The following is a 112,836-nucleotide window of genomic DNA, read 5'->3' on the forward strand; positions in this document are numbered from 1 at the left end:
TCTGTGTTTTTTTTAATCAGTATATGTATGACGGATAACTAGGAATCTCAAAACTATAATAATAGTATGAGACGCTCTCAGTACTCTCGTAAAACCACTTTGTGTAGATGTGTTATGTGATCTCGCAGATGATTTTGACGCCAAGCTTTTATTTGTATGAAAATAAAACAATTCCAATAAAAACTGGTGCAGGATATGTGGTGCTCTCTGCAAATATATTGCTAGTCTGCATTGTTGCCTCCCACAGTGTGGTATTACCACTGGGAGCGTCAAAGTCAGTTCTCTAATGCTACCGATAGAGACAAAGGCATCATATCTGAACACAAATGTTTAAAACAAGTTTGTAGTGGAGACGTTTCCCTCAAAACCATACATACCAACCTCATGGTAGCGCTTAAACATATGTCAGAGTGTCACCAAGGTCTACAGATACATTATAAGAACCATGAATGTCTGCACAAGAATCTGTGCCGACACATCAAATAGTTCTTCAGATAATTAACTCTGGACCAAAGAGGTGGATCGAACGACAGACCAACATTGCCACGTCTAAAATCCACAGGATTTACACAGAAACGTGTCCCCCTGCAGCACACGGAGATCTAAAACCACGACACACACCTCCGTCTGAATTACGAGAGCCGCATACCATCATTTCTGTAACTTTCTTCTTCTTTTTTTTTTTTTTACCTTGTGCAGAGGTTAAAAAAAAGTATGCACGTTCTGAAAGCCCCCTCAACTCATTCTTTACACAACTGCCTCCGTCATGTGAACACAAACGAGTGCTCCCTTCCAGGACAGAGTGTATGAAAGTGTGCTCCATTATTTAAACAAATATAGCATCCCGTCCCTCTTCATGAAAACCATCGTTTCACCTCGCCTACGAGTGTGGCCATCAGGGACAGTGCTAAACACCGTTAAGGTCAGACAACATGGTGTACAAACTATTTATTTTGGCGAACACTACAGAAATAAGACATACCGTGCCGCTTCTGAGCTTGGAGCACTGACATTAACCCCCTCATCCACGACCCTCTCTGGGGGTCTTGTACTGATGTGAAGAGTTAAGACGGATGAGGGAGATAAGCGTGAGCAGGAGGGCGTACACAGGTTTAACGCTCAGCGAGGCCTCTGTGCAAACATGGGTAGCTGTGCACATACATGTATTGTGTGTGTCGGCTTTACAGATATGTGTCTCTATCAATATCTACATAGGTCACAAAGTGTCCAGAGGAGCCGTGGCGAGCGAGTTATGGTGTGATGTCAGGTCTAATTAGCCAGTCTGGCCTTAGGCTCGGGGGGGCGGGGGGGAATGGAAAGGCCACATGGGGACCACTCACCACCGCTTGAGCTTCATCTTCACAGCGTTCTCACTAGGAACGCGACAAGACTTTGATAAGGGCACACGCACCCCACTCAAGACCTCGCATCCTCCCCCCGCTGCTCCTTTATGCCTCCACACGCGCCGTGCCTCCCCCTTCACACAGCCCCTCAAAGCACTCAGACAAAACTCAGGGAGGGGGAGGAAGAGGAGGGAGAGGAGGGAGAGGGGTGGGGGGAGTAAGGGTTGAAATTAAGTCGAAACCATCTGAGGATTATAAAAATACGTTTTAGGTTTTGGCGTTACCGTGGAAACACAACTGTTATGGAGGTAGCTTTGTGTTTTTTTTACCCGAGCAAATTTCTTGTTTGTAAATCACATCAAAAATCTTTGCTCTCAATTCCAAAAATATGTTGCAATTTTTTTTTTTTGAGAGCAAATTTTTTTTTGGAGAGCAAAGATGTTTGATATAATTTATAACAAACAAGAAATTTGCTCAGGTAAAAAACACTGAAATCTACCTCCATAATGTGTATCTATGTTAAACGGTTGATTAGAACGGTCTCCCCCGAGGTTTTTTTTCGCATGATATTTGCAAGGAGGGTAGGAAAATGTACATGGTGTAGAAAATGCATGTTATTTACCAACTTCCTTGGAGAAAAGCCATCATAAGTAATCCAAAAAAAAACTTTGCTCATTCAATTTTAGCCACCCTACCAAAAGCCTCTTCTTAAAACAAACAGGAACAACTTGTCTATTTGAATACTGTTATTTTAACCGGCGGTAAACTAGAATGACCACCCCGCTGTTGTCTCTTTTGGCAGCCGGTCATGTTGAAGTTTACATCAATGTCTGCCCAAAATGTCTTCACTTTGTCATTTTATTCTATTAGATGTGTGAGTGTTAAATTAGCATAATTAGCACGCACGTTTGAGTTATGGTCAAAAAGGTATTTTGTGAGGTCACAGTAAACTTTGACCACCAAAATCCAATCACTCCCTCTTTAAGTGCAGGTGGACATTTGAGTAACTGAGACATTATGTTCCCGAGAATACGACATATGGACGGACAACCAGAAAAACACAAGTCCTCCGGTCACAGCTCTCGCCGGAGCACCGGCTGTAAAAGTCAACAGGTTAATGCTCAGAAGCAGTTGCATGGTGAAACCTCAAACACTGCAGCCCAGAGCTCAATCTTTCATGACTCCACCTCTAAGAATATGTCAATTCTGTCTGCTACTGAATTCACAGGGAATACAAACATCTAAAATAACATCATTTCCTCTGGCGGTTTTCATTTCATCTGCTGCCCATGTGTTGCCCTTTGGCTCCATTCTAAGGCCCGCTACACCTGTAGCTTTGTACCGGGATGAGTAGACGTTTAATGCATCACTTTGCCTGGCACTGGACACAAACAAAAACAACCTCTGGTTCAGTTCCTCCTTCGCCTTCCCGTGACATACCTGCAATGAAAAATAATGGAGGAATATTGACGGCAAAAGATTAGAGAGGGCACAAAACAAATGGGATCGCCACGCAGACTGAAAGTCAGCCTTTGAGAGCACACGGCCACGGATTTGTAAGAACAGAATTGGATTTGTAAGGGAAGAAGGACAGAATCGTGAGCGTAACGGATGATTCGAGCAGCGAGAGGAGTTGTGTAACTACATTGGAGACAGCAACAGAGATTCTCACTCTCGTTGTGATCACAGCTGCTGGTGCTCACATTTGGCCCTGAGAGCCAAGTGAAACAGAGCAGAGCGTCGCCTGTTCAATTTGACCTGCATATGAAGGGTCAAACTGTTTGAACCTGCCTTTGACTTTCAAAATAAAAGTTGACATTCTTTCTTTTTTTTAACCAGCAAAACAGACCAGCATTATTTGGTGTCTGAATTATCCCTAACAAAAAATAATAAAGCTTTGATGCTAAATTACTAAAATCCCATTCAATGTCTTTGAAGTTTTTAAGCTATTAGCGGAGTAATTATGAATCAAACTCATTTAAAAGTAATTACTCGCCAGACGTCAGAGTGGCCGTTTCGTGTAAACTTCCACTTCAAGTGTGATTTTCTGAAGCGGGTCCTTGTTTTCCTGTTTCTTCTTTTTTTTTTGTGTGGATTAGTCTAATAAGACAAATCTGAGCTCCATCATAAGAAAAACATTTATGAATGAGGCTCTCTCATGCCCTCAGATATCTAATGAGCCCATATTTTCTGCGACCTGATACTCGTTGTGTGATAAATAAAAAAAATACAACAACTAACGGTTCAAAGCTAAACTAATTATGATCACAAAAAAATGAATATAGGATTTGGCGACATTCAAAATGACAGTAGTATTTGGCTGGTGCAAACAAAAAACACATGAATGAACTAGATAACAGTTAGACGTTCAGTTGGATCGCATTTGGCTGAACTCCACTCAGTTCAGAGCCGAACATCCACAATAATAAAATTGCAGCCAGACAATAAAGGCATACAATCTCTATGCCACATGTTGTCCTAAATAGACATATGCTCGTCAATAACTCCCTTTTTACTTTTGAAAAAAGACATTGACATTACCCTTAACCTTTGTTTTGTCATCCCGAAAAGCAAAAACATCAACATACTTCTAATAAAATGTACAAGGTTTACAGTTCAAATGCTTGGTATTAATACATAATAAAAAAAAAGTTAAGGGCCACAGAGGTTGTGATTATACGATCCATAAACACACAACAGCATGGAAGATGACCTTCACATTATGATGGCAAAACGCTGCCCTCGCCATTTGTGGCTGTCAGACAGAGGTGTGAATACAGGCCAGTGAGTGCTTATGTGCACAAAAGGTGCTTGAGAGTGTAACGAGATGAAGGTTACCGACCAACAGTTGTAAAGATTATCCATCACAAATTCTGGAAAATAAAGTAGGAAAATGTGAGGGTACTTTGCTTGAGATTGTGAAGTTCATGTTGGATTGGTTGATGGCAAGAAAATATTCTATCAAACAGATTTTTGTCACCTCTCCTGGTCACTGTTGTATCGGCAACAAGTTGAAAAGAGCAACCCAAAAGTCCTTCAACATCTTACCTCTGTTCCTCTGGGGGTTCAGAATTGTATAAAAGTCGACCGTTAACAGAGGTCAGACTATGCTTTCTTACGTCTAAAATGTACTTAAGTAAGTAAAGTGTATTTAATATTGCACCCTTCACAGTACAACATCACAACGTGCTTCACAAGAATAAAATATTTAAAAAATAAGACCATAAAACAAACACACAGAACTGCACACAGAACAGCACGAGGCAAAGCAAAGACAAGTTGAAGGAGGATAGTCTGTTTTTTAAAAAGGTGTCAAATATATATGGAGAGTATCCCACGTGTCGGAGCCACTTCACTTCAAAGAGACAGTCACCTGATCAGTTATTTGATATGTTGATTGAAGTGCAGCGACTTATCAAACGACGATATTTCTAAGATTAGACTGCACAGCGGGAGAAAGAGAGCTCTTACTCTGAGCACCTTAAGAGATATGCTGTCAGAAGCACCGATAAGGACCTCAGTCTTATCTACACAGCAAAAAAAGTTGTCATCCAGTCCTTGAAGGCAGTCAGACAGTTGTACAAAGCAGTCCGTTTATCAGTCTCATCAGGCTTAAAAGGGACATACGGATGGCTTCAGCAATATGAGATATCTTTAAGTTTGCTAGTGATATGGGAAGCACAAAGCAAATAGTAGACGACCCAAGTTAAAAACCTGATAACCTGAAAAATGGTTTGTTCCTCAGAACCATCCGAAAAGCCGTCATTGGAAACAATTTAGGGAAAGTAGGCACTATCATAAAAGTCTGTGGCAGGTGATCTGACAGAAACTCTTACAGAAGACAGTCAAGAGAAAATCTTTTCCTCCAAGAAAAGCCTTCAGTGCTGTTCTTTGCCCTTCTGTCATATGTGATTCAGCGATTCTCGCGTGATCTCACAACATCGCGAGAATCAAGGCAAGAGCCCTGAGGCACACCACAGAAGAAGGACAGGAGTTGCAGACGTGTGGGGGCCGAGCGACACAGAAAAAAAAGAGCCAGTCCAAGGCGCCGCCAGAGTCTGGCCCCCTGAGCCTCGCAGTCAGGATGCTGTGATCTACAGTATCAAAGGCCAAACTAAGATCCAGCAGCACCAAAAGAGATCATTCACACACATCAGAAGACATCATTGTGCCAAGTGAGTCTCTGAGAAGAGACTTTTCAGTGGAAAGCTTCAGATGGAAATCAGATTGGAGTTCATCGTAAATGTTGGGCTTAGTCAAGACAGTGGTGAGTTGTTTGGCAACAGCTTTTTTAACATAAAAGTCAGCTGACATACGGGCCTGTATTTGGATTTTTAGAAGAGGCTGCAGGATGAAAATAGGCTCGAGCAGATCTCAGGGATGGACTTCCATTAGAGACCATGCAGGGGTCAATAGATCCAAGTACATGTCTAAGCATATAGGTGGAATAATATCTAAATAACCTGAAGCGGATGTGTGTATCTACTATGAACTACGTCCACAATAGACTTGTGGACACGCAGGAAATGAGAGGAACAGGGCCATTTTCTTTATTTAGATATTGTTCATTATTCATATTATTACAAGCAGATGTCAGCACTTCTTTGGCTTGTACCTGAATCTTAGCTGTTTGGAGTTGAGTTTCTGTGTTCCTGTTGTCACTTTCCTCTGGGCAGGACTCATGACGCTGAAATATGTTAGTTGTTCTTTTCCCAATTAAGGTTTGAAAGCATTAATTGTTTATTCAAAATACTAATTTCAGCTCTATTTCAATGACATTGATCAGAAATCAGCTTAAAGTGGTAAACTGTCATTCAAAACCAATTTCTATTGTCCATATTCTCACAACAACCGTTGGTGATGACCTTGAAGTTAACTCTTCATACCATGGAGTTAAGATGTTAATGCATTAAGAACACCTCAAACTAACACCTCGAAGCCTGCAGTCTCATGAAATTCCTGCAGTTTTGCAGCAAAACACCTTCCACGTATCTGACCGCATTATACACAGTTGTGTCAGGGCGGGACCGACAGGACCAGCCGGTCCAGAATACAGGTTTCTTCATGGAGTCGTCTGGGACGGGTTTACTTTCTGTTCCAAGAGTCAGAAGTAAATGTGGAGAAGCAGCCTTCAGCTTTTCTGCTCCACATATCTGGACCAAGGTTCCTGGAAGCAGCAGGTCAGCTGAGACCCTCGGCTCCTTTAAATCCAGATTGAAGACTTTTCTGTTTGCTCTTGCCTTTGATTGAACCAGCTTCTTGGATTTTTATCAATTTCTGCATCTCACTACTGTAAGGCCTGTAAGGCTTCACCCCAACCCTAATCAACCCCTTATTGCTTGAGTTGTGCTTAGAGGTTGTAGATGGGGATTATATATTATTTTAGCCCTGATTTTTATGTTTATTTTAGTTTTTGGTGATTTATACCATGTTTTTTGTCTTGATTTGTACATTGTGAGCCGATATAAAATGGTTCCTTAATTAAGCTTGTTTTCTTCTGCATTATGTTTTGATGAACTTTTCTTGACATAAATGATATTGCATGCCAGGTAATGCTGATGGAAACCCCATTTTACTCCAGCACAAACCAGACCATGTTCACTTTTGTAGGTGGATCGGTTTGAATGATCTCAGGGAAAAAGAAACAGAGCGAGGCTGTTTTTCTAGTTTTGTGGAAAACTAATTCTGCTGTGCTCAGTGGTAGAAGTCCAGGAGTGAGTGAGTTGAACAAGTGTGTAGAGGAGGCAGGACAACCTGATGGGTTCGCTGCTCCGGAGCTTCCCTATTGGAGCTGCAGCCGTGGAGAAATGGTTCGGCACAAAGGAAAGAAGAGTGACCCGGGATTACGAAGCTGTGTGGGTTCAGGCTGCGCCGCCGCTGGGACGCCGCAAGTGTCATCCCTCCAGCATGTCCTTCCTCTCCCCCGCAGTCTTCTCCCAGTCAGTGTGCTTAAAACAACAGCACAAGGGATGCAGCCCGGGGCTTCCGTATCAGGACCTCGATCACTTCAATGCTCCAAATTAGAAAGCAGCAGTGACTTCCTAAATATCTAATCTTCATAGAGAATATTGCCTTGAAAAGCCTCATTTTATCTTACAAATAATTAGGAATTCTGACTGCTGATGTTCATTATCCATTATCCTCAGATACAAACATCAGATGAAAGCAAAAAGGACAATATTTTCTGTAAACAGAAGAGATTCCACCTGAATAACAATGAACTAAATTGCATCAGCAGTGTTCTTCCAGTGTCTGAGGTTTGTCTGTTTTTTGCATTGACCAAAAGAAAAGGCCAATGTGTTAAAGTGAAAAACAAATTGATCTAACCAAATATAATTTAAAGCATGGAGATTCATTTTCTCCAAGTCAATATTTGGTAGGGGCAACACAAACAGCATGAATTGATTGAGATTGGTCTGCAGCAGCAAAACACGATTTTGAGATGTGTTTATTTTTGTTGCCATTATTCAAAACTTCTCTGTTAAGATTCATAAGGATCATCTATAACTGCGCTCCTCTGAGATCAAAAAAATTCAAATCACACTCACATTTTCAGGTGCATTCAAGGTAGTCAGGGTCAGTATAACAACCAAAGTACTCGTCAGATGGTCCAATTTTGTTGCATTTAAGGAAAATAGAGTTCTCCAAACTGCTATTGGGTAAATATAAAACACAACACTCTTCCTCTCTGCTTCCTGCATTTCTCTCCACAACATCATCTCTCCACCAGACTGTTGAATATGGATCCCCAATAATAAACTGCAAATGGAATTGTGTTTCTCTGTAACTACACTCAGTGTAGTCGAAATCCAAATGCAATTAAAGGTTTGCATGTGTGTGTGTATGGCGAGTTTAATAGTAACTGATATCTTCATCTCCCTTGAACGTCCTCATCCTTCACCTGGACCGCCCGAGGCTGCCCCATGATGCAGATCAGCTTCGTCAGTGAAAACACTTGCGCACATACGCTCACAGTTGTATTTGAATCTAACCAGACATGATGCATGCAGTCCCACAGGCAGAACCAGCACTCGTCCCAAGGCAGCTTGATTCTAGGATTGTCTCCCTGTCTCTCCTTTGTTTCCTCTTTCTTTCATGTTCTCTCTCGATAGATGATGCACATTCGGGCACAAACTAACCCTTTCTCAAAATAATGACAAAACAACTCTCGTCGGTTTCTTTGAATTCCCTCTCAGGACCAGATTGAAGACATTGAGTGAAACAAGTCTTGCTAAATCTCTTGTGGTTCGAATAAGGGCATGAAAGAGCACAGCGATAAGGCCTGCCAGTCTGGATTCAGAGTTACGTTTTGATGTTCAGGCTGTATCAATGCAAGACGCATTCAGAATCTGAAGTATGCAGAAGAGACTGGCCTTCAGAATAATGGCAGCTAGATAAACAGACAGGTGCTATTGAGGTCAGTGTCTTTATAGAGCAGCACTTGCTTCGCTCTGTCATCCATCCATCCATCAATCTACAGCCCTTAGTGCACACCACTCAGCTAATTAAACATCAGCGATTAATCTGTGCAGCGATCTAAAATTCATGTTTTTTATTTGTCAGGCTCATTTGCATATGGTCTCAGCTCTAAGAACAAATGCCTCTTTGAGGAAATCACTTAGTACTTCCAATTCATCAGACGAAGATCTGACACCTTGAATACTTTGTCATTAACCAGTCACTAGGCGCACGAACAGCTATCAGGAAGAAGGTCCTGTGTGACCAAACCAGAGGCGACGACAGAGGTTCAGTGGGCATCACTCACCTGAAGTGGAAACTTGTTATTAAAGCAAAGATTCTGACATTCAACACTGTTTTCTCATTTAGGATTTGTTCATAGGTGAGAACAGAAGCTATGCACACTCAAAAGCACACATAGTTTGTGTGAAATTATTATTATTGATTTTTTTTCAGTTCTGCAGATGTATAATCAATATATAATAGTATTTATAATTTATAAATTGTGTTCAAAATGATAAATAAACACTACATGAACAATTCAAAACAAGACATAGGGAGTCCAAGGGACGTAAATTTGCTAGAAAGTTGTCTTGTGTTATCAAATGTACAGTGACTGAGACACACAGACACAGACACACACGATGTTGTGTTTCTCCAATGTTCATCTGGGTTTGCTGGCTGCTCCAGTTCCTCCCACAAGGTGAGGTAACTGTAACTGTGCAGCACATTTCATCACAGGTTTATTCAAGGTGCTTCATAGAAAACCTACAGACTGTAAGAACCGAAAACATGACATGAAGTAGAAAAAAGTCAAAGCAAGAAAGGAGAAAAAAAGAATAAAATAACATGTCGTTAACAAAATAGCGTTCAGATTTAATCTATTCAGAGTAATACGAGTTGATGTTACAGAGGTTTAGAGATATGTTTCTGTCATAAACCCTTAGTGACTTATAAAGGAGACGCAGCATCTTAAAACTGACTCTTTGAATCTGAAATCTGAAGTTGACCGAGAGATTTTTTAGAGCTGAGAAAAGCCCATTACAGAAGTGTAACCAACTGAGGACGAAGGCATTGATGATTTTTCAAATACTTGTTTGGACACAAATTCTCAAATTGTTGAAAAATGCTCTCAGCAATCAAATTGTCTGCCTTATTGTTGTTGATGTGAAGGAGCAGCTCTCACATGTTTCTCTAAACTTCACATCTTTTATTCTTAATGTGTTTCCGCCAACAGTTTGACTTCAGTATTTTTAATCATCAGCCCAGTCTAACCAAAAAAAAACAGTGACAGTCAAGTGTTTCCAACTGCTGCATGAAATTTTGTAATTTCAATCAGCGACAACACATTATTGCTAATCCATCTGGGATTAATAAGTAAATCACTCCAGCTCGACTAAATCCAGCCCTCTTATTCTTCCATCTTTTTTCTATCTTTTTTCTATCTTTTACTTCAGATCTTCACAAGTGACAACCTCAGCAGCCTCAAACTCAAGGAGGATGATTTTTAATATATAGTGCATAGTTTGCTTTTATAACTCGTAACTTTTAATTCTATGACTTTTCAGGGCTTGAGGGTGAAATATGATCTGTGATATTAAAGTCTCTGGAAACATTTAAAATAAAGGAACTGTTTTAAGACTGAGGATAGATCTGGCCACAGAAGTGAAACTGTAAAAATAAGTATTTGTAGCACGATGTACTACAACTAACTCATGAGAAGGGCTCAATGGTAAACAAGAAACAATAAACTACGGGAAATTAGATATTGCAGTTTGGTCCCGATCTGATGGGTTTCTCAGCATGTTCAGCAGAAGCTCTGCTCTGAAAAACAATGAAGATTATTTAAAACCCTTCTGGAAAAAAACCTCACTCAAATCTCAACACAGAAACACAATACACGTACTGTGAGATTAGATGGGATTGCATTTCCTGATCATCATCACCAATGTCCATCGCTAATTTTCATCCATAAAACTTGCTTGAGAATTATCGCTTTTGTTTCACTAGTGATGGTTGTCTGCACATCTATGGCTACATGGCAAAGAGAAACTGTTAATAACTAATTTGGCATACTTATGATTGTCAAACTAGAAACAAATATCTACGAAAACCAGCATTGCTGTCTTGCGGATGTATGCCTTTACCAACGAGTAATGTTGCAGTTTAAATCCATGTCTGTCCAAAATGTCTTAACTTCATCATGTAATCTTTCTACAAGATTTGTATGAACTGTCATAATTAGCATATACATTCTTGAGTTGTGGTCATGAGTTATGTTATTGTATGTTGGGAGGTCACAGCAACATTTGGCCTCCAAAATCTAATCAGTTCATCGTTGAACTGATTAGATTTACTTGAATGGACGTTGGACACGAATAACTGTAGATTGTAGATTGGAACGGGGAGGGTGTCCAGACTTTAAAAACATTGCTCTGCCTCCTTGGAACAAAGAAAAAAATACAGAAAAATGCAAAACAAAATTGTTAATATAGAATAGTTGGTGAGGAGAATGTATCTGTATTCAGGTTTTTTTTGTTAAACGGACATGCTAGATCTGAAACACATCATCACACCAGTTGACTTCATTCATGTACTAAATGAAATCCATCTGCACGATGTGCATGTCTTCCGCCACTCGGTTGGTGAGCAGCAAATATGCCTCATCAAGAGAAGAAAGATGGCACTGCTTGATGACTGAGTGGGTGTATCAAGTGTTTAGCGAACATCCTGCTCCAACTAATTGTGCTGCAATAAGCCAAATGAAGCCAAATAATTCAGTCCTAACCCAGAGTCACGCCACGGCAAAACCCCATGAATCAAAGCCGCCACAGAATCCGCCAGCCGGATGTTTACCGATCGCAGCAACAGCTTGTGAATAAAAGAGAGGTTTTAATGCCACCGAGCAGTATAGTCGGGAGATACGAGGTTCCTATTGCACCATGGGGGTCTGGCAGTTCACATTCATTGGTTTTAACATGACTCACTGCCTCCTCGCTAAGACTGAGCACCAACAGGAGATTGACTCTAAAAATAAAGAGCAGCCACCATCAGCATTTCCTCACATACTATACATCTTGCCCTGGCACTGACACAGCCGCCGAGGCGTCAGGCACAAAGAACCAGTCAGAGAAATCCCTCAATCTTGGAAATAAAGGCAAAGCTTTGTGTGAGCAGCATCGAGGATGATTTGGGTGCAACTTTGGCGATGCGAACAAGGTTCTCTGGAGTGTTTGTCAGGATTTAATATGTTAAGAGCAAAGGCTTACAGCAGCATCTACTGGCACATGAAAATATCAACACGATGGGAGACAATCTGAAAGGTCAAGCCAGTGAAATAATCGAACATCTGAATCTCTGTGGTTTAGAGCTGGTCTACTCCACGGAGCTTGGATCTTTAGGAGAGAAGCCCAAAGTAAAACTGATAGCTTAAACTCGCTACCATCGGATCATTGACCTGCTGCACTTTGCCAAAAAGGAGGGTTTAACATGAAGAAACACTGTCTAACAGCGCAAATACTTCTGCAGTCTTCACACAGCATTTCACTGACTATTGGATTGGTCTGCGTGGCAATAACGTTGAACTCTTAACACTGCAGTTTCCATAGGAACTAAGTACGGGGGCTATCAGCTCACAAGACAGATTGATGAGATGCTTTAAGAGCAGAAGCAAGATTATTTTTGTTCAAAACACAGCCACAAGGCACTGAAAGGATTTGGGCATTAATTAAGAAGGATTATAACCAAGCTTTATGAAACATATGGAAATAACTTGAGATTTTTCATCATTCAAGCTACAGCACAAAAATAAACATGGCCTGAGGCGAGGTGCCTAATCTAAGATAGGAAGTCTTTGCCATCAGAAACTAGCAAAATGGAAAGAAGCCCAAGAACACGGCTGTTGTATTTGCTGTGGAGGGATCCACAACAGTGAGTTCATCTATTTGTTTATGAAGATTTATTCAAGTCAAGTGATTCTTTTAAGTAAACATCAATCCTTAGAACCATCACCCTCAGCCCAGTCTGACATAATTCTCATGTAATATTCTCCTTTTTTGTTGTCGTTGTGTTCACTTGCATTTACGCAACGACATCAAGACTCAGTGTAAAACAAAAACTGATCCGCATGAATGCACGCAAACAACATATTGTGAAATAACACATAATGCAATGTATTAAGAACAATTCATTTACAATTTCCTAAGTGACAGATTTGATGCTGTACAACTGTTTAACCAACTACTATAACATACAGTAGTTAAGCTAGTAGCAGTTAGCAACAACAACGCAAATTATTACACTTAACAAATAATGCAAAAAAATAAAAGCCATGAACTGAGAAAAGACAATAAAACATCCAACATACTTCCAGGCAGATTGCATTAGAGGATTTTACCCCTGAGCAGAGTGTGCTCGTCTGCCCTAAATCAGTTAGCCTACTTCCTGCTTCTGACCTAAAGCACGTATTTGTGGGGCAGTATTAAAGGTGACAACTCGAGGTAACCACAGGATAAATGGCTACAAATCAACAAACAAACAAAAAAGAAAACTGAGGGCAAACTTGACACATTTATTGCCACTGGCATGTTAGTTATTGTGAGCGTGTTAGCATGCAGACAATAGCACCAAAGCTACAGGTGTGAAACCAAGGTCCCAACCAAACAGCCGGACTTTGATGAAACGAGGTGCTCCCTGGATGAAACAGACTTCAGTTAGTTTTTAAGATAGAAAATTGTTCTTTGGATGGTTCGGACAAATTACAGGAAGTTCTGGCCGGCTACGGTCATAACCAGAAGCAGTAAGGGGTGATGTACAGCGAGCCCACACAGTGTGGACGGGACTTAAATCACTCTGAAGGGGCCCACTCACTGGACATTATTCTGCTCATTGCATAACTACTTGCTAAATGAATCAATTAATTGAAATAAAATATTGATTTCAAAAAGATTTGTTGTTTTAAAAATAATTGTATCGCCTTCGTAAAAAAAAAATAATAGTCTGATCGCTTCATATGGAGATCAGAACGTCCGTACGCAGTGGTCAATTATTAACAACGGTCTGACACAAAGAAATAACAGACCACACAATGTCGTAATTGCCTAATCAGAATAGAGGACTCAATAAAGCCATGAAATAAAACAAATTGCCTCATCAGAATAGAGTACTTAACAAAGCCATGAAATAAAACAAACTGACCCGCAGTAGCACACGCGGGGAGGAGGAGACCAATTTTGATAAAGATTCAGGTGGTAAAAACTCAACAGAATATTCAATTATTTTCAGACAGAATGAAAGAGAGAGGATACAAGCGGATGAAAGAGTCAGTTCACAAACCAATTAATGTCAAGAATCAGGAGGCGCAGCTCACGCGTGTGATGACGACAGAAAGGAGGCATTTTATCTGTATTTAAAAAGGCTCGCTGTCTCAAGGCCGCTCTCACAAGGATCAACACAACATTGCCTGAAACAACTTCACATTAAACAGTGTCTGATATAGAACTGGTCTTTTTCACATAAATATCACCTCCTATTGTGCTCTCATCCTGAAGACATCCCATGCGATGGCATGCGTCAGTAATGGAGTGAGCACCCTGAGCAGCACCAAATAAGAACAGACAGAATTAATTTCAGCCCGCTGGAGTGACCTTTTCTGTTTGATAAATCATAAAGCCTAAGAGACTGCTATTTGCCTCATAGATGGAAAAAAAAAATGCAGCTTTGAGAAATGATCTTGGATCTCAAGCTGCATCGACCAGGCCAGTTTATGCTTTCAGCACACATACAGCACACACACCCACACATGCAAAATGTGTATTATTTTTCCCCCTTTCCGCTGAAAACAGGACAGAGACGCCCGGCGCTCTATTGTCTGAGGAGAAATCAAACTCCTGTTTCATCATTCAGGAGTGAGGCATTTCCTCGGTGCTCAATTAAGCTTCAACAGGAGCCACGCTCGCCTCTGGACTGTGAATAATGTCATTAGGTGCTCTTTGACTGTATGTCAATGGAAAACCACATTTCATTGGCTTTGTAAGACAATGAATTAGGGTGAGATACATTGGTGAAGAGTAATTGTTATCACAGTGCCATACAAGGGTGGAGAGTCAAGTGTGATTTCATCACGATTTCATCATGATAAGCCGCCAGACTTCATTATCTATTAAATACGGTACATGAGCTCAGCACACCTGTTTGAGGCAGCTCTGATTCAAACAACTCAGCTCAAAGTAAGGAATGACTTATATTGTAATAACACATACGTATATGTTTTCTTTTAAAAAGAGACAAATACGGCCTATCCTGTGTTGTCTTGTGAATATGATTAACTATTTTAGCAACGTGATAAAGTGAGCATCGGCTCTATTGTTAAAATGTGATGATAAATATGAAAAGATGTTTACATCACAGAAAGGCTACAGAGTAGAGACGAAACTGAAAAGACCACAAATTATAAAAATCTATAACAGTTTACTTTTGAGGTCACTTATACAAAAAGTTCCAACTTTTAAATGTATTTATTGAATATTTTAAACTATACTGGACTTATTCCATTTTACATTAAGGTTTAGCAAAGTTCAAATTGGGTTATATTTGCTAATCCTCATATGTGCGTATTAAATGCAGTTTGTTATTCGGTGTAATAACAAAACACAACTGAAATACAACCCTAACGTCAAACTTGAAACCGGTTTGAAACAGGTTCAAACCTTTAAAACCAATATCAATATGAAGCTATATGTAAAGCTGGTGTTTATACTGTTACAATATGTGATGTGTACTGGCTTTTAAACACTCATGGGAACTATGCCAATTAGTTACACACACGCTGAAAAACAGAACTTGTTCAATATACTAGATCACCAATACTTTTATCTCGTGCCTCACTTTTGGTTATAAGTAAACACTGTGTACGATCCAAATCCTGGTAAACCTATCCTGAATGGCTGAGAATCCAAATGATCGTTATTACAAAGATGTTTGAAAGTAATTACACTTCGATGGCGTCACATATTTATGTGAACTTGACTGCAGACAAAGAAACTAAATCAGCGCCGAGAACAGAAATCGGGGCAGAAGGGCAACGTGTAGATCATCCCACACTCTACTTTTAGGAGATTTCTGTGGCCACCGTGTGCTCTGAGGAATGGAAAACCAACCCTGGTCAGCACAATAGAAAGGCCACATGAATCATTATTGCACACACACACACAAACTAACTGATTGCAAGTGTGGAGAATGTATTTGCTGTTGAAATGACAGGGTTAAAGCTCGTGTTGTTTGCACTAATGGCTACCGTTCTGAAACTGTAATTGGTAGAGCCGCCGTCTCTGCAATGTGTGCAAATGTGTAGGTGAATAAAGAGCCAAAGCTGTGAAAGTAACACCCAGGTTGAAACCCAGGAGAGAAGAAAAGCCAAGGCAGACATGCAAGCGTCCATCAACAAGGAAACAAAAACAAAATCCAGTGTGTATATATTTGTCACAATGTTCCACTGATGCAGATTATGATGATATTTATACATTTAACTCCTTCAACCAAGCAGACAATGACTATAATTATCAAAGAACAATACATAGAAAATATTTAATTTGAAGACAGATATAACGCCTGCTTTGAGGACTTACCAGAAAACAGTCGAGCATTTTTTTTTCCTTCTTAGCCTGAAGGTTAAACTACAGAGTGATTTTGAATGAGTTCGTCATCTTATCTATGTCAGAGGTGGAATTCAAATTGCCATAAATACTCCATTATGTCTCTGAAATGACTTGAAACCAGGTGAGTCAGAGCAATTATTCAAATTAGTCCATCCCATTTCCTAAATCTGAAAAATAAGAGATAAAACAAGAAACGAGCACCGTCTGAGGTGTGAGCCAGAGAGACAAACAACACACATCTGCTGCATAATGTCAACAACCTGCTCCATGAATTTTAAGAAGCCAGCCAAGATAAACAAAAATACAAAGATGGCGTTGAGTGACCGAGCAGTGGAGGACACACCCGAGGTCACACTGCCAAGAAACGACACGGCGATGATCAGAACATCAGAACGTGTCGGCTTTAATTGGAGCGCATCCAACCCATGTGCTGAAGATGAAGTGTGACCAGAGCAGACGCCGCGTTACTCTAACCAGACCTGACACGCAGGAGCTCTCTGTTCGCTTCATAAATAAGATTCAGTGGAAACAGTACAGCAGCGCTCATGTGCCTCAACACAGTTTGGAAAAGAAGTTGCAACCAGGGGAAACAAACTCAGCAGCAGCCACAAGACATATGTTGAACTCAGAGCAGGAGCCATTAGCTCCAATTAGAGTGGAGCGGCGGCAGAGGACTGCTGACGTAACGTTATTGAGCAGAGTGTCTTCTACCGGCTTAAGATCCATCCAGAGAAGTTGTGTGTGTGTGTAGTATTTATACACATACATATATACACATATATATATACACACATACACATATATATATACACATATATATATACACACATACACATATATATATATATATATATATATATATATATATATATATATATATATATATATATATATATATATATATATATATATATATATATATATATATATATATATATATATATATATATATATATATATATATATATGAGAGTCCATTTGAACCGATTAGATACAGCTTCCCTTTATATGATGACCATTTTTCTCGAGCATTGCAGTGATGGAGGATTTTGTAAACAATGGATTTTAATTTTTAAAAGAAGCCATGAATCAATTGTCACCGACTAATTGCCACATGTGAAATCATTCATTTGCTGGGACATGCTGCTGTCAGAAGGGCTAATTGAGTGTTATTCAGCGCAAAAGCAGAAATGTAACACGTTCATTACAGCTGAAGACGATGGGAATGTCAACTAAGTTATTGGACAGGTTTTCGGCCAAAAGGCTTGTGCAGGGTGAGAAATGAAAGAGATCACCAGTGATCATGATTCACCCTGAGGAAAACATGAATCCTCTGTGCTTAAGTTCATTATAATTCATAGTTGTAGAGACATTTCTCTTTAAACAACAAATATCAGCATCTTGTTAGCACAAGAGGAAAAGGACATGTTTATCAAAGTCAGTATGATTCATTCCATGGGAACCAGGAGACCGTCTGTACAACATTTCACTGCCACTCAAACAATAGTTGGTCAAATATTCCAATCTGGACAAAAGTGGTGACCCGAGCAAGCGATGAATGCCATCCTTAAATCCATGCTGCAAGCGCGGCCAAACACACAAGCTGACACACAAACAAGAGGATGGAGAGAAAACTGGCATGCACACGCACACAGACACACACACTTGTAGTTACAAATTGTAAACTAAGCAACTGGACCCCACTGCTCTCTCTCACCCATGCGGCCATATTAAGGATGGCTTGCCACATTGTGAGAGGTCCTCGGAGCATCTCCGAGAGCAAGGCCTGCAGTGCCGGGCAGTAAATAACCAGCATAAACGTGTCGCGGGAGACAACCAGCAGACACCAACCCATTTAATGTTAATAGGAAAGCATCGGTTACCAGATTCTAAATAATAGCTTGCAGTCGCGATGGCCAAGGATAGGTACCTCAGGCGCAGGAATTTATGGAGTTAGTAAATTGCTTTTCTATCCCCATTCTTCCCCCATTTGTCCATTTTGCAATCTCTCAGCTCAGGGTGGGGATGATTGAGAGGTGCAAGGAGATGATGAGACTGTTGCAGCCTGCCTCACTGAGCACACCTATCCTACGGCCACAAAGCTCCGGATGATGATGCTCCAAGGTGTACAACAACTATCCGTCCATCTGGGTCTCAGGAGGGACAGCCACCTGACAGGGCTCGGATATAGTTCTATTCCCACAGCGTCTGAGGTGTTAGGTTGGGCCCGCGGCTCTCTTGTCAGACGGTACTGTTCTCACCCGATTATTGAAGGCATTTAGACCAAAATGAATACTTTTCAAATTAGAATAGTATTCTCATTTTGCAATGACACATCTAAAAACAATTTCTAGCATGTATTAATTTATTATTTTGAAAAAATAAAGGATAAGCCTGGCAATATTTGTAAGTTTGTCGATGTCACAAAAATGAAAAGAAAAAATCCACACTGTGTTATTCTGTCTCTCTTAACACCAGCTCCCACCTCTCTATGTCCCTCAGCTTCAAGCCCAGTGGTATCCATAGACATCTTTAAAGAGCCACTCAGCAGCTGAAAACCTTGTTTTGCTTCAGAGGTTCAACAGCTCACCGCGCTGCAGGAGCCTGTGACATCATTGTAAGGTACTCTTTAAAAACAAGTCACCATTATATATATATATATATATATATATATATATATATATATATATATATATATATATATATATATATATATATATATATATATGTGTGTGTTATATATTATAAATACACAAACAGAAACAAATACATTTGTTGTGGACAATTTTCCACGGTGGCTTTCGTAGATATTTACGGCACCAGGACAGTGAATGTGGAATCAACACAAAATAAATGAGGTAAGAGGCTCAGGGGAATAGGAAAATCAAGCTTTGGGTACAGAAACAACACTTATTAGTTGGATCAATTACGTCGTGGATTTGGTCTTTTCATGGGGTTTCTTAACACTTATCAATTATTCATTAACTGAGAAGACATGGATGTGACAATTGAATTTGTAATATGAAACGATTACCAGTGAGCCAAGCCTTTGTGTAACTCAACCACAAGCATGCATGGGGGGAAATTAAATCAAAACAAAGAAAAAAGGACTGACACAACAGGGAAATTTGACTAAAATCAAGCATTTTTAAGTTTGGTAGAAAATTCATACAGTAGTGAAAAGAGTCAAATGAGCTTGGATATCTCCAGCTATGCGGACTGCGTGCAGACGTTGTTGTTAATTACACTCATGTGAAGAAGGAGAGTCTTGGAAAAACGTCACAAACAGAAAATGTGCTTCGAATGCTGAGGAAAGAACGGGTCATAAAAGCTCTTTCACTGCAAAAAATTCAGTCTCGCAAAATAAGGCAATATGGAAATGCCAAATCATCGAGGGTTATATCTGCACCCCTGGAGAGCAAGGTGACAACAGTAAGGTCAAAGCTCGGGGTCATATGTAATTAAATCACTGTGACAGTTTGGCTCCACTGGGTCTCACTGAGGTCAGGACTCGTAAACTCATCACTGCTTTCCTCTGTGGAGAAAGAAAATATGACTCCAGACTAATGATTCATGATCTCGGTGCTTACCAGAAATCACAGCATCTGACCTGCAGTCACCTTTTTATTGTAAATAAGGAAAAATCTTCTCTGTGAGAATATGTAATGTCACTACAGGCAGTTGGTAGGTTGCTAATTCTTAACGCTCTGCTAGAGTTTCTGAAGACCCGGGGCAGACTTTAACAGAGGGTGACATTTTCAGATCACTCTCCTGAATTAAAAAAAGGGGGAAAAGAAAAACATGCCCGAGACAATCTTTAACACAGCTTGCTCCCCCACATAAAAGTATAAATAATGCAATCCCAAAATACATGTTTAGGATTCATCAGAGGAGATGAAAACAAACCATGAAAGAAACAAGCTCCTCGCCTTAAACTATTGGGTATTTGAGATTAACCTTTCACACTCCCAAAACTATTAAAAAAGACTCCAGAGAAGGTCAAGGAAGTGGAGAAAATACAAATGCCCTCGCACAATGATTCTACTCAGGGTATTCGTCGCCCACGGGGAAATGTTATATCGTTTGTGTCATCTGTCCAATGTTTTTTTTTTCCCTTTTTCCATTTCTGAGTTGCTTTCTGGAGCTATGCCCAAAATCATTTTATTGCACATTATATTGTGTATGAAGCTAAAAGTCATGAATAAAAGGTTTCAAATAGCTAGCGGGATATAATTGATTGATAATTAGCTAAAAGTAATTAGATATGGATAAATGGCTGAATATGATAGCTAAATGCAGCATCTGCCAAATGGACCAAACCAATTGAAACATTTACAATCGATTGAACGAACAATATCCACATGTTGGCGTGAAACTAGAGACCATCTTGGTTTGGTTGCTTGACCACACCCTTCTTTCAAATTCTACCCTATTTTTGAGCTCAACTGCACAACTGTAACATGTCAGCACTGCATCCTGCGCGGTTGTCACACTACTGTAGAGACAAAGCCTGTCCACAGAGATAACGAAATAAAAAACACACCTGACTAAGTAGTCCAAACCTCCACTCTGGTAATTCCTGCTCGGTGTCTCCAAGACCACATTTTGACATGACACACTCACAAAGACTCACAAGGTGATACCGGCGGCGCTGTCACGGCTTAATGGCGTCCAGTTGGAAGTGAATTCAAATGAACACGTTTGAATCTTATGTTTCCTCCGATGACTGCGGGGGTTCACCAGACAAAAAGACTTAACAAACCGCTGCCTTCTCATTAACATACAAGTGACAGAAACGCTGTCCTCTTAAGGATGAATAAATAACAAAACAACAGGATGACACTATGAGATTTAATCTATATTCTTCAACGCACAGCTGGAGGGAGAGTGTTGAAAATGCATAACATAGAATATGACCAGGAGGCATGTAGATGGAGAGAGGCAGTGACAATAGAGAACATCCTCGTAATCCTTTTAGCGTCGTTCACAATTATAGCTCACTACTGTGTGTGAAGCCTTAAAAAACACTCTGCCAAATCTAGTTACAAAGAGCAACACGTTGGCCTAATATGCAAGCTGCTACGGCCATCACAAGGTATGCCACTCATTAACCATTATAAAAACCCACAATCTGCAGGGATTTCTCTCTGATTCCTTACATTTGCAGATGTTTTGCAGCAGTCTTTGAGATCAAAAGACTTGCAATTCTATCATGACATTGGATTGCCTGAAGAAAAGTCTGATGTTCTCCTGTTCTGAAGGAAATGAGCTTTCAGAGAGTAACTGGAGGATTTCTGACCGTGGAAATTACTGCAAGCTATTTTAAATGAATGCAGATTGATAACACTGAAAGGTCCTGCATAATGACACATGAAAGTCCCATTCGGAGGAATTCTCAGGATGACACTTGGCTCACCCTTTCTGGAAAAGGAAATATTATTCCACTATTTCTTCTTACCAAAATAAACCTTTTAAAGCTTCCAGAGGCCTTCAATTCCATCTTGAACTGAGCCATGAACACCAAGAGCTTTACGATCACAGATGAAAGAATACAAAATCAATCTGTTGGGAAAAATACTTTTTGATGCTAAAACCGAGATGATTGCTTTTTGTATTAACGGAATTTCCACCCATGTGTTTGACTGCTTATTGAAAATGAATATAAAGTCAATATTTGGACACGACAGCACTGATGCATGTACAATTCACAAGATGAACTGATTAGTCACAGGTCATGGCTGTAGCAACCTGAGGGACATCCACATGTTTGGAGTTTTAGATGAAAAGACAGCAGAATTGCTGTGAATATTGGTCTGTATTTGTCCAGCATGTGACGCGAACAAACTTTGATTTAGTTGTTAGCATTTGTCCATCACATTAGGCTTGAGAGCAGGGTCAGGTCATGTGTATTTTTTTGTATTTCAAATATAACCTACTGCTGCTGTCACATCCACAGAGGCAGGATTACTCCTCCCTACAAATATTTCCCGAAATTATCCCACGCTGTGCTGCGTCCTCCCGAGGACTTCAAAAAAAACTGTCTTGGGGCTTAAGACGCAAACCGTGTAATTGTTACAATAATTACTCGCGACATGCAGAGTTCAAATCCGGCTCAACACCTCAGTCTGCCATCACACGTCAGTCTCCACCCACACAAACGGATGAGGCAGAGAAGACCTCAAAATGCTCATTTTTCTGCAGGAAGCGAGAGTTGCAAGGAAACTCGCAGGAAAAGGTCCAGCAGGCTTTCTTTCTTTTTTCTTCCTCCTCTGTGCTCCAAAAAAAAAGCGCACACTTAAAATCAGTGTCGGTAAATGTACTTCCTCTCATCCGCAATTAGTGCATGGAGAAACTGTGTGTGTTGTCCGGTCAGTTTGTGAGCTGCGTGTTGTTCAGCATAAGGAACAGAAAGAAATAAGAGTACTTGCTGCCAACACGTCCAGTTGCGCACCTTTCGTCCTGGAGGTCCACCAACAGACCCGGGCTTTTAGTTGTCCTGAGGCGCATCCGGTAAAACATCATCCATCACACGGATGTCGCCTTGTTGGAAAAATAAAAAATAAATCCAGCTGCCAAACTGCGACCAGGACGACGTGCAGTGCCCTAACTGCAGCACAGCAGCCCATCTGTACCTCAGCATGCACAGGAGTGACCCAAAGGCGCTTAAAGAAGCCAGACACATTGTCACACCATGAGCCTGTTTGCCCGGAATGTGAGGCGAACCGGCTTCCACCACAACACTATTATTTCTTGGGAAAACACAAACACACACACACACACACACAAAAACGCAGACTTGAACAATCTTACCTTTCTGTGCCCGAGGCAAGGATTTGGCTCAGTTGGGACTGGCACGGCTCGGTCCAATGTGTTGGCGAGCAGGCTGGAAAGAGCTACTCCTACGTGAATGAAGCTGAAGAAAGTGAGAGCGCAGCGGCGCGGATCCGGACCGGCGGCGGGGTCCGCGTCTCTGACGCCGACATCAGCGGGGAGCTGCAGTCTTGGAGGCTTGAAGGTGGCTCCGGTCTTCACACCAGCGCGGCGACATGAGCAGCCTGTCTCCTCCGCTGGGTTTTAGTCTCCAGACACACAATGGCAGCGCCTCACAAAGCCGGGAGTAGGGATGAAATGAAATACTAAGCCGAAAACTTCCGCGGCTCTGGTGCGTTATGAGAGCTGCAGGAGGGAGGCTCTGTAGTCACAGCTCGGAGGAGGAGAGGAGGGGGGGGGGTCCAAAAAATAAATATCGGACAGGGTGAGGTTGAGAGAGCACATCTTTTCTACAACTCTTCATCTTCTGACAGCGGCATGACAACTTGTAAAATAAAAAGTATAAATTTAAAAAAAATAATTGAATGTACGTGCTGTCGTCTCAGGTTTAATCAAATAAAGGATGGCAGGAAATGAATGTTGATAATTGTTGACATGCTTAAATTAAACTGGTTTCATCTTTTGACATGTTTCATGAAATTTAAATAAATAACAGCTGATGACAATAACAGTAAGTTGCAGTACTAACATGGTGACATTGCATTATGGCTTTTGTGGGTACCTGGAGAGGTTACTGTTCTCCCCTTTTGTTCCAAATTACAATGATGTGAAGGGTGAATATTGAAGCACAATTATTTGACATGTTCCAGTTCAATATTTTTGCCACAGGCAGCTGATCACTGTTTGTACCTTGCGTGCAATGATTCCATCCAGTGTTCTCATGAGACGACACGCCAGAGGCTTTTAAACTATCCAGATGGGTCCCTCAATTAAAACAAAATGTGGTTTTCCAGATGGCAGAGCGACTGGCTGAAGAATACATAAGAATACGTATACATATTGCACATTCTCAAATAACTGACGTCATCTGAAAGAGGTACAATTACATGAGAAACCAAGACCAAGACAGTGGCAAACCGTGATGTAATGCAGAATGACGTTAGGACACTACAGATTGATTTTATTTGCTTCGGAAGTAAAAAAAAGTCTTACATTTATATATCAAGAGTCAGGTTTTGCAGGTGGCAAGCTTTACAAGAATATAACACAAAGACTTTTACAATGCAGGAGCGGTTTTAATATCAGTGTGTTGACGTAAATACAATGTTTCTTATGAATAACGTAATAAAATACTGCAAGTAAAATATTTAAAAGTTTCCTTACTATCTTGTCAAGTTGTATGTGGATCAGAAGTTCTTTCTGTGCTGTAAAAGGTTTTGTGAACATTTCTTACCGACCAATGATCTACTAATTTAAACCTAATCCTGACGATGCTTTTGGCAAATGGCTGCCAGGGCGTTATGGTCTATAATCATTGAATAAACAGTAATATAAGTACAAATACACAATAAACACAAATACATATGTACACAAGAGGAAATATGTACAAGTCTATTTAAAAAATAAAGGGGGGCGGGTGGAGGGGGGGCGATGCAAGTGGTGGTTTTCCTCTCCACTGAGCATCTCCCTCTGCTATGTGGACAGGCTGTCGCCCCGCCCGTCGCCCCGCCCGTCGACCTCCGTCAGCGGCCGGCTGGTGTTGCTCTGAATGAACTGTTTAAGGCCTTCATAACCTTGACTGAACAAATACTCCAGGTACCAGCTCCAGGGCTTGGAATGCTGAAACACACAGACAGAAACATGCCCAATCACATTCAAGACATCAGAAGGTTTCTATGATCAAAGCAATTGCTCTTGATCTCTGAAATATGAGTGACGCACATCAAACTGCATGTAAGACTAATAATAAATGCAAAAATAAAATGTAGAGCCCTCATACCTTTAAGGAATTGAGGTCCATGTCCTTTCTCTCCGGCCAACACTGAAAAAGAGAAAACATAATTATTCACTGTCAGTCTACCCTGCTAAATCTCATAATATCGCTGCTGAATGTTGCAGCTGGACCGAACCAAAAAAGGCATGTGTATTATTAAACATGATGAAAACCAAGTCTCATGCTGTACTCATTAATAATAAAATGTCCTTCTGTATTAATGTATCTTCTATGAAGAATACATTAATACCACATCTGTCTCCTTGTCTTGCCTGTAGGTCCATTAACCAAACCGTACAGACTGTCTGCATGCCGATCCTTCACGCGCCTCTTACGGTTGAACATAAGCAACAGCATCAGAGAATACACTGTAGCCCAGACTCTACATAAGAGGTGGACTAAGCCATCGCGACGTCACCCATTGGTTTGTAGAATGTTGTTTGGAAGCCTCGAGTTTGACTGTCGGCATTTTGTTTTTTTCATTTCTTCTTCACCGTGACTTTTTAAAAATCAAGTGACACAAGAGGGTGGAGCTAAGAAGCCAAAACACTGAAGACGACAATTTGAGCCAAAGGTTACAATTAACTTGAATGAACTGAAAGGAATGAAGTTGTAAGACAAAAAACACCCCAAAACATGGTGTGGTAGCCATAAATCATAACCTGCTTTAATGTCTATTTTACACAAAATGGGACCATAATTTACTAAATGAACAACATGCTGTATTCAAGAATACTTGAAACTAGTGTTTGAGATCATAAACTCCTGTTCGCAATGTTGTCTGAGGTAATAAATCAAGTGATGCGATTCTTCTCATAGACTTCTATACAATCAGTTTATCTTTGTATGCAGATGAGACGCCCCCTAAAGGCTGTTAGAAAGAATGCAAGCGTCTACATTAGTTTGACTTTTCAGACCCAGAGGAAACTGCTTGGTACATAAAATGTTGTGCAGCAGGTAGGATCCAACTCAAATATCTTGAAAACACACAAGACATCCGAAAGGCTCCACACTCACCCTCTGGTGAAAGTCGAAAGCGTAGCTCATGAAGGCCGGGTGGTGAATGAGGTCAAAGCTCGCCCAGTATTGTGGCACATTGCTCTTGAGCAGCAGCTCCTCTCCCAGCTGTACACCCATGTCTGGTTGAAACATGTTGGAGTTCCACAGGCAGTTGACCATGACGACTGCGTAATGGTTGAACTGACGGAACGTCTGACGGCTGATGTGAAAGGCCTGCTGAAAAACAGGATCGAGAGGGAGCGACAAAATGAGGAATCAAACAAAAGAAAGAGGCAAAAGCAAACTACTCTACATAGGTAGAAATGTTCACATTTGATGTTTGTTGTACCGATTTGGATGCCATTTACCAAGTCCATTTCCTTAATAAAAAGTGCCTCTGACATTTCCAGGGGAGCATGCTGGTTGCCCGTCATATACTTGTAAATTCACAGCTCGCAGTGGCAGATGTATTAAAAGCAACAACTTTTAAAGTCCTCGTCTCAGAGGATATTAAAGGTTAGTAAATGTAGGTAAATGCATGTGGATTCTTTAAGAGCTAGACAGAGAGGTGGAATATATATAAAAGCTACCCACAGTGAATTAAATTAAACAGAAAATCACTTGAGAAGTTTTCACCAGATAAATGCCTGAAATGTAAATGCAATCATAAGAAATGCATTCAAAATCCATAGGTTGAGAAAAAAGGTTAAATTTGCTCTTCAAATCAAATCACTTCTCATAGAAAACTATTTGCTTTCCGTTGTATGTTAAGTACCTGCAATGGAAAGTTAAGTACGTGCAATGGAACAAAATAGGCTCTTTACAGTATTACCGTAAAGCAATCAACCGGAATTTTGTATTTCTTTTACCTCTGTGAGTTTTTCCTGACTTTTGGCTGATGTTAAGTTCACCTTGTACCTGAACAAACAAGAAACAAGAAACAGTGAACACTGTGCTCATCACTTATGGCTAAACAGATTTTTAAATGGCCTGTCAAAGAATATAATGCAATTATAGTGCAATTTTATTTTGCCATGACATTTTTACACTTAGCTTTGGCAGAATTACTTCAGAGCCCTTGGGTGTAGTCAATTAGCCGACACTAAGGATTTGTGTTATGAAAGCTTGCCCTAGAGTTACGAATGATGCTTGAATTCTAGATAAAACGGAGAAGAGTGCTTAAGTGCATTGCCTCTTAGACTCTTATTTTCATAAATCATGCATTAAAATATACATACAATTTATCCATTTGATTTCTGTTCTGTTCCATCATCAAATATGCATTGACATACGACCTACTACATTACGGGTGCTTCTGTATGCATCAGGGCAGGTTGAAGCATGAGTTCAAGTCCCCACCTGTACATGATGTAGGCAAGTCGGTCCACGCTAACAGGGTCAGTAGCAAACAGGGCTGGATAAAACACTCCAGATGGGGGCATCACCACGAGAGGGAGCCCATACTTCAGAAACGTGTCGCACACCTGGGGTAGAAGAGTAATATGAAGAAAAAAAACACCCACAGATAGTAAACAATGAAAAGACAATCAAACATTCAAAACAAGCAATTATCAGGGAAACTTCCTCTCTGAACTGAAAGAAACCCAAAACATCTTTCAGTGTTTCTAAAATGTTTATTTGATTGCAATATAAGGATATTTTCTTTCTTGGATTTTATTTATTTATTGTATGGATTAATTCTTAAGAATGTCTAAATCACCTCTTTATCAATTTCATTTGATATTCATTGCCGCTTATTTCATTAATCTTACAAAATCCTTCTGATCCCCAATTGGTCTTTCCATATTTATATTTAACGTATTTCAAGACCATCTTGTATGTATTGTAACATTTATTTCTTACATTCTACTACAGGTATGTTCACTTGACCAGGAGTCAATTCATGCCATCATGTTCACATGATGAACTCAGCACCTCCTTGAACAGATGAATGTGAAAACAGGCTTAAAATGTCAAACTCTGCACATACATTATTCTGCACAGTGAAGTAGCTATAGGCAACATCTTTTTTTGAGTGGAGAGGATCTGTAAATAGAACCAGTGCAGCCTAGGCTCAGGTTGCGTCATGTCTCAAACAATCATAAGTATTATTAGCTTATTTACTGTCTCGTAGAAGTCCAGGATGAAGCTGAGGAGGAGAGAGTGGCAGCCTTCAAGCTGAAGGCTCAGAGAGGCCAGTTGCCCCACAAAGTCAACCAGTTCCATCACCGAATCCTTGAACCCCGACAGAGTCATGTTTCTGGAACAGGGGGAAGAGCAGTGAGTCAGACACACAGAATGATGTTGAGTGAAAGTTGGAACACCAAGCAGACTATTTGCTTATTTGAGTCGAGCAGTGCCTCAAGTCTCAGATAGGACACAAGAAAAGCACCCAAATCAGCCACATGACATTTCATTACAATACAAAAGACAAACTGAATCAAGAGTGATGTTGAGAAAGTGTACTCAAATACACAATCAATGATCTAATTTCAGAGTTGTACTTGGGCTAAATACCAGAGGTGAGTTTGAAAGTAGCAGTGAATAGAAAATGGATCCCTACACTTATTGCATCATTTGTTGTGGTTGTAGACATGGGAGGACTCAATATTGAAGAAGCCCAGGTTTTTGAACATAATTGACACCTACTACACCCCTTAAATTTGGAAGCTGAAAAATCATTTACCCGGAGATTAGCGATGTTTTTGTCTGCCAACTAATTTTAATTAAAGGATTTGATGGATAAATGGGCTCAAAACCAAACGTAAAACATGTCGATACACACGTCTACCTATGTTGCTTTAGTTAGTGGATGATAGATGGCTTGAATTTAAGCTAAATCATTACTGTAAAGACCATTATATGGATTTGGTCATGATTTTTTGTTAAAAAAAAAAATCTAAAATGTCTAATTTAGAAGATAACACAAATGAATAGTCTCACATTTAGAACAAAAATGGGTAAATCAACTGGAATACCGACAACAGGGATTTCTTTTCATTACACAAAACCACAGTAAATATCTGAGGCAACACCTGGACACTTTTATTACATCTGTGAGAAGTGATTAGGTGTGAGTTCTTGGCTTGAAAGCAAAAGCTCAATGAGCTATAACCCTTATGCGTTCATGTAAAGTCCCAAAGTGTTTCCGGATTTATGCTCAGGGCATAAACAAGTAGCAGGAAGTAGACGCAAAACTCACATGCAGGTGTGGCTGTTGAGGCTGATGTCCAAGTCGTCCTCCAGGGCATACACCGAGTGCCAGGTCAGCCACTTCAATAGCATATTGTTCAGGCACTCCATCAGTCCACACTGCAGACACACGATGAAGAGGAGAAGCACACAGCATTAGGGATGAGTACTGAAACACGGCATTAAATAGACATAGGGCGCAAGTGCTAAATTATTAAAGACCCCGGTATTGATTAGCTTAGATGTTACTGGTTCTGCTTTTGGTACTGTATAAATTAACAACATTGATTTCCAATTTAAAGCGGAAACCCTGCTTTAAGTATGAACGAACGAGGTAACAAAACGCTGAGAAGTCTGGTTAAATTTCTTGAGAGTTGATGCTCACAATGTTTGTTGCCACAAGTGCATTTTTACGTCCATCATCACAACATTACTCAATCGTTCTGATTTATTCAAAGCAACGCTTTACCATTCGCTACTCAAGAATGTTAATACTTATACAGTACATGAGAGAAAATAAAGCAATATCAATTCTTGTTTCTCTTAAACAACAAAAAGCACCAATAAGAGTTCCAACAAAGTGTCCGATTGATAAGCAGTATCTGTAAGAGTAGCAGTACAGTTCAAATCTACCCATCTCTACTGCACATACAGTAGTTCAACCACTTAAATTCAAATACATCATGAGCACTGTATTACAAGAAAAACACTATTCCATCTTTTCTACGAAATTATAACAAAGTTTTGTAATTCAAGTACCATGGCAAGGTACCATTTAACTTGTGCCTCAGGTAGGTAAACTCACCTTGAAAAACAGTGAGGCTGTGAAAAAGAGCTGCAAGAGTGGCTCAAAAAGAAGACATCTTATTTCTGAAGAGGGGGAGACAGAAGGTTAGTTTTACCAGCTACAGTACATTGTTCAATTCAATTACTCGACTGTAACACAATGAGGCTGGCCTTGTTAATATGGGAACTGATACTCAAGTGGAGAGCAAGGCGAGGTTGACTCTGTGTGTTTAACAGGGATAGACATAAAGACAGATCACTAAACCCGGTGACGAACAAAACTCAAGGAAAACTCACGGGAACTGGGGACAACAGGGATGTTGCTCAGCAGGCCAAGGATTTGTGGGCGGAGGAGGGAACCGTCCCAAACACTGAGAAATTTGTAGAGGAAAGCCTCCGAGCAGGAAAACCCCTCCTGGTGGATAAAAGTGACAAATTAAAAACCTAATGAATACAGGGGATAGTAAATGATAGGAGCAAGGTACAGCGGTGGCCATCAGGGCCTGAAATGTGAGGCTCACCTGGAGAAAGTGCTGCGTGGACAGCAACGTGTTCAAAAACTGCAGCGCTTCTTCTGAATTCTGTGAGGCTCCTCCATCACCACAGAACAAGAACTCTTGAAAATAGCACAAAAGGGTATTTAGTGAGTGATAAAGTCAAGGGAATAAAAATAAAACATCTTCACAGAGTGAGTTCCTCTCCAGTCTCTTAAAACCCCTCTCTGAAAAAATCCTTTTGATATGCCAACGCGCTTATGTATTTGGGTTCAACTTAAGGTTGTCTTTACTTTGGATGAATCTTCCTGACAGAACATGTCACTATAGTTTGGTACTGCCACACCCCCTTACCTTCGTGGAGCGCGTGGCCCAGCCAGAAGTTGAGGCGTAGAAGGGCAGACTCATCCTGAACACAGTCCAGGTACTGCAGTGCCAGACTGGAGCCCAGCAGTGAGCCCATCTGAGCGGGCAGCTGGCGGAGGTAAAATAAAGAAATAGGACACACACATAATAAAGCATGATTGAGAGGGTGAAATAATCAAACAACCATGAATATAAAAAGTACAGAGAAGAGATGGAAAACTAAAAATATGCTTCCAAAGTTCAAATTTGTTTCAAATTAATCTGTTTACCTGCTACAGAATAAGAATAAACTGATTCTCATGTCCTTGTTTTCATTGAGTGGGCCACCAATCCGCTGCTGAGCTAATTCTTCAGTATCCAGTAATCCCTATAATACCAGCACTGGGACATTTCTGTCATCACACTGGATAGTTGATACAGTCCCGTATCGTGTATTAACAGCTGCCTCCCAATATGGGGACTTTCATCAATATAATAAATTATACAGAATAAGGAAAAGACAAACTGTGACTGGAAACAGATCAGCCCTCTAATAATTATGTAGCAACTGTATCATTAAACTGAAAAAGCACCATTTTGCTTTTGATAACAGGAGGCAGGCAATGAGGGAAATAATCAATGAGCCTTTGTCAAAGGCTTTGTTGAATAGTTTTATGAATGAGATGGACCGTAATCATCCGTCTTGCCTAAGATACAGAAAAAGTAGATCTTTCTTGGCAATAAACACAGTTGACGCTATCGCCATCCAATTGCCTCGTATTGGCTTTGCAGGCGGTAAAAGAGGAGAATTTATGTAGCATGACACATGAAGGTCTGTGAGCCATTAAAAATGACTTGTATTATTTTATCAAGTCACTGAATCTGCAGAGCAAATAGATACTTATGGAGAGTCATCTTTAAATGACCATTTGCTATGAAACTTTGTTTGAAACATTGCTCAGATTCAGCTCATCTAAGTCTATTGATTTAATTACTCATAAAACAGATACACCACCATATCTGTGAAAAGATGGATATACTACTATGATGTACAAACTAAACTATAACAGTGACACAGCGCCACCCTGTGGCTGTGAGGGTGCATCACATTGAAATTTGAGTGGTTACAAACCCTAAAGGTACGTAAAAACTGGCCTACATTTTATTCTACTGCTTAAATGGTTGAACTACAGGAGTTATGACTTAATTTACATTCAATCTGTTGAGTTCCAAGTCCAGATGTGTTCGAACTAACAAGTAAAAGACAGAAGAAGCAAGACAATAAAAAGGGGCAGAGGCAGCACCCTACAGATACAGAACTCAGAGATTTTTCTAACAGAAATTACCTCAATACGGTGAATATTTTCCAAGATCTGAGCAAAGGAGTGCAGCTGCACCAGAGGGACCACCTTTCTGCAGGAGGACAGCTCACTCTGACCTTCTTTACCGACCACAGAACTCAACACCGGCAATTCCAGGTGGCAGTGTTTCTGAGAGAGAAAGCAAAGTAAAACAAGAACATGATTAGAAAGCCTGGGTTAGCTTTTATTGTTTTAATTTCCTGACATTAGTAAATGGCTTAAATCACTTCACGTAATTGTCGGACCATGTCACTTGCTGCCATTAGACTTCAATAAGCAGGAGTCATTACAAACGCGGTAAACAGTGTATATGACAACTTAAGTACATGTCCATACCCTTTTCCTGGGGTTAAGTTTAATTGCGGAGGCTAGACTGATGCTGGCAGCAATCTGGGAACCGTTCCTCTTCTGGACAGCAATCAGCGCTGATTTCCAGGGCATATTGTGATTTCTAAACCCACTCTGTAAGAACAGAAAACAAACAACTTTGTTGGCGCTTTCGAGGCGAAGGTTTGTTGCACACTATAACAGCAGGATGAGCATCAACTGCACAGGCCATGTACCAACCTTAATTCGTGAAGAGATGGAGAGCGTCACAAGTTCAGGGCAGAACACTTTGTAAAGTGATAGTAGGCTCAAGAGGAACGGTTGCCTTCCCTGAGGAAACAATACCAACATGTTGACTATGACAGCTTTGTGATAAATGTTTCCTAAAAATGCAGAATACAACATAATAACAATGATAACTGTTTATGGGAAAAATGCACAGAGTGTAGATTAACCCATTCTTTGATTTCTCATTGAATAGATTTTCCTACTAAATAAGGCAAGAATGTAGTAGCTTTGAAAAATGCTCTAGAGGGTGTCAGATCAGCAGGAGGTTTACCAGTCTAGACTGTAGCTCCAGAAGCTTCCTGACTCTGAAGACCCGCACTACAACAAGAAAAGAAATTAAGCAGTCAAGAATAATTGAGCAAAATAGAATAAATGGCATTACAATCATTTTTGGTGGGAAATTGCTTGACTCACCACTTTCCTTTCTTGTCAAAAGGTACAGCAGATGGCAGATATAAGGACACTGAAATAAAGCGACAATGAAATGATATCTTTAATTCCCAGCAGTTGTTCAAGGGATCCCATATCGCATTACAGTGCTGCAGTCATTTCATTACAGGGGAGTCCAATTCTCATTTCTTATTAATATATTATGTGCTCAAACCAGATATGCATATTTTCTGTGCATTCAGGAAGAAATTAACCTTTATTTATCACACCAAGTATGTGTGTCAAACAAGGCACAGCATCCATAAACAGTGAGGCATTTGTCATTTCAAACCTGTTTTTAAAATAGCTCTGGCAAACAATATACTCATGTCATTTAAATTATAAATAAGCGGCGTGAACCCTTGATTTGTGGCTCAAAGACATTTGTAAAGACATGTGTAATGTGTAAATGAATAGTACACACATTTGATTTGATGCCATCTAACAACAATGTAAAGATCATCAGCACACATACCAGATTTTCCTCTGTGACATAGCTGAAGATGAAGCCATAGACAGCCCGAAGTTGGTCCTTTGCATCAATCATGTCAAATACAGTCAACACCCACTTTATAAAGAGAATCTGAAAATTGTGTATGCAAATAAACACAGATTAATTAACTATTGTGCAATCAAAGATAAAATATACAGAATCAAAAGCAAGTAAATCAAAACTCACTCGTCTCAAATGTTTTGAATTCAATATGTTTTCAAAAACTGAGCATCACTCATTAAAAAGAATTGTAATGACTGAATTATTATAATATTGAAAATAGAATAGAGAGCAATAGTTTAAAATCATATATTTTTGTTAATTGAAAAGTAATGGCAAAATAAAAATTAGAATAATACAAGTATATTATTAGAGGGCGACATCTATTCCAACATAATTTTAAGAATTTGGACAAATCAAATTTGCACTTACTTGTGTGCTGATGGGTATTTTTCCAATTCCAAGCCAAACCACCGCTCGAACGACAGCCTCCTGTGGCACTACCGTGGCAGGAATCAGACACTTCAGGACCCGGGGACAGAGAGTAGTCCCTACACAGATACAAAATCAGTTAAAAGGAAGCAAATGTTAAATTTGACGGTAAAATAAAAGTAATTTATACACACTTTCAACAACACTTTTGGGAAGAATGAAAGACAAACGTGTGCAATGTGTTTAAATTGTGGGTAGAATATGTGTTCACAGGAGTGTTAAATGGGCCACGGTGTGAATAAGAGGTGACAGACTTTGTCCAAGGTGTACACTTGCTTGTGTGATGGGAAAGACTCCAGCCCGCTATGACCCTCTACATCCGTCTTGGATGGTATAATACCCTGTTCATCATTGCTGCTAAGTCTTACCCATACGGAGGCTCATTGCAAAGTCCAGCATATTAGAGATGGCCTCTGGGGAAAGTCCTTTACTGTAGGCCACCATCTCCACCCGCACCATGTTCCTCTCGACCTCATCGTTCCCATGCACTGGAGTACCTGCTTCAACTACAGAAAGGAGGGATAACATCAAATCATGTGCGTGTTTAACATGTCAAAACACATGGTTCTATATAGTAACGTGAGGGGAAACAATATCAACCAAATGTAGGAAAAGCAAGAGGGTCAACTCAGTCAAAAAAGACTGGCCAAATGTTTTCAGGTGATGTACATACAGATACACTACTGAGCACTGTTGTCTGTTATCACAGTGTTAACACCTGTTTCAACTAGTATATAAATTACAGCCATCAAAACACGGTATCTGATCAGAGAAATAGCTTGTAGGATAGCTGAACATCCTATTCAGGCCATAGGATGCAGGGGGCACTAATGACAACTTAACCTCATTTGGATGCAAAGATCTCACTCTCGAAAATCTTATTTGTTAGATCAGTAACTTAATGTAGTGCAATTGCTGACGTCACAAGGGTTGCTCCTCCGATACGCAGCGTTTAATAATGCTGTTTCGGATTGTCTCATAGTTCAGAGCTCATAAGTGTTAAGTAACGTTAAGTTAGCAACCTTAGCTGCCACTAAAACTACGATAACACCCGAAATGCATAAAGAACGTGACGTAATCTTGGGTATAACGTTTTCCTGGCCGTGTTTCTAGTCCTTTCACGTCCTATTAGGAACCGCTGAGTAACGCAACCATCTGCCATCGACCATTGTGTGTGAGTCGCAACGTTACCGTCAGAGAAGTACTTCAGGGCCAGAACAAACGGGTCCTCCGCCTCGTTCTTCTTTCTCTTATTTTCCGCGACTCTCAGACTTCTGTTATTACTCCGGCTGGACACAGACTGGTCGCTTGAGGACGACAGGTCTAAACTCGACGGCCCCGATAGGCTAAGCGTTGCTGCCATTTCTACATTGCTAAAAATTTGTAAATACTGTGCTCCGCTCGGTCTTCAGCCATTCAAACAAAACTCAAATCCTCCGCGCGACCGTTTGGTCTGCGCTTGCGCAGTATAGTCTTTCCGTTCGGGGGCTTCACGGAAGTTGTAGTCCGTATATGCCTTCAACCGCCAAAGAGAGTAGGACTACAATAGTTATGGCGCTGTTCATCTCTGTTTTTAAAAATCCATGATCTCATCTAATCATGGCACATAAATCAGAGGAGGCTGCATCGAATAACGTCGAAAACTAATACAAATATAATTTAAAAAAAATAACTGGGTCACTTTGAAATGTATCTAAAATGTATTCGTTCAGAATTTCATAATGCTCTGAAAATCACAAATGTTATTTTAATCACCTTCAACTAAAGAGTATTCATATTTTCGATTAGTCGTCTTTTTAATTTCTATATGATAATTATAATAATAATTGCTTTGGTCTATAAAACGTTAGAAGATTGTCCATCTTTGATTGCCTTTGTGACCAATTCATCTGTCTGACCAACAGTCCGAAAGTCCTAGAATAGAAGACAAAGAGAAACACAAATTAAGATTTGAGAACCTGAACCTTTAAAACAGGGTACACAATTGACTGATTGATAATTAATTAATCGACTAAGGCATTCCTCACAAACAGACCAAATAAAACCAAAACTACATGTGCTAGAAACACTTTCAAACCAAATGGTCAGAAAATGACAGACATGAAAAAGTGGAGTAGGTGCAGTCTCTGTAAAAATGTAGTCATTGCTGGATTTATTTATATGTTTTCGTGTTATTCAAGCTGCAAACACCATTGACTTTCCCCCCAAACTGTAACTGACCCGTAGTCCAGTTTTTACACTTCGGGGGAGGAGCAGGGGCAAAATCACTCCATTTTGTCTTGATGGCAAGAGATATAACAGAATGATCTTTGTGTCTAAGTTACGCTGTTTGTCTCTTAGTCCCCAGTTTTGGGTTCTACCATGGGCTTGGGCCTTTTCTGCCCATAGGGTGAGACTTCAAATTCTGCTGTCAGACTTAATCAAAAAGTACATTTTCTAAATATATAAATTAAATCAGGGTGTTTCCTCCATGACACTTATTCAAAGCTTTACACTAAATTAAAATGTAATTAATATCACAGCATCCTAAAATACCTTACATTCTTGGCTTGTGAAACTGGGGTTGAGTTCACCAACCTGTCATACATTAAAATAAACAAATCCCTTACAGATAGAGACAAGCATTGCTTATCTTGGCCGATAAAACTTTGTATGCAGTTTATGTACTGATGTGATGGAATTAGCTCGACAGGGACTGCTTGAAATTATGACAAGACTAAAACAAACAATTTCACAACAGCAACCCTTGCCATTGAGCAAATGAAACAAACTTAAGTCAGTTTCACCTCCAATTCTTTATTTTAAGTATATCGTTTACAGAAATATTGTGAATCTTAAAACTTACTGACAGGCTTTTGAATGTGAGATATTGTCCCCTAAGCAGATGTAATAGGAATACCTTTTAATATCTTTAGAGAGAAGTAAAACCAGACTGATCAGCAAAAACTTCAAGAAACTGTGAATACATTTAAGACTGAATTACAAAAGGTAATACTCAATTTTTAAACAGGGAAAAATACTTTAGATTTGGTTGTTCTGTTGTACAAGCCAGCAGCAGCCGCCTGAGGCAGCAACCGCTGTACTTCCCAGCTAAACAACTCCACTGTGGTCTACTAAACTGAAAGGAGAAGGAGGGATGCAGCTAATTTATTTTGGGAGAAAAGATTTCATGCGCACTGCTACAAACATGTAGGCCTTATTGAGATGAAAAATGAACGGAAATTCCTAATTGTTTCTTTCTAAAATAGCCTTCTGGAAACACTGCACAAAACAAAGATGTAGATATGTCATACTGGTTAATGTATAGTAGAAAATTGTTTCAAAAGTGTTTATTTTCATTGATTTTCTATACTCTTGACCAAATGGAACATGCTTGAACTATTGAAATTCATAAATCAGTCACTCCTACATACAGTATAAAAACAAATTAGAAAAAAAAAACAAGCTAGAAAGATTCTTTCATGAAAAACACCATCCACAAATCAATTTGTAGCATAAATTATATGAATACTTAATTAAAAACAAAACACAGTGTAGGGCTATAATAAATAGGTAAAATGGATTCACTATTTAGACCATGATTCGAGCTCAAGAGTTTCCACAGGTATGATTGTCCATGTAGAGGATGCATGGATCGGGAGTTCTCAGTTTCACAGTAAGGGTGCAGAGGAGTAGGTAAGAGCAATCAGTCAGCTATTTGGATGGGACAGGAGATGGGTGTGTGTGGGGCGTCATTACAGGAAGTGACTGATTCCTTAGATTCACAACAATCCATAGGGGCGCACCAGGGTTCCCTTTGTTATGGCTTTGACCAAGGTAGACGAGGCTCTTAAGACTGCTTGACCTTGTTCTTTTCCTGGTCATTAACGTGCTGTTCCTCTCTGCTGTCCTCTCTCTCCGGCCGGTCGTCACTCTGGCGGGCAATAAGCAGTCGGCAGGTGAGCAGAATACCAAAGACCAGAGCGTGGGCGTAGCGTTTCAGGGGGTCTCCCACTAGCTGGTGGAAGAACAGGACGGCGAGCATGACCAGCAGCAGCAGGAAGTTGGCCACATCCTTAGGCCGGCCCGGGACAAGGGTGAGCACCACACCGCAGCCCACCTCCAGGGAGCCGATGATCTTGCGAAGCAGGACTGAGCTGATACCAATCTTTTTCAGGCCTGGCAAAGCCTTGGCGTAGCTCTTGTATGCTCTTTTCTGAAAGGACAAAGATCTATTTCAATAGATTTCACCTTTAACTCAGCTCATACAAACTCACATGGGTGTCTCTTAAGCCATTTAAGGGCAATGTAATGTTGGGTCACCATTCAATCACACAAGTCAAGTGTTTAACGGTCACATGCTTTTATTTCATCACTGTGGTTGCACAATTACTCTTCCACCTATTCCTCCCTGGTCCAATAAAACCTATTAACGTATACCATTTGTACAAATATAATATAATATGAGCATATTAGTTTTTTTTAAAGCCTAAATGCATGTCAGCCATCATCTTCCATATTTCAACATCAGCACTGGCAGGTGCATCATAGAATTTGCTGAAATGCGCCGCCATTGCTCTTTAGCTGTTGGTCTTCATGTTAAACGAGATGCTTTGCAGTGACAATCTATACGCTACAAGGAGCATGGGAACATTTCGAAATGGGTTCATTATCCAGCTCGTTTGCACCATTCAGCTAAATTAAAACATGTGTGACCACGAGGCGTCCACATGCATCCCTGCTCGGGCGTTCACCAGCCGACGTTAATTGATGGACACATTTCGGATTATTTTTACGTGCAGATTCACTGATGTTCCCCGTGTTCATAGCGACATATTGTCTGGCTTATCGTGAAACACCCAGGCTTAGCCCATGTGCTAACGGTGAGTGCATGCAATAACGTTTCAGCAGGTCTTAACGTGATGGAAATGAACACATGCTTCACAGAGGCAGAGAGGAAGAAGAAGATGTCGATTTCAAAAGCGTTCATTTTGTCCTATATTTTACTATCGAGGTCAGCGTCACATTATTCGAGCCTGAGAGCCTTTCGTGTCTGCAGCCAACCCAGAACAATGGCCTTCACCCTCTCACAGACGGGATAACAGTGTATCGCTCAGACGCACTCACCATTTCACTGTATGCATCTTTGCTTAGTCTCGGGGTGAGCTTGATGGTCCCCATGAACACGAAGAATAAACCCAACGCGAAAGAAAGGGCCACGATAGTAACTGTCCTTGGTGAGGCCATCTTTCGCCACCGTGCGTGTGCAGCAGGCGCTTCCCACTGAAGTGAACGAGAGAGTTGAGGTTTCCCACTTCCCAGTGAGGATGCAGCAGGGGGCGGGGCTTCTGGGTGGACGTTAAAGATGGCGTCGCGCGCATCCTCCCCCGTCAGCCTCAGCCTCAGCTTCATCCGGTAGCCGGGCTCCCATGGTGGTGTTGGAGACGTTTTCAGTTTGTTATATTTAAATTACCATATACAAAAGGCGTCATATAGTTCAATATTAAATACAATATATTCTTATCAAATCCATACCAGTTGTGTGTTGTCAGGGTTCATACACATTTTGACCAATGAATATATATATATTGACCAATGAATATATATATATATATATATATATATATATATATATATATATATATATATATATATATATATATATTATTATTAAAGACATTTTATTGGAGGTAGAAATATCGCACATGATGAAAAATAAGGTCCCACATACACCAGTAAGTAGTGGAGACATTTTAAGCTTCTCCAGATTTATTTGCCACAATGCATTTGCAAGGAAAACTCATCATGATCACTCAACAAACCTCAAGTTATGTTCATGTTTAGTCAGTTAAAATAACTGCATTTTGTCAAAGACAGTACAGTCAATACTGAGAAAAGCTGCTGCACTAACCCTCAAATCTGTTGGGCCATCTGGTAAAATACAGATCCATTTCTCCAGATACAGAAAGTTAATTGTGGATTATAGAAGATGGTGAAGATGACTGGAAGGCTGCCATGGAGGACTGTCCTCGGGTCAGTACACTTTAAGAGCTGAGATCTGACAGAATGATTAGAAAACTACAAAAACCTACGGGGAAACAATAGACCCCAGCTTAGGATTTATAAAAAATATTGTTGTTTGCTTGTTGACTGTTGTGTTTTTTTTAAATCTAAATAACTTGTAGCATGTACTTACTTTGCTGTAAACACAATAGACATGCCATGTCAGTAGTGACAAAATGTTTAGTGTTATTATCAACAATGTTAACTTCTGGAAAGAGTTCAAAACGCATAAGAAAAGGATACAGTTTAAAAAAGTTCAAAAATGATGATTCCCTCACAACTGCATAAATTGTTTTGTTTTTTTGTTTTTTTTAAAAACTCTTAACATTTTGGCCAGGTACACAATTTTAAATTTTACTTCTGATAATATCTATTTGTTATTTATAGATTCATTTTCAATGATTTTCTGTTTTCTTTTTATATATTATTAATACATCATTATGCAGACCTGCCCTTCACTACACATTGGAGTTTGCAGTTTCCCTCCAAAAGTTCAGGGATACGGCCTGTTGTGGAAACAAGGTGATGAAGACGTAACAGGAGTGAAGTGATGCCGTGTGTCCGTGTCCCGCTGCCGCCGCCACATCCTCACACTCTATGTTCACTGCCCCAGCTCCTGACGTTCCCTCAGAGCCAGCATGGCCTTTCGGTAAAGATCTGTCAGGGAACAGGGTCATCTTTATAAGAAATAAAGCTGGGATTTCATTAATTTTTGAAAATGTCATTGCATTTAAATGGCGATGCAAGAAGTGGACGAGGCTCACCGAAGGTTGCAGACAGGTCCACAGGTTGAGAGTAAGCTTCAGACATCTCCTCTGTGTTGATCTTGTTCTTCCTTTTTACTTTGACAACTTTCTTCTTTCTCCTCTTTTCCTCTTTACCTAATTATAAGATACAGTGAATATTAGATTTCCATTCTGAAACAGATTTTTTTAAAATGTTGACAATAAATGACTGTTTTTGACCTTGTGGCGGCTTCTTGTTGTTGTCCAGTGACTCTGGCTCGTCCAGAGTCTCTTTTTTCACTTTCTTTTTGCGTTTGGATTTGTCTTTTTTTGGGGGGATCAGGGCACTGCTGGCTTTCTCTCTGTGACCAGAGTTTTCTTGCTCTCCTCCGTTTCCGTCACCCTCCTCTTCCTCCTCCTGCTCATTTGCTTCTCCTTGGTCTTTTTCGTCTTCCTTTTCCTTAACGGGCTTCTTCTTCTTCTTCTTTGTGTTCAGCTTCTTTTTGAGAGTGGTTTCCTGTAAATGGTATAATTCTGAGTTTACCATTTATAAACTGTACCATAATTTTTACATCACATTATCAAGCAAACAAAACAAAACATAAGGTAACAGTGGACATTGTATTAAAATGTATTTTACAATTGGTCCTCCCTATTGGTAAAAGCATTTTGCAAAACTTTAGAAACATCGCTCTATACTATGTAATTTAGTTAAACACCACACCAAAGTACATCCTCAATATTAAAATGTAACTAATATAAATTATCATCTTTGTAATGGCTAAGCAGCTGATTGCATTTGATAGTGCAGTATTTGGTGTAGTTTTAAGAAAGAGATTAGGATATTTTCCTGACCTTTTGCAGCATGTTTCGAATGGGTTGCAGCTTTCCTTCACCCTTTGTCTTTTTCTCCTTTTCTTTTGGCCGATGAACTTGGTGAAGATCTGACTTGCTGGATTTCATTCTGAGGTGAGAAAACATTGAACATAAAAAGGACAGATAATGCTTTGGGTTTATGTTGGTCTGAAATTGCATGTGTAAAAGAACGCTATGACTGTTGAGGGCTCTCCTACCGTTCCCCCTTGGTTTTTCTGCGAACTTTCTCTGTTTTCCAAGTCTTTTCCCCCTCTCTTGGTTCCAGAGGCCTCTTGCTGTCCTGGACTACGCGGCTGCACAGCTCGTGGTAATCCAGACAAACTGCACGCAGCAACCAGCGAAGGCCCCGTTGAGTCTTTCTGTCCGACCAGCGTCGCAGGTCCATTAAGGCAGAACAAGGCTCCTGAGAGAGAAAAGAGGACGGTCCATCTGTCATCCATCGTCTGCTTCAATTCCTCCGTGAGATTCGGGTTTGTTGAGTTAGCATTTTTATATTTTTAACACTTACAATATGGCACAGAGAGCGGCTCTGGTTGACCAGCTTCTCCAGTAACAGAATCTCAATCAGCTCACTTCCCAGCAAAGCGTTTATTTTGTCTTGTTTGTTGGCCAACCTAAAAAGAGAAGGTTTCAGCACAGGCCTGAGTCACTCACACCAGCCTCACAGTTATCCACTCGTTACGTGTTTCAGAGGTTCCCTCATCAGCCCCCAGAGAGCACTGTTTACATTGTGCATGATATTAGTTTGTAAGTATAAAGTATAATTACACTAATATGGGTTTTCCCGCCACTCTCGGTTGCTTCAGCAAGTCAGAGAGAACCTCCTTGACCTCCTTTATCCTCTGCCTGTCACTGGAGTCCACCACAAAGATTATCCCGTGGGCCTCTCCATAGAGCTCCCGCCAGGCTCCTCTCGACTCCGCTGACCCCCCAACATCCAGCAAGGTGACCTGGTAGTTCTCCAATCTCAGCTCACTTCGGACGCAGCCATTGGTGGGTCCAGCTTCCGCACCAAGGGGGACTGAAAAGAACCGGAAGTAAAACACAGGTCAATCATTTGTTGTGTTGCCGCTTGAACAATTTTAGCGATAAATTGGTCTTACAGTAACTGAATTACCTCTTAACATCCCTCTGATGGAGGAGGTTTTTCCTGCTTTGTCAAGACCAACCACCAGGATATTTACTTTCCTTCAAAGAAGCATGCACAATATATAGTTTGATTTAAAAGAGCACCATATAGCTTTAATGAACAACTGTTAATTAAATCGGTCACCAGAAATCACGCCAGGTGGCATCAATGAACCTAGTATGAGATGCAAATTCGAATTTGCACAAATTCTAAAAGAAAGAGTAGTCTAGTTGCTTTTCTGTACTAAATGCTTGCTCACTTTTGTTTGTATTTTAAATGTGTGTTTGTTTAAGTTGTTGCATCACAATTATGGGCATTGCATAACTAATTACACATTTCACTCATTTTTAAACATATGTTATTTGCTACCTGATTGGCTCCTGTATTTTGGAGAACCAGGTGCAGCAGTTGCTCATCAGGTTGAACATATTTACTTGAGGTGAGCACAGCGGCCACCATCTTTTCTGGAACTGGTACCTGCAAACAGATGGTCAACTTAAGTATGACACACGCGCACAAAAACAGGGCCGGCCGGTTGAGTCATGGGGGTCACGGCCAGGTCCAACACAAAGATGCTTTGTGTTGCTGTAGAAGACTTTTATGGATAGTCAGACGTCTGGGTGATGCTTTGATTACCTAATGTCTCTTTCTATACACTCTCTAATTAGCTGTAGAATCATTCTTAGCTCACTTTCTGTTCAAAGCTTATTTTCTCTAAGTTTTTGGATCAAAATAATCAATGATAATGGGAGATTTCTACCATGTATAAGGAGCTATGAGGGGTTCTCTCAAGTTTTGTTGTACACAGCAGCAGGTGTGTCTGAGGTAGAGGGGCCTTGTGCTAAAAAAAGACACATTAGTTGGTCCAGTGCATCTGTTCAGGCTCCGTAATCTGATGAAGCCACTTTAGAATGGCTTGCTTTTACAGTATTGCTGACAAGCTGTACCACTTGTTGTGGCTGTAAAAGACACTGAGGTCATCACCACGTACACTCAGTAAGGACGCACATGTTTGAGAAGAACATTTTTTATTGGTATCTCATACCATTCAGAGCTTTAGTATAAAAGTGTCAATATAAATGCAACATCCGTCCACAGTACTAAACCTGAAGTTGTGTGAATGTAAACGATTTCTGTGCCTGCTCGGTGGAGATTTAAAAATAAAATGTAATGTATGTTCAAAAATGTGTGTGCATAATAGGAAATATTATTTTAATAAGACTGGTTGGTTCTGATCCATAAGTTTATTGAGGTAAATATGTATGTTGATTTTAGTGAATTTAGCAGAAATAATACCCAGTAGAGTGTGATACAAAATCCCAATGAGCAGAACTAATAGCCATGAACAACCTTGTGATGTTAAAGATAAGCCAGGACAGCCGACCACCAGTAGATGACTTTGTGTTATTCATTTAAATAAATTCTATATTTGTGTTTATATTGATAATATCTTCTAAAAACATACCAGTGCACCAGGATCATTGTAATAAAACACTACAAACTAAGTAGACACGAGTAATACTTGATATTACTAACTGATGTGCACTATTTAATATGATTTAAAAGACTAATAAAATAGAAGAAAAGTAAAGAATACTTACAGAAGTAAGTCTATGTCCATGCATTTGTTTGGATGTTTGCCTCTACTAACATCTTGTTACCTCCTGCTACTAAACTAATCAGGCTCACGGTAAGCCTTTAGTCACCCCATGTGGGAGGCACAACCTGGGAAACGTTGTATTGGTATTCCCACCAATCCCAGAGTCCTCCGAACCAATCGCTAATCCCATTGGGTGGCGTGGTTACTCTAGTTAGACCAAGCGAAGGTGCATGTATCCGTCCAGAAGAACCAAGGTGTCTTGTGGTGTGATCTGTGACGTGCTGTGACCTCCTGGCAGTGGTAGCATGCAGAGCGTTTGGACAGATTTAGCACAAATTTAGTCACTGCGGGAGATAATGATATCATAACCATGGTGACTGGCGGGTGGTGTCACGCTACAGTGCACATCAGACAAGTTTACAGGGATATATTTGGAACTGAAACTATATTTTTTTATGTGTATAAGGTTCGTAACTAACTAACAAGCTATTGTGTTTATTTCAACATGTTTTGTGTTTATTTCAATATGTATTGATGTGTACTATGTTCATATGTATTATGTTGTGGATTTTCCATTTTATTCTATTTTTTTCTCCATTTTCAGTTGTTTTCCATTTGATCACCTAGAAATGTTGCTGTCAAATAAACTTTCAGTGTCGAAAATTAAGAGGGGAATAAACAAGATAATAGTTCAAGTGAAAATGCATTTGATAAAGAATGTTGAGTTTATTTATATTAGACACATTTTATACAAAAATGAATTAAAATTGAACTCAAATAAATATAATTATTTGACTGTAAATATAGGGTTTCAGTTGCAACAGTGGTTCACTAACATTTACAGAGGATCAGCACATAACATAATGTTTAATGCAATTAATAAACCTGTCCAACACATCCTGTAAAGCAGCATGAGCCACTAGATGGCCTCAGAATCAAAGGCCAGAGACGGCTGTGCACTATATAGTCTCTGTAGATTATCACGACTCTGTTTTCAAGTCCTTGACATGCTCAGATAAATGAGGCTACATTTCAGTCTCCTCAAAGCTGAACACACATATCTTTGATTTGCAGCCTTGAGACACAGCACTGATTTATTTTCATTGCTTAATATTTATATAGAAAAATACAAATAAAATGAACAGCAGACTACTAAGCACAGCTTTTGCGGATACAATTCAATTATAGATGTTTGGGACTTGGCGCAGTGGTTTGTGTGCAGGCCTTATCTTATTATGTCATTAAACCAACATCCAATAAGGCTCCGCCGTCCTCTGCTGAGTAGACTCATCCCAGCCCTGCGTCAGCTGACTGACACACACACACACACACACACACACACACACACACACACACACACTCAGCAAAAACAGCAGCAGCTGAGGACCACACACCCCACATTGCAAACATGTTTCAAAGGTCCCGGCTGCTAATATTGCATTCTGGGTTACAGCTGGACTACTTCACAGCTCCTGTTAAAACACATTAAAATTAAAAGAATAGTTTAATATTTTGGCAACTATGTTTATTTGCTTTCTTGCATTGAAAAATATGAAGAGAAGATCAAAGCTAATGTCATGTCTGTATGGTAAATATAAGGTGAAAGCCAGGACACTCACGTTAGCTTAGCTTAGCATAAAGACCTACCGGCACCACAAATGTAGTTATCAACACTTTATTTCTGGTTTGTTAATCCGTACAAAAAACAAAGTGTATAAAAGTCACATTGGGGTTTTACAAACGTTTACGTGCCAAGCAACCCCTGTGAAAATGGAGCATTATTGTTGTTTTTCCCGTGTGGATAAAACAAGAGTTGCTGGTAGGTTTTAGTACCTTTGGACTGAGTCGTGCGAGCTGTTTGGCCCAGGTTCCAGACCTTGCCCTAAGTTAACTAAGCTAAGCTAAGCTAAGCTAACTATCGGCTGGCTGTAACTTCTTAGTTAACATACTGTATGTCCCCATCGTGCCATCGTCTCTTCTAACTCTCACTAGCAAAGACATCCTTCCCAAAATGTGGAACTATAACGTCAAAGATAATTCAAGACAAAGATTCTTGAGAAAGAATTTGACACATAACAGTGTAATTATTTCTATGAGTGCACCATGCCTGGTAACATTGTGCACATGGCTGGTGCAGTAATGAGGTTTCCGTCTATCACTGGCCCATGTCTCTGCAGAGCACACAGCCTCTGCAGTCTGAAGTCACTGACCCACACCACTGCTTCACCAAACACCTGCATAAGTAATGACATGCCTTAGGTTGTGTCGACCACTAACTTATGAGACCTGATTAGACAGAGAGGTTCTTTGAGTTGAGCTGTGTTGGAACTGTAGCACAGTTTAGTTTAAAAACGGAAAAACAGAAAGAGTGACATTAGTTAACTGAAAAGGTTAAAGTTATTTTTCAGTCAAAATAAGACAGTTTATCTAAAGTGACAGGTCATGTTGACACCAACCACAACAGAGAATAGTTTTGCAATGGAAATAGTGTGTATATTACTACAGATTGTGTGCTTCTCATGCACCTCCCAAACGAGAATCCTTGTTTGCATAAGTTGAGCAAACATCAAACTGGTTCTGTTCTGGATCACACAAAGTTATCATTGGCTAATGAGTATTTAGCCTTAACAAATCGTAAAAATAATGAGAAATGCCAGTGTGAAAAACGGATAAGAAGATGGAGTGACATTTTAATATTTGATTCACTGTGTGTGTGTGTTCTGCCACCTGCTTGTGTGGAAGCTTCACTCACAAGCCTGCAAGTCAACAAGGCCAAGTCTTCCCTGCTCGTGGGAACTAAAAATGGAAGCTCAGAGAAACTGATCTCTCTTTGCTCGGTCTACTCAGTGCTTCCACTTGTAATCAACAAATACAGGATGTAATGCAACTATATCGCATGTAATGCAACTACATCGCATTTCTCACTGTAGCAGTTATTTTGGCAAAGGTAGAGAGCTATAAATAGAATAATAAATTGTAGTGTTCCTCTGAATTCATAATAAATCCTATTTTCCTTACTGATTATTGTAGTTATTTCAAATGGACTGACATTGTACAACATTGATCCCCTCCTCTACTTTCGATAGTATTAGAAATATTAGCAGCAGTACAGTAGTTTTCAAAGGCACAGTGACCGGTGCTAGATATCACATGGTGGGCCGCTCAAAATAGCCCGACCATGCACCAGATACATTTATACACATTTCCTCAGTTTCTATTTATACTGTTTCTGTATAATTCTCTACACGTAGTCCCTGTGACCCCTTCATACAGTTCGGTGTCATGTATTTATCTGCCTACAGCGCAAGCAGACATTCCTCTTTTTGTTGTTCTGTTATTACAATAGTTTGGGGGGATTTATCTTTCCTTTTATATCCATATAACCATCCATTGCACATTTTCTTCCAAATACAGTAATAGCACCTTTCTGTACAGTTTATTAATGACTTGTAATGTGTACTTTATAGTACCTTTCTGAAGAAAAGAAAGAACAATATATACATATATTATCTTTTTTAATCTGATGATTTATTCATATTTTTTTTATCTGATCTCGGCACCCAAAACCGTATTTATTGTTGAGTTAAGTTCCATCTTATCTTACCTCTAATCTCTCTTACTTTGAAGGCAGCCGCCCTTTCGTTTCCGGTATCGCCCTGCGTGTTTCTGGTCGACTTAACGCAGCTGTTGCGTCGACAGCGCATCAGAAGGCTGGACCCACGAGCTGCCAGCGAACAGCACCGTCAACCTCAAACTACCTGCACAGCGACCCTACAGCGGGACGGAGCCCGTGTGATTTTATATCCTAATTGAACTCATTTTAAAAACGACTGACGACCTCCGGGTTGGGACGACGACCGCCGGGCGAAAGTCTACTATTTTAAAAGTGCTGCACGACAACGCTGAACATTCCCGATCCTAAAGTCTGTCGGTGCAACAACAACAGTGATATCACTGCAGACAGCGAGGTGCTACCATCGGGATTAAACCGGGTGGGGACGCCCGACGATATACGAGACAACAAAACAAAAGCTTTTATTTCAGTGTGTGTGTGTGTGTGTGTGTGTGTGTGTGTGTGTGTGTGTCTGTGTTTATGGAGTGGCGGCCCAGCCGATTGTTGCGTTACAACGCGATGTGAAACCAGCGATGATCAACTTGGTGGAAAGTTGGGAGAGACGGCGGATAAAGGGAAGCGTCCACAAAGTGGTGTTTTTGGGAGCGTGCTAAGGCGAGTTGAGTCCAAACCGCCCCTTCGCGCGCTGACCACGTCCGACGGCAGAATGTGCGAGGTGACCGTGGAGGAGCGGGAGATCTCCGACGCCGATCCGCAGGAGGAGTGCTCCGCCGTGGCGGGGAGCGGGGTCACGCTGGTGGTCAAGCAGAGCCAGATCCGGCCTCCCTTCGGCGTCCTGCTGGCCACGGTGCTCTACTGCGCGGAGTTCGTCAGCGCCGCGGTGCTGTGCAGCCTGTACCGCAAGACCGACGATGTCATCTGGCTGGGCTTCACCACCGCCTTCATGCTGCTGCCCGCCCTGCTCATCCAGTTGACGCTGACGTTCATCCACCGGGACCTGGGTCGGGACCGGCCGCTGGTCCTCTTCCTGCACATGCTGCTGCTCGGCCCTCTCATTAGGTGGGTCAGGTGGTGGGGTCGTGTGATTTTTTTTTTTTTTGTAGGGAAATTCACTATAAATCTTTTTTTTTTTTTTTTTACAACAGGACGTTTTCTCGGAACACAGTAATTTCAGATACTTGAAGGTGTTAAAACCAACGTTTCAGCCAGCTAGTGGTCGATGGGATTGATAGGAAATCGCCTAAAACATAAAACAAAGTCAGAAACATTGAAGTCATGTCTTCAAAAACTTGCATTATTTTTTGTTAAAGTAATGTTTGTCTATAATTCCCCAATACCATTTGTGCTGCAAACATTGAAAAATGAATTGAATAGGCGATAACTATTTTGAATCGATCAAGTAAACTTTTACTTGTTCCACCCTCTCAAAATGAGGATGTTATGCTTTGTTACTTGAACATAAATGATTGTAAACTTAATATATTTGACTCTTGGAAGTAAACATCATGGGCCCTTGAAAATTTCTGACATTAATTCAAAAATGATTAATTGAGAAAACTGACAGATTAATCGATAAAGAAAGCAGCCCCACACCCTACCGGACATGCAACGTCCACTTTCCATTTGCAATGCAGTAAAATTGATGGCTGAAATACAAGACAGTCTGTGTGTTGAGTGCACAGAAGCACTGACTGTCAGTCCCCATCCATCAGCATCCTTCTGTTTACTTCATCTACTACATTTTCTCAAGCACAGTCATTTGTAATGGACTGCTGCAGCGTCATGATTTTTTTATACGCACCGAATAGGAATCGGACGTGTCACTCATTAACGGCATCGGACCAGGTGCAAGATCTGTCCAGTGTGATGAACAGGAGGGACGACTGAACACAACAACCCTCCACGTCGTCAAGTGTTGAATAGAGAAGTCAAATATCTGAGCCTTTTCCTTTCTGAGCTTCTTACAGTCTTCAAAGGTCTCCTTGGGTTGTTTGGTCCCAGTTGAACCCGCTGTGGTCTCGACTCTTAAACCAATGCGTCAGAGCTGGTATCCACCTTGGTGACACATCCTCTACGTTTATGGGTTGTACGCCGCCACTCAGTTTTATGACCTTATATCAAGATAAAGGCCTTCGGTGCTGCAGACCAGGCCCGTGTTGGCTCTCCAGGAGAGGAGTTGTAGACAAATTTAAATTTTACATCTTGTTTATGTTGTTAAATTCGAAGCAGAGGAAGTGCATTGTCTCTTGTTGAGGAAGGTGTTCAGTTTACACAGCACACTTAGATGTCGGTTGATATCAGCTCAGGGACCTGTTTGGTGAACCGCGACTCATGCAGGAAGATGTAGGCGGAGACTTAAGTTCTCTGATATTCAAATATACAAGTCATACTCTTTTTTTTTTTTTTTTGCTCTGAACTTTGACACGTCGACAGTGAGCCCTGAGGTGTCGCTCTAAAAGTACACTACAATAAGAGTTCGTTGAAGGGTGTGATCATTAGACAGGGCTATATTTTCAACTTTGCCTCTGGTCCTCTGCAGGTTTACGTGCCTCAGGAAGAGTGCTTTGCAAGAGAAAGTGTTGCTAAACCGCTGATAAATAACTGGATGTGTGGCTCAGCTCGCAGTGCACCCTAAAATCTAACCGATCGGGTACATTTAAAAACAATTTTCAGGTATAAGATCAAAGATGGAGAATGAATACAGACAAAGAGAGAAGAAGCACTCGTTGCAATGTCATTCAGAAGACAGGAAATTATCTTATCTTCAATGCTGAGCTAACAGGTTTGATTTCAGAGCAGCCATTGTTTAATGGAGCCTGTTCAAACCAATACAAGTCTGTATCTTTTTTAGCATACAGCACACGACTCACATACTTTCTGTGTTACACGTTGTGATAACAGCCATTTGAGTCAAAGGTGCTTAACAAATCTGGACAATGTAACAGTGTCCAGCAGGAGAACAGACTTCCTGGACCACCTGCAGCTCCAGAGTCTATTTCAATCTTGAGTGGGAGTGTTAGTCAGAAAAATATGTCGGCCATATTTAGGCTGTGAGGAACTGGCAGCGCAACAAGAGCCGTGGATTTGTTGATGACCGTCTGAACTTCATGTATGACTTGTGACTTATCGTTCAGGGAGACTTTTATTTTGGAAGCTGAAGAGGTCTGATGTTTGACTCACTTGTGTGGGGGGAAAAAAATCTGAGGCTGTGCAGAAATGATCTCACCAGACCTTTTTTGGATCCTTATCTCGCCTCAAGGCTACATTAACTGAGTTGCATTGTGGGAAATGTAGCTGCCATGTGGAATGAAAAAAAAAGAAGCGGATATTCTGGTTCTGCTGCATTGAATTTGATCATTTCTTTTTAAATCTGTCCCCCGGGAGTTCGACGATGTTATAGAGTGCAATGCTATAGCTTGGGGCGTAGCCTTAACATCACTTTGCTATTGAATTAGAAAAAAAGAATACAATGAAAAACAGGAAGAGCGCTGTGTTTCAAATCAATATAGGTGCTTCCGTTAGTACACATCCTCGTAGTACACAGTGTAGTCAGTGTGTAGGAATGTATTCACGAAAGCTCCTATATTGAGATTAGCAATATATTAATTAGCAAGGAGGTACTTTGGTGAATTTCAACATGGTATTGTCTGGTGGTATTCTTCTTCTTCTTGTTCTTGGCAAATTGTAAGTGGACGGAGCATTAGCGGCAACATTTGACCAAAACATTGGCGCGTTTGCTCACTTGACAATTGTACTAAAACTGTGAGACGGTTCCATTTTTGTGAGTGGGAACGCACTTATGCACCCAAAACAGCAAGTGTAAGTATGGAAGAGCGCAAACCGAGTGAAAGCCAGTGGGATTCATCCTCTGGAGACCATACACATATGATAACTTATCCAATAGTAGTCTGGGCCTCACTGCCAGACCCAAAAAACCTCACTGCTCCTAAAGGCTAAAAACAAGGGTCGTCCTCGGGACAACGTCAGCTGCTGAATCCCAAAAGCAGCCTTTCTTCCTGTCATCTACACGAGGTCATGATGCTGCACGGGCCTTTGCTCCACCTGAGAATGCTCTGCTCGTGCCAGTGGTTGTTGAATCGCCAGTAACCTTAAATCCTGCGTCTCTAATGTGAGTTTTATGAACATTTTAATTCTCTTTGCAGTTATCCTTCGTTGCACTAAGCTGTGGCGTCTCTGCTGTTTTTATTGCGACAGTGAAGCCGGAAAACAAACATTTGGGTTTGCTATTACAGATCATTTAGTTCTCTTTCGTTCTTGATTTTTTTCAGTGTTATTTTGAGCGCTTTGCGTTCAACGCTGTGCCGCTGTCAATAAATAACCTCTGCTCCCTCGTGCTTCAGAGGGGAGGTTTCCTGTGTGACTCGGGGATGGTGTAATATGCTGATCTTGTGGCTGCGCAGTCAAACACACCGTGTCTGCTCTCAAAAGCGCAATTTCAAGTCACATCTTCTCCACATAACTGCATGAGGAAGCTTTTTAAAGGCCTTGTTTTGGTCGCATCGGAGTCGACTAGAAGACTAGTGGCGGTCGGGTTATTTGCAACTCGCCTTGACTGGCCTCCTTAAATACATGAAGCGGGGACAGAAACTAAATACTGTGATTACTCTGTCAGTGTGGGCCAGTCTCGGCACGCAGAGCGTCAAGGCTTTGTGTCCGTTTGTGATTCACAAAGTCTCCGCAGTCAGACGAGGCCGTGTTAGTGTGAGCGCGATGAGCCTGATGAGGTAATCCCCGGTGACCGAAACAAGAGGATCTTGCTAAAGAGCCGCTGAAAGAATTTCCTGAATACCTCACCGCCCTTCAGCCAGAGGAAACAATTATCACAGGAGTCTCTTGGCTTCTCTCTAAAGCCAGTTCCTCTTTGTGTCGTGTTTGTCCCATCAGACGGTTGTTCTCGCACGCTGAGGGCGCACACGTTCAGACTGAGCATCTTGTGTGCATTTCCTTTTTAGAAATCCATAAGTCATTTCCTCAGAAGTCCGCATATCGATTCTCTTGGCTAATGCAGTAGTGGGCCCCGCCGTTTCTTTTTCCCCTCCCCGAAGTGAAATTCAGTCTGAATCCTGAGTGCACGCTGGCTGAAGTTCAGCACCCTCACTCTGCGTCCTCAGCGCCATTGCGCTGCCAGGTTTCCAAGGAAAGGGTGTCGGTCAATGCTGCTGTTTCTCTATCATCGGCCTCGAGCACTAAAGCTGAAAAGCCCTCATCTGTCTGTGGCCATCAGTCTGGGAGTGAATGTGTTTAGAGAGAATATACGAGCGTGCATCTAAATAACATTTCCCCGGAATGTTTGGGTCAAACTAAGTTCAGGGACGAGTGTGGAAGCTTGGCACTGTGCCACGATTACGCTGCAAGTAGAGATTACAGTTTCCCTTCGAGCAGCAGCTGAGGCAACATGTCCGACTGCTGACTCGGGAGAGTCTGCTCAGCACATGGTTGGATCATGGAGCAATGGATTTCTGTGGGATTCAACTCTTTGGTCCAAAGTTGGAGATTTTGGAACAAAAGAGGACATTCCAGCACAGGGATGTGAGATGTAGCGCTGCAGTGGGAATCCTCAGAGGGCGAGGTTTGTGTTTTGTATGCAGATGTGCTGCACTGTGAGATTTGGGTCACTTTACAAGCGCTATTAAAGGATTATAAGGCAGACATTTTGTTGTTGGCAGGTGGAAACCTTGTATTTCCAGTTTAGGTAGTCAGCTTGTTGCAGCTTGAACAGTTGGTTCGGAAATTATTTTACAAATGTGTGTCCTTTGGGACAAAACCAGTCTGGAAGCATTTTGATATGTTCGAAACCTAGAAACAATTACATTTTCCAAATCTTTCCTCAAAGTCCTACACAGAAACCTCTCGCAGTGAAAAGTACGTTTCCCTCTTGGTGAGTAGTGGTTGATTTCAGCCCCCTGGGCTGAACACACGGAGCATTTACCTTGCAAACGTTAGGAGAACCACACCCTGAGATTTTCTGTTGATCCGCCCAGGCCTCTGGGAAACTGTTGACGTTTCTTTCTACTGACTGCCCTCTGGTGGATTCTCTGTTCTGTTTGTTTAGCTGTGATTTCTAACGATGACAGTGTTTATCATGATGGATCCCCTATGTGAGATAACATTTCTGAGATCAGTTGTGTGTGTGTGTGTGTGTGTGTGTGTGTGTGTGTGTGTGTGTGTGTGTGTGTGTGTGTGTGTGTGTGTGTGTGTGTGTGTGTGTGTGTGTGTGTGTGTGTGTGTGTGTGTGTGTGTGTGTGTGTGTGTGTGTGTGTGTGTGTGTGTGTGTGTGTAAAATATGGAATATTATAACAAGCTGCAACTTGAAAACAAGCTGCAACAACATATTGCTGTTATATAACCGCTGTTCATTTTGCTTTATTCTACTCTTTTTTTTTGTAACTTCACAGCTTTTAATGCTCCTTCATATCCACACGGTGATGAGTGTATATTGATGTTTAAACCCAAGACTTCGTGTCTCATTGTGGAAACTTAACCATTGCACTGCACTGCCCTCTGTTGGTGTGAAAGTGTTACTCCACTCGGAGTCACTCTCTGATTTCCTCCTCAGGTGTTTTGAGGCTCTGGTGATCTATTTTAAGGCGGGTAAAAAGGAGGAGCCTTACTTCACCATCTCCAGGAAGATCAACCTGATGAAGGGTCAGGGCTCGCTCATGGAGTGGAAAATCGGCCGATCGGAGCGCAACCTGGCCACCCACAGAAACGCCTTCAAACGCACCGCGGTCATCCAGGCTTTTCTGGGGTCCGCGCCTCAACTGACGCTGCAGCTGTACGCCACCATCCAGGAGAAATACTTACTCCCTGCAAGATGTAAGCATGATGGAGGGGTTAGGGTCCATGCTACTGCTCCCCTGTACGAGTATCTTATTAAAAAAGCACCACTTAACACGGTTGCACTGGGAATTTTATTCCTGCCAGGGTTGAAGTACCTGTTGATTTGAGGTTGACAGCTGATTTATTTCAGGAGTATGACTTTAAGTGAATATATATTTAATTATGATACGTTTACATTGATAATTAGAACACGAGACACTTGTCAAAGGTGACGTGACGCTGTTGATCAAAAGGTGACGGGCGTCCGGTGTTTGTCCTCCACAGTGGCTCTGATGATCATCACGCTGATCTCCATCACGTACGGGGCTGTCGTGTGCAACGCCCTGGCCATCCAGATCAGATACGACGACTACAAAGTGCGGCTGCGCCCGTTCGCCTACCTGTGCATGATCGCGTGGAGAGTCCTGGAGATTGCCACCCGGATCACCGCTCTGGTCCTCTTCAGCACGGCCTTGACCCACTGGGTGATCCTCGTCGGCATGATCAACCTGCTCTTCTTCTTCTTCCTCCCCTGGGTTGAGTTCTGGGCCCGGAAAGGCTCGCTGGCCCAGGACGTGGAGAAAAACTTCTCCAAGCTGGGCACCACGGTGGTGCTGTCCATGTTCACGCTGCTCTACGCCTGCATCAACACCTTCTGCTGGTCGGCAGTGCAGCTGGACCTCTCCCACCGCGAGCTCATCGAGAGGAAGCAGCGGTGGGACCGTCTGGCCATGTACTACACGGGGCGCTTTGTTGAGAACTTCGTCCTCGTCACGGTCTGGTACTTCTTCAAGTCGGACTTCTACGAGTACGTGTGCGCGCCGCTGCTTGCCGTCCAGCTGCTGATCTGCTACAGCCTGGCCGTGCTCTTCATGCTGCTCTTCTACCAGTTCTGCCACCCCTGCAGGCGCCTCTTCAGGTACAACGTGCACGACTGCCTGCACTGCCTCTGCTTCCGTCCGGGGAGAAGGGGAGCGGCTGGCCGGCGGCAGAGGCTGAAGCCCTCGTACTCTACCGCTGCCACCATGGTGCTGGTGCCGGAGGAGCCGCTGGAGCTGCTGGACCCTCAAAACTCACAACCTCTGGACCTCACCAGTGCGCCGAGAGAGAGGGAAATGGCCATTGTTGAAGACTTAATGGAAGCTGAGAACGGCTTTGTGGGGAAATAAATGACATGTTTCTAATGTAGAAATGCATCTCAGCTGCAGGCTGCTACACAGAACAATACCTTGAGTACTTTAACACAAACACCAGAATGATTGTGTGTGTGTGTTTTTTTTTAAGTCAGCAAAGCGATGAACTATTTCCCCCGAGTGCACATAACTTCATTACTTTACGGTTGTGGGAGGGATTCATGTGGAGTCCTGACGGCTTTACTGCAGGCAACTACTTACACTTGGGGCAGAGCGAGGCCTCAGTACACCAAAGAATGTAGCGCGTCGAGATGTGCAGCAATGCACAAAGGCCGCCTTGAGAGAGCAGCAGTGGGTCAGGTACAGAACTGAACCAGGTGTGCGGGAAACATGCCAAGACTGACCGCTGACCGGGGCACCCCCAGTTTACTTCATTTTGGGGAACTCCCACCATGAGCGCTGCCTTTGCACACGTTTGCATCTGCACTTGACGGACTTTCTTTTTTCTTTCTTTCTTTTTTTTTTTTTTTAAAGCAGGAGGACAAGAGAAGCCAAAAGAATGTATCTTCCTCCTACCCAACTACGTAAACCTTCTGCGATGAATGCCTTGTATTGTTCACTGCTCGGTCTGGTGATTGACAAAAACAGGTTTTAGTTTTACAGAAAATATTTAAAAATATGTCAGCCGTTGATGAAAACAGTGTGGAGTGTCACGTGTGTTAACCTCCAGTTGATGCTTTATCCTGACTGGCATTAAATTAGCTTCTACTTTATCAAAGTTTATGTTTTGTCATCGTTTGTTTGTTCAGTGCCTTGACTACTATTGTTTTACTTAAATAATAAATAAAATAATCTGATGTTGATACAATAGGGATTGTTTTTTTTTACTTCATTTATGACTGCTCACTCCTTGTTACTCACACAATAAATCTTTTATATGAAGACAATTGCGTCGCCGCCCAGCACAGACTAAAACTTCCCGAGTGTTGTAACCTGTGCTTCCTCATTCCTGGCACGCGGGCTTATTTCAGGCTGAGGTTGCGGCAGCCAGGAATGTGGTCATTCAGCGCCAGCGGGGAAACCTCTCCTCCAAACAGCCTCAACGACGCACTTCATGCCGGCTTTGTTTTCTCCTGTCTTGAGTCGCTTCTCACCTGCAGACGAGGGAGGAGTCCGGACGGGAGCGTGGGGGATAAAAGTAAACGTGAGGTGGAGATGCAGGGAAGCTGCTGCTGAGACCTGAGGAAGAGCTCAACATGGGGAACTGGATTATCAACAACGGACTCACAGCTTTCATACTGGTCAGTTGTGCTTTGTAGCCGTTAGGAGTTACATTTGGCATGTTGCAAAAGATGCTCAACTTAAGTGGCCTTGATCGCAAATAACATTTAACAAACCAATAGTTCTGTGACGGAAACATGATCTTGGCTGTGTTTGCAGGTGGTCTGGATGGGCATCAACATCTTCCTCTTCGTCTGGTATTACTTCTTCTACGATTTGGGGGATCAGTTTTTCTACACGCGTCATCTTTTAGGGGTGAGTCAGAAGACGAGATGTCAGCTAAGATGCTTCTTCAACCATATCAGTACAGTTTTGACGTAGTTGTACTTTAGTATTTTCATTTTATGCAACCTTATACTTCTACTCTACTACATCACAGAGGCAAATATTGTACTTTTGTTCTTTTCTACATTGGTTTGACATCTAAAGACATCTGACATTACATGAATACAAAACAAATAACAAACAATAACCATAATAAAAACACATTAATGAATGTTGCTGTATTGTTAAAGGACTAGTTTAAACTACCAATCAGCAGAGAAGCTCCAACCGATAATAATGAACGCATTACATATGGAGTACCTTTTCTTTTGATAGTTTAAGTACTGTATATTTTGATGAAAATACTGCCAGTACTTTAACTAAAGTCAGATTTTTTTGAATGCATGACATCGGTACTGTTTCTTTCATAATAAATACTCATTACTTCACTGTTCATATTAATAACTGTGGCTCAGTGGCAGTCCTCCAGTCAGAGGATCAGTGAATGCTTCGTTATGGTCTGGCGGCATGAGCCATCAGGGTGTGAATGATGACATGTAATGTTCAAGAGCTTTGAGCTGTCAGAACACTAGAAAGGTACATTTGCCATCTTTATTTTTTATATTTTGTTTTCCTATTCGTCTGCTGTAATCTTTAAGGAAACTTTAAAGTCACAATAATTTCCTTCGAGATCGATGAAGTTCTATCTTATCTTATTGCATGTTATCTCACTTTGTATTGCTTCCTTTTCGTAAGTGAAGGATGTGAAAACATCCTAAATGTCCTCCCCCACTGATAATCGCACGTTAACATGTATGTTATTCCAGCATGCCTTGGCCTGGGCCAGAGCTCCTGCAGCAGTCCTCAACTTCAACTGCTTGCTGATCCTCCTGCCGGTGTGCAGGAACCTGCTGTCTCTTCTCCGAGGCTCCTTTGTGGTGAGGACATGATGCCTGAATTTCCCAGAAGGGCGAGGCGCACTGAACACACAGTCATTATCTTTCGATGAAGCGTATTGTCTTCTAAACTAGTTTGACTGCATATTAATAATCCACTTGTAACTTCAGTTTTGGTATTTGTGGTATATGTTCATTTTCATAAGTCATTTAATGTATAAAGTTTCCCGTAACAGTCTTCTCTTGGGCTGTATGACAGTAATAAAGGTGAGATGCAAGTAAACTCCTCAACCAGGACCAGACACCGGTCAGGTAGGTTTCGGTCACTTTGGAAATAAGTTTGCAAATCCTTTTCTTTCTTTATCTTTTCAGTGTTGCGGCAGAACAATGAGGAAACAACTGGACAAAAATCTGAGTTTCCACAAGCTGGTGGCGTACATGATCGCTCTGATGACAGGTGAACTTATGCAAGCAATGTTCTTTTTGTCTTCACTTTTTTTTCTTCAGAAAAAAAGATTTTACTAATTGATTCATTAATTCATTTTTTTTAATCTTATCTCAACATTTAAGTTCTACATATGGATTTGGGTGGACTTTTGACCCTTTTCTTTAGAATAAAAAAAAGTGAAACAATATTGTTTTTATCTGTTTGTGGGCATTCTGCCTAAAATACTAAAATACAAGCAAACCTGTCTGACTCATAGTGTATCAGTGTGTATCAGATAGTTTACATAAGGGTGACAGAGAACAGGGAAATTAATAAATAAGAACAACTGTTTGCAGTCCTTCCTGGTGGTGAAGTGAAAATGAGATGACAGCAATAGATGTAACTGTTTTCAGATGTGATACCTCCTTTCCTCTGACTTGTGCTGGAGGTCTCCAGCTTGTTCAGAATGCTGCAGCTTGGATCTTGACGACACATTTTATAACATTTTAACACTTTTTGGTACAAGCTAGAGCTGGTTTTAAGGTTCATATTCATACTTTCAAGGCCAGAAGCCTTGCACCTTCTTACCTATCTGAGCTAATTACACGACATGCACCGCTGTCTTTGTCTCTTGATGCTGCTCTCTTGGTCTTTCCTTCAGGGAAAAATAAATCGGTTGGTTTCCGAGAATTTGCCTAACGTGCCACTTAAATAAGCACAATCAGTTGAAATCAAGACTGAAATCCACTTCTTCACAGCCCAGACTACACAGTTTATTTTCTGGTGGTTTTACTTTAGTTGTGCTTGGTGTAGGCTTTGTTCTAATTGTAAAGTGTGTTAAGTTCATTTTGCATGATCATTCTGCACTTTAAATGAAAATGTATTGGTTGATTTGGTTGATCAAGCAGCAGCGATAATGTGTCTGCTCTCTGTGTTCTGACAGCCGTGCACATGATCGCTCATCTGTTAAACGTGGAGTGGTACAACGACACCAGACGAGGAGTTCATGACCCTCTCAGCCTGGCTCTGTCCAACCTGGAGGACTCAGACATCAACAACACCACCTACCTGAACCCCATCCGCAACATCGACACTGTAAGTTATGACAATGAAATAAAGCGCACGCAGAGATATGAAACCCCTGGTTATCGTAGTTTCATATTAGTCAGAGGATCGTATGCCCATTACTAGTTGAGTAAATTTGCCAAAACGTCGCCACCATTTTCCCTCCTCTCGTTCTTTTAAACAAAAGCCTGTGTGTCCTTGTTGTCGCTCTCGTGTCTCAGGCTGCGCAGCAGACCCCGACGTACTTTGTCTTCACCAGCATCGCTGGCATCACGGGGGTCATCATCACTCTGTCCCTCATCCTCATCATCACCTCCTCCATGGAGGTCATCAGACGCAGCTACTTCGAAGTCTTCTGGTACACCCACCATCTCTTCATCATCTTCTTCGCTGGTCTCGTGATTCACGGAGCCGGGTAAGTCTCGGCCTTTTTGTTCTTTTGAAGACGCGGTTGCTGTCTTTGCAAACCGGTTTCACTCGTCTTTTAAATCTGCAGATACATCGTGAGGAAGCAAGTTACGACAGATCCGCCGCATAACGTCACCTTCTGCAAAACTCGCATTAACGATTGGGGACGGATTCCTCAGTGTCCCATCCCTCAGTTTTCAGGAGGGCCAGCACAGGTTCGGCTTTTTTTCATTTCTCAGAAGCGGCATTTTAGTCTGTACCAGCCTGTGCAACGGCTACTAATACATTTACTTTATTTCTATGACTACAAGTACAAATACAAGCATTGTTTGTGAATTGTGAAATAATTGTATCTCCTTGTTTGTTTGTTTTTAGACCTGGTGGTGGGTGATCGGTCCAATGATCCTGTACCTCTGTGAACGTCTGCTGCGTTTCATTCGTTACATGCAGGCGGTCAAATACAGGAAGGTGCGTTTGATTCAGGATTCGGCTTCGCCATCTAGGTTGTTCGGTAAATGACGCGACGTCTTTTTCACCTGTTTTCTTTTTTTTTTTGCTTCCAGATTGTGATGCATCCGTCCAAGGTGCTGGAGCTGCAGCTGATGAAGAACGGTTTCAAAATGGAGGTGGGCCAGTACGTCTTCCTCAACTGCCCGGCCATCTCCCAGCTGGAGTGGCACCCGTTCACCATGACCTCCGCACCCGAGGAGGACTTCTTTGCCGTCCACATCCGCTCGGCCGGGGACTGGACTGACAAACTTATTGACATCATGCAGCAGCTACCGGAGGGAACACAGGGACCCAAGTGAGTGCTCATTTAAAAACAAAAAGCCAGTTCTCTGTCTCCCAAAGATCACTCAAATCAAAACCAGTCACAAACCAGACACTAGCTTTAAATGCTTTGCTAAGTGGCGTTTTTCCTTTGCTGCATCCTTGTCTCTAATAAAAATATCAAATGTCAACCTTTTAGCTGTTTTTCAAGGTCAATAATGACTAAGGCAACTAGGAGAGCTTCGGAACAAATGATAAATAAACCCAAAACATGACTACAGGATGAGCAACATAAGGGGTCGTATTGGGACAGTGCACTGCATGAAAGTTATCACAACTTAGTATTAGTTTCTGTGACGATGATAATGCCTTGGCAGTCACCTCGGGATAATTTGCAGCTGATAATTATGAAGTGCTGTTCCTCAGAATGGGTGTGGACGGCCCCTTTGGCACCGCCAGCGAGGACGTTTTCGACTATGAGGTCAGCATGCTGGTAGGTGCCGGCATCGGAGTCACTCCCTTTGCCTCCATCCTCAAGTCCATCTGGTACAAGTTCAAGATCTCCAACCCTAAACTGCGCACCAGAAAGGTAACCACCCAGACGCCCATCTCCTATCCGAATCCAGTGCCGTAAACACTGTAATTATGCATTTAAATAACGAACACTGTCCACCCATGTTGGAAAAACAAGTTACCTTTGTGAGACGATCCTTGTTCAGCACGTCTGCATCTACTTCCTGGTTTCAGATCTACTTCTATTGGATTTGCCGGGAAACACACGCCTTCGAATGGTTCGCCGACCTCCTGCAGGTGCTGGAGAGAGAGATGGAGGAGAGAGGAATGGCGGATTTCCTCACCTATAAACTCTATCTGACCGGGTGGGATCAGGGCCATGTGAGTGTGTGAATCACAGGGCAAAGTCCAGACAAACAGTGTGAGCGTTCAGCTTATCTCATGCAGATGTTTCTCCGCCCCACGTTTCATCACAGGCCACTCATGTCGGGCTTCGCTCCGATGAGGACACCGACGTGGTCACTGGGCTCAAACAGAAGACTCACTACGGCAGACCCGCCTGGGACAAGGAGTTCGAACAAGTCCGCAAAGAAAATCCCACGTGAGATGAAATCTTCTTTTTTAGAAAATCACTTTAAATCTATTGGATACCTGAATAAAATACAGGAGATTGACTAAAGAAGTATTCAGTTAACTTACCTTAGTATAAAATATTACATCACGTGCTGTATTCACAATCCTTGAGTAGGAAAGCAAGAAATATCACCACCAAAATGTACTTTATCAAAAGTAAAATACTGCTTCTGCAGAAAAAACTAATTATTAAGTATTATATGAATACATTGTTAATACTGATGCATTAATCTGTGGGCACTGTTACTTACTTTATTCACACAGTGATGGAAAGTACGTTTACATGAGTACAATATTAACTTAACTTGTGTATTTCCATTTCCTACTTTAGTCTTCTGCTCCACCACATTTTAAATATTGTTGGTTTTACTTCACTACGTGTATTTCACACCTCAAGTTACTAGCTATTACAGGTATTAGTACAGCACTTGAGTAGAGCTTAGTCGAGTACACTCGAGACAAAATACTTTGAGTTTTCATCTAAAAAAGTCTCCACCACTAAAGTAGAAGTGAATGGAAACCTTCTGATGCTGCTGCAGTTTTGATACATATGTGCATCCTGCAAACAAACTGATTTTAAAATTAATTCTCATTTTATTTTTTATGAAAAATATCAATAAATTATTTATTTCTATTGTTTTAATTTCCATATTTTTTGATTTAACTTGATTTTAAAGCACTTTGTGCTGCATATCTTGTGCCAGACAAGTCATGTTTATCTTTGTTACTTGCATAGATTGGATGGTATTTTGATATTTTCCACCCATATTAAGATATTTTGCACTTTTGAAGTTTAAACTTTAACCTCCTAAATCTTCTTTGTGTTTTCAGGTCCGTGGTGGGAACTTTCTTGTGTGGCCCTGCGGTTCTAGCAACAGTCTTGTCAAAGAAATGTGCCAAATACTCCGATGTAGATCCCCGGAAGACCAAATTTTACTTCAACAAGGAGAATTTCTGAGTGGAAAATACAATCAAGGAAACAGCATTTTGGCATTTTGAAGGTCAACAGCTTCTGTATTACTATAAGAAAATAAATGACAACGCGGCCCGGACACCTGGGCAGAAGCTGTGTGCTTGACACGCTGACCAAGAGGCAGGAGATGTTTATCTGCACTACTCAGGGACCGCCTACTGTAAGTCATTGTTTAAACAGTCAACACATCTCTCATTGTATTCCCTATTGTATGATGTATTTCTAGTGAAGGCTAATATTTTACTTTTACAAGATGTCAGGACCTAAGAGGTTTAGTCTCTCCAGTGCACATTTGTTTTTGCAAAAGGATTCATATTGTAATTTACTACTGTCGTCGCTCTGCAACCAACAATCATTTCCCTTTTTATCCAAACTTTTTCTATGTGAATGTCAGAAATTAAAAGCTCCGATTTGATCATGTTTTTAGCTAATAATTTCTCATTTTATCCAACCAACAGTCCAAAATCCCAAAAGATTGTTTACCGTCAAAGAAAAGAAAATCATAGTTTATGAAGCTGGAGCCAGTGGATTTTGAGAATTGTGTTCTGTTGATTGATTAATCGTTTTAGCTCAAGCAGCATATTTCAGCTTTCTTCATGTTTTTCACTGGAGAGAATTCCCCTGTAATCAAATACACCGTAAATATCATGTGTTCTGACCTTTGTCACTTTACTGAAACTGGTTAAGGAAACAGATTTCTTGGACAGGTTGGTTTATTATATGTAAAATGACCCTGGTATTTACTTTCAGTGATAAGGCGACCAGGAGGAAGACTTCCTGTCACGTAGCTTGTGAGTTAGTCATCCTGTAAGGCTTGGAAGGATTCATTGTAAACTACTTTTATAACTTTTTCTTTTTTTTTAATACCCTTTATTGCATTCAAAACTTTTAAATAAAGGAATACAACAATGTATTTTGGGGTTTTATTGACAAAACAACATCCAGACATTTTCCACATGAAAACAGTCGGCTCTGGAGGAAAAGAGATGAGACCTCATGACAATCAATCTTGGTCTTTATTTGTTCAGCATTCATCATCCACTCAGATGTTTCACTTTTTTTTAAATCCACAAGTAAAAACCTGGCTCTTTCACACAGAAAACATGAGTAAAAAAAAACTATACAATATTCCAAACTAAGTATAGACGTCTTCAGGCCGGTTGGAGCAGGCGGTGACAGTCAGCGAGGTGGAGCAGATCAAGAGCCCTGAAATGATACACGGGGAGGAAATCTGAATAACACGTCAGAAATTACAGCATTGCTCTACGACAACACAAGAATGCTCCAAAACCAGTGAATTTCCTGAAGGAAAGGAAATGAAGGAACTTCATCTTGGCCTACTTGAAACATTTTGAAGCCGTTTTTCAGTCGGACCATCAAGGTGCACCTCCTGCAGTCTTCTGAATCTGCTCTTTGAGGATGAGGATGCTCTGACGCTGGTCCACGGGCAACATGGCGATCTGTTCTGGGGTCAGCTGCAGGACCTGCATAATGAGGGCCGCCTAGAGAGGGACAAACAAAAAGGTCAAACAGGAGGTAAAATGTGCTTTTCTGCCCTCAAAGTGAACAGAAAGGTCTCGCTTATTTGATGTCCCAAGAAATGTTTATTTGTAACAGGAACAGGAATTCCTCCTTAAAAAGCCTTTTGTGTTAGAATATAATTAGAGATGCCAAGAATAACTTGCAATCAGTGAATGAGGATGATAAAAGAGATTAGCATGTTGCTCAGAGGCACGCTGGCAGACAAAGGCACCCACCTTCTCCTGGTCCTGTGTGGAGACCTGGCTCTGCCCCGGACTGAATCCTCCTCCTGATGGAGGAGCACCAGAGATACCAGGACCCTGCAGGACAAACGTACAGTTTACAGAGGGTCATGACCTCTTAGTTAGAGCAGATATCCCTGAGTGCATCTTTCTTCCCTCGTATTCACACAACCTTTACAGTACTTTTTCTTTTTTTTTTAATGTAATGTTAAGCGACTGTTTATTCAGTATTTGTAGTCTGAATAAGACACACATTCCTTGTAATAATAAATATATAGACTTTGTAATCCACAAAAACACAGTACAAAGAGGTCTTGAAAGTAATTAGAGTAATAGTCAACGTACATCCTCACTAAATCCAATAAACAGATTTTCTATTTGCAGTTTTCTGCCTTGTAGTGATTCATTTAAAATACAAAAACATAACCAAACAGCTGGCACAGACAAAGACATCAGATGCAGCTTTTACCGGTCTTGCAGGTGGAGGCGCGTTTGGGCCCATGTTGTGAGGAACGGGAACTTGCATTCCCGTCGCCATGGGAACCCTCTGGCCGGTCACTGGACCACGTGCGTCCATCGCCCTCGGGTCCCGACCTGCAGAAAAGGAAGAACAACACTCTTCCTGTTCATACCTTGTTGAGCAATGACCGTTGTCGAAGGGTTATAACTGTGCAAAGAATTGGAGATGTTTTCACAACATCAATATTTAAGAGATGAATTATGATTAGTTTATAAAACCTGTAGCACCTTGTAGTACATAAATAACCCAACTAAATAACTACTACAAACTAAATCAGTTTGAATCCATAAAAATCTTTTATTACCTTTCTATTTAAATTGTGTGTTTTAAAAAAACAAACACAATAGACGACTATAACTAAAAGTAAGAGTGTAACATTCAGAATTGTTGGTGGTTCACACAGATTAAGTCTGGAGACTTGTGGACAGCTATTATAACCAAAGAACAAAGGGATCTGTATCGGGCAATATGATCAATTAAAAACAACGTGATCGGGGAGCTAAAGGTTATATTTGCTCCCTTTTTTCTTTCGTGCTGATCTGAACTGAGTTTTATAATCCGTTGCACTAATATTAAGGGATTCTTTAACTGGGATTCTAGAAACAGAAGAAAAATAGATTAAAGAGTCATTAGATATAAGGAAATAGAACTTTAGCTACAGCAGTAAGAAAAACATGTTTTTCATAATAAATCAACCGTCCTTGTCCTGTGAAACCATCTCAGTGGAACAAAACCCTTTTGTTTGGTTCAGCTACTGAAACAACAACACGTTGACTGCACCCCACACATGAATGTCAACTATCATCCGTTCTCCAACTGAAGCAATGAGAGCAGCTACCTCTGGTCTCCATTGGCGGTCCGCGTGGCTCCATCATAGGGGGCCCTCTGGGGTCACCCATCATGTTGCGTGGTTCACCCATGGGTGGGCCTCTCATGTCCATTGGAGGGCCTCTCATATCCGGAGGGGGTCCACTTGGCATTTGGGCCATGTGCACAGGTGGGGCTTGGTGGGGCGGTGGAGCTGCCATGTAACCCCGACTAACAGACATAAAATAAGAGCAATTCAATTACAATTACAGTATTTTGGGGCATCAACATTGTTTTATAACAACCATCTACAGATACACCGAGTCCTCCTCTGTTGTGTTTTCTTCCTCCAGAGGTCTGGGATCTGTAGCATTCAAATTTCCATATAGTATGAATTGTTCATATCCGGTCACCGTGCGGATAGCCGTAAGAACTGTTGTCGCTCTTCGGCAGGCACCACCTGAGGGTGCAGCGGTCGGAGCTACTTATAACTTTTGTCATGGTTATAACTTTATAACAACAACAACCCAAAAAACACAACCGTTTGTGACATAAACAATTCGTAACACTAATAATTGTACATTCATGAAATTACCCTGCCGAACTGCATGCTGGATACAGCTCACCCACTATCACAAGAAGAAACTCCCTCGCTACATTAAAAAACAAAAAAGAGCGATGCAGGGGGTAACAACGAGAGACCAGCAATGCACCAATACAACTTGGTTAGACACGTAAGCAACGCTGATTGGTATTTGTTATAAATGTACGTTGGTAGTTGGGTGACAAGAAGCTGAACATGGAGGGACTGAGGACCCAGGGGAATGTAGGGGGGGAAAACCAGGAAGAGACAGACAAACAGCTGTTCACCGCTAGCTGTTGGCCAGCAAGCAGTGAACAACGAGCGGTGAACACCCGTTTAGTTGGCCGGCGGTCCTTTTCGGCATTAGTGAATGTATGCGTTTACTGTTATATACCGTGAAACTGCCAGAATCTTACAAAATACTGCGATATGAATTTTGAGCCATACCGCCCAGCCCTAATGTGCGATGTGGGTGAATATCTCACCTGGGCTCTATGACCTCTCCTGTGACCGACAGTAGAGTTCCTCCTCTGGGATCATTGGGACCGTCTCCGAGCAGGCCTCTGGGGGGGATACCGCCAGGTCCTGAGAAAGAAACAAGCATACACTCAACCACATAAAAACACAACACCCAAACAAGCCTTTGTTCTATTCAATGACCAGGAAATGTTTCATGACATTAAGAAAAAGGAAGACATTCCAGTTAAAAAGGACGGACACACACACGGACACACACACACACACACACACACACACACACACACACACACACACACACACACACAAGGACACACACACAGGTTGATGAACATACAAAAGTGCACAGCGACCACATCAAACTGCCAGAGCAATATGTCACATCACACAGGGAGATATCAGGAGTGAATATCGGGAACACAATAATGCAGCAAAAAAACAATCCCAATCGATATTTAAGAGGGAGATTACAGGTTAAATACACAGGAAAAACTGAAGAATACATGAAAAACTTATTCCCCACAGTGTTCCCTACTTGTGTCTTGTGACTCTGGTGTTATTTGGCCATGAGATCATCATGGCAGGGAGCATGCAGAGAGATGTACAGTAGGCAGATCAGTGTTTGGTTAAAAAGCAGGAACACCTACTGCCCAACAAAAGGGTACAACGTGGTGCTCGAGTTCAGTGAGCCATGTGATCTCACAGTGGCTGGAGCGCACACGGTCAATTCAAGTCTGCTGTTCTGGGAGCTGCGAAACAGTCAGCCTGAATGAAAGATGGAAGGCCCCGCCCACAGGACTGGGCCGTAACTCAATGTTCATTTACGGAATCATTTTGTCACAAAATCGTATATCAAGACGGAGCAGAACACACTCATGTTGTCTCAAATGATACACATAACAAAGCACATAATCATAAATGTCTCAAAATCAGAATTAACAAGAATACAGTTTAAGGGTATACCCATGTGTAGTTAATTCCAACTATTTTCTTAATGAGATTACTTAGCCCGCTTGCCGAGAAACATCTTCAACATCCATGTTACATCTCGTCTTGGACATCAGGAGATCTCCGGTTGTGCACATCCATCAGTAAAGTAACCCTCAGAGTGAGGATTTAATATCAGGGAGGGTTTAATGCCATTTCTCTTCTGCTTAATGTTGAAGTTGCATGAAACATCCAAACTACCATTCCATTGGCATCATGGGAAATGTTTACTCGTGCAAACAACTGCGGCTCAACAGATGATTTATTTTGCCACAGGACCGGTTCTCCAAGCTGTTAACGTGCCTCAAGATCATCACTCGTGCATATTTACTGCAGATCACTAAAGACAATGGCATCTTCTAAATACACGGCATATCTAGGATCCAGATAGTGCTAGGCAATATATCAACATCATATTAATATTGTATTATGAGAGAGATTGGTCTTAGATTTTGGATTAGGTGAGATTGTAATACGGTATAAAAGTGTTGCCTTTTTTCCTGGTTATAAATGCTGAATTACAGTAAAGTGATGGCATTTCTGAACTTACCAGCTGTTTACTTAGTCATTGCTGATTAGTATTTTTTTGATAAAGTACCAACGGTCAACTATGGTCAAGGTTTTGGGCTTTAAGGTATCCTTTTAAACAGCTTTGTCAGCATCATTCAAGTTCTTTGAGGACATGCGCTACATTTCTTCTGAGATGATTCCGCATAAACTATAATGACACTATCTACAGTACTCACTGAAATATCACTTTAAACATTACACATGGTAAGAAACATGCAAATAACATTTGCTACTTGCAAATGTTTTAATCCTGGCAAACCTGTATCTGTTCACATGCACCTCCAATGAAACACATTGTGCTTCGGTTCTGATAATGCTCAGAGATCATTATCTTTACACAAACAGGCTTATAGCTACTTTAACAATGGAAAAAAGGGTTTATAATTGATTGTAGTGGACATGCAGTCTGAAAGACCTGTACAAAGCAGACACTAAACCCCAAAGTGGTGTGTATTTGGACATATCTGGCCTCTCCATAACCGTCCTACGAGAGAACTGAAGCAGTACAGTGATACCTTGAGGCCGCTCGATAGCAGCTTGCCCAGACGATCCTGTGGGAGAATGCTGAAGGTTTCCTGAGCCAGCATTAAAGTGAAAAGAACAGGAGACACAAGACTCAAGAGAGGAGAGCAGCACTTTAGCAGCATTTTGAAGCGTGCTCATGACAATAATGTGAATACACACAAGTACACATACACAGAGCAGGAGGCGAGGAGGGAACTTTAACATTAAATATTTTTGCATGAAGGCGTAACACAAAGACCGAGACAAAAACATCAAACATTTAGGGAGAATGAATAAAGGTGGTCAAGAGTCAAGCCGATTATAATCTCTTTAAGCCTCTCGACTACTAACCAGGCTCTGGGGACACCTAGTGATCCCAGTAAGCCATGGCATGTGCAAAGCTTTGACATAAAATAAAAGGGAACGGATACACTGCGGTTATGGTTGTCGTTAAAATGAGTGCAATTTTGCACAAATAACTACTTAAAATCAGATTTGAAGTGAAGAACAGCCTAACCATTGCCCTACATTGTACTGATGAAAATGCATGACGGTAGCTTTGTTGCACCTGCTAAAAGAGTGATGAGGGGGAAGGTTGCTGGCCCTACTGTATGACAGTTTAATGACACTTTAATGACACTTTTAAATGGAATTAATAATAAATAAATAAAATACTATAAAATGCCAAAGTCATTTAGCAGCTTAAAAAAAATACTGCACTGTGGCGGTTGACTAGAAAAAACGCAAAGCAAAAATAGGATTGACCTCGTTTTGGGGAAACTTGCCGACACATTTTCATCATCATTATGTTTATTTATTTATTTTTGTTATTAAAAAGACCAAAACACCTGGTAGCTCGAGTGTGGCCTATGAGCATGTGCATTAGCACTCACTATATTATTCAATATTCTTAATATTAGATAGATTTTTATTTTTCCACGCCTGGAAATAACCATTTAAAAAAATTTCAGGACTTTTACAGGTTTTTCATGACCGTAAGAACCCTGAGATTATTGAATGTTAAAGTACTATATTATTTCACACTGACCACAATACACAGCTTTGTTTTTCTGTGATCATACATTTAAATAAAAAAACTATTAAAGAAACTATTTTTGAAACACAACAATAAACCTGTTCAACCTCATTCTGCTTGAGGATCGAGTGCAATGAAACAGTCACGACCATAGTAATATGCCATCTATAAGCATGACACCCCACAACCAGTTCAGTTGGAGATGTAATTATGCATGCAGTTTGATGATGATTACCTGGAGGTCCAGCAGGTCCTGCTCCTGGTCCCGGTCCTTGTCCCGGCCCTGGTCCTGGCATTGGTCCAGAGACACCACCCATGTTGGGGGGCTGCATCATTTGAGGTGCTCCATTGACATGCATTCCAGGCTAGAATAGAAAAAAAAAGATACTTCTTAACAAATGATACTTAGATGTAATAAATTGTGGGACTCAACTGATCAACAGTTTCATTGTCAGTAAATTGTGACATTAACAGACAAACTGCAGCGTTGCTCTCCACCGCTGTTCTCATCAATATTAATTTATGACCAGCAGCAAACATCACATCCTTTTTCAGGGTGGAGCGCGTGACTGTTTTATCGAAACAGAACTGATGCGACAATGACTTTAAAAAGGCGAAGGACCGCTGTGTTTACCCCAGACTGCGGCTGAGACATCTGCACGCTGGGGGGAGCAGAAGGTGGGTTGAGCGGCGGTACTCCTCCGACCTGCCCGCTGGGAATCAGAGGCGGGACGGGCGTTTGACGGTGGAGCATTTTCTGGATATGGAGTATAAGAAAAAGCATCTCAGAAAAATATGCAACGGATTTAAAAGTGCAAAGTAGCTTTAGGCTACTCTGACTAGTAACAAGGCCACAGTCAGACAGGCCTCGCTTCAAATAAACATAAGATCATACAAGATTCCACAAATTTCTTCATTCTTAATCTGGTCTGCTCTCACCAAGGCTATCTCAGGGTCCACAATCCGCATGACCACTTGGGCCTGCAGCAGAGCGTACGCCAGCTGAGGGTTTTGCAGCAGCATGTTTCTTGCCTCTTGGGGACTGTTCTGCACACACAGCTGGAGAGAGAAATCACATTTTCACCAAAATCTCAATTGGGCTGTGCAAAAAAAAAAAATAGAATAACTGTGGGACCTTTTACATAATAAGAACTCGACTTCAACCAACCAAAGTGGATGCATTAGCACAAAACATTAAACAAAGATGTCCAACAATATCGGCGCTATCAAGAGCCCAAGCACTCCGATCCGCACATGGAGCTGTCCCATTCACACGCACTTTAGTACGACAAAACACTTTTCCAGTCGGAAGGAAAAAATGTCTGCAGTGTGGCATTTCTTTGAGCCTAATGAAGAAGACCAACAGATGTGCGAACATAAAGCATCTCTGGAAGAGACAGACTGTTCAGCACAGCCTTGGTTTAATGAAAGGAAGAGCATCTGCATACAGTAGTCACCCTGGAGGGGGTTTAAATTGAGAGAAACATTTGTCACCATCTTTTGGGGGGACTAAAGAGAGCAAGCAGCATTAACATGCAGTTTGAGAACATTACTTTCGGGGGAAAACTATAATACTTACATTTATGTCAGACTCATCAATCTTTTGTTATGTTCGACAGAAAGTACTCTTTTTTTTCTCAAACTAATAAACTGGCACAAGATCGGAGCATACACTCACCAGAATAATGCATAAATGCTGTTGACGCACCCGTTCCGCAGATAAATACTATAATACCAGAGACGAGGCATTATAACTGCCAATTAAGCCTTTTATAAAAAGAGTGTTTTGTACTACTTATTTATCAGCCTCTCAAAGACTCTCCATATCTTAAAATATGGACACAATGTACTTATTTTTAGAAAAAATACTATTTGAAAAACAAGAACATTTTGGACCGAATAGTCCAAAATGATTTTAAACGCATGTAGAAAAAAGTAAAAGAAATGTACTTGTTAAATAGTTATAAAAGAAAAGTAAATAAGCAAGGACATCAGAAAGGATTTTGGTGAGAGGGAATTACTGGCTTACAACAAACTGATAAATAAATTCATTCAACAAAAGATTTTTGATATGTTAATATATGTTAGATATGTTAATTGACAGTGAGGGAGACAGTTGGTTTATTTATTAGCCTCCTTTTAAAGAGGGAGTGGAGGACGGGCACTTTAACTGGGACTGATGATGTTCAGTGGTGGTTTGGGTCTTCACGCTAAATGCATCCATTTAAAAAGGGTCGATGAAGAAAGGAAAGGATATGCAAATTATGGATATCCAAATAATACTAGACGCAAGTAAGGAAAGAAGGCAGCCTACCTTCATCTGTTTCATGAGTTCAAACATCTGCTCTGGAGGAAGACTGGCCACAGCTCTGCTGATGGACTCTGGGGCTTCCTGTGGCTGGATGGTATCTCCATAAGGAGACTCAATAATAGGAGCCCCCGTTCCCAAACCTGTGCAAGACAAAAAAAATAGCAGAGAACTGTAGCCTCGCACATCACAATAAATTCTGACACACCAAGAGGTAAGAGACACTTACTTTTGAGCTCTTCCTTGTTTTTTTCACTGGCTGCGTTGTCAACACGGAGGGCCCGGCCGCTGAACTCTCTCCCGTTGAGGTTCCGCATTGCACTGAGGGCCGTCTCCTGGTCTTGGTATTCACAGAAACCATATCCCTTTGGCTTTCCTGTTTCCCTGTCATATACCAACCTGAGCACCAGAGACACACGTCATCATGTCTGAGAGTTCACATGGTTAAGAGTTCACAGTGAAAATGCCAAAACACATAAGCTTGTATTATCAGTATGTCTGTACTGTGTTAACACTGACTTGTATATGGTGTTTGGGGTACACGATGAAGATGATGAGCGGCTCCTTTCACTTACCTGAAGCTGACAACAAGTCCAACTTCAGAAAATATGTCTTTCAGCTGCTCCTCTGTAGCTTCGTACGGGATGTTCCCCACTATAATAATAATGACATGTAAGAAACGTTATTTAACAAAAATAAATACACGTTTGATGTAAAAAGTTAGTTTCCTCGTTGCCAAGCTAACGGCTGTTGTTGCCAAGCTAACGGCAACACCAGCTGCGGCTATCAACGATAGCGAGCTCTTGTTCGGTAAGCGGTTGTTCATGGCGTTGTTTCGCACCGAACAGACACAACCCGCCGGGAGCCGCGTAACGGAAACAAACTTACCAAACACGGATCGCAATGAACGATCAACTGCCGGGTCTCTGTTAGCGGCGACAGCAGCGGCAGCTGCAGCCGCAGCAGCAGCGGCTAAATTCGCCATTTTGGGGACACAAATGGACGCGACACCAGGAAATAAGACTGAAACGATATCCGTTTGTGAGAAGAAGAAGAAGTAAAAAAGGCCACATTCAAACACAGTGCAACATTTCCTTATCCTTTGACAGTCAACACCAGCCACTAGCTATTTTTTTCTTATTATTTTGTAATAGTCCTGCAGCAATAACCAATTGTTGAAAGTGGGAAATTTACTGAAGTGCAGAACGGGTCAAAGAAGTTATCATATATCGGAAGGATTAATAGATGGCGCTGTTGTCCGCGGTTAGTTTAAGTGAGCTAGCGTTAACCTAACTCCTTGCTTGGGTCTACTTTCAGCACGGTGACATAGTGCAGAAACATATTACATGCTATGAACTGATAATGCATGAGTTTAAAGTAAGTTTATGTTACTGCCGGCACGCTCCTAAATATCCAGCATGCTGCATGCTATCCATTTTGATCTCAAGTGGGCCAGACCAGAAAAATCACAGCATAATAACGCATAATTAACGACAATCTTTCTCTATGTTTAAATCATTGGGGAAGGTTTTTAGATGATAAACTCTATTTTAAGGTCTTTCAACAATTACCTAGAAACATAAAGACCAATAATTCAAACATCAGCCCCCTGTTTGTCTGCCTTGGCTCTCCTCTGCAGATTCCCTCGCTTTGTGACACGTTTGTGGCGCGACTTTCATGACGTGATCCATGTGTAACGACTTCTAACACAATAATATCAGTGCTCCCATCAAATGTGACTGTGGATCAATGGTTTGCATGTCTGTCTTATAAGCAGAGGATCAGAGGTTTGAATCCCAGCTCTGCTAATTTTGTTCTTTAAAAAAAAAAATGTTTTTTTTTGATTGAACACCCTGGCGGTCCGGATCCGGCCCGCGGGCCGTATGTTTGACACCCCTGCTTTAAAATAAGGTATGGTGGCTCATGAATCACTCTCCAGCTGCCTCATTATAAAGAATTTCTTAATTGATACATGTGGAATATCGGCTGTCCAATATAAAAATTACAAAATATTGTCTCAAGAAGCTGTTATATCTTAATTCTGACTTTTTTTGGAGAAAAAAAAACACAGTTTCAGTTTCATCCACACTTAATTTTCAGACACCGATGTCTAATTTGAAGTCATTTGATCAATATTTTCACAATAAAATAATTAGCTGAGGTGACCGGCTTTTTTCTCAGCCCATTTAATTTTTGTGTGTGCTATTTTCATTTTTGTAACATATTTTATTTAGGGAGTTGTCTTTCAAATTAAAGTGCGACAAAAAATGTGATAATTAATGCAGGAAAGAGTTGGATTAGCCTGGAATTTAAAGTAGTTTTAGGAAAACAGTATCATAGTTTGGATCTGATATATATGTATGTATGTATATGTATGTAGTGGCAAAACAACCACCCTTGACATGGAGTTATGTATTGTTATCGCGAGCCTATCTCTATACGCAACTAACTTCTTGAGAGGATTTGTGTGAGGTTTTTTTTTCCCCCGCGTTATTTATGTTGACAAATTAGTTTTTACTGTTACATGTGTAAACAACAGACATCCGTATGGATTTACAATGTTGTGCTCTGAGCAGCATCTCTGGTCTTGAATGCCCTAAATTGTCTTTTTTGTTAGGAACCTATTGTGTAATGCTGCTTTTCTCTTAAAAGATTATTGCCACTTACAATATACCACTTTTATATAAGTACTGTTCTATCTAACATGTTTTGTATCTAGCGAACACTGTATATTGGAAGGGCAAGTTGTTGGTGGTAAAAAGAAACATTATAGCTTTAATGGAGTGTAATGTCTGACATTGTATTAAAACAGTCATAATCATGTTAGATAAAATACAGCTTTTATTTCACACAAACCACACACAAAATCACTCACTGGCTACTTAATTATAGTCTAGGTACACCAATACAATTTGATATACAATAAAATATAGAGAATTAAACACGTACGAACATTTTAATGTTATTGGAGACACTATTGGAGATTCTATTTTTACTATATGTTTAACATTAGAAAGACTGCCCAATACAATGCAGTCCACTTCAACACCACTGCAGACCTCAATATATATACAGTTAAATATCAGTGTCAATCAAATGAACAATATGTGTAGAAGATACAATGTTTGGCACTTACGTAGTTTACTAATTTGCAAAGGGAGATCGGCAAGCAGCGCATTTTATAACGTCCAGTTAATCAAATCATCTCCGAAGGTAACAAACGACGACAAGGAACGCTTATTAAGCAACTGTAAGCTTCACCAGGACAGAAAACATGAACTGGTTCCACTGGGGCTCGAACCCAGGACCTTCTGCGTGTAAAGCAGACGTGATAACCGCTACACTATGGAACCGGATCCTGAAATCTCACCGACAGATGCGTGAGTATTTTTGCGACAGATATTATCACTACGTTGACATTGATTGCACCTTCGAAGTCGTTAAGCGTTTAGCTCGTCTCTCTCTTTTTCTCGTCTACACAATTGCGGTTTAGCAGAATGACACGAGGTGTCAGCAGTTAGTCCGCTCGCTTGTTCCCTCGCAACAGCCTCCGTTGCTGGTGCTTTGGGTTCCGCTGCGAGCTGAGCAGTCTTGGGACGTTTTGCCCGTGTGGCCGAGGTACGGCGGTAACGCTGGCTAACATCCAGCAATCCTGCTGCCAGCTTTGAAGTCGCTTACATGTTGCCTTCTTCAGCCTGCATACGCTGGAGCTGACGTGACTTGGGCTCTTGGGGCGTAAGTATCTGTGTTTGTAGTTTACAGAGATGGCTCTGTTTATCCGCCCAGCTACGAGGGACCAAGACTGTACAAAGTCAAACTTATGATTTTTTTTTACATTTTTTTTGACAAAAGCATGTTCTTTCTCACGAAGCATGGCACGGTTTGCTGCGTCTTGCTAGCAGTGGTTACCGTTTTAGCAGTCATGAAGCTGTCCACATTAAATACATTTAAATTGACTAAATGACATAATTGTAGGCTTACATGATCCTTTACCATATCGTTAAATATTTTAATCCTATATACTCAAACTGCACTGCAGTAACCAGAGTGTTTTGTTTAGGTTTGATACAGTTGATACACAGCTCACCTCAAAGGTGTATGCCTCACATTAAGGTGTGTGTGGCACTTGAATGCAATAAAGACACTGTACAGAGTAGAATATAGATTTAATAAACACATGTATAAATGTGATCAACAAGTGCAAGCTCCATTCCTATAGGCCAGTTCAAATTGTTTTTTGACCTACATTCAGTACACAATGCCACTTGTCACCTATTTCTTTAATGCAAAGTCATTAGTCCAGCTCAGAATAGAGAAAAGGCTGTAAACAGGGAAAGCAATGTAGCGGATGTGTATCTTCAACAACGTCTCCTGATACAGGTTTTTGTTTGCAAACTGCAGAACTTATTTCTCAGAGCATTCCTGCACTGTGCGATTCTATCAGTTGCATCTGCAAGTGTTTCTGCTGAGGTCTAAGCATCAAATGGATCAACATCAAATGTCCTGCTAATTCCCTCTCTCAAGTTTAGGCTGCACGTCTCAAGGTCTCTTAAAATGTTCGTGTTGCCTCAGTTTACTGGTGTGGGGTCTGAAAACAGTAATGGCCTTATCAGTCCTACAATTTTTTCACAAAAGAATTGCCTCTCCTTTGTCTCTTGAAATCGTCCTCCTTCAGCATCGTTTTTCCATTTTTTAGCCATTTTTACTTTAAAGCTCTCCCGCACCCGCGAGGGAAAGGCATTAAGGCTGCGCTGGTTAAACATGGGGATGCCAGTTGCATCTGTTTAGCATGTGGGGTCCAATAGTGCGCCTTTGAGAGGCAGCCAGAGCTTGTGTTTGCCCTGATCCTGGCACAAACACAGTCGGGCATAATTAATAGAAAAGGCAGATTCATACGTATCGGATCAAAATCCAAACCCGTGCTAAATCTACTCCACAAGCTCTAAATTTGACTGACAACATGTACAATACATATGACTTGTGACACTAAGCAGGAAGAATTTTGTCCTTTTTCAAAATTCACATTTCATGTTAAATATTCTAATCCAAGCAAACATGAAAATATCATAGAGCTGCATTTCACTATTGTTTTCCTTTGTGATCAATCAAATGAGTTTCCTCACTTGATGCCATAATCATCTGGTCTGTAAAATGTCAGAAAATAGTGAAACGTTTGCGTGAAACCCCAGTTGAACATGTTCAAATAGCTAAAAACTGAAAATGTCAATGAGAATGACTTGAAGTATTAATACAATTGTTATTTATTTATTTTCATATGAAATATGAGCCTGTGAGATTGTGATAAATGGAATATAGATAAATGGAATTTAGATAAATGGACAATATACCTGCTATCAGACCTCAATTGAATGGCCTTGAATGGCCTTTTTCTTGAAAACAAAGTTAGTTTAGATTCGGGGTTTCTCAACAAAAGTGTGTCCTTTGACTCCTTTATTAGAAACACTGATCCAACAAATTACAAAATAATAATTTTATTGTATATTATTTACATACATTATTTATTTACAAATTTGCTTGTCGTCTTATTCTTGTCTTTGTCCTTGGTAAGTTTCTTGGCACAAAACCTTCAATCAATAGGGAAAAGGTCAAAGGTTGTCTTTGACATAGTGACATCAGACTCGCACTCATGCGTAAGCGTCCTCGTGCACATGCACAATACAATCTAAAAATGACCCACTCTGGAAAATATTACTGGATAGTGCTACTAGTGGTAGAAAACTCCAGGGGGTGCCTTTAATACCCAATTCAGACCGATGCAGTGGCGGGATTCAATAGTGCAAGTGCAGGGGCGCTGGCCTTGTTTAGTGCAAACCAGTGCACCAAGGAAATCTGTTATTGGGACTACGTCTGTGTTCCAGGGAGACCGTTGGCAGTGGGTTCCCACTTTAGCAGGGGTTGGTTGTTTACTGTTAGCTGTTAACTGTTTTCATTGGCGGTTTCACGCTTGTGGCCATTTTGACAGCCCTCTTTTTGCACACACACTTGTGATTCGAATATTGCTGTAGACCCTGCAGAGAGGCTGACCTGCAGGGACTATCTCAGTTAACACAGACTGTGCATGCCATCTCTATCAGTAGCATCTGCAGCCTCTGCTCCTGAGTGTCTACTATTACTGGTCGCCCCCCTCCCCGCCTCCCCTTCCGCCCCCGTCTGTGTGCTCTTCCTAAAGGACAACTTGAGAACGATCACCTGCCTTTCAGTTCACAAGAGTTGCACAAAAGCATTTAATCAATGAATCCTAATGATGTCTTGCCATGCAGGTCATTTTCAGTTTTATGTGCTTGTGTTTTCAAATACCCAACTGTGGAACTTTGAACCCCCCAATAGAAGGACAGTGAATACCGTTTTGTTTGTGCTGCTGAAAGAGTTTTAAAATAATTCTTGAAATGCAGCTGCAGTGTCCAAGTTACTCGGAATAATCCGCAGTCCTTGCTGTCAACAGCCTCCACGAGGTGTGTTTCTTCAGCACAAAGTATAGTCTTTCCAATGAAACATGCTCACAGGTCTGTAGATTATCCAGAGTTATGACTTTTGTTTCTAGAAAGAGTCGTTGCTTTTTAGTTCCGTAATACATTTCCAGAAATATAATGCACCTCCTGGCATCGGAATTGCAAAAGCAAATATCTCAAAAGCTGGGCCAATAAAATCAAAAATATCTCCATGGCTACAAGGGGCGAATGAACATATGTTGTTTTGCATTTTGGGTGAAATGACAACAAGTTTAGCGACAGTGATGGTGTCTGGAAAAATGACGGATTGTACAGATCAACCTGCAGAATCCAGCCTTCCGCTCTCCTCGATGGGGTGGCTTTTAACTCCACTTTGACGAAAGCCATCTCCATTTATGGTAAAGGAAGCGGTCCTAAAGGATCTCCTGTATCTGGTGGTCTGCATACGCCTTCAGTTTGCTGTGGTGCCTCTGACAGTGGTGCTTTGTCAGAACCTTCAGGGAGCATCTTATATATAGTCTCTTGAGGCACAATAAGTCGGACTCAGACTAAAGAAAGAGAGTTCACCGTATCAAAAACGTGTTGCTTCCTTCTCGTTTCTTACATCCCATTGGTTAAGTCTTGACCCTTGAACTGGCCCTTTGAGTCTCCAACAGCGGTCTTGATTTGTTCATTGACTTATTATCGCCAAGTATCTCTGTCAAAGGTCTGTGTTTAATTACTGCTAAATTATTAGACAAAGGAATACAAGAAAACTTCATTCTGCCTGCGTTGTCACTGCTGATTTTTGGGCTTGTTTTTGTTCCAGTGTTTTGTTCAACTTCTGTATTTGATCCTACTTTGGGCCTACGTTCGTCATGTTGCCAAGAGAACAAGGAATAGAGGTTTCTGATCTGTATACCATACATTCTATGAATCACCAATGAAATAACATTATAACATAGACTAAGTACTGTCCCCTGGGTGCAAACACCTCAAAGGCCTCCACCCTCCACCCCCCACCCCTCCCAGACCCCCAACTCAGAAAACTGCACCTGCACCTCCATTCACACAGGAAATAAAGAGAGGCTGTCTCACACATATCCAGCCTCTTGTCACAGCAAATCCACACCAACAGCCCTGATGCAAAACATTTAAAACTAAATACAGACCACTCAAAAATCTGTGAATGAGCTATAGATTAGATCTTGATGATCAGGTTGCACCTGGCAGCCTCTCCCATCAGTGTATGAATGTATGTGTGAACGGGTGTAGCAATTTGAGTGGTTGAAAGACCAGAAAGTCCCCAAATAAATTCAGGTCCATGAATGTAGCTCAGTCGATACCGGATCTTTGAGGCCGATACTCCAATTTGAGTGTTTAAAAATAATATATTATTATTAAATACTATATTAAAAATAATAATGTTATAATGGTTTATCGGCCAATGTAAACCATAAATAATCGTATCTGATAAGGTTACATGACATTTAGTCAGCAATAAGCACATGAAAAATGTCACTATGTTGTAGAAACTGTAGAACGGTGACGCTGTTTACAAACATACATTTGGCATCCTTTATATTCAATTTAATTTATTCAGCTGATACATATAGACCTTATAGGTGCAATAAGCTAATATCTGCAGATATAGGTAATTGGTATCACACATATGTAAACTAGAGTGATGTCTATACTGATAGTATGGATACATGCGCAATATTGAAAGACTTGGAGCATTATGAGTAACACAAAAGTTTTCCAAATGTAGCCGTATAGTTTGTGCTTTAATTTTCCAACAAGACATGTTGAAAAGAAACAGTCACTTCAGACTGATGGATGAATGAATATATACTTTATTAATTCCTAAGGGGAAATTTGTTCTCGGAGTAGCAATTTACAGACATAAAATACAATATAAATGCTCTCTCTTTGTGCCCTCATGACGTGCAGGTCTATTCAGTAACCCAGCCATGACAATAAAACACGTAATGTAGCTGTTGCCTAAGTTTGGCTTTAATATACCAGTAGGTGTACCTTTTATTTGATGGACACGTTGCAAACACTTATATTATCTTTTCTTGACTTTTTTAATTTCTAAATGTGTCCCTATTTGAAATTAAATTGAAGTGGTTGCACCCTGGTTATCTGCTTTGTTGATATGACCATTTAAAGTGTGACAGCAGAGCATCATTATATTGTTAAAGTGACGTCTCCTTAGTGTAATTAGACTTAAAGACATTATTATTTTCTTTTTGTAATCCTCCAAACGGAATATCTTAATCTTTGTTGAATTTTTGGGGATAAAAAAAGAAGGACCCAGAGAAGGACTATTCATCAGACTCCAGCGAAGAATCCCGCAATTAAAGATTCAGACCCAGCGAGCAGCAGCAGCAGCAGCCTGTTTGTTATTCACCTGTAGGGCTTCGCCCGGCGCTAGGACCCAGGGTGCGCGATTTTCATCTCCAGCTGCTGCAGACCGAAAACTGGCAATAAGGGAAGATCGCGAGGACAAACCAAAATTGCATACTGTATTCATTCTACTTCCAAATCGCATCCCCGGCCCCACACGGAAGCCTCCGCGGAGACAACGGTAGCTTGTTGCACGGTGTGCAGGCGTTGTGGCCGCGGACAGCTCGGAGCGCGAGGTAAGACGGCGCAATACCATGCGATTACTAATAACAAAGGCGTTACGGGCGAGCAGGGGGCATTAAAGGGGGCATTGCACAACGCTATTGAGGGCGAGTGAAACTCTGCCAAACTTTGACCTGGATTTGTGTATTTCCCAGTTGTTGGTGTCTTGGGGGAGCCCCGGTAGTTGCGGCGACGTCTCGCAGTTATCCCGCACGCATTTGTGTCGGATCGTGTCACATGTAGCCTGTATGGACAGCCAAGTTGTGTGTCGAGGTGACAACACTTGAGTCCGCTGTGGACTGCGGGATGCGGTCGGCTGTCCACACGCCGACACAGTAACTAAAAAGGGTGAAAACGAAGTGATGCATTTCCATTTCGGGTAGATCTATCTCACATCCTCCGGACGGCGCATCGGGCCATCCATTAACCTGGCAAACAAGAACATCGCCCGCCACCGTTCCTGCGATCGGCTCCCGTGCTCCTCTCGTTTATTCTAGAATAATTCATTACTTCCACCAAGATGGAAGAGTAACACGCGTGATGTTGTACTCGGCGTTCGCTCCGCCTCCCCAGCCTCGACGTGCAGCGCTGACCAGGTGAACCACGAACTTAGACGGGACATCCTCCTCGCTGTAAACCATGGCGGCCTAAATAAGGTCGATAATCTCCAATATGACTCACAGAAATATATGAGCATGTGTGCCCACTTTGAAGGCGACATTCTTTAACAACAACAACAACAAAAAATCAGGCCCTCGAAATAAACAACGTGCCTCCATCTGTGCTATCGCATGTTGTCATAGTGCATGTGCGGAATACCACATCCCTGCTCGAGGGATTTTTTTAATTGCACGCATAACAAGTTTTTTTTTTTTTAACCCCACAGCTTCAGACGTCCAATGTGGACCATGCGGACCAAACTCGTCTATAATTGGTGAAGCCCCGAGCAGCCGGTCACTACCGGGATAGCTCGCGCGGTCGTTGAGGTCTCCGGGTTACCCCGGCTCAGACACAATGCGATGTGTCAGCTGCCGACTTTGAAATACTCCTGCTTCACGCAGACACGGTTCTCTCTCTGTCTCTTTCTTTGCTTTTTAGCGATCGGCGTTTTGGATTTCCCTATATTTCACATTTTGGCCATCTGTCAACAAATTTGGCTGCTCGCACGCAGCCATTACTGAGCGAATGGCGAAGGGCACGTTAGAAGCTCGCGCGCGCGCACACACACACACACACACACACACACACACACACGCACACCGATCTGGTCCGCGATAGGAGAAGCAGCGAAATAGTTTCAGCTCGTAAACCTTCTGCCCTCGGCGGATGGACGGGATCGTTGTCCTTCACTGCCTTGGTGCTCCGGAACGACACCGATCGTGCACGGTAGTAAACAAACTCTGTGGGTCAGTCGACCTCGGTGTGTGTGTAGGGGCGTGGAGGGAGGGAGGGGGGGGGGGCGTGCGTGTGTACGCGCACGGTTATTCCCTCACCACCGCAGGTGTTGAGAAAAGTAGTAAATGCTGGCCTAAAGAAGTGAATTCCTTGGAAGACAGCAGGCCTACACTGCTCTCTGGATGCAGGTATATAAGTAAAAGTGGCCAAATTACAGCAGAGTGACCTGTCAGCCTGCATGTGCCCAAATGTGATGATGGCATTTAGGAGGGCTAACTATTCTGTGGTTGTTGTATTTTGTGGAAAGTGTGAATCCTAAACGGACTGACTTGAAACTTTACATTCATGTTTATGTCGTGTGGCTGGAAGTTGCAGATGTGTTGTCATTCGTCCTCATTACTTCAAACAGGAGCTTGGTTGGTCCTCAGAGATTCTTCTCCAATCCTGGTCTTTGTTTTGCATCTTTAAGTCGTAGTCAGACTCAATTAGGCAGAAGCTGACCCGATGTTTATGTTCAAAGGGGAAATATACAAACAGTTTGGGGTAAAAAAAACGATTGTATTAGATTACACATTTTGTAATGATGTCAGTATGATATTCCCTCTAAGAAAATGTTTCATTGTGTAATTTTACCGTGAAAGTGGCTTCATCTTCCTGCCTGTTGGTGGCTTGTGTTCATTAAATAGAGCGTTTTCTGTCTTTTGCTGTGTTGAACAGTCTGTTTTGGAATATTTCAGTGGGCCTTTTCGTTGAAGGCCGTTGTCTTTATAAACTGACACTTCATGTCCTGGTTCTTTTGTTAAGTCAGAGCTGAGGACTATTATCCAAAGCTCACTTCTCTGTAGGAAACCGTGTGTGCTTGAATCCAGTTAAAGCCCGACCTGGTGAGAACAGGAAATGTGATTTCGAAACACTGCACTGCAAGACGTGAAAGACAGTGAGCTGATGATGCACCACAGAGTGAGTGTCTCTCCTTTTTGTCCATATTCATAAACGGTGATTATCAGTGCTCCGTGCTGACCAAATGTCTTCGTCATCAAAGACCAGGCCTGGACAAACCATGAAAATCATGAAAAGCTGTGCGATTCAGCATAGATGTGTCAGCCCATGTTATTGTCCATCATAATGAACAAATGGACATTCAGCATGAATCCAAGGTTTTTTTTTCTTGTCACAGCACAAATGGACCCCAGTGGTGTTTTATGAAACCGCTGGTCGCCAGGGGTTAACTCAGATCCAAGGCATCAACACCAAAGAGCTAAACTTATTGAAACAAGTCTCACGCAGTTCTGGGTTTTGAAATCCCATTTAGAAATCAGCAGAGGAGGCATTAGTGTTCCTGCATCTTCTCCGGGCTGCATCAGTCTGCAGCTTACAGCATGCAACTGGAGAGCCTCCAGCAACCGGAGTCTTGCTTCCTCATGTTAATTCCACTGCAACAGACCCAAACCTCTACCACTCTTTCTTCTTCTTTTTCTTCTTCTTCTTCTTCTTCTTCTTTTTTCTGTATTTTGGCAATTCCGTTTAGCAACCATCACCCGCTGCTGTGACTCCGTTAATTGACTTGACTTGCCGCTGAAACGCGAACGCCGCTCAGAAATACACGGAGCCGTCCATTGGCTGCATGAAATACAGTTTATTACTTCGTTACCCCGATAAGCCTCCTCAGTTTAGCGCACCGTTACACTCTTTGGTCGCGATCCCCCATTCCCCTTGAGCGGCAGGAGCTCGCGTTGCATGTCGGTACCTGCAGTCCTTACCCCTCCCAGCCTCTCCAGCGTCTAATCCTGGGCGTGGATAGCCGAGCACTACATCTCCCATGCTGTCACCGAGCACCCTTCTGCCCCACTCTCTCCTCTCCCTCTCTCTCTCTCTCCCACCAGACTGGAGATACGGAACGGACTGTCTTGACGACCCCCCCTACCCTCCCCTCCTCCTCGCTCCCTCCCGCCCCCCCCGGACTTTTAGGACCGAAAACCGTCGAGATTAGTGAGCAGCCACGGACGGCAGAAGCGAAAGGCTGGACCCGGCCGTATCCGAGTCGTGCCTGCGCGCCGTTCACATGCCATCTGGACGAGCGGGTTCGTAACTGTTTTGTGTCACTAGACATCTTTTTTTATCTCGCTCGCTGATTAGCTCGGGGATTATTCCATATTTCGGCGGAGAGAGAGTCTCGCAAACGGGGGACGTCGCGGAGCGAGAGAGAGCGAGAGAGAGAGAGGCTTGGCGAATGCCTTTCCACGCTGAAGTGGTTCAGTCTGTCCACCAAAAGGGCCGATAGGAAGAGACGGGAGCACTTCTCATTAGGTCGGCTGGGGATAAATAACAGTAGCCTGCCTCAACATGTAAACCAAGCGGAGTAGCGCGAGGAGCCTCGCGGAGACTCCGCTGCGCAGGGAGCTGCAACGCGAGGCTTCCCGTGGTGGTCAGTGGACTTCAACATATTGTCGTCCCTCCTTTTTTTGGGGTCGCCACTCCAGCAGCTCAATTGTGTGTAATAAGTTGTGCCCCCCACCCTTCTAGTTATCCAGCTGGCTACTTTGTTTTGTCCTCCTATTTGCGAGTGAGTCAGTGCAGCTTGATATATTTATGTGTTATCAGCGCCTGGAATTGATTATTTGTTTGTGTGTAAAAAAAAAGGTGCCCTGGCAAACAGTGTTACTTTGTCGGTGGCTCGTGGGCTGATGGAACTGGCCGTCCGGAGTTTTGTTTGTTGGTCTCTCCCTGGTGTTTTCTGGTTAGCTTTGCGTTGATATTGACTTACCTTATCAGGCGGAGATGTGCCACATTGTGTTCCACGACGCAGCCACTCGATGTGTGTGCGTGTGTGTGTGTGTGTGTGTGTGTGTATGTGTGTGTGTGTGTGTGTGTGTGTGTGTGTGTGTGTGTGTGTGTGTGTGTGTGTGTGCGTATGTGTGAGAGAGGGTGAGTGGGGTATAGCCCCTGTCACTTAATGTGCCCGTCCCTTCGTCTCGAAACATTTCAAATCCGTGTTGTCTACGTTATATTCAGGAAACGTTAGAGAGGAAGAGGGCTCCTCGTGCAGCCCGTGACCGAGTGTGTGTGCGCGGAGATGGACCGATCACCTGAGAGCCAGTTGCCCTCTCTCTCTCTCTCTCTCTCTCTCCCTCTCTCCCTCTCTCCCTCTCTCTCCCGCTCTCTCCCTCATTATGGAGACTGTTCTCCATCTCCAGCGACACGAGAGCGACCCGGAGCTCTCCAGAGTTTTTCCGTGCTGATATTAACAACAGAGGGGAAACAGATTGTTGTCGGAGTGTCCCCATTGTGCACTTTTTGTTGTTTTCCACACGCATGACCGTGGTGCGTGTGTCTATTGTGCCGAGAGGAGGGGAGGGAGCGGGAGGGGGCTGAACACTGGACTGACCGGTCTGAAGTGGGCTACAACAACAACAAATAATCTGCTTTCGTCGAGGCTGTGGTCCTCAAATGTAACGTCGGGCTCTGACTTTGTTTTCGCCTGCGCGGTGGTGGTGCCCACGGGCGTGTGTGCCGGACTATACGCCGCGTACGCTTAGTGGCCTACATCGGAGCTGATGAATGCAAATGTTGTGTCGGAAGGAGACCGCGTATGATCGCGGCACAAAGACAAACTCGCTGTGAGCAAACTGTTGTGCGGTGATGAATGCAGCCCCTTCTCGCACGGAGCGGCATCTGCATCGCCGGATCCCTTTTCAGTCCGTGCTCGCAGATTCCCGCAGAGAGCGGCGTGTCAGTCATTATGAGCACCGGAGTCGTTATGTTTCACTGGCTCCAGGGACACACGTTTTCCACCCCCCCCCCCCCCCAAATCTTTGACAACGGTGTGTGCGTGTGTGTTTGTGTGTGCGTGTGCCTCGTCTCATTTACTTGCAGATGCGCTCACCTCCACCTACATAGCCTACCAGGGGATGTGTCGTCTGCATATGAGGAGGGGGTTGCGGGGTTCAATGTGTGTTTCAAACGTTATCAGGATAGATAAACTGATGTCCCGTTGTTGTGAGTTTTTGTGCAATAGGGGGGAATTTCATGTCTAATTTTAGATTGTGCCGCATGAGCCCCACGTTTAAACTGCTTTTAACTTGCAGTAGGTGGGCGGCTTCATTGTTGTCATACAAAATTAACTGTCCAGTGGTGGTTACGAAACAAAAGTTTTGCTCTCTTCCAGTCGTCCATTATTTGCCTCCATCAGCACAAAACACTTTGAGGCTGCTGCTCACCAATAAAAGATCATTTGAGCAGTTACAGCTGATTACCTCATGGATGGATTACCGAGTGGGCCCCAGGGGTCATAGGGCATAAGCCACACTCCCTGTTTTTGACCGTTGAAGTCATAGGACTCTGTCAAAACCGGAGGTGTTTCTGTTTTTTTTCCTTTTAATGTTGAGCATTTAGCGATAAAACCCCTCTCTTGTATTTATTACCAGCCGCAATGACAGTGATGCTGGTATTGTTTTGACCTTGTGAGTCTGTGTGTGTGTGTGTGTCATCACTGCAAAATGTGGTACTGGAAAAGCCTATATCCTGTAGCAGGAACTACCACAGAAACATGGTTTGCCAAGTGTTTATAGTTCTGTCTGTCTTGTGCCTCCGTGGACAGATGGTGTCACCGCAACAGCAAGATACAGTCACACAACTTTACAGGTGTGTAGCTGCGATCAAAATGGGGGCTGTGTTCGTAGAGGAGTGTGGCCCGAAGTAGGAGGGTAGTGGGGAAGGGGCCATTACGCTTCTGGCCCGATTTTGGCATTTCACAATTTTAGAAGTGTATCGTTAAGATCAAAAAGAAGGAGATTTTGAAGATGGGTGTGGTCAGAGGGTGCAATAAGTAAGCAAGTAGGAAGTGAGGAAGGGTCCATTGCCGGCTTGTGTAAACCCAGCGCAGGATGGTCTCAAGCTTTCTATATACATTTTTTATCCTAAAACGGCTGCACACTAAAGATGCACTAAGCTATATTTATAATATCAATTTAGATGATGGACAGCAAAATATCCCTGCTTTAAGAAAGAAAACATGCATCATAGATGTACTTTAATACCTTTTGTCGTATATGCTTTGTGTGGAGAGTGTCAGTGTGGGTCTGTTGTGGCAGGAGGGTGTGAAACGGATTTAGGCTTCACTTCATCTCTAGTGCCAACAAAATAGTTTCAACCAACAACAGAACTTTAGAGTAACTTGGAACAAGAGTGGAGATCATGTGCGAACAATGTGACGGAGCGCTGGGGTATTTTGGAACTGGTTGTCTTGTAATGCGCCTCTTCCACGAGGCCGTTGGTTCGTAATCTGTCCTGGTTGCGATGCCTTAGCTCTCATTTCAGTCACTGAATATCTTATTTTCAGTTAAGACAAATCACTTTCCAGATTGATCAACACTGCCAAATTGTTAGTATTCCCTGGAAGCAAGCAAATAAAATCAAAGGAAACAACAGAACAAATGCATTCTTCAATTCACCACACTGCTCTCAGATACCCTAAATTGTGTCTCTGCTCTGAGGAAATTGTAACATATCTGGCCTCCAAGCCCATCTCAAAGAAAGGAACTTTTCAATTTCCCAACGTTGGTACCTCTGAATCATTTACTGTTACATTGAGTATGTCCTATTCCTTCATGAAAAATGAAGGGAAGTCTTCTTTGTGATTAAAACCAGAACAGCACCAACAGTCCTCATGTTCTTTTTCTTGTGTGTTTTGCAGCATATCACTGTATTTCAAGGAAAACTCTCACCTGACAGACTCGGCTACCCCTGAGGCATGTTGTGTTAAAGAAACACCTATGCAGGTAATTGTTTTTCTTTTCATTACAGTTAGATTTGTTGATTAAAGCATCCTCTCCTCTTATCCAATTAACATCAGCCTCATGATCTTCTCTTATTACTCAGGTGGATCCTACACTAATGAATGTAGGGGATGGAGGCACGGTGAGCAGAGAGATCAGTGCTCCAAATAAAGCGTCTGCTAGTATGGTGGGAAATCCCCCCCAGACGCTACCCCCTGAGTTCAGAGGAGATGTTACCCTCAGTCAGCAAAACAAGACCACACCAACAACAGACTGTAAGACAGCAAACGCCTGCCTGGACACTAGCAATTACAACCACAGCCCTGAGCTGTCTCCACCTCCACAGCTCAACAATGCACCGACGTCCGGCTCAGCCCTCACCGGCTCGGAGAAGAGAGCAGACAAAAGGGCAGAGGCCCCTAAAGTCAAGGCGGATGGTGCCGGGGTCTTCCCCACTCCTCAGTGGTCAAGTGGCGTAAAAGTCAACCGGGAGGACTCGCTCAGCCCCTGTCACAGCAATGTGACATCCAGTAAGAAATCGCAATCTGTGCAAAGTGTACCGCCTGGGTTTCAGTGCTCCACCAAGTGTAAACCAGCCCAGCCCGTCACCTTCCTCCCTTCCACTAATTTCCCCTCTCCACTTTGTAAAATCACTCTTCCACCAGCATTGGGTCAGATTGCAGCATTGAGAGAAGCCACAGCCAGTCAGTTTCAGAAAGAAATTCAGCCTCAAAGCTCGGGTGTCGGGGGGACACCTCTCCTGCGGACCTATCCCTATCCGTTCTCGGTGGGCAGGACTCCAGCTGCTGAGAAGAAAGCCAGCACATCATCGTCAAAACTTAAATCCAACCATTCATCTAATAAGAACTCCAAATCTGTGGGAGAGCAGATATCATTAGCCTCAGTGGTGGCCTCACCAGCTATTGCCCTACCAGTGCAGCACCCTTCATTAACTCCCGCAGCACCCACCCGCTACACGCTGTCTCCCACTGCTGCCATTTGCTGTGGCTCTGCACTGGCCAGCATCACCTCTCAGAGCAGACTGCTGAACCATGTGGAGAAAAGCAACAGCATAGACAAGACGGCCATGGGCTCTCTTAAAGCAACGCCCCCCTCTGCTTCAGATGGTCATACAGCTTGTTCCGTTGAACCAAGAGATGTACCTCTTGATTTATCTGCAAAATCAAAACGTCCAAAATGCACAAATGACCCTCCAGTTACAACGGGCGAGCCTCACAATAATGAGTCGAATCAGAGAGATTTTCTTAACTCAAAGAGGGCTCATTCTACGGCGTATAGTTCACCTGTGCAATACCCTATCTTACCAAACACCCACAGAAATGGATCCCATCAAAAGCAATTAAATAGGCCTCAGAATCACCAGGTCCAAGAGCCCAAAACAACCTGGGGTAAGGGATCTTCACCAGACTCCATAAAAAACATCCCGGGAACATATGTTGGTGTGGCCAGCCCGATACTGGCTTCTACTCTACGGGGCAAAGACGGGAAAGGGACTTTTGCAGATGAATTTCAGAGTTTTGCAAAGCAGGAGTTTATATCTATAATTGACCAAGGAGAGCATCTGGCATCAGGAGGAAAGAAGCCATCTTGTATGATGAAGGGCAACCAACATGCTCACGGTGGCAAGCATGTTAAAAACACCAGCATAGCCATAACTAAGAACTGTCCCTCCAAAGGAGCCCTAACTACCGCCCTGTCAAGCTCAGCCAGTGCTCAGACTCATCAGAAATCTGGAGCTGGCAAGACGGCGGTGCCATACTCCACCACTGTTGTCAGTCCGGCTTGGCAGCAGCCACCTAATATGCCGCACCAAGCCTCGTCTGTGAAGAGAAAGATCACACAAGGATCTCCAAAGACGAAGGGCACCGCAGCTTCAGAGGGATCTAAGGTTCAGAGCGCACATCACAGCCCGTCCAACCCTGAGGATGATAAGTGGGAGAGGATGAAGTCTCCCCTGTCTAACCTCGCGTCCATAGTAAAGCAGCAAGTGCTCGACACAACAACGCAGACAGGCGAGGAAAATACTCAAGCATCCCCTGTTGCATCAAGAAAAACTGATATTCTGAATCCGCTCACTGGGGGCCAAGACACCCAACCCAAACAAACTTCTGCTTTTGAATACCCAGCCCACTGGTCTGTGGAAAAATGGGCTGGTTCGCCGCCTCAATGGGATTCGACTCCGGCGAAGAAGAAGCACGAGAAGGCAAACGCCACTGAGCCTTCGGAGAATAATACAGAGTTAAACACCAGCCAGGAAGAACGCGTGGGACTACCAGCAAAGCAAGGCTTCTCCAAGCCGGCTGGCCATCTCTTTGGCATTGCAGCAACAAACGGGAACAGGCTGGAGAGCAAACTGGCCCAGGTGTTAGAGGGGGAGATGCTGAAGAAAGAAATTGGGGTGTCAGACGGTCCTCCCAGTGAAAAATTGGACGGCATGGTTGCATCTATTCTCACGGGCCAGTGTGCGACGAAAGGCGACAAGTTTGAGAAGAAAACGAACGGAACCAAAGAGGAGTTGCCAACCAAAGCAAAAGCTGCCGCCGTCAAACAAAAGAAAACAAGTCCTAAGAAGCCAGCAAAGGAAAAGTCACCACCGGACTCATCAAAGAAGGCTGCAGGAAAGAAAAAGCGAGACATAGAAAACACTCCGACCAAAGTATCTTGTCAAAAGAAGGTAGATTATCTCCGTCTAAAATACCCTTGTTCTGTTCTTATTATCTCCCCATCGTGGAATTTTAGGGACATTTTTCAGTCCGCAATCAACTCAATCTCATAAAGATTTTCACAATTGATTTGACGATACAGAGCTCCTTTTCGTAATATGAATCCATGACTGAAGATTTAACTTCCAAAGGCTTATTGTAAGACTGTTTCATGCTCTCTGTCTTCATGAAAGCTTTGTGATCAATGGTATTAGAGAACGGAGCGCTCACCCTGTCCCCTGTGTATTCCAGCAGAAGAAACAATGTGCACCTGTGCAGGAGCGGAGTCTATCAGCGGGGAAACTTTCTCCACCGAGTAAAGAGCCGACTCCGAGGGACAAAATCAGTCCCAACAAGGTTGAGCAATCAACCCGCAACAAATCTGGTAACATCTCTGTTTCTTATACTCCGGTGACATTTACAGTTCTGAGAGGTTCTCATGACATGGACCCGTTTCTGATATCTATCTCAAATGTAATGGCGCTTCCCTTCGAGTCAGACATGTAGCATTTTATTGAGCTCACAGGCAGATTACTCTCTCGTAGCTTTAGCTCTGGAGATAAACAGCCTGCAGGCACGGTAGTTTGTGTATGAAGCGGACAGAGAATGTCGCTTTGACATATTGTCTGGAGTTTTTTCTTTTTCTTAATGTCTCAGTCAAACCTCTGTGCGCAGACGCTCGTGTGAATATAACAATTCGATGTGATATGATCAGTTGCAGATAGCGGCAGCAGTGCTCTCGAGACTCCCGAGTTTCTCGGACGCTCTGCTACATCCAGTAAGGAGACAGACGCCACAGGGAGCTTCATCCCAAGACTGAGGAGAGGACGACGGCGAGCTGATGAGGCTCGACTGGACCTGTGGGGCTTCGCGACGCCGTCCCCTCCACCCCCACAAATGCCTCCTCCCCCAGTTTCCCCGTCACCCCCCATGATTCCCACCCAACCCACCCGCCGTCCGAGAGGAAGGCCCCGCTCAACCCCCCTGCCAGAACGGGTGGTTCATGGGAAGGGCAAGGCAGCCGGTGCGGAGGGGGAAACGCCTGCTCCTAAGAAACGGCGGCGGTGTCGGAGCAAAAAGTATCAGACTGGGGAATACATCACTGAGAAGGACAAGCTGGAAGATGGAGAGCACCTCGAAGATGCTGATTCCCTCAGACGGAACAGCGCAGTCCCAGCGGGTAGGCAGTTCCCCTCTAGAGATCAGTCGTTTTTAATTAACAAGTTTCCAGCGAAAGTTTTAATCAAAAGTGCAGCTGTTAGTTACAGATATGATTCAAAACTATAAAGTTATAGTATGAATTTGTAAAAGTGATTGAGTGGCTGGTTGATAGATAATGTAGATCGAGTCGCTGAACCATTTTGACAGTTGACTAATCATGTCAGTAATTTGTTAAACATAAACGCCAAACATTATTTCCAGATTCTCCACTGTGAGGATTTTTCATATCATTGTAAACTGAATATTTTGAGTTAACCATCAGAAAGCTTAGCCAGCGTCTTCTGTAGTTATGTGGTAAAATAGATACAAGGGCAAATAAATCGCATGAGGATGCACATCTTTGTGAAGAGAAGTACATTATACAGTTTATGGTGACAGACAAATATTGAGAAAATGTTAACATCTCACAAAAGCGAAATATTCTAAAGACAGCATTTGCAATTTGTAGTTTATATTCTTGAGGTGCCGACTGGCCATATCAGTAAGTCCACGTCAGTTACGTCTTGATGTGGCTAAGAAAGACACACACACGGTTTTCAAAAAGCAGAGTAGAGTCGCTCATAGAAAGCAGACATGTTTCAATTCAATTCAGTTTATTTTGTATAGCCCAAAATCACAAATACATGATTTGCCTAGGAGGGCTTTACAATCTGTACACATAACATCCCTGTCCCAGGACCTCACATCGGATCAGGAAAAACTCCCCCAAATAAAGTAAATATTGACGACACAGCCAAGGGCCGTTGTTTCAATAGTACCATACATACAGTCTGATGTTGGCACAAAACAGCACCTGAAACATGTCATGCTCCATGTTCGGCTTGAGATGAGCGAGAGCATGAATCAGTTCATCAAAGATGAGATGGGTGATGTTGAAATATCAAGATTGTTCACTATGTCAATGTGCTTGGTACCGCTCCACATAACTTCAGTCCTATTCATCATTATAGATCCACAGGCGGATCAGTGTTCGAGTCCCACCGCCTGCAGTCCAGGGCCTCCTCCGAAGAGACCCTCGTTCACTCGCTCGGGGTCGGTCCGCTACCAGGAGAGCGAGGTATCTCCGGAGTGCAATGACAAGCCTTCAGGGAAGAGGAAGTTCAAAAGCAAGCATTTAAGTGACAGCGATGAGCCGAAGGTAAGACATTTGCTGAGGCTGCTTTTTGTATTATGGGACATTTCAAAGCATGCAGGGTTGATAGGAGTCATCAATGTTCCATGAATGTATTAGCTTACAGTGCCCCCCTGTGGCTAGATAAATACTTTGTGTGTGACATTTATGATGGCAGCTGGTTGTAAACTAAACAGGTCCTTGAAGAGAAGAACCCGTTGAAGAACTTGGCGATGCATTACAAGAGATTGCTTTTCACACACTGCTCTAATCAATCTATCTGTGTTTCAGATTAAGACCAAACGCAGCAGCTTGGGCAAGCGTGCTGCCTCACTCGCCCTGGATATCGATGGTGCTGATGTAAAAAAACCAGAAAGCCTCCCACTCACTCCTAAAAGTTTGCCATCGTCTCCACCCAGTAAGAAAGGCTCATCGGGGAAAATTAGCAGCTCGGAGTCTCCACCCAAAAGGCCGGTTCCTCCGGAGGTTCGGCGGCTGATTGTCAATAAAAATGCCGGGGAGACTTTGCTGCAACGCGCTGCCCGCTTGGGCTATCAGGTAAAATCCACCTGTTTTCCTCGTGTAGTACTGCTAACATGACGGCGTCCGCCATTGAATCATAATGTGACACGCTCTGTCTGTGCTGCCTCTGTGGTGCAGGATGTGGTCCAGTACTGTCTGGAAAAGGACATCAGGGAGGTCAATCGGCGCGATAACGCCGGCTACACAGCGCTCCACGAAGCGTCCTCTCGAGGCTGGACTCAGATTGTCCAGATGCTGCTGAAGCACGGCGCTGACGTCAACTGCAGTGCCCAAGACGGGACACGGTGAGGCCTCGTGGTGCATGATTCACAGGCGTGGTTATAAAAATATTGTCTCCCAAGTATTATATTGGGTCTAAATTTTGTAACATGTTTGAGGTTATTTCTTGACCTTCGCAAACAGCACGTGTGACGTAATAATAAATTAAGCTCATCTCCAAATATTTGTTGTACATGACATGTGGTTGTGTATGGATGATATTAATGTCATGGACGTGATGTACAGTACATGAATGATAGTGTCTTCAAAAGTATTCACGTTTGACGTTTCTAAAAGAAAACATGTTTGGAGTTTGTTGAAGGGCGTGTTGGAGACCCTAAATGTATTTTTCAAATATTTTTTTTCTGGCCACGTGGCTTAAAATGGTCCTATGGACAGATACAATCGCCACGGTGGAGGTTTCCAGCTCCTTCAGGGGTGTCTTTTGTCTCTGATTAATGTTCTCCTTGCCCGCTGTGACTATTTGTCCTGTCTTGGCATGTTTGTTGGGGTGTCATATACTTCTGGAGGTAATTGGTTACACCAAATCTTATTTAGGAGCTTATTGACAAAGGGGCTGAATACATATACACACACAGCTTTTCGTTTTTTTTTTATTTTAAAATATTTTTGAAAGCAATATATAAAAATAAATTATCCAGGTTTTAATAGAACAACATAGGGGCTGCCTTTACAAGGTATATTGCATTTTTCATTTCATTATTGTTACAGTCACTGTTCTAAAAATAGACCTCTACAGGTGTTCAGAGCCATAACAAGCATACTGGTACTCGCTGACAGGTTGCATTTCATGATTAAGTGAAGATTATATTCTGGTTACATATTTTAGTGAGACGCTTTTTTTTAAGTGATAATAATTCCTATCGCCTGTTTGAGCATATTTATTTTTCCAGTCGAGGGAGTTTGTCTCATAATACAATAACGGGGACACAAATTGTAATTAATCACAGAAAATATTTGTTTTACTGAAACTCTATTTACAACAAATTAGCACAAAAGTTGTACAATCCCTAAAAGGCATTTGTGTTTTGTTTGTTCTTTCTTCAGGCCCCTCCATGATGCAGTCGCGAGTGACAACCTGCCGATAGTCTGGTTGCTTCTGAACCACGGTGCCGACCCGACACTGGCCACCTACTCCGGACACACTCCGGTCAAACTGGCACACAGCCCGGGCATGAAGACCTTCCTCACAGGTAGTTTTTATTCGCCTTTTCTTTCCATCAGTCACTATTTTGATAAATTGACATACTTCCAGATTGTTAGAGTGCCGTTTTACCTCGAGCTAAATTCATTTTTCACATCGTCAACAAACACTTCAGACACAATAAACAACACGGCACAGAGGCTGCGATAAAGCTAATAGCGTTGAGACATGTTGTATTTGCCAACTTAACAGTCACCCATCAAGCAATGTGTCAACACATTAATAGGCCTGTGCCCACTCCTACTGCATCACATTTGGCACAGTGAGCACTAAACAGCTTGCATGCAGCAGACATGAGAAAAGCAAAATGTTACATCCACACAGGGCTTGACTGATTTTTTATTTTTTTTTTCAAACTGCAAATGTTGTCCTGGTGAAAGGTAACATTCAGAAGTTTTTTAGCTGCGGGACTTGGATTTCCATACAGTTGAGACACTTTCAAGTGGTTTTATATTAGACGAGAGCCGCCCAGTAACAGGCTTGATGACGTGTTTGGAGGTTTATATTCACACGAACTGATGCAAGCACGCGTCACCTGCAGCTATTCCTCCAACCAGTTCACTGGGAGTTCTTCTTTATCCATCTCTCCCTTGCACAGTCATCTTTTTTTAATGGTGATAAATGATATGCTGAAATGTTAACTGTATAAAGTAACGGTCAAGAGACTGAGCAGATGGGTCATTCATTAATTATTATTGAATAGAAATCAGTAAGGCTTAAGTTTTGTCAGGAGGCCGCTGCTGTGAAAACACAGTCCATGCCAGTTTATCCAAAACGTATTTTAAATGTGTTTGGTGTTGTAAAAGCTTCCATTGATTTCTCAATTAATGACCATTAAGACCTCAATGATTGATTAAAGAAAATGCTTTAAATTTCCTTTCCTATGTTCAATCTCATTCCATAACTGAGCCAGGCAAGGTGATAAATTACACCGCCCACCTGCGAAACCTCCGACATGCATGACTTCCTCTTGCTTATCAAATTGAACCCAAATAAAATCCTCAAGCCAGCGTGTTTACAGTGACGCTGTCTTTAGCTTTGTGATTGATGTACTTTCACTTCAGTGTTGAGGGTGTTGTAAGGATCTTTCCCCGGTCTGAGCCAAGCCGAGAGTGAGGAAACAGTCACTATCCACTTGGCTGCAGCGTCAGTGTTTAGTGGCGTTTGTTATGCTCACACTACGTGTCCCAGGTAAATGAAGGCTCAGTGATGCATTGAAACGTACAGCTCCGGTGACACAGACGCACAGAACATTCACTACAACTTAAGTTCATTTGTTCATTCAGGGTCAACTTTATTGTTTTTTTTGTTTGTTTTTTTACACTTGTCCAGTCGAGCAAGTGGGTCAGAAATCCGCTTGCCAGAAGTGAATTCTTACTTGTCACGATGCATATTGTGTTAAAAAACTGCGCAACTTGTTCAAGTTTATCGCCACTCAGCTGAACTTCTGTTTCCAGGATGATTCATAAAACAATGCTCACTTTGTTACGCCAATGCCCGATCGATACTGTGCATGTGCAACTCTCAACAAAGATGATAAGGAAGTGAGATGGCTCAAGTTTGAAGTTAAGCTCATTTACAGTGAACAATTTAATACAACAACAGTTGACTGCACAGTTGTAAAACAACAGTACAACATATAAGAACTACTTCTGAGAAAAAAACGCTTGAATAAATCCTCATTGTTAAGCCCTGTTCTACTTAGCACCAACTTTTATATTGACAATTATTTGGTTCAGGCAACCATCATAACTAATTCTCATACGTTTTGCTCGGCCTTTGACAAGGGGAACCATCTTCAATGTGAAGCCCTGGCTTCATAGTTTCAGTTTGACAGCAGAGAGGACATGTACACCTGTAACGGTAAACTCAAAATATAATCTCTAATATTGTTGTTGTTTTTTCCCCCCAGAATATTTCACAGACCTGGAAGGACGTAAAGAACAGGATCTCGGCTCACTCTGGGATTTCTACAGTAGCTCCCTCTTTGGTAAGCAACCTTGAATGTATCGGATCTGCATTTCTGTTTCATCGGTGCGCGGATCAATCGGTAAACTGGCCGTGAGGGAGACAAGGGGAGGCTTGTTGCTGAGATGACCAGGCGGAAGTTATTCTACTTTGTGTGACTCGGGTTGGACCACTGGGACACGCAAGAGTGTTAGCCTTGTGTACCAGCATCAGAGTTGTGCTGTAAACAGCCACAGGGAGCCAGTTGTCCACTGGAGGATGAACAGGATTAGCGTTGCATGGAGGAACTGAGGGAGACTGCAGCTAAACTGAAATGACAAAAGATATTGGGAATGTGTTACTGAAAAAGCTTTTATATGTCCCTCCCAACGACGACAAATATATTTTATTACCACTCTGCTATTGCTGATGAATAGTATGTATCTTAAACTTGTCATTGGTTTGTGCAATTTATGGTGCCACTGTAGCGTGATGTTCCACGACGAAATTATTCCCCATTTTTGTGTTAAAAATAAAGAAAGGCGAGGCAAGTTTATTTGGATAGCACAAACAAGGCGATTTAAAGTGCTTCACATAAAACCATTTAAAGCAAAACATGATGCAGGTTTAACAGTGAAGAAAACATGAAGAGAAGCCCAATGAGGACATTAAGAAAAGGTCCAAGGAGCATGACCGTCACTGGATTTACTGGGATAACTGGGATAACTTACATTTGAAGCTTTTGTGCCGTTCATTATTGTAGAGTTTGAGAAAAGACCTTTCAGGCTTGAAGCAAGGTAATCACATTAAAAACATAATGTTTTAATTAGTATCTGTTTCAATGTACCAAAGTTTTCATATCAGTAAATGCATTGAATTACTCTCTGCCTACGGCCCATCATCTTAAACATTAATGAGAAAAAAAACCTTTATATGTGTCCCTATGTAGGGTGTCGACTGACATCATGAAATTTGGGATTCTTTAACTGATCAGCCTCACCAGCTTCAGATGTATTTCAGTTGTTGTAAATACACTTTGTGTGTATTATAATTGTTGTGAATAGACTTTAGATGTATTATAGTTGTTGTTGATAGACTTTAGGTGTATTATAGTTGTTGTAAATACACTTTAGGTGTATTATAGTTGTTGTAAATAGACTTTAGGTGTATTTATAGTTGTTGTGAATAGACAGTCCACTAGGAGGCAGCCAAACTCCATGTCAGCACAGAAACGTCCAGTTTGTCTGCTCCGCTTGGCCTGACCTCTGTGGACTTTTCCTCACAGAGACTGACCAGGAGCCGTGTTGGGACTTCCTGCTGTCTGAGCGGGACCAGGAGCTGGAGGAGGATGCAACAGGAAAGACTGAGCCGGACTCGGGCAAAGATTGCCTTCTGTTTGAGTTCTCCTCCGAGCCTCTCTTGCCCTGCTATCATGTTCAGGTGTCATTAACCCAGGGGTGAGTCCACCAACATATAATATTTATGTATGTATGTATTTATTGATCCTGCACCGCCACCCATACACATAAAGCCACTAAATTTACCTCAGTTTGAATGCTTTGAACTCTGTGAACCAGATTTGAAGGGGTACTCCACGGATAAGGTACTTGGAGATTAAGTTACAAGTGTGAGACAAGATGGATTCGACAATTCTAATAATGTAACCAGATATTGTTTTAGTTCGCACATCTTTCGAAGTCCTCACTGGACTGGATTACTAATGTGGAGGGAGTTTCATGCCTCTGCTAGTAGCTTTATGTAGCATATTAGCTTCAACCAAAACCAAATCAGTCTAAAAACTTAGTATGTGGTCAACATTCATTTTGAATAACTGTTGCGTTAAAACCTTTAGATTAACGTTTAGATTAGATTATTCAGTCCCTATGTGTGGGATGGGAAGTGTGTAGTTTTATGTTAATGTGTGGGATGAGTTTCTATCTCTGGATAGCTTTGTTTTCTTCATGAAGTTATTACTTTTTATATTATTTTCTAGAAAGATGTGTTAATTTCAGGATGATTTGAGGTTAGTTTGGTTAATATCAGGCGTATTTCTCTCTTGCAGCTTCTGCAACTGGTTCCTCCTGACGGACGTCCTAAAGCGTCTGAAGATGTCGGCTCGGATCTTCCGGGCGCGTTACCCGCACTTGGAGGTGGTGAGTCTGTCGCGGGCCGAGCTCCTGAAGCAGGTATCGATCAGCCAGGTGAGCTCCACTTTGGCTTCACCTTGCAAAGGCAAAAATAAGGAGGAGGAAGAGAAGCAAGAAGAAGAGGCGAGACTTGTGGATCTGGTGCGATGTGTACCAGAGCTCCAGAGACTACTGGGATCCTCCATTGACATCCTGCAAGAGGATGAGGATGAGGAAGAGGAGGAGGAAGAAGAGGAGGAGGAAGAGGAAGAGGAGGAGGAGGAAGAAGAGGCGGAGGAAGAAGAGGAGGAGGAGGAAGAGGAGGAGGAGCAGGAGGAGGAAACACTGAGAAACACAGGGGAGCCTCGCGGCCGATAGCCTCTCTTTCCCCCGTGCAAACTGTCGTCAACCCAAGTCCTTCCCTGCAAGCAGCAGCTCAAAGGAAACCTCTCCGTCCAATGTAACGAGGGTCGTGGGTTTTAACTCCAGCGACAGTAATGACACTCCACCTATAACCTTTGACCTCAGACAGAAGGTGATTAAGGGATCACAAGGATCTGCACACGGGAGTGGTCGGTGCTGTAAAGCAGCTTTCAGGTTTCTATCTATAGGTATATTTGAATACATGAGAGCTATTGAGCAGACCTTTTGTATTGATTATGTATGTACATGGTAATGTATATGTGTTATCTTGCCATCAGGGTTGAAACATTTGGTTATATAAATGTATTCTTGTGGCAAAAGGACAAATTATGTTTAAGACTTTTTGTTTGAGTTTGTCCCCGAGAGAAAGCAGTATTTTTTTCGATCGGAGATCAAGACTTTTATCTTGGTGAACTCTTGCGTAAAGCTAAGACGCTCAAGTCAGGGAGGCCACTGGTCCGGATGGTTCTGGCTATGTCAACCTGGGAGACCTGGAGACCTGCAGAGAAGACACCACGGCACATAATATTCAAATGTAATCAGCTTCATTTCCTTTTTGTCTCCTCTTGTTTCGTTTTTTTTTTTTTTTTTTACTTCATCATCCTCGTTACTGGACAGACCTACTAGCTTACAATGTTTATTTTTCCTCCACATTTCCCAAAGTGAGCATGGGCAGCACTGAGCTGCTCAAAATATGAAATAACGTCTTTTTGGACCTTGAGATTGAGAGTTTGTTTACAGAGCTGGACAGATAGTAGTGTTCTCCACTCCCCAGGTTGCAGTCCTGAACTGATACAGAATCCTGTGGATCTCTCTCAGAGGAAAAGTAGTCCCACCTCTGGAGTCCAGAGGCTGCTCCTGTGTCCGAGGAGGCGAGACGCCCTCTTAACTGCAGCCACGTCCCAATATGAGATCCCCGAGTGCTTTGTGTTGCAGTGTTTTATTCACACTGTTTGTTGTGCTTAATTTAATAGTCATTAATATATTTGACCTCTTGTGTATCTGACAAGCTATCTATGAAAAAAAAATGCTTTGTACGGTTGGTGCTTCATTTTGAAATGTACTTATTAGGATCCCTTTATTCTGACATTTTCCTCCCTCATTCAAGAACAGTATTTAAAAGAAAAGAAGAAAAAAAAAAGCTAAAGTACAGTTTTATTGTACTGGTGCTAAAACAGATTTTGTGTTGACAATCAATGATGTTTTGGTTTGAAGTCACAAACTAATAAAAGATATTTAAGGTGAAGAGACTTAAGGTGTAAAGAAAAGTATAGTTTAGTTAAAGAAAACGGGAAACAGCACGACTAAAAGACTGAGCAGTGTGGGAAGAGCCTTTTATTTGATTCTTTTATAAGAAATCAACAAGAATAAAGCATGATTGTGAATCATAGTTATTTTCTCTTTGTTTTGTCAGTTGGATTGTTATAATGATAGCTTAATTGAATATTCAGGGACGAACTCCCTCAGGCGTATTTCAAATTATCCGTTTTGGTTTCAGACATTTTACTGGATAAATGTCTTTTTTTTTTTTAATCACAGATAATTTGCCCCTTAGAGAAATCGTAAGAGGAACCATTTCATTAATCTGTTCTGTACCTGAGGAAAACCTTTTTACATTCAAACCCAAATAAGCTTTTATCTCACAGCAGTGTTGGCAGTTGTGATTCAGCACTATGAAGAGTGAATGATGGGAGTGGTGGTCGAGGGTGCATATTACGTTATCACTACACCGCTGGTTCAAGTCTACATGGTTCCCTTGATGCACATCGCCACGTTTACTCTCTCCCCATGTCACCTGTCTGTCTCCACTGTCAAGCTTTTGAATAAAGGTGAAAATGGCACAAAAACATATATAAGATTTAGTGAAAACAACTGAATTTTATAATAATTCGCCCACAATGTTTGTAATGCTTTTGCTAAATCAGATCTTTTTCCAGGCACAGACTGAAATGCATTGTTGTGTGTGTGTGCAATGGGATGTTTGTTTGTGCCTGAAGATCTGATTATTCGAAATATTTTAAAGGACACTGACGAAGCTGAGAGTATTTTTTTTTTGGGATGTGCGTATACTTTTTCCCGACGTAGCAATCAGCCTTCCCACTGATATAAAGCATGATTTGATCTCCTGTCAAGGTCCATTCACTCGCTTGTTCTGGAGCGTCCGATCGTCTCACGCGAGCTTTATCATCAGCAGCGTGACTCTTTGAGGTTGTCTTGTTCTCTGTTGATTCCACGCTTTCAAGTTGGAATATGGCACTTTTGAAAGGAGAAATAAAACAATCTTCTTCTTACAAATGAAAGTGTTCAATATATAAAAAATAAACACACTCTTGTGAACTTGAACACACAAAGTGTTTTCGCCGCCACGGCCTTACTCGGTCTGGAATGACCAGCAGGGTTCGGCGGCTCAAGTCTTACATAAATGTTTCTCTGTAGCTGGCATTACTGCGTCAGTGCACCGCTATAGAAGGATTTAGTATTTATAGTCTCACTTTAAGCCATAGTGGATGAGACATGCTCAGAATCTATCAAGTCAACTGCGCTCAACTCAATCTGCTGATGACGATGGTTCGGTTCAGTAGAAACTCCAGCGCGAGAGGAACAGTTCGTGGACCTTTTGGTTGGTTTTGTCTGTGGCCAGAAATGCATTCTGAGGTCTGTAAATGTTAAAGTGACTTATCTGTTAACTCAGACATGCAGGGTTGTCTGACTTTATGTCATCCACTAGAGGGAAACAGTGAGAGTGACTCTCTTAATATTCAATATTAAAAGTGAAGGGAGCATTTTGCTGCCTGTTTCTCGTACTGTATCTAATCTCATTAAGCTCAAATACATGAGTAAGTCGGGACTTTACTGTAAAAACTATTTCACCTCATGTTCTACTGTTTACTCATAAGAAAAAAGACATAGCTCACCTTCAAGCCCTTGTGAGCTGTTGTGTGGTTACGATCTCGCCTTTCTGAAAGGCCATGTTGTGTTTTCTTTAATAATAGAGCATCAATATCTTGAGTACCCCACAGCTCTGTTCATGGCCCCCAAAAGTCAAGTCATGTCTTGCTTCCACAATCGGATACACTGAGACGCTGGTCATCGGCCCAGCTCGACATGAACACCAGTTTGATCAATACAACTCTGTCTTTTCGTCAGCACAGTCAAACTCTGAATTTCTTTCACCGATGCAATACGAAGCTTAAATATGGTCTTGTTTTATCCATCGCTGATGCAGACATCCTAATTCAGGCCTTTGTATCATCAAGTCTGGATTATTGTAATGTTTTGCTGTCGGACCTGCTGCCTGCAAGAACCAGAAGTCTTCAAATCATTCATAACTGCAGCTGGAATGATCATAACTTGTCAGTTTTAGCTACTTATCCATGTCAGATCAGACTTCAAGGTGCTTCTGATAACTTACGAAATTGTCAATGAAAGTGCCCAAACCCCTAGTCCCTACAAGTCTGATCTCTTTACACCATATAGTCCAATCAGCACTCTGCTGTTCCAATACTGGGCTCCTGTCTGTCTCGTAAGTATAAAGAAATGAAGTCAGCAGGCCGAAGAGCCACATATCACACACCCTTCCTCTGGAACAATCCGTCTCGATTCTGTTACGACGCTTCATTTAGTGGCTTATTCTCTACTTATCTGGCTGGCGGTGTCAGTCTCAACGTTTACCGTAAGCCCTGTAGTCGTGCGGACAAAAATAATATAATCCTTCTGAAAGCCAGTGGTTCTCAATAACCCTGTTCTCAATCCCTTTTTGCGTGCCTGTGCGCTCTCGTTCTCTCCTGGCTGTCAGTTCCTCATTCCACATGTCGAATCTGTATCTCTGTTCTCAGAGATTGAGCCTCTCCTCTTGTCTCCCTCTGTGTGTTTGTTTCATTCTCATCTGCATTAAGGGCAAGCAAGAGATTTGCTTGTGTGATTGTGTCGCTTGTATTCTTTCCAGGTCACACAGGTTCGGTCAGGCTCAAGCTGTGTGGAGACAACCTGGATGCTCCTTGACGTCCTTCTGGATCTATCTCTTTTTCAGAAACAGCATGTTCACATTCTGTGTATCACTTTGTCATATAGATTGTCTGCTTTGTTATGTTATGTTTGTTTTTCTGTACACAATGTCCCTCCCCAGTTGCTGCTCCTCCTAAGCTTTCTTCCTTTTTCCCACATTATAGTTGGTTTTTTTTGTTTGGGGAGTTTTTTCATATCAGAAGCGATGGTCAAAGGGCTTTTTAGTTCCTACAAACTATTTAAAATGCAGCTTGTAACTTTAGTTGTACCAGACACGATGGAGCCTCATGCAGTGAAGTAACAGAGCCAAATATCAGGAGAGGGCATCATGTGAGACAAGTTAAGATCTCTGTTTCGCCGACAGGACAAGCTGTTCCGCCATCGGACATTTAATACACAAAGAGTGAATGTCCACATAAAAGTCTTATGTTAATTGCCTACATTTGATATTGTTATTTATTACGGTAAAATAATTTACTTCACTTTAGCTAATGACATTATTTATTTACAAGAACGGCACAAACATAAGCAAAATGAATGCTTAGAAATGTCACAACAGTGCCATTAGTTCACACGTATTGATCCGTTTTATTATATATTGAAGCTAAACTTTAATTTTCTATCTTACGACAAAAAATTAAGGAATGCATCTAAAAACTAATTCAAGGAAAAGAAGCGTATTACTTCTAATGCCACCACTGTCTGAGCCACTATAATATACTGAGATACACCATTTGCCCTGGAGCATATGGGCCTCTATGTGTGTGTGTGTGTGTGTGTGTGTGTGTGTGTGTGTGTGTGTGTGTGTGTGTGTGTGTGTGTGTGTGTGTGTGTGTGTGTGTGTGTGTGTGTGTGTGTGTGTGTTATTGTACTGGGATGTGACATACCAGTCGTTTCCCCTTACAGGCCCTATAGTACAGATGGTCCTACCCTCAGTGAAACCTGTGCAGTCCCTCGAGGTTACTAGAGTTCAGTCTCTGCTGTGTCTCACAGCAGTGATCGCGTGTTGCTGCTGCCCGACTTGAGGCAGTTTAATGTATTTTTAAATCTGATTAAAGTATTTTTATAACCTACTCATAATTGCATATGGGGATTCTAAAATAAAATTTAAAAAAAATAGTTTGGCACCTCAAACTTTAAAATGTAGTTGTTGTTTTTTTTACTTTATCCAGATGGTTCAAGCTTTACAAAGTGAAGCGATCATGCCTCTGTAAGTTTTAGCAGTCTTTGGGAAAGCTTGACTTTCCTGTAAATCAAGCCTCATTACGTCATACATGGGGGATGAGCTTACGGGCCGCCCTCTTCACCAAGCCTCTGCCATAACTCCCCGCTCATTGGCCACCTGTTGTGAGGTAGTAGCGTTCGATTGGATGAAAACGAGGGCAAGTCTGCACAAGACCTACTGACAGACTGACATGGAAAGAGGAAGGGAGGCCACCCTTACATGGAGACAAAGGGATCATGAGGGATAGCAACGTTTTTCTACAACAGCATAATATAGACTGTGTGTGTGTGTGTGTGTGTGTGTGTGTGTGTGTGTGTGTGTGTGTGTGTGCGTGAGGGAGATAGATGGTCTTTATCTATTTGATGTATCCTTTAACTTAAACTCACTATATGTTATAATAAACTATAATATTCGTTGTTTTTTTTTAACAAAATATTTGAAATGCAGTCAAAGCAACACATGCCATCATGCTTCAAAAGGCTTTTCAGGTTGTCAATGATTGTTATGTACCCGTCTGTGTATTATTTGTTATGATAATGAGTTTCTCCTCGGCTTCAGGTTCACTGAGTACATCTGGTGTAACAGTTATGTAACAGTCCACTTTAAAACACACACACACACACACACACAGAGAAGGGGGATGTCCTGCTCACTTAGCTTGCATCTAAAGCTCTGCCTAGATACTTCTCTTTTCTCTCAGTCTCCATTAACAGCTTGCCGACCAGAATCTTAAACATACCAGAATAAACGGTGCAAACTGTCTGAATTGTCCTTTGGACGTTGGGGGACTGTTTTAGTGCCTGAGACAGATCAAACTAGCTTTCATCCCGTGAGACGACACAGGACTCTTTTGTTAATGTCAGCAGGGTTTAGCTGAACGTGTTCTCTCTCCACAGTTACGTCTTTTGAGTCTGTCCACAACGCATTGATGAATCACAGAAGCACTGCTTTGAAATAGCTCTCATAGGATGTTAAATGTCCTCCGTTTGTGAGATTTCTAGAGATCTCCTGGTGTTTAATCTGTTGCTATCTCTGGCTGAATTGTTTCACCCCCTCAGCTCTAAATATAACCCAGGCATGGAAAATAACACTGTTATGTATCGGTTCTCACAATGTTGCAAGAAGCTTGACCTCGTCCAGACATCTAAATTAGTTTTGGTAATTGTCCAAACATTTCAGCCAGAGAAACCCAGTCACCCAGACACAGTCATGAAATCTGACTGAAGTGACTTGCACGTTACAGCCACCTGAAGGTTAAACAAACCAGAAGAGGACTACATTGAAACGTCCAAGTGCAGATACCGTAATAAGATTAAAATGTGTTAGAATATTGCAGAATTTGAATGTGAAGTTGAGGCACTGGAAGAGCTGAGAGGTCAGTTGAAATGTCAATTGAAGTGTCAGAGATGAAAGAAGACTAAAACCAAGCACTGAAAGCAGTTGCGTTGTCAGTTGCATTATACATATTTTATGGGAGTTTCATTTTATATTGTTTATAAGTACACACGAGTTGAATTATGAGTTGAAGTTGAAGATCAGTGAAAATGTTTGGAGAGTGATTTAATGTTGAACGTTAGAGCTGAATGGCGAAAAAGCATGTCGACTTTAAGAGCTGTAGGAAGTTGAAGCGCCAGTTTGGTAGATAGCCATTCACACGACGAAGCGCAGCAAACCCGCATGTGCCTAAAAAAACTCAAATATATACTTTGTACTTTGTATTTCTATGTCCATGGAGGTTAAGTCAACCAGATGATGAGGGCAGAGCCGTGGTTGCTTACACAGAAAATCGTGCAAGAAGTTAAAATATCTTGAAATGTTGTTTGCATCTTGAATATTGTGAGGTGGGTAAAGATGAAGTGTCAGTATCGACAGTTGAGTGTTAAAGTGAAAGGAGTTGGAATCAGAAGTGCTATTGCTGAACGCAAATTATGTTTCCATTTAGAGAGCTTTAAGAAGTCAAGTTGCTAGTTTGTATTTGAGCAGTGAGAGACTGAGCAGTTGAAGAGTGAAAGCTGAAAGCAGTTTAACTCAAAGCACTTACATGAATTTAAAGGAGAAATGGTTTGAAGTGTCAGTTGAAATGTCAGAAGCGTATTTGCTGACAGGAGAAGTGAAATTGTTGTTGACATTTAACACTGAAAGCAATCAAATCATCAGTTGCAGTTGCCGAGTAGGCGTTGCCCGCATGCAGCCGGCCTGCACATGCCTTCAAAACTCGCCCAGACAGGAATTCGGGTTACAATGGAGAAACTCTTCCCTTCAGAAGGAGGCCAGTTCTCACATCAAACTTGGCTTCATGTCGATTTCACACCAACGAAAAACTACGAGAAAAGACCTCAATAACCCCAAAATCCTGTCATTGAAAGATAACGTTTTAGCTGTAAACAAACACTCTGATGTTCTAAATTTGATCCCTGTCATTTCTGTGGATTGCGGCGATTTCCAACAGCTCCACTAACAACAGAGGGCTGCATTGTTATCGAACGCACTCATACACAGCCATTGTCTCGCGTCTTGTCTTGAAGATTGGATTCAATGCAGCGACCAACCCGAGATGGGCACAGACACTGACCTGCAGAGATCTCACGCAGCTGTTTGTGGTGCAGAGCCGGATGACTTCAGCTGCAAAGGGATGACCCAGGTGGCTTTCACCTAACTGATAATAGCAGTGACCCGCAGAACAGAGTGCCCTCACTGTATAGACATAAGAGGACGAGAGGTGGAAAGTAGTTTGAGATCATATTCTCCTTTATATTTCTACTTCAATACACTTGGGATTAAATATTCACTCGCTATATGTAATACTTTTCAGAATACATTTTTCCACACAAAACATTTAAACAACTTCTGCAAAGGGCTCACAGAGATTATCTTTGGAAAAATATACACGCAAAGAAAAAAGCATATGCATACAAAGCTCCGGGCGTGTATGCGTGTGTACATTGTGTGCACACGACAGAAGGTTGTATTGACCTATATTAGCAGCACATAGAGTGTGTGTGTGAGCAGCAGACAAGGCCGGGCTGAGGGGATTGTTCGCTCTCAGAGAAGCTCTGTGTCAGGCTGTAAGCCGCTCCAGCTGGACTCCACACCCACTTTCTCTTTGCATAGCCTCATACATCCCTCCCCTATATGTTCTGCAGCTCCTTGCATACTGATCCTGGCATTCACCGGCAATGGCAGAGTGTCGCCTTCTCCGTGGTTTGCAAGTGTAATGACGTGGGTCAGTGGGTTTTCTTCTGTAAAAAAACTAATTGGCTTCATGTGCTTTAAGTGAATTCATTATTTTCTCCTCTTATGTCAGAAGACCAAGTGTCACCAGCCAGGGAAGCCCGTTGTAACCCAAACCACACTCTGAGTGGTTCTTTTCTTCTAAACTAGAGGATACAGAGCTATCGGTCGAGGCCAGGTCTTATCACAAAGACGAGGAAGAAGGAAGAGGGAGGAAGCGTAAAGAGGGGTGGTGCCTCTGTGTTGTAGTCCAGCCTGTGTTTAAAAGAGAACACGGCGTTCCTGGTGTCTCCAGTACTGACAAGACAACAGAGTTAAGGCTAATCTGAAGCTGAAAGACAGATACTTAGACTTAATCTGCAATCTTTTGGTTCATAATCAAAGTTTGATAGAGACACAGAAGCCAAAAACAGTCTGTAGAGAACATTAGTTGGAGGACTAGTGGTGGAAGAAGTCGACACTTCAATGAAAGTACTAATACTAAAATGTAATACTCGTTTAAATGAAAATCTCTGTATTACAAATCCTACCTAAAAATATTCTATGCTACTTGCACTGAAAGTATTCATCATGAGACGACAAACCGTGATGTGTGTCTTTCAGTCTGGACTCAGTGAGGAAAGCTTGGAGAGCTTTTTACTCGCCTGAGTCCAGGGGCCCATTTCTAATAATTCCACTATGGCTAGAGGGTACTTAGATGTACAAGTACCAGCTATTTGTATTGTGTTAGAATGAAAGAACAGTGTGTTGTATTTAGGGGGATTTATTGGCCGAAAATGAATATAATATTCATAGCTGTGTTTTCATTATTGTCTAATCTCCCAAAACCAAGAAGCATTGTTTTTTTGTTAACTTAGAATGAGCTGTTTGTCTGTATGGAGGCCGTGGTCATGTTGTGCTCCCGTGTTTTACAGTAGCCCAGAATGGACAAACCAAACATTGGCTGATCAGTTTCTACTTATGTTGTACATACTTCTATATTCTTTCCAGAATATAACGTTCCCACGAGAGACTCAGTTTTCTTCACGGATGTTTTCTGCTCTTGTGTGACATGTTAATGAAATCAGCGAGCGTTCTGGTTGTCATTATTTCTGCAGCACGACAAGGCAGCGCATTGTCAGACGGAGCCGCGCACAATAATGTAGGCTTCACCGTCTTTCACATGAGACCATTTTAAACCATGCCTAGCAACGCCGTCTCCCCTGCATGCAGGCAACAGACAACGATGACATTACACAACAACAAACTGGTTTCAGTAACAAACAACAGTTACCTGGGGACCGAGTTAAACCCCTGCTGGAGGGCACCTTCCAGTTCGCCTGGCTGAACGTAACCAAGTTCATCTTTGAGATACTTTATATGACTGTATTTTAGATGGAAACATTGTTCGAAGCTTTTTTTTTTACTTCAGAATACATGCAAATTATGAAAAACTCAAGATCTCACACATTAGCTTATACCAGAGCTCTCGACCGTATCCAACAGCACCAGAGCAAACTCCACAAGATATGGTCAATGGTGTTGAGTTTTTTATTATACGTTTATGAGTGAGGTTGTTAGTAGTGGTGATGCTGAACTTGCATGATGTAGTGTTTGTAATGTCTATGTGTCGTGTGTATAATCAGCCCCAACAACCAGCTAAAACAATAACATGCTTACATGTTCATGCACCAGTAATAATGATCATGTATCACCTCTATAAGGTAAACAACATTTCACAGCTAATGTCTTTGTACTTGGGTTAAATGTTGAATGCAGGATGTATTTGTTTAATGCAACTTCATAAAATTAAACAAATGGGTTCTTTGTTGAATCCTTCTCTTAGTTTCAAGCAAACGGTCACATATTAGTCTTTTTGGTTTGATTTCACAGTGAACTCAAAGGTACTGAAACGTCAATGGGTGTTAAAGCAAACAGCACAGTGAATGCACTCCGGTGTTGACTCAGGGAGCAGCACAGTTACCACAGGAAAGTGCAGAATAAGCCTAACAGGGATCAGATGTGGCTGAAAGGTATACTGTATATTGGTGCTGTAAGAGCACTTAAAGGTATAAACCTTTATTTCAAATCATGTTATTGACCTTTAGACGCTACCTGTGTCATATTAATTTGACCTGGCATGCACCATAATAACCTCTGCTGTGTCTGGTTGTCTGAAGCTTTATCTCTGTTCGGTAGGAGCTTTACAGCTGTTGAGCAACAGACAGTGCTGCTGAGAAGGAGACCGTAGACACTGCAAGTGTCTGCCAAGTCTGCGATCACGCTGCCTCATGCTGGCAGGCAACGTGGGCCAACCACTCGGAGCTCCGAGAGGCCTTTCGACACCAAATGTCTTCGGTGTCCGTCGAACCCAAAACCCCTTACGACACGCCAGCACTGACAAACATATCACGCCAGCACTGACAAACATATCAGACATCTAAACTACTGTTTAGGTTTGGGTTGTAATTCATTAAATATAATTCCCACTTGAAAATAAATGGACTTTGAAACAGTTTTATTGATAGCTGCTGTGCACGCTGATGAAACAGCGTGATTTACTCTCAACTCCGAGCCATCTCCAATCTGCAATGTACTGAGTGGTTGCAACGATTTGCTCTCAGGTTTCTCAAGACATTACTGTGACTTGGGAGACTTGGGCATGCAGCCATTCGAAGCTGTATTACAGAATATCAATGTCGTGGCTCATGCTCTTTGAGGTTCAGTTGGTTGGAGAGTGCAGTGGAAACTATAATTTCAAAGCATCTGTTTGAGGAGATATCACTTATTTATTGCAACAAATATATAACAAAAAAAACACTGTCATGTATAAGTAGCTTTTATATTTGTCTTAAAACCCTTCATAGTGTCACATAATATTCTGGTAGGAATAAAGTTAGATAAGAAGATTCATACTATTCTCATGCCTGGCTGTTAAAGAAAAGCCTGCGTAGCCGGCAGCCAGTTAGCTAACTTTATCATATATTAGCTTAGCATAAAAACTAGAACAAGGGGTGACACAACTATCTCATTCTGTGAAGGTTAACGCGAAAGCTCAGTTTGATTACTGAGCATTGCTATTTTATGCGCAAATAAAATTTAAAAAATCTACAGGATCGTGTTGTATTTTTTGTCTGGAAGCAGAAACGTACTGGATTTAGTCTTTCTTTTTTTTATTTAATTTTTTTTTACAAATTTAACAAACAAGATGTAACATGTCAATTGTTGAGCTGTAAAAGGTGCCAATAGGTGCATTTTTTCCCCATTAGAAAAAGCCAAGCTTGGCGCTGGCTGTAGCCTCTTATTTAACAAATACGAGTGGTATCCAACTTCTCTAACTTGTGGCAATAGAGTGAATAAGCAGATTTCCTAAAATGTTGAGCTTTTGCTTCAAGTTCCGTCTCACTGGTAAATCAAAATAAATGAATGTAGATTT

The 112,836-nt window shown here is 41.9% G+C and overlaps 7 protein-coding genes and 1 non-coding gene across 12 annotated transcripts; 3 read left to right on the plus strand and 5 right to left on the minus strand.

Moving 5' to 3' along the window:
- Positions 1-24,499: 24,499 nt before the first annotated feature.
- On the minus strand, positions 24,500-35,861 carry cenpi (centromere protein I). Of its 2 annotated transcripts, XM_068585328.1 has the most exons (20): positions 35,618-35,861; positions 34,795-34,932; positions 34,367-34,485; positions 33,917-34,024; positions 33,427-33,475; positions 33,284-33,330; positions 32,965-33,054; positions 32,734-32,859; positions 32,383-32,526; positions 31,046-31,166; positions 30,719-30,813; positions 30,495-30,612; positions 30,217-30,281; positions 29,422-29,531; positions 28,344-28,479; positions 27,579-27,703; positions 27,089-27,137; positions 26,238-26,456; positions 25,227-25,268; positions 24,500-25,066 (listed from the first exon to the last, which is right to left on the minus strand). In XM_068585328.1, exons 1-20 carry the CDS (start codon positions 35,787-35,789, stop codon positions 24,920-24,922), a joined length of 2,220 nt encoding a protein of 739 aa, XP_068441429.1. In that variant the 5' UTR covers positions 35,790-35,861; the 3' UTR covers positions 24,500-24,919. The 2 variants fall into 2 exon arrangements, 1 of the variants encoding a protein (XP_068441429.1); XR_011077960.1 differs by lacking the exons at positions 24,500-25,066; positions 25,227-25,268 and adding an exon at positions 27,288-27,375 and having other exon boundaries at positions 26,373-26,456.
- A 1,332-nt stretch (positions 35,862-37,193) lies between these two features.
- On the minus strand, positions 37,194-39,712 carry tmem35 (transmembrane protein 35). The gene is made up of 2 exons (XM_068587664.1): positions 39,533-39,712; positions 37,194-38,621 (listed from the first exon to the last, which is right to left on the minus strand). The coding sequence occupies exons 1-2, from the start codon at positions 39,650-39,652 to the stop codon at positions 38,256-38,258; spliced, it is 486 nt and encodes a 161-aa protein (XP_068443765.1). The 5' UTR covers positions 39,653-39,712; the 3' UTR covers positions 37,194-38,255.
- Positions 39,713-40,187: 475 nt separating this feature from the next.
- Positions 40,188-44,866, minus strand: arl13a (ADP-ribosylation factor-like 13A). Its single transcript, XM_068592302.1, has 10 exons — positions 44,800-44,866; positions 43,568-43,675; positions 43,187-43,257; positions 42,838-43,090; positions 42,578-42,683; positions 42,267-42,472; positions 42,049-42,157; positions 41,434-41,710; positions 41,233-41,349; positions 40,188-41,125 (listed from the first exon to the last, which is right to left on the minus strand). The coding sequence occupies exons 1-10, from the start codon at positions 44,817-44,819 to the stop codon at positions 41,070-41,072; spliced, it is 1,323 nt and encodes a 440-aa protein (XP_068448403.1). The 5' UTR covers positions 44,820-44,866; the 3' UTR covers positions 40,188-41,069.
- Positions 44,867-48,867: 4,001 nt separating this feature from the next.
- xkrx (XK related X-linked) lies at positions 48,868-57,202 on the plus strand. Its single transcript, XM_068595771.1, has 3 exons — positions 48,868-49,431; positions 54,950-55,209; positions 55,498-57,202. The coding sequence occupies exons 1-3, from the start codon at positions 49,079-49,081 to the stop codon at positions 56,379-56,381; spliced, it is 1,497 nt and encodes a 498-aa protein (XP_068451872.1). The 5' UTR covers positions 48,868-49,078; the 3' UTR covers positions 56,382-57,202.
- Positions 57,203-57,522: 320 nt separating this feature from the next.
- nox1 (NADPH oxidase 1) lies at positions 57,523-64,451 on the plus strand. Its single transcript, XM_068583507.1, has 13 exons — positions 57,523-57,646; positions 57,786-57,881; positions 58,718-58,828; positions 59,159-59,243; positions 60,157-60,308; positions 60,500-60,693; positions 60,775-60,901; positions 61,062-61,154; positions 61,250-61,491; positions 61,884-62,046; positions 62,205-62,351; positions 62,447-62,571; positions 63,435-64,451. The coding sequence occupies exons 1-13, from the start codon at positions 57,602-57,604 to the stop codon at positions 63,559-63,561; spliced, it is 1,707 nt and encodes a 568-aa protein (XP_068439608.1). The 5' UTR covers positions 57,523-57,601; the 3' UTR covers positions 63,562-64,451.
- A 34-nt stretch (positions 64,452-64,485) lies between these two features.
- On the minus strand, positions 64,486-74,155 carry cstf2 (cleavage stimulation factor, 3' pre-RNA, subunit 2). Its single transcript, XM_068595553.1, has 13 exons — positions 74,020-74,155; positions 73,707-73,785; positions 73,361-73,530; positions 73,138-73,274; positions 71,763-71,882; positions 71,458-71,580; positions 71,059-71,188; positions 67,735-67,834; positions 66,698-66,897; positions 65,809-65,933; positions 65,334-65,417; positions 64,918-65,078; positions 64,486-64,782 (listed from the first exon to the last, which is right to left on the minus strand). Exons 1-12 carry the CDS (start codon positions 74,114-74,116, stop codon positions 64,953-64,955), a joined length of 1,491 nt encoding a protein of 496 aa, XP_068451654.1. The 5' UTR covers positions 74,117-74,155; the 3' UTR covers positions 64,486-64,782; positions 64,918-64,952.
- Positions 74,156-76,411: 2,256 nt separating this feature from the next.
- trnav-uac (transfer RNA valine (anticodon UAC)) lies at positions 76,412-76,484 on the minus strand. The gene has a single exon. It is a non-coding gene; the product is annotated as a tRNA-Val (tRNA).
- A 214-nt stretch (positions 76,485-76,698) lies between these two features.
- Positions 76,699-102,350, plus strand: bcorl1 (BCL6 corepressor-like 1). 4 transcript variants are annotated; one of them, XM_068591913.1, is made up of 13 exons: positions 76,699-76,866; positions 85,493-85,690; positions 89,302-89,386; positions 89,487-92,078; positions 92,359-92,491; positions 92,822-93,286; positions 94,278-94,465; positions 94,730-94,996; positions 95,099-95,265; positions 96,308-96,453; positions 98,377-98,454; positions 99,697-99,868; positions 100,474-102,350. In XM_068591913.1, exons 3-13 carry the CDS (start codon positions 89,381-89,383, stop codon positions 100,913-100,915), a joined length of 4,656 nt encoding a protein of 1,551 aa, XP_068448014.1. In that variant the 5' UTR covers positions 76,699-76,866; positions 85,493-85,690; positions 89,302-89,380; the 3' UTR covers positions 100,916-102,350. The 4 variants fall into 4 exon arrangements, with proteins under 4 accessions (XP_068448014.1, XP_068448024.1, XP_068447998.1 ...); XM_068591923.1 differs by lacking the exon at positions 85,493-85,690; XM_068591897.1 differs by lacking the exons at positions 76,699-76,866; positions 85,493-85,690 and adding an exon at positions 88,173-88,250.
- The last annotated feature ends 10,486 nt before the right edge of the window (positions 102,351-112,836 follow it).

This window comes from Clinocottus analis, unplaced genomic scaffold (assembly GCF_023055335.1).
Source record: "Clinocottus analis isolate CAN_PGR_092001 unplaced genomic scaffold, fCliAna1.0.p SCAF_10, whole genome shotgun sequence".
Taxonomy (NCBI): Eukaryota; Metazoa; Chordata; class Actinopteri; order Perciformes; family Cottidae; genus Clinocottus; species Clinocottus analis.

Coding starts and splice junctions, on each gene's coding strand:
- cstf2 (XM_068595553.1), bottom strand. CDS start 74,116: ATGGCGAATTTAGCCGCTGCTGCTGCGGCTGCAGCTGCCGCTGCTGTC. Junction 66,898..67,734: donor GGAGAGGTCATAGAGCCCAG/GTGAGATATTCA, acceptor TATGTCTGTTAG/TCGGGGTTACATGGCAGCTC. Junction 65,418..65,808: donor CGCCTCCACCTGCAAGACCG/GTAAAAGCTGCA, acceptor TTTGTCCTGCAG/GGTCCTGGTATCTCTGGTGC.
- xkrx (XM_068595771.1), top strand. CDS start 49,079: ATGTGCGAGGTGACCGTGGAGGAGCGGGAGATCTCCGACGCCGATCCG. Junction 49,432..54,949: donor CTGCTCGGCCCTCTCATTAG/GTGGGTCAGGTG, acceptor TTTCCTCCTCAG/GTGTTTTGAGGCTCTGGTGA. Junction 55,210..55,497: donor ATACTTACTCCCTGCAAGAT/GTAAGCATGATG, acceptor TGTCCTCCACAG/TGGCTCTGATGATCATCACG.
- cenpi (XM_068585328.1), bottom strand. CDS start 35,789: ATGGCAGCAACGCTTAGCCTATCGGGGCCGTCGAGTTTAGACCTGTCG. Junction 30,613..30,718: donor CCACGCAGCACTTTCTCCAG/GTGAGCCTCACA, acceptor TTTATCCACCAG/GAGGGGTTTTCCTGCTCGGA. Junction 25,067..25,226: donor TGGACCTCAATTCCTTAAAG/GTATGAGGGCTC, acceptor TGTGTGTTTCAG/CATTCCAAGCCCTGGAGCTG.
- arl13a (XM_068592302.1), bottom strand. CDS start 44,819: ATGGACATAGACTTACTTCT. Junction 43,258..43,567: donor AAAATACAGGAGCCAATCAG/GTAGCAAATAAC, acceptor GCTTCTTTGAAG/GAAAGTAAATATCCTGGTGG. Junction 41,711..42,048: donor TTCGAAACATGCTGCAAAAG/GTCAGGAAAATA, acceptor TACCATTTACAG/GAAACCACTCTCAAAAAGAA.
- nox1 (XM_068583507.1), top strand. CDS start 57,602: ATGGGGAACTGGATTATCAACAACGGACTCACAGCTTTCATACTG. Junction 60,694..60,774: donor CTCGTGATTCACGGAGCCGG/GTAAGTCTCGGC, acceptor TTAAATCTGCAG/ATACATCGTGAGGAAGCAAG. Junction 61,492..61,883: donor GAGGGAACACAGGGACCCAA/GTGAGTGCTCAT, acceptor GCTGTTCCTCAG/AATGGGTGTGGACGGCCCCT.
- tmem35 (XM_068587664.1), bottom strand. CDS start 39,652: ATGGCCTCACCAAGGACAGTTACTATCGTGGCCCTTTCTTTCGCGTTG. Junction 38,622..39,532: donor AAGATGCATACAGTGAAATG/GTGAGTGCGTCT, acceptor TTGTCCTTTCAG/AAAAGAGCATACAAGAGCTA.
- bcorl1 (XM_068591897.1), top strand. CDS start 88,207: ATGGTGTCACCGCAACAGCAAGATACAGTCACACAACTTTACAG. Junction 88,251..89,301: donor ACAGTCACACAACTTTACAG/GTGTGTAGCTGC, acceptor TGTGTTTTGCAG/CATATCACTGTATTTCAAGG. Junction 93,287..94,277: donor GAACAGCGCAGTCCCAGCGG/GTAGGCAGTTCC, acceptor TCATCATTATAG/ATCCACAGGCGGATCAGTGT.